This window comes from Scleropages formosus, chromosome 23 (genome assembly GCF_900964775.1).
Source record: "Scleropages formosus chromosome 23, fSclFor1.1, whole genome shotgun sequence".
In the NCBI taxonomy this organism is placed as follows: domain Eukaryota; kingdom Metazoa; phylum Chordata; class Actinopteri; order Osteoglossiformes; family Osteoglossidae; genus Scleropages; species Scleropages formosus.
This window is the reverse complement of record NC_041828.1, coordinates 4,307,097-4,451,275: the sequence shown is the minus strand read 5'-3', so window position 1 is coordinate 4,451,275 and position 144,179 is coordinate 4,307,097. Positions and strand designations below refer to the sequence as shown.

The following is a 144,179-nucleotide window of genomic DNA, read 5'->3' as shown; positions in this document are numbered from 1 at the left end:
GTTTCCTTGCTGTCAGAGAACACTTCACCTGAAGCAGTTTGACAGAGGCAGGGAACGGCGGAGAAAATTCCGGAAAACGTCTTTGCCCACAATATCTGACGTGTGAGTGACCTGAGCAATTAGCCGGTGAGTGATCGAATGGCCAATTCGGTATCAGTGTGACGGACACCCAGACAGGAGCTCTCCCAGTGGACAGTTGCGTTCCTCTTTTATTTTAGCTCGTCTTTGTTAGCGGCGGCAGGTGTCCTACTGCATAGACTAACAGTCGAACAGTGTGGGTCAGATCCAACTCCTGCTGTGTTACTTTACCCTGAACCGATACAGTAAAAATTGCCCAACTGTGTAAATGGGATGCATGTGTGTGTTGTAACCCTGCAACGGCCTTGAGTCCCATCCAGGGTACACCCCCCTCGCCTAGCCTAGGGCTTCGGTGATTCTGGAACAGTTGGCTGCCTCAACTGAAAGTGGGTGAGAGCAACTGGGTAAATACTTGTAGGTATCTTAGTGTACAAACAGTGTAAGTCACCTTGTATAAAGGCATCTTCCAACGGAAGACATGCAATAATGAAACAGCTGTTTTCTGTCCTGCTTTGTGTACATCGTGGAGGTTCTCAATTCGGTCTCCGTTGTGGTGGAACGACCTCCCCCTCTCACTCAGAACTGCTGAATCTCTGTCCACGTTTAAAAAGGGTCTTAAAACTCACCTCTTCCAGACTCACTTTGCCCATCGTCCCTTAAGTTCATGTAAGGTGTAAGTTTTCATACAAAATAACTTGAAGATCATGCCCGGATAAACCTTTAATGTAACGTAAATGTTTGTGTATCTCAAAATAAATAAATAAATAAAAAATCCTAGGAAGGTGATTTGGAATAGTTCATATTCAGATGAAGTTTTATGCAGCTACTCGTGTGATGAACGTTGGTTCATATGGTGGAAAGATACAAAGTAACTGTACTTAAGAATCACGCATCTGCATCTAAGTGTCTCTTCTTGCTCATGTAATGAACACATTGTATTTTCTATGAGATGTTCATCGCTTTGGATGAAAGCGTCTGCGAAATGAATACGCATAAATGTAAATGTTTGCTTGAAAAGTTTTTTTCTCGCCGCTGGTCCCCAACTCGACTGCACAGCCACGAGACCCGTTCAGAAACGTTCCACGAGTGATGGGAAGATCAAGGCGAGCGTTTGGTACAGGTTGAGGCGCAATTTGTCGGCGGAAGGAAAAGAGACTGTTTTGCTCATCGGTGCCTTTTGTTGTCTCGTTAGCTTCGCTTTTCATGTTTAACGTGATGCGAATCGTCACGCGGTCCGAGTCTGCAGAGCCGCTGCGTTGACAACAAAGGCATCAGAGCTGCTCATTGCGTGATTCATACCCTCATTAACAGAGCGTGCTCTGCCAAACGCACCGAAGAATAATCGTAAAGAAAAGGTAAAGCAAAAATCTGTAAACTGAGCTCATGACAAGTCTGGCTCTAGTATTTATTTAGTGATTCAGAGACATTATCTTCTTCATTCGCCATGGCCATATTTTTAACAAGTGACTCACATCACATCATTCACGTAAAGCCACAGCTTACATTTAATAGTTTTGCTGATGCTTTTCTCCGGAGAAACTTATAGTTATTTACCGGAGTAATTTAGGGTAAATACCTTGCTCAAGGGTACTATAACTGGGATTTGAACCTGTGACCTTTGGGTTTAAAGTCCACTTCGCTGACACTTTTCTCCAAAGCAACTTACGATGTTAAGGCTACAACTATTTACCAATTTATACAGGTGGGAAATTTTACTGGAGCAATTTAGGGTAAGTATCTTGCTCAAGAGTACCACAGCTGGAGGTAGGACTTGAACCTGCAACCTTTGGATCCAAAGATAGCAGCTGTAGCCACTACAGTACCAACTCTCGGAAGTGATATTTTGCATGGCTTATTAGTAGTTCAGACCACATGTTGGATTGTGACCTTTAGCACAGTTTTTTTAAGTTTTGAATGATTGTATGAAAATGATGGGATGGAAGAGCAACATGTTGCTGTCATTAGCCCCCCCCCCCCCCCCCCAAACCCCTGAGTCCTCATCTCCAGGAGGAACTTGCTTGTGTGAACATGGCTGAGACACACATGCTGCCATCCCTCTCCGGAAGTTTCCTGGGATGCAACAAAGACGGGGGGGACTTGTTTTCCAGTTGTTCGGTGTCACATTCTGTTTTGAGGCGGGGAGCTGTTTTGAATGTGGGGGGGGTGTGTCGGTTGTGGCAGCCCCTGGGGGATGCTAACGTTTGAGTAACGGTGTCATCATCTGCCTGTGTCACAGCTCCTCAGTCCCGTTTCAGATGCAACGACGTGGCATCTAATATCCCCAGATCCTTGTGCATCTGTAACACGTGCCGAGCCACCTGCCTCTTTCCGCTGTCAAAACGGGGAGGGAGGTGTTCAGGTAGGATGGTTTAACACATCTCGCGACGGTTACGGATTATCTCATAAGCATTATTTCATGTCCGTTCACAGCGCGCTAGAAAGTGCACAAAAATGTGGCCGAAACAAGATGTGAGAGAAGCTGTTTTGAGGTAAGGCTGCAGAAATCAGAGGAAAAGAAAATGCAAATGAGGTCATACTTTTACAAATTGCCCCATTACAGGGAGCATATAAAAACTATATGCAGAGTAACAATCTAAGGGTAATGTGAGCAAGAAGACACAGTGCATAAGTTTACTGCTTAAGCAGAGGAAAGACCATATTGGAAAGTTTCCTTATCAACATGTGTCGAAGGCCATACTGTACACCATCGTGTTTTAAAGGACCATAAAACCTTTTCAGCTCCAGCCCTCTGAAACTCTTGGTCTGACTCAGCCAGTCCTTTCCTGGTCCTGTCAAAGGAGGGGGCTTCACTGTCATTGACATCAGCATTTTGAGGTTTGCACCTGGGGTGAGAGTTACTGTGCATACATTTCTGGCTTTTTTGTTGAAGGGGCTGTTTTTGGAGTTGAGAGAAATAAGGAGATGCCGCTTGAGTCAGAGTCCATCGAACGAATTTAAAAATGGGCACTATCTTTACTGGATGTTTCCTTAAAAAATTGTCTCGTTCACTTCCATTCATTAAACGAAGTCCAGTAGCAAAATGCTCAACTAAATCTAGGCAGTTCTAGATCGGTCTTCGTCTAAAGTTTGAGATACCATTTTTGGGATCTCCATCAGCTATAGAGATAGTGGAACTCTGCGAAGCCTGGCTGAGAAAGGAGGAGGGTTGGGTGTGGGGATAGCTACCCCACATCGTAAAAACCTTGCCAGCTACAGAAACACCAACAAGGAAACTTCAAGACATCTTATCTTGAGACACCTGGAGAGCCCTTGTTGGCATCCAGTGCCTCAGGAGGGGTGGATGGCATTGAGGCATTGAGCTTAGAGATAGTGGAGATTTTCCACAAGTCATAATCTAGCTTTCTGCAAAAGAGACGCTACATTTCCCATACATCTGTCACCTGAAATGTCTCTGCTTCACTGCAGCACGTTCAGTAGCCTTACTTCCCATACATATGGCCCAAATAAAACCAAGAGTTTCTCTCTGCAAGAGAACCATAGCAGAATCACAGAACACAGTGGAGGAAATGAGGCTCTTTTTTGATCTTGGTGATGATAATGAGAAGCATAAAAAGAATATTTGGCCTTTTGTAACACATATGTAGCCCATTGGATGTTCACCATACCATCTTAGTGCTCCATGTATGGGTGAGTCTCTCATGGACTGTGGGTTTCTCTTGACTCCTGAACCCTTAGTACTGATGTACGCTGAGCCCAGTATCCAGGCAACCATGCCTTCCACTGAGACGTGCAGTCAGCAGCACCACTGATCCTATCCCCTGGCCAACGGGACTGTCTTCTGGGTGATGCATGGCGACTGTAGCTCGCCGAAGACGGCTCATTAACATACGGTGGCCTGTGGTCAGTCAAACAGGGGTTTGTGTGGCTGACCAAGACGCCACGCTAACCACTGTCACGTGTATAGTCTCTTTCCAGACTGAACAGGAGGAATAGTAGGAAAATCAACCATGCACAGTAGCCATGACAAGTCTTGCCTGGGAAAGAGCCAATTAGAGTGATGACGGAAGCTAACATTGACTGTACGCTACAAAGCAAACTTTGGAGCGAGACGTTAACAGACCATTAATTTTCCGGACAGCTTTGCGATTAAACGGAGTGTTCGAAACCTGAGCCCCGCAGTCTGCCTGACGATAAATGGGAAGAAGATGTCAAGTCAGGTACTTCATTTCCTCTCCTGCCGCCATTTTGGATTCGCTTTTGGAACGTTTTCCCTTCCGCCTCACAAATGCAGCTACTCCAGGTGCTCTCACATACAGTGTGCAAAGGGATGCGTAACGTAGCGGTTACGGACATGGAAGGCATCGCCTGAAAGTTAAATTCTCGGTTTCCTTCATGGAATTACATAGAAGCTTGGATGGATGTGATGGCAGAAGGTCTGTTGGATTCAGTAAGACCACCAAGGTGCCATAGAAGGGTCTTGGAGCAAATTCCCACAGGAGAGCCGATATGTGTAAATGAAGGGTCCGTTCAACAGAACGTTCCCCAGATGGCGGGAGGAATCGTGGTTTCGATGCGTTCCCGCGGTCTGCAGAGGATGACTTGTCACTGAGTAAGGCTACTTGTACAGGACTGGCCTTTGATTTCCCGGCTATCCTTTCTGACGTATTGCTGTGTGTTTTCACATCTTAACTGTCCTAGAAATGTCACAACACAGCAGAGCATGAGCACTCTGAAGCCCAGCACGTCAAAAACTCAAATCCACATTGTTCAGCCTGCAAGGGAAAAATTTAGTGCCTCGCGTGTTCCTTCGCCGAGGCGGCGGTGTCATAGACGGGTGATGTTTTACAATCTATTACGAGCGTTTTGTAACTGGAAATATCGACCTCATTATATCGGTCTACAGCAATATTCTTCGGTCCGTTCACGAATGGGTAGATGTGTGTTGTCGCTGCACTTGCGAAACTGAACTCTTTTAGTGGCATCTGTCTGTTATTTGTGAAGACCGACACATACAACCCCCAGCATGATGGTGCGACCATATTAAATTTCTCGATAGGCAAATCCCATTATGAACTTTTTCAATTCACTCGGGCTACAAACCAAAATGGCGCACATTGTAATGCTTTGAAAAAGGTAGCAGTGAGCTGTACCTCGTTTCCGTGAGCATACAGAGATATGCCGCATTCACGAGTCCCTTTTTCCATTTCAATTCCCCCGCAACATCTCCATGAGCTCCTGGAGAGATGAATTCAAATGCAAAGATGGATGCATATTCTGGGTGAAAGGTCTTGATTTATTAGACTTATCGGGGATTATTCATCGGCCAGTAAACCCTATTAATTTCATGCAACCCATAATACAATACTGAAATGCAAAATGTGTGTGTATATACACACACACACACACACACACATTTTCAGAACCGCTTGTCCCACATGGGGTCACGGGGAACCGGAGCCTACCCGGTAACACAGGGCGTAAGGCCGGAGGGGGGAGGGGACACACCCAGGACGGGACGCCAGTCCGTCGCAAGGCACCCCAAGCGGGACTCGAACCCCAGACCCACCGGAAAGCAGGACTGTGGTCCAACCCACTGCGCCATCGCACCCCCTTGTGTATATACATATTATATATATATCTATATATAAACCCTCAACATTACTTATCACGCAAACAATGTACAGATCACTGCAACTGATTTTAATAGCCAGAGCCACGGAGGAGGAGGGTTGCACAATTTGATAATGACGGTGAGAAGTAATTAAAAGCATTAATCCCTGGTGAGATTGTGCACACTGATGCCTACCCAACATCTGTGTCGTAGATTCCGCGTTGCGCGAGCTATATTTAGAGCCGCCCGTCTCCCGCTGGTTTATCCGTCGTGCGCTCCGTTTGGGATTGGGAGGCGACGAGCGCCGCGTTCACGTTTTTTTCCGGCTTTTTTTGTCTCTCGGCTCGTGCGGAAATGTACGCCACGCATCAATCCGAGGCCTACCTTGACACGGCTGCCAGATGGGAGATCGTTGAACGTCAAGTCGAGTTAACGCCTTTGTAGAAACGTAAGTCGCAGGCGTCGCTTGGACGTTTGTTCTTCGTACGTCAAGGCTGGAGGTGGTATCCGTAACTTGTGAATTTTCCTCTTAAGGCAGAGTGGTTTACTGACTATAATGAACACATCTGTCATATATGATCCTTATATACTGCTCAGCGCTGGTTGCGGTTATATACAATTTGAGCATTAAATTCGTTGAACCCTAAATCCCAACTTTAGGCCACTAATAAAAGTCGTATTGTGGTGGTACAAGCCAATAAAGCTGCTGGGTTTATAGGAGGGTTACAGCAGGCTTTCCTTTATCCTGCGAGAATCAAGATGTCGCTCCAGATTTATAAGCGTCCTGAAGATTAAATGGCATGGCCTGGCAAAGGGTTCGGGAGCTTCGTTCACTGTAAAGGTGCCGGAACAGGGGCTGTGTGAAGTATGAGCATCGCTCTGCCGCATCCAAGTCTTCTTTCTGCGCGCTGCTCACTTGTGTTTGGCTCATCTCTTAAAGATGCAGACAAGAATGAGTGTGTGTGTCTTTGCAGGTACGCGCTCCCTAGTGTGCCTAAACGTGCTCACGCACGCGCATACACGCATGCACTCGTGCCAGTTGGGTGTGACGCATACATCTGTGCAGACGGCGTTCGCCAGCGTTGCAAGATGGGAAAGATGCGCCCCTCCGGTCGGCTGGCACAGCTGGCAGAGGGTGGCAGCCACCTGGAGGCATCCTGGTGCCAGCGGGGAAGAGGGAAACAGAGTGGGTTGGTCTCTGAAGGGGAGCGGGTCTACATGTGGGCTATGCTGAAGGTCACAGAGGACAACTCCTGCAGACTGCAGAATGCATCCCAGTCTACATGAAGAGTACAAAAAAACAGAGTAATTTTCCCTAAACAAAGTTGATTTTACTGCAGAGCTCATAGCTGCAAAAGGAACTTTCACCTTCTTCACTTCAGCACTTTTTTGCTTTTACTTTAAATCTTTAACCGTATGAATCACATCGGAGACAATGAATAGAGAATTAAAATTAGAGTCTTGCTGGCAAAAAGTTTTTTTTTTTTGCAACCAGTTTCTCTTTCTTGCCGATATCTGAATAGCGATGGCTCCTTTTTGCCAGCAACAGCGTGACTCACCCACCCGGCGTTGAAGGGATGCTGCAGAACCATGAGTGGTCCCATGGGCATTTATTTTTAGTAATGGGATAAGATACATAACAGGGTTTCATAACAAACCCGCTGCACGCTTTGCTACAGTGTGTTAACCTGGGGAGGAAAAAACATCCTTGCAATTGAGAGCAGGTTGAAATGGAATACATTGAAAGTCAGAGGTGTGAAGCACAACAGCAGGATTTGGAGGCCCGTGTTCTCCATGAGAAACCGCATTCCGAACCAAGGCCCGCGTCATCCGCTCGTACCAGCAAGGACCTCAGCAAGAGCTACGATCGGAGAAACTGCGAAACTATCGATCGCAGGATGAACCCTCAAGGCACTCGGTGATAAATTGTTAAGGTTGTCATCGGTGAGGAAGTCCAGGAGGAGCTGGAACCCTCAGCAGAGCTCTCAGTTCCAACTCTTGCTCACTTTCCAGCTGTAACCTCAAGTCCCAAGTGCAGGAGCCTTGGACCCTGTCTAAAGTGTACACTGATGCCACGCTTCCTGCTTTTGGTCTTTGGTTCTCATGGACCCAACCATCCCTCCTGGGAGGAAACAGATGTTCTTGGGTCTCAGGCTCATGTCGTCGCTCTCCCAGGCTACGGCACATCCTGTGGGGCTCCAGGTCTCTTCCAGAAGACGCTCTGCCCGTACATCTTCGGTGTTTTGCGTAGCACCATGCATCTCCTTCCCCAGTAACACATTACTGGAGGAAATTTTGTCTTTTTTGCATCTTTAGAGATGCAGCAACTGAGGTCCAGAAGCCTGCCTGTGCCCTCCGCTTTGTTTCTGACTTTAAAAAAATAAATAAATAATAAGACAGTGATTGTCGTGATGTCCGTGCAGGGAACGGCGGCTTTCTCTCCTGCCTCCCTGAGCAGCGTGATGGCGAGCGCCGTCCACATTAATTCTGTATGAGCAGCCACACAAAAAAGGCAGAAGCACGTGCCTTTGGGGGATTGAAAGCGCTCGTTATTATTTCATTTATTTGTTTCGAATCCCTCGACGGGAAGAACCCCAGAGCTATGAAATCCCTCATTTTTAATGATCTGTCGGCTCCCTCGCTCAACGGGACGGGGAGAGTGACAGGGCTCTCGCCGACGCTGGTGGCGGAAAGTTCCTTTTAACGTCCCCTTGCTTCCCCAGAATGACATCCGCACAGCGTTTCCACGCTCTGGCGAAGGACGGCATCGGAAAGGGCTGCATCTGGGAAACAAAAAACCAGGGGACATGATGTAGGACTGAGGTGTTCTTGACATGAAACAAGTATTGGGTAGATGCGTAGAATCGATAAGCAGCGTCAGCTGCAGTAGCACATCTACAGGCCCTCGTTCCTCATTAAGAGGAATGCGGCTACATGCATCTTCTTTTTTTTTTGTCCTCGTATTGTCCTCGTGTCTCAGTTGACAGTCTCATTCAACACTGCTGGCATAGCGGGTAATGTTTTGGACATTAAAGCTGTTCAAGTCCCAGGATTTCATACATTACTGAAGGACCGAGGGAACTGCACAGAATGGAGGCTCCTACAGGGGAATCTTCCCCTCTCTAATTACCGTCCTGTAACGTCCGCAGTCTTCGCTCTCCTGGCAAGAGGAGTGCGGAGTTGCCGGGTTTCCATTTATTTAGCAGATGCTTTTCTCCAAAGCGACTTCCAGTGAACTCTATTTAGTGTTTAGTGTTATTAGCCCACACGCCTTATTCACCGCGGTGACTTACACTGCTAGATACACTAGTTACAATGGGTCACTCATCCATACGTCGGTGGAGCACACTCACACCATGACGCTCACACACTATGGGTGAACTTGAACAGCATGTCTTTAGACTGTGGGAGGAAACCAGAGCACTCGGAGGAGACCCCCACAGACACAGGGAGAACGTGCAAACTCCACACAGAGTGAGCGGGGATCGAACTCGCGTCCTCTCGTGCCACCGTGTCGTTCGGAATGAGCAGCTGAATCACTGGATAAGGGACATTATACATGAGTAGAGCTGGCAGCTCATGGCTCCTGGGCTGTTGATTTGAACGTGGATCTTATCCCGCTCTGTCTGTGTGCACTTTGCATCATCCAGGAGCTCTGGTTTCTTCCCACAGTGGTCTTACAGCGTTTTTGGGTGAATGAGTGTGTGTGTGTGTGTGAGATTGCCCTGAAATGGTCTTGCGTACCATCCAGGGTGTACCCTGCCCCGCACCCTGTGCTCCCGGATCACTCTGACACTCGTGATGTAGTTGGGGCTCTGAAAAATCACCTTGCAGCGGGAAGCCCGTGACGTACCGGAAAGCTACGCACACGGTACACAGGCGAACAGCACAGGTGGTAATTTCACATTAAGCGCGCGCTGTTAAATGCTTCCTTATTTGTGTCAGCAGTACATCTGCCGGCGAGATGCGGCGCCATCCAACTCCAGAGGATTCTCTTCCTGCCGCGCAGATGGCAGCCCTGCCTCCCCCATTCTGGGTATCCCGGAAAAAGAGTTACCAGGTATTAAAGCGTTGAAGAAAGACGTGTTCCGGGGGAGACACCGGGAGGCGGAACGATTCTCGCCCCTCCTGACGGCGCTGCCCATTTGCTTTCTGAGCACCATGCAGATGAACAGGAACAGCGATCGGCTGCGTTTGGCTGAACTCCATGAACACCGTTGACAGCCTCACGAAGGACTCTTTTTTTTTGCTAAAGTTTCTATTTCGAAAGAAAGCAGGACAATTCTTTGCATATTAAAGGAACGCCTAAGTAGGGCCTCGAGTCAACAGAACACCGATAGTAAAGTATCTATGATGAGTCGTGTCACGAGAAACGGTTTACTGCCCTGTCTGGACACAACGAACTGCAGCGCGTCAGATCATTAAGGACAGGAGGAAGATGCCCAGTTTGTTACACATTCCTCTTCAGCCATACGCCTTTCGGTGCCCTACTTCGGCCGATGAAGGAAGGACTCGCAGACTTGGCGTCTCCGAAGCTGACCTTTGGAGTGCAGCTCCAGGTCTGAGATGAATCATCAGATGAAGGCCACAAGGATCCAGGACAACACGCTGATCCAGGACCATCACCCAAGTCGCTCCTGCACAGTTCACGTTCCCGGTCTTTCCACGGACTGTCAGCCACGGTGGAGGTCAAAGCCATAATATTTTACGCACTCAGTCAGGTCATCTAGAGAAGGTCGAACTCGCTGCGTAGCCGGGAAAATAGGAATGAGTCGTATCCTTCTGTTTTTTCAACTTCTTAAAGAGTTTGTGTCAGTCTGCATTTTAACATCCGTGTCATTTTATGCGTCCTTTATAAATCAACGATAGGAGTACATTCTTAGCTATGAAGGATCTAATAAAGGCAGAACACACTAAAAGTCTAAAGAAAATGTGCAAAACGCCTATAATATGAGGGCTGGGAAAAATATTATTTTTAAACCATAAATCATTTTAAAAACGTTTATTGCATTTTATGTAATTCTCTGTTACTCCAGACAATGAGTCACATAAAGAATTATACTGTAAGAGGAAAAAGAAAAAGAACACATAGGCCTTATGCACCGAAGTATTCCATAGCGCTGTGGACCAAGAAATAAAAGAAGCGCTCGCGTTCGGCTCTGACGTATCCGTGGACATCCATGGATATCGGCCGAAATGAGTTTCGGCTCACGCCCGGAGTTTTTCTGCAGCGATTGCCGTTGACGTGCGATGTCATTTGAAATTGTCCGGTTATTTGTCTTTGCGAACAACACAAATATCTCTCCCACCGGTTTGGGTTTTCAGAAAAGCAACATTAGGACTCTCTGAAACGCGGCCCCGCGTCTCCGAGCGCTGCGCGAGATGGTAAAGCGACAAGGTCAACCTGACTCACAATCGCTGCAGCGTCACTAATCCTGCGCAGGAAAATTATATCATGTATCACAAAGTGGGAGATAATTCCTTTTTCGTCTTTTTTGTCTGTAATATTAGCCAATATCCTCCAGCTCTGATTGAATCTGTTTTAATTGCACCGTTCAGACAGGAAACCGTGCAATTAGCGGCCCGGACACCTCCCGTCTGCGTGACCCGCTGCAAAGGCTGCTGGGAGGGAGCCTGCCGGGAGGAACGCGGCGGAAGCGATGTCAGAACATCCCGAGGTAATTTGGTGTCCTTTTGTCTGGCGAGACTTGCGAGGATGGATGTGCCCCTTCCTCATTGTTCTGGAACATTGCGGCGCCGGTGTCGCCCGGCCCGTTTGGCGCTGCACTTCTGTGCCGTCTTTCTGCACAATGATGTTCCGCCTCATATGCAAAGATAACACAGATGTGTCTGCGTGCCTTAACCGCTCAGTGATGACAGCGACCTCTCCCTCTACCTTAACCTCTAGAAAGATATTCATTTCAGGACAAGAACAGAAAGTGCTGCAAACATCTAAGAGCTTAAAATGTGCAACCGTAGGGAGCAAAACTACTCCTCCCTCTTTAGTCACAGTACACACACACACACACACACACACACACTGACTGAAAGCGCTTGTCCCAAGCGGGGTCGCGGCGAACCGGAGCCTAACCCGGCAACACAGGGCGCAAGGCTGGAGGGGGAGGGGACACACCCAGGATGGGATGCCAATCCATCGCAAGGCACCCCGAGTGGGACTCGAACCCCAGACCCATCAGAAAGCAGGCCACGCCCACTGCGGCATTGCGCCCCCCCCAGTTACAGTAAGAATACATTAAAAAAATTAGTATGATTATTGCAGATTTAAACAGTGTTTTCATCTCAAAGTGTGACATCATGTAATGTATAATGCAGCTGTCTCAGGAAAAGTGGACCTTTTTATTTACATTTATTAGATGCTTTTCTCTGCAGCGACTTCCAGTGAACTCTGTGTAGTGTCATCAGCCCACACACCTTATTCACCGTGGTGACTTACACTGCTAGATACACTACTTACACTGGGTCACTCATCCATACATCAGTGCAACACACTCTCTCTGTCACTCACACACTATGGGCGAACCTGAACAGCATGCCTTGGGACTGTGGGAGGAAACCCATGCGAACTCCACGCAGACTAAGTGGGGATCGAACCCACGTCCTCTCGCACCGTCGAGATGCTGTGAGACAGCGGCGCTGCTTGCTGTACCGCCATGCCGCCTCTTTATAGCATCTGCTTTTGTTTCTAACATTGTGCACTTTTAATGCAACAGCAGGGATGCTTGTCTTCTGTAACATGTAGCTGCTGGTGGCTGTTGGTACCAGGAGAAAGGAAGAAAGTAACTGCCTTTTGTAGGAACATTAAACTTTGAACGTTGTCATATTTGCTGTGATTGTGCACTTGTTTATATCTGTTGTCAGTTTATAGTCATGAATTTGTACTTACACTGGTGCGGGTTTGGACTACGCATCCATCGCAGTATTGTCTGTCTCTCAAAAGGCAGCAATATCGATGTCATTAAAATTTATGGTCACCATCTGGTATACGATCATCTCCAGTGATGATGATCACATTGCCTCAACCCAATCAATCCAAGTGTCCCCCAAAGCCCTCAGAAAGCCTGCTCCACTCCCTCCCCCTCGCCATCGCTGTGGTCCAGGAAGGCACCGGCACTAATCCCAGAGGTTCCTTCACTTTGACGGTTTGCTGTGGTTTGTTTCATTCTCTTGTCTACATCTGGGCTTGGCAGTGGAGCTCATCTCATCTCATCGCAAGCCAAATGTCTGCTTTTCTTTTCTTGCAGGGCGGCGTCAGTCTCCATCGGGACTCTCTGGAGCGATAGTTCACACACCGATCGTTGTTCTAGGTCATGAGGAAATGATGGCTTTTTTGGAAGCCAGTTATTATGGATTAGGGCAAGTCTGGTTAAACTTAGATGTTCTGCTGTTGTGAAGAATTCGTTGCAGACACTCGCAAATCCTTCACAGATGAGATTCGCCGGTCAAATGATCGCCCGCTGCCTGTGCTGAAAATGGTTTCCTGAAACTATTTGTAGCCTTAAAAAGGTTTCTAATTCCAAACCTCTATGTGTGAGAAAGGACAGACCTCCATCGTCCTGGAGTCCTTGAGTCCTGGAGCCGTGGGCAGTGAGCAACAGCTGCAGAGGGAGGAAACTCCTTTCCCATAACCTCACGTTAAGTGTTATCTCCTGGCTGCCTCCAGCAGGGCTGATACACAGATCACCGCCCCGTTCGACAGAGCATGGATTCTCCCGAAGCCAGCGGATACCTTCCACCGATCGCCCATTGATCACAAGCGTTGTTTGCGTCGTTGGCTCGACGGCTGGTCTTATCCTTCTCCAAGCAGATCCGGCACCGGGTGCTTCGAAAGGCCACAGGGAAGCAGATGGTTGTCACCTTTGTTTCCCTGCGTGTGGTTGGGGGGAAAGATTCCTTGCCTTTCCGTGGATGGATAAGGATAAACACACTTGCAGCACATGTTGGACTCTTGAGTTCTCTCTCGGGAATTGTTCCGCACAACAATGGCAGCAACGCCTGTAGTCGCCGATAATGATGTCCGGCTTGGCTTACAGGCTTTAAGTTCTTTCCATTTTTATTTCTAAGGCTAGCTTGTTCCTGTTATTATTTTTTTTTTTTTTAGTAAACTTGGGTGTGAACCTGATCCTCGCTTGAGAATCCTCGCACCTTCTTTCCCGGACCACCCGTTGGCCGTAGCGTTCACCTGAACGCGCGCGGTCCTTAGCCCCGCTTGCCCGAGAGTTGCTAATCTGCGTCGAGCAGGACTCGGAAATCCAGGGGGCCCATTGTGCAGCGAGAACGGCTGCCTTCAGCCCGCGGCACAAAGACCCTGACGTCGCGAATGAGGATTTCCGCTAGGCTGCCGAGGAAGCGGCAGATAGAGAATGGAGCTGAGCCGATAACGCAGCAGGATGGTAATTGTGTCTCAGTGGCTCATTGTCTTTCTCTGGGTATAACTGGATTTTAATTGACGTCCTCAGCATGTGTACTTGGTTGGAGTTGTTTTCGCTCAGCCTATCTGCTCAGCTGCATCCGGGTGGTTTTTTATTTATTTTTTTTAATTTTTCTTGTCTTGTTCTTGTCATTAAAGAAGACACATGTGAGCTGTGCTGTGGCATAAGTGGGATGTTCAAGAGCAGGGTGTCGAACCGTACGCGTGCTGGTTTTCGGTACGGACAGCGCCCTTCCTCGCTCACTCGCCACAGCCAACCTGAGACGTTTAATTTTCTTACAATTATCTACCCTTGAGTGATGTAGCTTCGCTTCCTGTATTCTAGAAACATCCATCCATCCATCCAACTGTAAGTAGCTGCTTGTCAAAAGTATGGTCATGGTGATCCAGAGCCTATACCGGAAGCACATGGTGTACCGTGGATGGGAGAGCAGTCCATTGCAGACTTCAGGAGTAGTACGCTGCATTTCCGTGCATTTGGAGGAGCGCACAGGTTTAAGTAGGACAGGTGATTAAATATTAATTAGGCTAATTAAATTGTGAAAATTGGAATGAAGTCCACTAGACACAGAGCCCTCCAGGAACCAGGGTCTGGGACTGTTGCCCATAATGCTGCTTGAAAAGATCCTGATGGACTAAGAAACCCCGCATCCTTTTTCTCATCCAGTACACTTGTGTAATTGCTTCTGCAACGACCGGAAGAGGCTCCGGCCCGCTGGGCTGAAGACACCGGAGCTGCCCCTCTAAACAAGGCAAATGCCACGAAAAGCACAGCTGTTGTTGCTTCTAGCGAAGACCCTTTTTCTCCTTCCGTCCATGGCATTCAAAAATAAACAAACAAAAATTGAAATAACAACATCTGCGCTAATTGATGGGACTGTAAACATGGTAAATCACCCCGAATGAAGACGTCTAGTGGAGAAATGAACAATAATTCCCAGGGTCAGTGGACAGAAGGAGGCGAGGTTACCGAACCCAGGCCGTGAGCGCAATCATCCTCTCTGACCCGCGCCGCGGACCGCGGCCAGCAGACAAATCTCATTTCCCAGCAGCTGATAAGGAAATCGCCGCTCACTCGAGTCGATCCCCTCTTTGCCACTCTCTTTTATCCCAGAGTGCTGATCAGTTTGCTTCCCTATAAGCAGATTACGCATTCGGCCTTTTCGGAAGGCTAAAATAGGCACATATGGAATTTTTATTAGGCCATATTTTAATATTTACAATGAAAAGTCAGTTTGACAGACACTTTTTAAAAGCTATTTAAATGCAATTTAAAAAAAAGAAAAGACTGCAAATGAAATGACACCGGGGCACATTAAGGGATGGACGGGAGGGTCTTTCGGAGGGCAGATGACCACCGAAGCGCGAGTCCTCGCTCTTCTTGTCTCTGCCGGCCGCTGCGGCACTGGGTACCGTGGCTCAGTTCCACAGGAAGCCGCTGCCCCCCCTCCCCCAAAGACGCTCGTCATGTTGAGTCGACGCACCTGGTGCTCGTCGAGCGGCGATGCGGATGAGAAGGCCAGCTGTGTCGGGGGCGCCGTCGACACGGAGCCAAACACTCACCATCCTGGAAACCATCCCGGTGCGCTTGTACCCTTCCCTTTTGATGGCGATGTACCGCGGGTGACGGCGATCCCACGAAATCACGGAAGGCCACGGTAAGGACGCGGTAACACGGTAGGCGCGACCTGTAACCAGCCACCACTGATGCGCTCCTCCTCCATCTGAAGGGCAAACCGGATCATTTCTCACGTCACCGGGACACGTCCCCTCCCTGCCGGTATCGACTCCCTCACGAAGTCACGCCACTGCGGCGATCCCTGACGTCCTCTGGCATCCGGAAGAACAGTAACGCACTCCCAGAGCGCAACGGAACCCCCCACGCCTTCGCCGCAGTACATCTGGCAGTGCTCGCGGACGGACGAGGCGGACGGGCTCTGACCCTCCCGCCGCCTCAGTCATGGATTTTCAGTCCTTTCGGGCAGAACTGAAGTCTTCGGGGGGACGTGTTAGTCAATCAGCGCTCTTCGGCTTGACAATAACGACCCTCTGGGGTCAGAGCCCATCAGCCGCGCGCGTAAAACGACTGCAGTGCATTTTATATTCAGACCGAGTGCGAGGCCACGTTCTTTCTCACGTCCTTCCCTGCTAGACTGAAACCACTAATTACATAGAATTGGCTCGTTATTGTGTAATTAATAAATAATTTTGCCGTTTATTGTGTTTCTGCCGCTTTTTGCTCCATAGACAGTTATTGACAGTTGATCCTGTCCTTTCTGATCATTAATCACTTTGTTAATGGGACTGGATCTAAAACCAACTTATACTGTAAATTTACACAATGAGTTTGGGCTTTTTTTGACCCTTTTTTTGGCTAATGACTTTACCCAAAGGGACTTAAAGTTATTTATTTCTATAGCTGGGTAACTTTTACTGTATCACTTACCTTCATTAAGGGCACTACAGCACAAGGTGGGATGTGAACCTGCATCTTTGGAGTGCAGGAGGGCAGCTCTAATTGCAACAGCACTTATAAAATTATTTTTCTTGTTATCTATTGTATATATTGTGTATTATATAATTATTATATTAAATTATTATTATAGAAAATTTAAAAATAAAAATGTCCTTCCTGCAAGGGACTGATCTGGGTGACCTCTGCCTGCCCTTTATACGTGTCATTTTTGTCTTATCGCTTCGTTGGACACAGCGGTGGAGAAGTGTGATGCGTGTGATGACTACCCTCAAGCGCAAATACCCCGTTACACTGCGCTTTGGGAGTCATCGTGCAGTCATCGTGAAGCCGTCACCCTCTGAGTCCTGAGCAGCTCTTCTCTGTCTGAAACGGCTGTGATAAATTGGTGTGAGAGGCCAGTGGGGGCGCGCGCCCACACACACACGCGCACACACACACACACACACACACACACACACACACACACGCTTGCTCGCCAGGTAATTAACCACAGTTGCTGGTAATTAGCCTCGATCGCTACTGATTAGTTGTTAATGGAGAGAGGAAGTAGCAGTTGAAGAGGCAGGCCGGGGCCGCTGAGCCGGAGCTGGTGAGGACGCGGTGGTGCCGGTGCAGAGTAACTCTCTTCCACCATGGTGTCCATCCTTTTTGTCCCCTCACCCACAGGTTTCAAGGGGTTAACACGGTCCAGGCGCTGCTCCTTGTTAGTGGAGGAGGCAGGCGCACGGTCCTCGTGAACACAACGTCCTCCCTCGCTCACTGCGGAGACGACGTCCAGCTGCCGTCAAGCTCAGTCCGTCCTGTTCTCGCTCACCTCGACGGGGTCCCGGAGAGTCCAGCCAAGTGAGCCGTCCGGCGCCCGGGCGGCAGGGACGCGATGCCTAAGACTGCAGCTGTGTCGGATCCTCAGGCAGAGACCCGTGACACCAGCAGCCTCCTCATCTCGCCAACAGTTCCCATCAAAGGGAGCTTTACGCTGCAAGTACTCACATTTACACCACTGGTGTTACACCTGTAATTGTCGGCAACTGACTGCAGCTGCATTTCTAAATATTTTCATGCTCCTCAGGATATTAAAGGTAATATGCATTTGTTGTCACACACACACAGTCTCATCATTTACCCACAGTACAAGTACAGATAATGCAAAACTCGCCGGACGCTGTGCCTGGGTGATGACAACACTTTTCACCCTTTCTTGCCCTGCTGATTAGAAACCTTAGAAGCAACCTTCTCCTGGACCCCTCTGGATAATGTATGATGGTCCAATGGTTGAGACCCTTTCTCTGTCGTGGCGTCAGCGCGTTACCGCTCGGCTAATTAACCACGTGTGCATTGGAGCGGGAAATCCGCCTTCCTCTCGGCTGCGCCGAGAACCGAAGGGGCTGAATAATTGACGATCGCGGAGTTGACAACCGTCGGGCTCCGCCCTGCAACTTCACACCCCCCTCGGTGTTCCTCGCTCGGGATCTGATGTGTCAAAGGTCATTTTTTTTTTTTTTTTTTTTAAACCCGCAGCAATGACCTGCTTCTGTGTGATGGGGCCAAGTCGCCCTTCTTCGCTTTCCACAAGAGCGTCACCCAACACGTGTGCCAAGAGAACAAGATGGGTGGCGAATTGTACATCTCAACGATTATATTTCATGTGTTTAAGGCACGTTTTCTTGAAAGTTTACTACGGTGTACTGGAGGCACAGCTGATCAGCACCTCGCTGAAGTGCGACGCAATTCGCTTTCCTGTGAACCTTTGTGTTGAGGATATTATCGAGTGGTGCTCAGATCAATAAAGTGTGATTAGGAATAATGATAAGCCTGACCACTTTCTGTGTCCCCGGATACCGAGGTGTGTCCGAGTTCGCGTGACTGAATATCTCAGTGATTGGCCAAGATTTTTTCTTTGACTGAAACCAAATGAGTTTCAGAGTTCGATAAATAGGAGGAATAACACAAATGAGCAGCGAATGACAAATAAGACTTTGTTACCGCTAATGCAATTATAGGAGCGCTTAATTGCTTTGTTATGGCTAAAAATGGACTTTGGTGCGAGGACATCCGTGCTGATAGCGGTTCCATGGTCACAAGGCTTTTCTGGCTAAAGAGTTCACTTTAACTAAGGGCTTTTGACGGCAAATACATTTGCTGATCCAAATGGGCCTCTTGGGGACACGACTTTCACTTGATAAACTGCAACCTTTTCACAGTAAGAAAATCGCAAGGGAACAGTATGTATCGTAAAATATGTGCGTATTTGCATCACACGATCACCGAATGGCAGAACAGGAGGCCCAAATAATGTGTGAAATATCTCTTTTAATAGAAGTCACCAAGAGTCCCGTTATGAATAACCATCAGATTATGACAGTTTTTCACAAGGCATACATTTACTCAATGAGCTGCTTCCCTCCAAGGTGACTTACAATTATTTACCCATTTGTACAGCTGGGTAATTTTACCAGAGCAGTTTATGGTAAATATCTCGCTAAAGGGTACTCTAGCAGTAGGTGGGGTTCAAGCCAGCAACCTTTGAGTCCAATGGCAACAGCTCTAACCAATACGTAACCTTTGTAATGAAACTCACCTCGACCATTACCTTCGCTGGGATTCCATGCTTTACCACCATAAACAGTGTACAGATGGTCCCCGACTTACGATGGGGTTACGTTCCGCTAAACCTATTATAAGTCGAAAATGCATTCGCTACACCTAACCTACCGAACATCATCGCTTCTTATCCTTTAAGATGGTTGAGATTGTCGATTGCAGAAGTCCAAGTTGATGTCCGATGGCCGTTACGGGCTTACTGCCTTCCTGCTGGGCAATTATCTTGAGTTTCTCCTCAAGAATAATTGTCTTCGTCTTCTCCCCAGTAGTGTCGCTCAGAACCGAGGACGTGGGGGTGGCTGGACCCAAATGCAGGATCAGTCATCTGGAGCCAAGGGATCAGACAAGTTCTTGTTGTTGGGGACAGGTGAAGAGCCGGTCAATCGGCGATCAGAGCAAGGATCCAAGGACGTGGTCAGGGGACGAAGTGAAGGGTCGAAAGCTGGGAAATGGAGACAGGGAGCAAGGAACGAGGAAGCCGTAGCCATTGCACAGGAGGAACAGATGTCTCAGCAAGATTCTGCAATTGTACGGGAGCTGAGGAAGGTCTTTTAAAGGTAAGCGCTCAGTCAGGTGCTTGATTGCTGTCAGGTGCTGTCGATCGTGGTGCGGGCGTGGACATGACAAGTAGCAGGAGACACAGATGAGAGTTTTATAGACATGATGGATGCACAAAACACAACATATTGGAGATGGGTATCCCAAAAAAAGCTGCAAACATAGAACACTGTAGAGTATCGGTTGTGTACGCTAGCGACGGTGTGACGGACTGGGAAATGCGGATCGCTGCCACTGCCCAGCATCATGAGAGAGTATCGAACCGCATATCGCTTGCCCGGGAAAAAAATCTAAATTCAAAGTACAGCATCTACTGAATGCGTATCGCTATCGCACCATCATGAAGTCAAGAAATTGTAAGTCGGACCATCGTAACTCAGGGACCGTCTATTATAGGTCTTGTAAACTTCATGTCTGCATAAATGACTATACCATTTAAACCAAAATGAGGGGTTCAGCCCATTCCATATGTGTGATATGTGCCACTCTGTTTTGGACATTAACTTCAGTTACGTAAATTCACTGATGTTATTTGTCAGTGTGTTTTGTATCCTAAACCAGGAACTTGAGTCCCAAAACTATTCTCATTTTCTCCTAGTGGTGAGGATGGTGAGAATGGTGAACATCTCTTTTTCGGTCCTGGAGTTGTGCTTCTCCTCGCCTTGACCCACCATCCCAAGCCAAGTACACGCCTCCGCCGCACCCGTGACGGTGTCGGTTCCTCCGCTGGCACCCTGCCTGCGCCAGCCGTTCACCGCTAATTCACAGCTGGTGCTGAGATCTGGCCCCAGGCAATGCAGATGGTTTACACAAGTGACTACAGAACTGCCTCTTAATTGCAGGTTTGCCACTCGCTCCCTCCCTACAGTGCAGCTCTGCTGGTGACTGCAGCTTCAAACCCCGGGACTGCCCACCAAAAGGCTGTTGGTTTGAGACCCCTGAGAGGCATTCTTAGACCTTTATGCAAAGCGAAGTGTGTGGCGATGCTCACAAAGAGGGTTCGACTTGTGCACGTGGGCCACAGATCCAACGGTGCCGACGATGTCCATGCAGATGAAAAGCAGCGTTCGTTGTATAGATGTACAACAGCATCTGCTTAGCGACTAAATTACAGCGATATGCTGCTCAGAGCACCAGTGTTGTCACATGCTTGTGGTTTCTTAGCGCTTGTCTGAGAAAAGCTGAATAGGGTAGCAGGATGGAAGGAAGAAACAGATGTAACTGGTCCGCTCCTCTGTAAGAAGAGACAGCGCATTAATGAGTAATCATTGGCGTAAGAAAGTGTCACCCGCTTCCTCTCTACCAGGGGAAATTATGCGGCGCCAGAGAGGTGTCTCGCAACACGCTGTCATAGCGCTAGCACAATGGCACCATAGTCCTGCACCAGTGGGCGTGGCTTGTTTTCCAGGGGCGTGGCCAAGCGGTCAGCGCTCATCTGCACGTGCTCCTCTACGTTTTCCACTTTCCTTCCTGCTTCGCCAGGACCTGCTCTCTCCATGTTCCACCTTCTTTTGCAACTCGCAGTCCTCCTCGATTATGTCTTCCTGCCCTTGCTCCACCCAACCCCCATCCCCTAGTGGCTCAGCACTCGGCCCGTGGAGGGCCCACCTAATCGTCGAAGCGTCCCGGACGGGCAAACGAAGCTTCGTCGGCCCCTGGGCGGCCCCCGAGTGACCTTGAGAGGATGACATTACGAATGTGTGCGTGTTCTCTACTGTTTTAGTGGACGGTGCGTTGATGTGATCTTTCACCCTTTCCTTCCTGCCTCCCTTGTGCCGGGTGTTCAGTGTGTTCCGGTGTGTTGTTTGGTTCTCGAGCAGCTCGGGTCACGAGTCCTTTCATCTTAGGGGAAGAGTCGGAAAGTCGAAGATACTGAGAGAGAACTCAGTATTAATTGGCTTGACCAGCGCTCTTCTTTAGCACAGCTCTGTATTATGCATTTGTATGGCCAGGCAATTACCGAGGTGGATGGGGTTGAAACCTGGGAGAGGCAGCGGGTCCCTCCCGGCAGTCAAACCTTCGACTCTCCTGTAAGAAGTTCCATTACCTCACCGAAGGCTCCAAACAGTAATTAAATTGGATTCTAAATATAGAACGATGTGGGCAGAATTTTTTTGAAGAGAATGTTTTAAACAAAGTCTAATTGTGCCCCTGAACAACTGCTCGTAATTCTCATTAGCAGTACAGGGAATCGTCTACAGGGTTTCGTCCACCGGTAACTCCGACTCTCGCCGATTTTTGTTTTAATGCTTCACACCCTGTATTTCCAGAATTAAGCTCTGGGCCGCTGCACCCCTGCTTTGGCCCAGTGGGTTCTGATAGTGGATTTAATATTGACCCATGTTAATAGTAGTCACCGAAGAGTATATGACCTGGTAAATGACCTGCCGCAACTCTAAGGAGTCTGGGTGCGGTGACTGTTTCAGATCCACCGGTGAAGACCTTCCCAGTGACACACTGGTTAATGGCAAAGAGCTGGTGAGAGCACCCGGGGTGCCCAGAGTGACCCGTGTTCCCTTGGGTGGGTGAGACAGCAGGGTGTTTCTCCTCCTTGCAGCTTTTGCACCCCACTAGGAACCTGTGAGGCTGTTGGTGGAATTCAGCAAGCATCTCTCTCCTCCAAGTGTCATGATGCCTTCCAGGTGTGAAGGAGGTGGCAACTCGCACCGTGGAACGCCAACCCTTCCCACACTGATGTGGGTGTCATGCTGGGTAACTGAGTTTGGTCAACTTTTCTGAGTGAAGGGGTAAAATAAAATAATAGTAAAAAAACTTAGTATAATGATACCAAAAAGTAATCTCAGGGATTGGCTCTGGACCACTGCAAACCTGTTCTGGACGGATGGATGGACGGATGGACGGATGGATGGATGGATGGTACTGTCAAGAGAAAGGCCTGAGAATGACAATGATAAGATATTAATTCCTCCCACACTTCCCTGAACATAACCCTTCCTTCCTTCCTTTTGAGCAATTTCCCACTAATGCATTCTAATCACGAAAATCAGAAAACCTCCTTTTTTCAGGAAAAATCCATATTTCTAAACCAGAGCGGATCACCGACGAATCCCAATGATCCCTTTTCATCTTTGTTATGATAGCTTTCGATATTTCGCTGCACTGTGCCCAGATAGAGGGTAGGACACCGAAAAAGAGCTCCTTTAGGAATGGGCCTATTTTGCGCCTCACAATCCAATTTCCACGCGTCCCACCAGCTCCAAAACGGCCAACTGAGGAACAGAGAAAGGACAAACTCCCAGGTCTAATGTGAGCTGCCCTCTCCGCTTCCGTCACCGTGCCACACCTGACACTCGCTGTATATTCAAATGGAACACGGCTTCTCTTTAAAGACCCAAAGAGCTGCGATTACGACGAGGCGCCAACAGCCTCCACCAGGAAAGGTCTCCCACCTCTGCGTTCGGGGCCCAGTGGGCTCCCGCATTATTTCGTCATTGTAAATCGACACGAAAGCACCGAGGGGACTACGCTGAACGGAGGCTCCTACGGGGGGCCCACACACCTTATTCACCGTGGTGACTTACACTGCTAGATACACTGGGTCACTCATCCATACATCAGTGGAACACACTGTCACTCACACACTGTGGATGAACCTGAACAGCATGTCTTTGGACTGTGGGAGGAAACCGGAGCACCCCTCCCACAGTCCAAAGACATGCTGTTCAGGTCCAGCCCAGGTTAGGTGTTCAGCGTGGATCCCTTTTCACCGAACCTCTCAGCTGTGGCGTCAAGCAATCCTCCTGCCGGACTAGCGTGCGCTGGGGCCAAGTGGCGCTCGCACCTGTCGCCATCCTCAAACCGATCACCGTGCTGGTTAAAGAAGTATCCTTCCTGCTGGGCTTCCTTTCATTCCTCCTCGGTGCACAGGCGTGTAGCCTCTGTAGAACTTGAAAGGCGAGGCTGTCAGTGGGAATTGCTCAGCACATATTTATTTGTGTGCTCTCGGCATATGGGTATATGTTTGCGAGCGTCGCTAAGAAAACGACTCCTCCGCCCATCCCCTGCTGTGTCCGGATGGATTTGTGGATCTGCGTTTTTAGCCACTGGGCTCAGATTAAACGCCAGCCGGCCCACACCTCCGCCCGACGACCCACCCAGACTGCGTCCCTGGGGCGGCCCGCCTCGTCTGCCGCAACCGTGCCTGCTGCCCGCCTCCCTCCCTCTCTCAACGCGGAAGATAGTTCTTTATCTCTGATGCCTACACAAAAGCACCTCATTGAATATGCATTGAAAGAGGAGTGCGGTTTTGGCCAAGGGGCTGGGGGGCGTGGGGGGACGGGGGGGCGGTGGATCTGATTAAGCTGTCGGAGAGCCGGAGGGGGGGGGCTTCGATGACTTCACTCCCTCAGATGATCAGAGGAGCTCACTCTGCCTTCCTGAGTTATTTCTCTCAGCCCCCCCATTGTTCTGCACACCTCCAAATGTGAGCGAAACTCCAGATTAAAAAGGCGGTAAAGCGTCCCACGTGTACCCTGGCATTTCCGGCGACGCTGCCCTCGCGCGTCTCGCCCAGTAATGAGCTCGGACGGAGATCACAAGCGCTGCCTCTTTGTTTCCCCTTCCTTTTGTCCTGCTCATCACTGTCCCTGTTGTCACGGAGATCGAGTGACCCCCTCCCCCCCACCAACACCATCATAACATGTTATTAGATTTCTTTTTGTGACCTTCAAGTTTCTCATATTGGGGGTGCGATGGCGCAGTGGGTTGGACCGGGTCCTGCTTTCCGGTGGGTCTCGGGCTTGAGTCCCGCTTGGGGTGCCTTGCGACGGACTGGCGTCCCGTCCTGGGTGTGTCCCCTCCCCCTCCAGCCTTTTGCCCTGTGTTGCTGGGTTAGGCTCCGGCTCCCCGCGACCCCGTATGGGGCAAGAAGTTTCAGATAATGTATGTATGAAGTTTCTCAGTCCAAAATAATGAGCCTTGCACTCATCCTCTCCACCAACAGAGGGGGCCTGTTAGCGGGGGGTAGCGTCCACTCCACAGGATGCTCCTCTGTTGAAGCCCCTCTGGTGGGGCCCAAGAGATGGCAGTACAGTGGACTAGGGGTTGCTTGTCTTTGTCTGCCATGGTAATCCCCAACAATGGTACAGCCCAGAGGTGTTTAAACTACGAGGCACCCCCCGCCCCAACGGAGTGATTAAAATGTAATGCTTTATTGGCGAACAGGCCTCACGGCGATCACGGCTGCGCCCCACGCTCCCCGTTTTCTGTTGCTTTTAATTATCCCCTTGGTCAAATCGCGAATGCAACGGGGAGAAGGGGGTGGCAGTGAGCTCGCTCCGGCTCAAGTGTCATCTGACGGGGTATTACGATTCCCTCGCTCCTCCGGAGCAGCAATCGGAAGTGACGGACAAGACGGGTCAGTCCCTCCTATGTAGAGGAAGCGCTTTGATGCAGTTTGGTTGCTGTAATGGGAGTCAGCACTGCGGAGGGTGGGGTTGCATTGCGGCAGTGATGGGGGACACACTCATAGCAGCGTGAGAGACGGCGAGGGACAGAGCGGGTGACACTCCAGCAGCGATCGCAGGAGGTGGCGGAAGCAGAGCGCTGTGTCGGGGGTGGGGGGGGGTGGATCTGATCTGACTTGTGATCAGTTCCATCAACAGTCAATCTCCGGTGGCTCTCAGGGTGCGAACCTCTCGGTGTCCCACTGGTACCGAGCTCGTTTGCATTACTTTTATTTGTCACATTGAATTCATTTCGATTTGTTCGCTTATGATTTCCTTTTATTCATCTGTTCATCCTGAAATACCTGTAAAAATTGATTATTTATTTAAAGGTGGGGGGTGCGGTGGTGCAGCGGGTTTGGCCGAGGCTGCTGTGCAGTGGGTCTGGGGTTCGAGCCCTGCTTGGGGTGCCTTGCGGCAGACCGGCGTCCCCTCCTGGGTGTATTCCCTCCCCCTCCTGTCTTGCAACCCGCGTTGCTCGGTTAGGCTCCTGATCGCTGTGACCCCGCTCAGGGAAAGCAGTTGTAGACTGTGGGTGTGTGTATAATTAAATATAGTGTGGTTCCAGTGTCTCCCATCGCAACATTGTTGTGTGTATGCAGCTGTAGCCTCATGCTGTTTCCTTCTGGATCAATAAAGTTTTCCATTAATGAATTGATTGATTGATTGATTGAGTAGGTCATTCATTCATCACAAGTGGCACGTAACCGAAGCTCTGCTGGTTTCTTCAGCTTTTATCCGTAAAAGTGCTGTTACAGGGAAGACGTGTCTGAGCTGCATGTCTCTCCTAATTTTATTAAAACAACCCAGAATCACAACTATACCTCTTCTGATTCATCATCTCGTTATTCACAAGCGCGTGAGGAGAACATGAGCAGCAATCCAGCTCTTCTCGTTCCAACGGCTTACTGCTGTGTCCGTGTCACTTTTACAGCTTATTTTCCCGAGCACACAAGATATTATTTAATAAAACAAGGTATTTGTCCTTCGGTACAGTGCAGATGAGTAATAATAACCCATTAGATTAATGTCATATTAATGAATATATTTACACATGCAGCAAGTATGTTCCGTGTATTCATTAATAGGGCAAACTTGTATTACAGCGACAACATCTAATAGTCCCCCGGCTGCACGGAGTGGTTCTGTAGCTATTCCACCTGCGATGATGGAAACACGGTACGTATCTTACTCTCTAAGTCGTTGTTAAGATAAGAAAACTTATTACTGCAGTACAGCAGTAAATAATTGTTCCGCTCTTTCTTCGACACGATGAAATGCTCCGGAAACCAGCTTCCTCCATAGCTGGTCACACTCCGCCAAGGTGAACGTGAAGTCAGAACTTCCAGGGCCCGGAGCAGTGCCATGGAGAGCTGTCCGTGATGAGGAACGTCAAGATTTGTTCAGTCCACCAAGCTGGAGATCAGAGAACTTTAAGCGGAGATGAATGGAGTTACAGCTGACCAATTGGCTTCCTTCCTCCATCAGCTCCTTCTCCTTAAACCCCCAGACTAGAAGGTTTGAGTGTCAATGGACTTGAGTCTTGTTGCTCACTTGAGAGAACTTGAGCTCCCTTGAACCACCAAGCTGCCTACTTCTTGTGAAGCTATTTTCGCAACATGGAATTCTACGCAGTGACCCCTTTAAATAGCTGGATGTAGGTCCTGAACTTCAGCAAGACGGGCTGCTTCTTGGAACTTGAACTTAGAACCCTCTGGAGACATTTCTTCACCTCAAGGCCAGTACCAGAACTTTGTGTTTTGACTCTATGGGCCTGGAGCCCGGCAGCGTGTGTCTGGCACCAGCCCGTACCGTGGTCCTCAACAGGTTAAGAGGAGCCTCTCATCTGTGTCCAGGTAGGTCAGCCTACCTACAGTAAAGAGAAAGCGGAGCCACTGTAGCAACGCTCTCGCTTCCAGAAGCGTCTTCATTTTAGGCTCCCGCGCTTATAAATAATGATGCGGAAGGTGAATAATTTACTCCCGTTGCATATTTAGTCATAAAATCTTAAACGCAATAAAAGGGCGGTTTTGCATTTACAGCTGTGTAACGATGCTGTGAACACAGGCTGAATTATTCATAATAATAACCGCCTAAAGATGTAATCGCTTAAGTTGTAACACAAAGGCATGTTTAAGGATGGCGCTGGAACGCACTGAGGGAGACGACCACGGGGGCTCCCATCGTGCTTTGAGAGCATCGCTGTAGGAATCCGCCCCCCCACCCGCCCCGCAGCGGCCAGTTTGCCCTCTCCGCCCCTCCCCTCGGCCGGTGCCGCTCGCAGGACCGTGGAAGTAGAGCTTGTTCCTCATTACGTCGGTGCCGGCGCAGTTCAGGGTTCGATGACACACACAAGCAGGGCTTCGCTCACACCTTCCCACGTTTGAGAGGGCAGCAGAAAAGCGTTTCTGCCTCTTATCTCTGCCCGCTGTGTTTGTAGGAGGGGTGGGTGTCGGGGGTTGGGGAGGTCTCATGGCCCCCAAAACAGGCCAGCTTCTGTTTTTCTCTCTGCTCTACTTTTCCCAAGTTTCAGCTCAGTTAAACTGAGTCGTCCCCCCACTGAGATCAAGGGTGTCTCTTTTTTCTCTCTCTCTTTCACTGTTTTCCTTTCCTTTTTCCCCATAAAGACGCGTCGCAGTGTGGGCTTATTTGAAAAGCATTAGTTACCAGCCACGCTCCTGCCGAATCAAGTCAGGGCTGTGATTTATTACGGGCTGCTTCCCGTCCTGCTTCGCGTGTCATTTTTTCCGTATCAGCAGAAGCGTCTCGAGCGCTGGAGAAATGATCATTTAGTCACTTTTTCTTTATTAGTTATTAGCAGACATGCGGAAGGGTTCCAACGGCAGCTTCCCAAAAAGCACCTCGTAAGGGTATCTGCCAGTCTGCACGTTGGACCTTCTCTCTGTCACATGGCTTGTGTCACGGGTGTCAAACTTTATGCAATTAAAATGTATATTTCAGTATAAATCATAGCCATAATTCCCCGAGTTGCTCTGGTCTGACATCCCTTCTTTCGAATTTCTTAAAGGGCCGGAGGCCTCAAACTGAATTCTCACCCGACCATCTGTACGCAGGACAAACACCGAACCTTTAACCTCCTTCCTCAGCAAGTATTAGTCATTTTAATACTAGATTCTTTTAAACAGTAAGTAAGAATATCTGAGGTTTGCAGAATATTTGCATGCGACACTTTCCTCTGTGCCTTTCGAAAATCCACGGGCGATGTTATTGGAGACATACGGCATTGATCAGACAACAATGAATGCCTTAATTCAGCCAAGCCCAGGTGCCCATTTGTGAGATCTATTTAAAGACTAAAAGCAAATGATTTCCTGGGCCCAAACTACTTTCCGCCGTCTTTTATTATTATGCTCTGATTTCATTATGCTCTGGGAAGCACTCGGGCTGTGTAAAGTTCAACGTGTGCGCAAAGTCATGGTCCCCGGCATTTTTGCAGCGAAAGGTCATGCGGTTTTCCTCAAGAAAAGCACGTCCGCAGCCCTCGGTCCGACCGGGCAGCACCGGACGGCAGACGGCCGACCGGTGCCGGACGCCGCCGAGCTGGAATGCGTGGCAGGGAAGGGGTGCGAGGCTGGAACGCGGTCCGTTTTCGACGAATGCCTTCATTGCGGTTGCCTGGCAACGGGAGGGCAGGTCCACATCCACCAAGGAAGCCCCGGCCCTTCGGGGTCACCCCCATTCGTACCGCAAACCCCAACCTGCTTCCAAGTCCTCCTCTATATAGGAACCAATAAGTGCGACGCAGACAGGTTCCATCTGGAGAACTTTGTAGCAATTGGGACAATTGACCGCATTCTCGGCTTCTCCTCCCAAGCACCTAAGAGGGAGAAGGATTCGGTGCCGTGACGGCTCGCAGCGCGGCCTTGCAACTACAGCGCTGCCAGTTCAAGTCCCTGCAGAGACCCGGTGCTTTATTACATAAGAAACATAACAGTGATTTTTTTTGGTTTAGGTGCTGGGAGGTGAGGACAAAGTAACATGTCCTTTACTTTTGGAGAAGACAAGAGCCTCCTACAGTGAAAATATTCCAACTGTCACTGCTTTCCAGCTTAGAGACCCTGGACGTGGAGGAGTCCTTGTTTAACCTTGAAGGATTTGGTTTTGAAGCCTTTTCAGGCTTTTAACTGTAAAATCAGGACACCTGGGACCTAATTACTGCATAAAATGAAGAATGAATAATTATAATTCTGCTGAAATAATAACAACCCTACAAATGTTAGGTCAGCCTTAATCATAGGTGGCAAAGTCTCCGAACACCAGCCCTCGGACCACTAGCAGCGTGCGGGGACGCTCTGCCCTTGCGCCCTTGTGCGGCCGGTGCTTTCTCCGCGTGTCTCCGTGGCGTCCCCGCGTGCTCCACTCGTCGCATTTTACGGTCTCTTGTCACACGCGGCGGGCCGCCGTCCACGTCACCGAACGAGTGCAGCAAATGTGTAAATGGCGACAAAGTGGAGTTTCTCGCAAGGGTTTCAGGGAGTCTCGGAGGCGTTACGAGAAATCCGTGTGCGTGTTACTGAAACCGGTTCCGCTCTGGTTTCTGACCTTAGGGTACATTGGCTTGTCCGTAAAATCTGGCCTCGCCGGATCAAAGACCCATCATGCTCACCCCCCGATGCCATGACCCCCTCAAACCCTGTTTTCTGGGGAAGACTGACTCTTCAATGTTTTTGGGGCGGTGATCTCAAGAGGTCTGGCCTCCTCGAAGCCCACGGGTGCCCTTCAGCAGCCAGTGGCTCAAAGCATGTCCTCTCCCAAGGTGCAGAGGAAATCACCACTTCCTCATGACAATGATCACCTCCTCAGCAGAAAGGACCTTCTTGTTTAATCATTTACATTTATTTATTTAGCAGATCCTTTTATCCAAAGTGACTTCCAATGAACTCTATCTAGCATTATCAGCCCACACACCTTATTCACCATGGTGATTTACACTGCTAGATACACTACTTACACTGGGTCACTCATCCATAAACCAGTGGAACACACACACACACACTCTCTCTCTCTCTCTCTCTCTCTCTGTCTGTCACTCACACACCATGGGGGAGCCTGAACAGCATGTCTTTGGACTGTGGGAGGAAACCAGAGCACACAAAGGAGACCCATGCAGACACAGGGAGAACATGTAAATTCCACACAGACTGAGTGGGGATCGAACCCATGTGCCCTCACACTACCCAGGTGCTGTGAGACAGCAGCGCTACTCGCTGTGCCACTATTGCTTCTATTAGCATCGGTGAGGCTGTTACTCTGGTGTGTGTGTGTGTGTGTGTGTGTGTGTGTGTGTGTGTGTGTGTGTGTGTGTGTGTGTGTGTGTGTGTGTGTGTGTGTGTGTGTGTGTGTGTGTTTTCTTTCTATATTTATATACTTCGCTCTTTTCTTTTTTCCTTTTTTATGCATTAAAAGGTCCGTCGCTGATGGATACACCTGGGAAGGGGTTACCCTTTTCGTTGCTGATGGCCGCATGCATCTTCACCCCCCTGTAAAGTTCAGCAGCGACGTTATTAACACGTGTTGTAAAATTCATTAGTCTTAAGAGCATCGGTTATGACTCCTCGACCTTCTTTTGCGTGTGTGTATTCTCTGTAGACGTGGTGATGCGGCGCCAGCTCTGAAAGTCAATATCGCAGCCCAGCGAGGTCTTTAAACTAACTGGATTAGAAAGCCAGCAAAGTGATAATGCCCCCAGCCCCCCCCAGCCCCAGCCCCATCCCCACAGCTGTTGTCACTGTTTTTTCATCAGCTGCTTGTTAAGACTGTATCTTGTTTGTGTGTGTGTGTGTGTGTGTGTGTGTGTGTGTGTGTGTGTGTGTGTGTGTGGACAGGTGTGTATGTGTCAAGGCTGGGGCACCTCCAGCAAATTACACATTCTGTTGATTTTCCTCGTAAAAAGAATGCGACGCAACCTGTTTTTTACACAACTCTGGGTTGTCGAGGTTCTGCCGACATACAGACGTGTGACAAGTGGACATACACACACACACACACACGCGTCCGGTGGTGCTGGTGGGATACGACATGTGAGTGTCCACGTTTGTATGTTGCAGAGCAGTAATTTGGCAACATCTCTTAATTCCGGCAGCATAATGGTGCAGGGGCAGCGCAGGTACGTTGAGGTGCTCAGGTTTCCTCCCACCATTCAAAGACGTGTTTCAAGTGATCTGGTGACTCTTAACTGCCCTTTTTTGTGTGTGTGTGTGAGAAAATGAGTGTGTTTACCCTGTGATTTACCAGTTTGCCATCCTCAGTGTACTCTGCCTCACACCCTCTGCTTCCGGGAGACGCTCTGGACCACAGTGACCCTGCACTGGACCGACGGTTATTAATAATGGATGGATCTCTGAATTCACCCACACTTCATCCATATAAGGTGCGTGTAGTCGTCCAAACGAACAAGCGGTCCAGCGTCGGCCTTCTTAACCGAAGCGAAAAGTCGTTCGGATGATGTAAGTCCCTGCAGCAGACACACTCTGCCTTCGGAAAGCGAGCACGCCGTGTTCGGTTTGAGAGCGCGGACGAAAAGGATGGCGGGTAAAGCTTTCGAGGCGACAGTTCACAGCGGCGCCCTTTTCTCTCGCCGAGTCTCGCATTGTGTTTGTGCGCAAAACGAACGCGACCCTGTCTGTCGAGGGTGACTCGTCGGCGGAGGCCGCGCGGGGACGTCTCTCACGGCGACCGAGGACCCGTCGCCAGGTAATCCCATCCAAGCGATTTTAACCACGTGGAATCGTCGCAAGACCGACGCTTCAATCCAGGTGAGCGCTTGCAGTTGTTAAGTGGTCACATTTACTTGGGACGCTGTGCTTTCTCGCAGCCTCGACGCCTCCTCCTCCCCCGAGTGCCACGTGCCCGCTAAAGGTCGGCACGTTTCCGCAGGCGTCTCGTCCACCTATTTTGCATAAGGAGGCCACGCGTGCGTCCGGGATCGGACCGCAGCGCAATCCTCCCAAATCCCCAGATTATTTCGTACGCGACCAGTCGTTCGTTACAACCTCCCTTTTCATTTTCTACCAGCAGCCCTGGATCGGCCCGTCGGACGAATCGCGGCGGGTGCGAGGGGCGTCTCCCCTCTCCTTCCGTCTCCAGCCCCATGAATAACCAGACCAGGGGCTCACGGTCTCAAGGTGCCGGTGAGGAAATGAGAGGTGGAGGAACCGGGTGAGCGGATATCGGTGGAATTCCTTGGTGACGGATCACAGGGCCCCGTGTTCGGGCGTCAGGGAATCGGAGCCTCGGCATCCAATCGGAGCTGAGGAATCTGGTTAGCAGTTTTGGGGGTCCAGTCGCTCACGCTGTCAAAAAACCCGTTTTAATTAAGAACGTGATGTGAGTATGAATATATGTAAAGTACAGTGCAGACTCTACAGTACATTGGATGGATGGACTTGATTAATCCCAAAGGAAACTGGATATACAGAAAGAAACTGATCTTAAATATTGGTGCGTAAAATACCATCCTAAGCTCTGCTAGTGAGTAAATGTGATGATAAATAACAACAGTGTTAGCAGATATGACACCCCCTCCCCCTCCCCCTCCTTCTCCATGGTTCTGCAGCTGAGCTGTCACACGGTAACGGGGTGTCAGGATGTTTGGCTTAACACATGAAAGCAGGCGCATTGCCGCACGGTCGGGGTGCTACACCTGTGAGCGCCGTAAGGGAACCTTCCGGACACTTTGGGTGAAAAAACAGAACGTTTATGTCTATTTATTTAGCAGATGCTTTTTTTTTCTCCAAAGCGACCTCCAATGAACTCTATGTAGTGTTATCAGCCCACACACCTTATTCAACAAGGTGTGAGAGGATGTGGGTTCGATTCCCGTTCAGTCTGTGTCGAGTTTGCATGTTCTCCCTGTGTATGCGTGGGTTTCTGCTGGGTGCTCTGGTTTCCTCCCACACTCCAAAGACATGCTGATCAGGTTCCACATAGAGCATGAGTGACAGAGAGAGAGTGTGTTCCACTGATGTATGGATGAGTGACCCAGTGTAAGTAGTGTACCTAGCAGTGTAAGTCACCATTGGTGAATAAGGTGTGTGGGCTGATAACACTACATAGAGTTCATTCAAAGTCGCTTTGGAGAAAAGCGTCTGCTAAATAAATGCAGTGTATTCAAACACCTGTGATCTATTGCTATGTGTGTGGGTGTACAATAACTCATAACTGTTAACAGTCGTTATCCCGAGAATGATTGTCGTTACTGTTATTGCTGTTAAATAGAACTGTCGCACAAATGTGTGTTTGTGAAATGATAAATGACTCCTGACCAGACCTGGATGCACAGTCAGTGGTTTCATACCCTGCAGGACTGATGTGTTTGTTCTGCTCATTCCAGCTTATAGATCCGCTTCGGTTGCTAGTTAATTGCGTCCAGTGCGGAACAACAAGGTCCAGGCTTTGATGTGTCTGGTTAAAATTCCTGAGTATTTCTTTATTGATTATTTCTTATCGTTTTAAATTTTTTAAGTTCTAGCGCACCAAATCTGCAGGTGTTGGGTTTGATTCCCACACTGTACAGTGTTGACCACAAGGGCAGGTGTGCTCTGTAATAAGTGTACCTCCGAAGCAAAAGGCGTCCACGTTCCAGCGTCGTGTGTTCCCGTGCTCGGTTTCCTCCGGAGCCCACTTTGCTGTGTTTAATATTTTCCGTGAGCTTTTTTCCCGATCTGTTTTAATTTCCCTTTAATCCATCTGGGACTCTGGAGTCGCTTGTCTTTGAATTGCGTGACCTTCCCGGAAATGAATTTGAACCCTGGGCGCGCGGCTCCCCGGGACCCTTCTCCGTGGGACCCGTGAAAGTACCCATGAAATATTTAATAATTGCTTTTTTGAGAAACGGACAGATTAATTTGGGGGGCACGGAAGGACCACAGTGATGCAACCGGGGGCCTTCGGCGAGAGCATTCGTCTCGCAGGTGAGTTTACCGTCCCGCGGCCGGGCAGACGGACAAGGGCAGCTGTGGCCATGGTGGGGGCAGAATACGTGTGTGTGTGTGTGTTGAAGGAAAGAGATCTATAGAGCTACATCTTCAATAGGTTTCTTACGTTCTACCCCTGTATTTGACACCAAATATTAAATGGAGAAATTTTGTCGTCGATGGCATAGGGCTCAGCGCTATTGTCTTCCATTTGAAGAATCAGGGTTCGAATCCCACCTCCTGCCGTGGTACCCTCAATCAAGGTACATACCCAGAACCGACGCAGTAAAAATTACCCTGCTATATAAATGATCCTTACAATAGAAATCTAACTGGGTAAGTTGCTTTTCACAAGCCTCAGATATTCCAATAAATGCTAATAAGAAATAATATTTGCAAGCTTTGGAACTAACAAATGAGCGGAGAAGTCCAAGGGCTGCACACGGTACATGTTCGAGTGTCTAAAGCGAAGGTATAAAGAGGTGTTGCGCCTCCCCCGAGTCATCCGGTCCCTCGCAGATCGTTACGAGCAGCATGTTGAGCACCCGTGTTCGACGACATGAATATCAATATGAATGGATTGCGAGACAGATATGAAGACGGATTACATGAAGGTCGGATGAGCAGCGGGAGGTCACGCCAGCAAAGCGGAGATGCTTTCTCCTGAGATTCCTGCTTTTCTTGCTCATTTGCTCTGGCGCCCAAGGCGGATCCACAAAGAGGACCCCTGCGGACTCCTCGGAAAAGGTCCCGTCTTCCAGGGGACCCCCAGCAGACCAGCAGCGGGACGCATTATTCCTTTGAACGGCGACAGCCAGGACTTCAAACCGCAAATTACCGTCAACAAACTACATCTGATGTGCGTGTTTAGGTGCCGCACGTGCTTCAAAGTTTCCTTTGGTGGCTCTTCTTTTTTAGCCACATCTATTCGATATAAATAAATATAAAGGCATGCTTTAAAGAGTCGTGGTAAATCGTCCTTTTGGGCAGGACTGGGACACTTGGGATTTGGACCAGTTGAGCAGCAAATTAAGCCCCCGTTCGACATTCAGAAAGCCAATCGGATTTAATTGAACATCAGACGGGAATTGAAGCAGCCAGTCCCTACATCGATCCATGCCCTGCACGTGCTCCCAGTCAGGGGCTCCTTCAGCGCCGCGGGATGTGAAGTGACTCGCTGAGCAGGATGGTAGGGAGATGCGGGCGAAGCTCCGGGTTCGACCCGCTGGTGGCGTGCAAAGTCAGCCTCGCTCGTTCCTCCACTGACAGGGCGAAGACTTCTTACCCGCTGGACCAGCGGACCCCATGACCCAAGGGTTGAGGGTTCGAGTTCAGGTTTCTGCTTTCCGCCCTCTCTTGTTTACACCGGTTCCTCTGTTTTGTTTTACCAGGGTATGAACGTACAGCAGTTTCCAGTACGTTGACGCAGCGTGAACAGAACGAGCCAGTTTGATCTCACAGGGTTCGATAACTTGTCAGCTTTCAAATGGCACAACAGAGCTGCATTGTGGTGAAATTAGACTGGATGCCCTGTCTTGGGGACAAATTCGATAAATCTCGCTTCATGGTAGATATAAGAGGTGCAACAACGAAGGGATGGGGGACATGTCCCCACGGTGTTTGATGACACCTGAAATGTCCCCCTCAATGTTTGTAACGCCACTGAGCGCTACTGCTAATACTGTTTGCTTGCTGCCGTGATAGAGTTCACCGATTTCGAATTTACAATTATGACATTTAGACAATTTACACAATTTTCCCTTTCAACATTCAAGAGGAACAAGATGTTGCAGATTACTACACTATTACTACAGCGGTACCATCATCCCTGCCGTGGGCGCACGGCAATCGATTACCCATCATGTGAGCTGTCTGAACCCGGGCCGGAGCGCCGCTTAATTTCATCTCATAAGGGCTTCTAAAGGACACGTGTGTTTTGTCATCGATCGCTCCCCCACCTTGGTCCTCCGAAGATCTCAGTGTAATCATTATAAAGTGCCGGCGGACGCTGTACCGCAGAGTGCGGACCGGAGCAAAGTGATTATATCGATACGTTAAATGTCCGCTCCTGTCCACCTAATTGCCGGAGGACATGGGTGGCGCGGCGTCCCGCTGGAAGACGCACTTAGAGCTCTATGAAATTGAAAAGCTTCATAATCCTCCAATCGCTTTTCTCACAGTCACCCTTTCAGGGGATATCAGTAATCCCTAAATGCATTCTGTAGGTGCTCGCACCACGTTTTGCTGACCGCGACACTTCCCGGGGGCCGCCGTGCGGCAAAGGCACAACACAGGCATTATCGGGAAGCCCTCGCTCACACCTCCGTCCCCCAAATCCCGCTAAGACAACCGCGGGCGCGGTGCGGTCTTTCCGCCGGGACAAAAATGAAACATCAGCAGAGAGACGCGACCCGGTCGTGCCCCGGAAGGCAAGGCGCAGCTCCCGCTTGTGTTTGTCAGCAGTCGGCAGGCGGCATGGCGCCCCCTGTGGCCGTTCAGCGTCGGGGAGAAGATGCGTCTCATGCCCCACCGGGGAACCACACCTTGGGGGGAAGGAGATAAAACATGAAGAACTTTTACGCACTAACGACTAGATATGAGCTTGTTCCTTTTTATTAACCAATGTTTAGATGACAGCTTTGCATAAAGCGACACAGGTTGTTAGATAATGAATTTTCTCAGGTTATTTATGCATTGATAGTCAGTTGATATTTACTCATTTGTTCAGCTGGGTGATTATTGTTGCATCCATTCCGCGTAAATGCTGTCATCTGGGGTACTACAGGAGGGGCAGGGATTCGAACCCAGGACCTACAATTGCACCTATAGTGCCCCCTGTTTATCCACTCACCTCAGAGCACAATGGAGTACTACTATCTTATTTTACTGTAAAGGCTAAATTAACGCACGTAAGTGTCAATGTAATGTTTCATAACGGCCCACCATGATTCTGTGTATAACATTTACATTCATTCATTAGCAGACACTTTTCTCCAAAGTGACTTAAATGTCAAGCTTACCCACCATTATTTACCATTTATACAGCTGTGTAATTTTACAATAGCAATTGAGAGTAAGTACCTTGTTCAAGGGCACTATAGCTGGAGGGAGGATTTGAACCTGTGACCTTCGGGCCCAAAAGCAGCAGCTCTAACCACTGCAATATGAACTACCTCTGTATAAAAGTTAATCAGATGCCACAGAAATGTAATAATATATAGTGCGTAGTGTTGTACAGTAGTGTGATGCACTGTTTGTCAGGGTTAAAGAATCGCATTCAGAAAATATTCCACTTTTGTCCAGTTACTCTGCTGTAAAGACTCCGAAAAACTCTGAAAAGAGACCCTTTTATTGTTTAAGGCGTTGCTGTAATTTTGAAGCGGTACATGGCGATTTTAATTCAATTCGGCTAATTTCCTTTCTGCCCCACAGGTTGCTTTTCGGTGCTTAACAAAAGACGGTGCAGAAAACCGCAGGAAGACATGAAAGAAGCGGTATTTGTAATAAAAATTATAACTGTTAGAAACAAGTGATGTTAAAAAGCCAGGAAGTCAAGGATGAGACAACAAAAAATTCTTCCCTTTGGGGGTACGTGTTCAGCTATCTGCCTGCACCTCTCTTGGGCGTGTGTCTTATATAAACGGCTGTCACGGCAGTCAGGCAGGTGTCCAGAACCCCCTTGGTGGTCAGTATTGTTCACTCGTTCACACAGCGGGCCCTTTTCTCCAAAGTGACGTACAGTGACCATTATTAACTAGTATTTTGCTGACACCTGTATCCATGGCGACCTACAGCGCCTGATACACTGCAGTAAAGTCCCAACACTCATTCGCACATTTAAACAGCAGGGGGGTGGTGGTGGCAGGGTAATGGCGAGTGAAGGGGCCTCTTAATTCCTAGCAATACTGGTATTGATTCCTAAGGCGCCTGCTCTCGGTTTGACAGGTTCTGACTACCGGGGGGGGAAGCCACCCCCCATAGCTGTCCTTATTAATTTCTTGTTTATTAAGAGCTTTAGTCTGGTGACTTACACAGCTTGCAATTTTTTTTCCCCCATTTACACACCCTGCTATTTTGCTGAGGAAAGGTAGGTCATGTGACTTTGTATGCAGGTCAGTTCTTCAACAACTGTGCCACTTTTACTATTCCTTTTCAACACTATAACACTAATAATAATGATAATAATAATTTTACTAAATAAAATAAATAAATAAATAAAACTTTGCATTGATGTTGGGGGTCAGAGGCTTTAGAACTTTGTTGAGCATCATCGGTTTCTGGTGTGCCACAGTTAGTGTTATTCCTTCCAGTCAATGCAATTAGAGGAGCCGAGCAGCTCGAGCGTCTAGTCAGGGGCCACGGTCGACTCACCTCACTGCAGATGCCAGCCGGCGAAGAAAATAGCTCCCGAAATGTGCTGTGCGTTTATGTTTTTACGAGAAACATTAAGCAATTTTGCTCCAAATTGATTTGAATTAAACAGTTACTTAGGTTTTCAGACCTTGCTAATATTTCACGTGTGACGTTAATGGGACCCTTAATGCCAAACATGTTGGGCATGAGCAAGGATCATGGTGAAAATTAAGTGGGAGTTAAATACAGACGTGAGGACAACCTTTACCCATGATGCATTTCCTGACACCCAGACCTCTTTTGCAAAGAGCTGTCGCTGCTTTGCTGAGCATCTTCATAGTAATTACTGCCAGCAGGTGAGCGAGAAACACGCCAAATATCAGCTGCACTGTGACACACTCTGGCAATGAGCTTTAATAAGACTCGCTATGTTAAGTTGTGTCCTTCCTGGAAGTGGCACAGGTCATTTTAAAAGGGAGAGAAAAAAAAAAAAAACACAAGAAACAAACACTGTCATTTTGTTAAAAGATCTGAATAGTCCTGAAATTTTACGCAATAAGAATAAAATGCTTAAATACAGATTGCATGCTCCAGCATGTGAGAGCATGGTCCATGTAGCCCAAAAAGAGCAAAAATTGATTATAATGTAAAAATTTTTTTTTTTTTTTTTTTTTTGCAATGGTCAGATGTGTAATTTGGCACTTACTTTTTGGAAAGTGTGTGTGTAGAGAAGGCAGTTTATGTAGCTGTGTATTATAGGGTTCTGAGTGTTTGTGGACCCCAGCCCAGGATATATTCTGGGGAAGGATCATAACTCCTCTATGTAGACTTTAATATAATTAGTATAATAGACTTTTTGGTCTGAAAATAATTGCAATTTACTGAAATTAAATTGGTTCATAACAGTCGATCAAGTCTATATGAATGTAACACTGATTCTAGGAACACGGTACAATTAACTGAAATGGGTCAGGAGGTTTGCGAGGAACAGTGTGGAAGAAATTGGTCTAAATAGGCTATAAACATGGCTTTTACAGCCATATAATGCAATATTTTTGTACCTAAAAGGATGTTATTTTCAGATTGAGTAAACATGAAGGCAGGGAACTCTTGTTTTCTTTATTTGGGGTTAACATTCATTCGGAGTGGCCTAATATTGTTTCCATAGTGACAGACATCAGCTTTGCATGGGGAAATCATAACGAATAAAAAATTTTTTGCACTAATTGGCAGTATGTTTCGAATTCTGTCAAAATATGATTAATATATTTATTTTGACACTGCCATTTACTAAAGCAAGACAGAGCATCAGGGTTATGTTTTTTGCCAGGAGGCAATTTAGTTATGTGGTTTGTGTTACTCCTGAAACCATGATGACATTCCATCAGCAAGAGTCTAAAATTATACACAAAATGAACTTTTAGAGTGACGCTGTGAATTGAAAAGGCTTCGGGGGAGGAATCACTGTATCTCCATACACATGAGAGCCTGGAAATCAAAAGGTACAAATATAAAAAAATTACTCTGTCCACTCAGGTCTTGGTTTAAAGTCATTTCAGTATAATAATAATAATAATAATAATAATAATAAAATATAATTATTATTATTAGTAGTAGTAGTAGTATTAGTATTGTTATTATTTTATTTTCTTTTTTTCTGATGCCTTCCTCTAAAGTGACTCACAATGTTTTTGCACTAACCTGCTTACACTGATTTATCCATTCATGCAGCTGGGTAATTTTTACTGTATCAGTTCAGGGTAAGTGCCTCAATGAAAGGTACACTGATGAGGTAAATGTGTCACTTTAACACTAAAGAAATGATATTTTTTGTACCCACTCTGTGGAAAAAAGATCTCTCTGGGGCGCCTGTCCACAGTATATTCTTTCTTAATCCATACGTCCGTTAACTATCAACAACCCCCGTTCCAGTGCAGGGTTGGGGTGGTCCAGAGCCCATCCAGGAAGCGCAGGGCAGGACATAGGATACACCTTGGACAAGACACCAGTCTATTATAATGCAATGGAACACACACTAAGGGCAACTTAAAGTCACCACCAGTCTTTGGACTGCAGGCAGACACCAGAGCACATGCAGGAATACCACATCAACTCCATACGGATCGCAACTAACCCAGATTTGAACCCACAGCCTGAGAGCTGAGATCCACCAGCACTGCCCGCTGCACCAGCATGCCACTCTTCGTGAAGTAACAGCATAAAACATTATTTGAGTAGAAGTGATACTTCTTGAACAACATCTCATTTCAACTCCTTGAATTTGGGCTTCGCTTCCTGCTTCTTCTATTCTTGCCAACTGTTTTGTTTATCATACATGCATATATTTTATTTGTAAAGGATGTTTTTCAGAGGGGAAATATCTGTCTATATATATACACATATACATCACTGAGCGCCTGTTGTTCCCTTGTCAAGGAAAGAACAGCGAAGATGCTGAAATGAGCAAGTGCATTCCAAAAATAAGCAGTAAACACTTTCATCTTTCGCGTTTCACTAGTTTACCAGGGAGCTCTACAAGCATGTCTTCCAGGGGCCCAACCGGTGCAGTGACATGTGCACTGCTGTACAGAAGAGCTATGGGTTTGTGGAGAACAGATGCATATGAAGGTATGAAATCATTTTGACTGCCTGCCCCCCCCCCCCCCCCCCCCCCCAGTCCCTGCACCTCCAGGACACTCACCTTGAGACTCCAGGTGATTCATTGCCTGTATAACATTATACGTCTCCACTTATGTTTTCAGGTGCGTCTTTAAATGCTCACGTAATATAATGCATATTCATATTTGTCGATCAATACTGAACGACACCATACACTTTATATATATATATAGATTATCATATGTAAACCATACTAAAAAATCTTATAAAGGGATTTTTAAAACAAATGCTTTGCATGGATGTGATTATATTTTATGTACGGTCATATCTTATGTGCGTTTTAATATGCGCTCTCTGCGTCGCCAGGAGAAGCACAGTTTACGACGCAGAGCTTGCTCCCTTTAGCTTTTATAATGTCTGGAGCAGTTGTGCCGCGCAGCCCGATCGGTCCAGAAGGAGAGGCCTCTTGCTCTGTAAATCCTTCAGCGCTGGCGCGGCACTCAGCCCTTCCGTCCTGCCAGGAGCTGCACGCGTTAATAAAGCCAACAAAGGACAAGATTACGTGGCTGCTGTAGTGCTTCCAGTATGGGACAGGAGCATGGTCTTCTCATTCTTGTTATTCCAGAGGGATGTGGTGACCTCGCGAGAACCCAAAGCCAACACAGTAAGACGATGAGGTCAGCCAGTGGACGATGATCTTCACAGCCACATCTCCCACGACGCAGACCGATACGACATCTGCTGCATTACTTTGCGCAGTTAAAAAGGAAATGTGGTGGAATGAGCTTCCTCTGCCCCTCAAAACTGCTGAACTCCTCCCAGCATTCAAGGAGGGTCTCAAAACAGACCTCTTTCGAAATGAGCATCACACTATCTGTCATGATCACCTTCATATTTCCTGTCAGTTCTACATGCTGCTTATCCTCATAGTACACTGGCTAAAATTATGGCATCTGACAAACTGCATTTCGAGATTTATGTGTCTCAGTCTACCGCTCTTCGTCCGTTGTTGATGCGCTTTTGTTTGCTCTGAGGTGTGCATCGCTTTGGAGCAAAGCGTCTGTTAAATGAATTGATGTAAATATTTCCATCGCCAACAGCCTGAAGCAGGGGAAGGTACTCTGGCTGTATTTGGTCGCATCTGTAATGTGTTGACTGCTGCTGGAGTCGCACGGGGTCAGCGTCATAGATCTCTTGTATCAGTGCCTACGGGCACGGTTTCTCAGGTCCTATGGCCTGGAAGTATTTCCACCCCCTCGTCCCCGGCTCCAAAGCTGTCCCCGCCCCCTCTGAAGGACAAATGATTGGTCGAGTATCCAAAGGCAGTTCAGACAAGAACAACCCAACATTAGCATTGCCAATGAGCCATGCAGCTCACTAAATTATGTCTAATGTCCTCGCCCGCCTTTTTCCCTCCCTACTTGTCGATAACGATTAGAGATCTGCGCACACTGCCGGGAGCAAAGCGGGGCACATTCCCTGGCGTTGGGAAGGCTGCAGCATTCCCACGCCCGTCCATCCTACGAAGCAACCCTTCCCACTGCGCCCTCGGCAAAACACAACAATCGACGTTCACGCCATTCGGGCTGAACTCTGCTCCGCTGTATGCTCTGCGGCAGGGTTTCCAACAAATTCCATTTCCCATTTCCTCAGAAGGCCAAAGGGGCAAAGTGTCAGAGCAGAAAAATGACGGAGAAAGATGAAGGCTTCGGCGCAGATGCATAGTAAGGCGGGAAAACGGTCCTATGATGGCAGGAGACTATGCTGTTGAAAAACCTCCCTTCCCGAGACCTGCTCCTAACTGAACGGACCTCAGAAGTGTTGCAGCCAGTTTCAAAGTATATATTTTTAGTCCTCAAAAATGACATCCTTCTTACTTCTTTCATCCACTTGTTTTTTTTTTTTCTTATTTCACCATGCCCTAAATTTGAGCAATGGTCCATTTTATGTAGGAACTGTCCAGTGTCCGTGTTTAAGAGATTTAATACTAGTGTGTTAAGACTCCCTTGGGCCATGGCAGTGTCAATGCGAACAGTAGGGAACTCCCTGCTCTGCCCCGTTGAGCCCGGTTGAGCCCCATTGATCTCACACAATTGGTTCAGCAGACCCGGGAGTCCATCCTGGCCAATGGGCTGAGGAGGAGTTCAATGTCCATATTAAAATGGCAGGTGGCCAGAGGGTTCGATAGTGCAGCCACAATGACCTCTTGCTGAAGATTAATGTATACAGTCCATATGGGCTGTTTTATACACAGAGCTCCTGCTCTATGATAATAAGACAAAGTGCATTCAAGAGCATTTTTATTCTTGTGCCGTTAACTTCTCTTGACCAAACCACATCCCTGCCAACACTGAGCCGTTCAGCTGCTTTTTATTCAACAGCCGCAATATTACCTGTCTGTATAGACATGTATTTACTGTGGCAATTCATATGAGAAGTTCAGCAGGCTGTCCCCTAGGATTTGAACCTGCAGCCTTTTCGGTCACAGCACTAGTTTCGGGAGCACCGTGTCACCCAGTGCCATGGATAGCATGCCACATGGATGCCTTGGATTACCGGTAGGCCTAAATGGAACAAGCTTGCCCGGTTAACCGCGGTCCCTCGGGCACTCTGCCTTTTGAGGGAGCTTTCCTTTCTTTTGCAAAGGACTTTTCTTTATTCCCTTTCCTCTGCGGGAAACCGTTTTTGCCACTGTTGCCTGTGGCTGTTTCTTCTGGGTCTTTGATGTTTTTTTTCTCCAAAGGGCCCCAAAGGGACTGTTTCTTCGTCACATCTAATAAGTCTTAAAAAGCACATGTAGACAATTCTCGATAAAAAATGTATACATATCTTTGCATTTCCCTGGTTGCCGAAACATTTACATTTCTTTATTTGTCGCATGTTAGTCTCTTTTATAATGCTTTAACTAAAGCTTACGTAACAATCGTTTTCTGCTGCACCGACACTCCATATTTCCCTTGTTGAACTGTGTGTGTGTGCGCGCGCGCGCGCGTGCACCACACAAAATCCTCTGGAGTGGTATTTTAACTTGTTCGCAGCTTTTCCAGGCTAAACCCAGGCACAGCTTTGAAGAATGTCCTTAAATGAAGCTCTGAGACCCCCCATCTTGTTAGAGGACTGTGGGTCACAGAGGACAATACAACTACTTTTAGAACAATTTTCTTTTTTTTTTGTTTTACTGTCACTTGCGCAGATTTCTGACTTAAGTTTCTACCATTCCTTTTTTCCTGCAGACTATCAACTGAAATGATTGTGCATTGTTTCATTTAATTTTTTTAATCTTACCTAACCACTAATGTACTGTGACAATATGTAAATAGTTTACGTCTAAAATGTATATATCAGGTAGCAATATTTACTGTATATTCCTATGAACATAAATCAAATCTAGATAAATTAGTAACAAAAAAATAGCACAAATTAGTGGCTGGGTTCTTCTAAAAGCATGCTGCACGTGCGAATAGTTAAAAATAATTACAAAGCCGTGTAAGAAAGAAGTTGCTGCATATATGCTGTAATCATAGAGTCACCAGGAAAGTGCGCTGCAGTGGTGTAGCTGTGCGGACACAACAGAGGTTAAGTGTGGGCGTGGCCAGGATACAATGTCAAGGTTGGGCGGAGAATTCCTCTCTCTAATTGGAAGGAGGGCCGGTTATGCAAATGAGAGGGTGTGTCAAACGCGGGGGGGGGGCGTGGTCTAAGACGAGTGCCCGCTGTCTGCAGCCGAGGAGCGCTCTCCATTCGGTCCGTCTTGCGCTGCACGAGCGCGCTCCGCTCCCGCTCGCGTCTCGAGGATTACAAACCGTGGAGCAGCAGCGGCAGCCCGCTCCTCCGCACGCGCTCTCCCCGTCAGCCCCGTGCGCGCGCCGAACGGTGGATTATTGCCCTGCTTTGACGTGACCGATAACTTCGAGCAATAGATGAACAGGACAGGTAAATGATCTGTGTGTATGTGTGTGTGCGTGCGTGTGCTTGCGTGCGTGCGTGCCTGCGCGCGCCCGCGTGTGTGTATGCGTGTGCGCTCTTCCTGATCGCCTTTTTATTCTGAGAGTTGAATCTGCTGTTTCATTGTGAGAACTCCGCACGTCTCATGGGGGGTCGGGGGGGTGATCACACACGTAAGATTTGTGCGGCGGGTCGAACCCGTCACCCTGACAACTCCGAAGACACCCCACACACAGTACGAGTCCGACGTGCACATTCATGAACGGTATGAATATGAACATGGTATGAATGATCGCCCCTGTCATCGAACTTGTCTCACCTTCAGGGGCTTTAAACTGTCTCATTACTTTAGAAAGACACCGGCATGGACATATGGACATGTCCACTGTTTCCCGCAGCTGTTGTTGTCAATCGCCGGTTCACTTCCATCTCGCTGGGTGATAATAATAACAATAAATAATATCTTACCCGCGCGCGCGCTCGGGCAGCAGTTATGACACATTTTACACAATTTCTCACACTTCTCCGAAAGCGATCGACGCTCTCCCACATTTCATTGTGCGCAAAAATGTCCAGTCGCACCTGTAACTCCCGCAGGCACGTTTTCCGTCAGTGCCTTGGACACGCGCCCCAGCGAAGACCTCCTGGGTTCGAGGCCCCCCGGTTCGCACGTAGATGCCGGGCCGGCGTGTTAATTAATTATGAGCCCTTTTGTTCCTCCAGGTTCCTCCGGCTGTGCCCTCAGCCAAAAGAGGAAAGGTGCTTGAAGCGCGCACACACACACACACACACACACACACACACACACCTACCTACCTACCTACCTACCTAGCTAGTACCTGTCAGTGCCGCGTGCCGTGCAGGTGCGCGAAGTCACCGCGCGCGATCTCGCGCTCCGGACCCGCTACTGTGGTCGTGTTTATGTTATGGCGTGTGACATGTTCTTTCATGGTTCGCGTGCTGATTGTGGAGGAAAACGCGCTTAAATGGCTCACACCTCCGTTCCTCTGTGGAAATCAATCGCTCGGCGCGCCTTCGACACACTTTCATCTTTCTGTGATGTCTTTTGTGAACGTCCTCTTCCCGCGCGCGCGCTGTGTCGCGCAACTCGCATGATCTGCGTGTCGGCTGCTAAAATGTGTCCGTGAAAAGGCCTTTAAGGGCGACCGAGAGTCACATGTGTGGTAAATGGGCGCTCAGTGGTGCTGAACCTGTTGGTGACGGATCTGGACAGAGAGGTGGACAGAGAGGTGGACAGACAGCAGAAGCAAACGTGGCCGAGATGCGCATCTGGAGCACGGCTGTCGGACACGCGCACGAAGCTCGCTCGTCGGCACGGAATCTGTCCCTTCACTTCATTTGTTGTGCTTTCATTCTCCACGCGACGCGGTTGTTAGAGACCATCCCGCGGGGGACCGCGAGGCTGTGTCACCAGAGCCACCCGCGCGCGCGCGCGCACACACACGCACGCACGCACGCGGGCGCGCGCGCCTTTTGGTGGAAGCTCGCTCGTTGGTGTCCCGGTTATCACCCGAGGAAAACGTGTGGACTTTTCTTCTGGTCAGCAGCACGTGGCAGCGATCACGCACCTGTCACGCGTGGACCCACAGTGTGGCCTCGTGGACTGACACCCGACCATGTCCACAGCTTCTCTCTCTCTCTCTCTCTCTCTCTCTCTCTCTCTCTCTCTCTCTCTCTCTCTCTCTCTGCGGGCTGGGGTTGATCACGTGATCCCGAACCTGTCAGGGTCCAGACCCCACCAGTTCCTCTCTGTCCACAAACCCCAGTGTCCTCCAGCCTGGTCTCAGTGACCTTCCTCTGCTTCTGCTCAGCTCTCCTACGTTATTACCATGTTTCCCGAGACCAGATGTCCGTCAGTCTGGATTCTCAGCTTTGGGCTTCTGCTGTTTTTCTTTACTTTCCTTATTTTGCTCCAGATGTTAGCTCCAGAAGTCACCCAGGTTAGAGCTCCTCCTGGTTTATTAATTACCCCGTGACACGCTGAATATTTTCTGATGGTGGGATGTTCCACTGTAGCAGAGTCCTTCTTGAGCCCATTTGACCTTTAACATATTGTTGCTTTAGATGAGACACGAAGGGACTTTTCTGTACACATGATCATCATGGATGTTGCACCTTCATTTCAACTTTGAAGAGGTCCGCACGAAAGGAAAAATGCCAGAAGTGTGTACCGTTACAGCTTTTATTCCTCTTCTCATTCGTTAATGGGTTTGTCGTGTGTGTGCCGCCTGATCGGTGAAAAGAGGCGGTCACACTTGTTTTGTGTTTAAAAGTTTTATGCAGTTTAAATGGGGTTTTTTGATACATACAAAGCGCTTCTCTTTGTACCGCGGTGAGTTCAGTCCACAGTCCGCTGCTCTGCTACCTGCAGCAAAGTCAGATGCTGGTGTCCATTACAGAGGACAGTGCTGAGGAGGTGGGTCCAACACGGACCCTGTGCAGCTTTGGATGAGTTCGGGTCCTCAGAGGAGCGCTTCCTTCTCCATCCTCGCAGGTGTCCCGGGTGCGAACGGCGACGACACCTTTCTGAGTCTGCTCTGCATTTCAAACTTATTGATGTCTATCCACCGTGAGCCGCTGATTTGGCCCATGTGATTAAAGCACCGATGGAGCTCTTTTATCAGGCCGTGTCCCGAGGAACTCCATTATCTGAGGAACCGCAGGGCAACGCTGCGTCCACGTTGGTATTCAGAGTGTAAAACCTGCAACCTGCCACTTGCTGTCTCTGCGGTACCCGAGAGCAGGAAATCTGCGGCTCCCGAGAGCAGTAAATCTCCGTTACGGCTCCTTTCTACACAAACAAAACAAACACAACGCAAAACATCTGTGACTGTCGTCATGTCACCAGATCAGTGATCACTGAGGAGCCAGAAATACAAGAAAAATAAAAAGCCTTCTTTTGAGATCTATCTATCTATCTATCTATCTATCTATCTATCTATCTATCTATCTATCTATCTATCTATCTATCCAGTATATATACCACTCATATATATCTGTCTGTGTATATATACTATATTTTATATATATATATGCATCTATTATATATATCAATCAATAATAAATCTATATACATAAATGTGTAAATAAATCAATAAAATAAACAAATCAATACATTTATAAAAATATATCTGTCTGTCTGTCTGCTCACCTGTCTGTCTGTAATGATAATAAAGGCTTCACTTAAATCACCGCACAATGCTCTCTGGCTTTCCAGCCCCGTGTGGTAAAACTGCGGTAGGCGGAGCGCAGGACGGTGGTATGGACAGCAGCCTAAAGTGATCAATATTGCGTGGGGCTTTTATTTATTCCATAACAAAATTAGACCCATTTATAATCGTGTTTTTAATATTGCCCTGCGCGATATTGCGTGTGAAATATTGCGTTGTCGTTACATTTTAATCACGGTAAACTGTGAGCATGGGAATGGAAATTGCGGCAATGTTGTTTTTCAGGTGAAATGAAGCAAATGGCCTATTTACAGCACGGACATTGCAGCGTTATGCCGCTGCTCAGGTACCGCATGTTTGAAAATAGATTTGATCTGGAGAGCTGGGATGTGTTCCAGACACCGGTGCGTTCTGGAAAAATCTAGAATGTTTAAGGCTGATAGAAGGCCTGCGTTTGGAGCTCAGCCATGCAGACAGAGTGTGATTCGGTGTTGCTCTGTGTTTAAAGGCGTTCTTGAGCGAGGTAAAGCCCGTCCGTCCCTGTGATGGTCACCGAGATCACAGGTCCCCATCGGGAAGGAGGACAAACGCATCCCTGCAGAGCAGAGCGCTGCACCTTTAGCTAACGATGAAAGACAAGGCGCTTGTGTGAACATGTACCGCGGTACTAAGAACTTCATTCCGCATTAAAACGAGAAGTCGGAGAAACAGGATGGTGGAAAGAACAGGGTCCAGAACCTCCTTTCCGTCGCTGTTCTGTAAACAGCCCATGCACTCTCCAAAGCTCAGGTTAGGTAATGAATAATTTATTTTTAAAAAATTTTAAACATTTTGGGGGGGGGGCAGACCTATTCCCTCATAGTGGGTTTAGTGCCCTAGTATGAAAGCGGAGACGTTTCCCAGCGTGGAGTCGGACCATCGGCTGAACACCGTAGCCATGAGAACAAGACCCAGATGTGCATCTCTTGTCGGCGCTTCTGACAGCTCTTTATGTACTCGTTCCTTTCCGGAAAGATGGCCCATGAAAGAAATTGCTTTCAATATTAATTTTCTTTCACAATACAGATTTTTGGATAAGTCTGGACCAGACAATAGTTGTATTTAACCCTCCGTCTGATGTAAGATGAAAGTAAGAGGCTCACAGAGGACAGTTCTGTAGAGGTGATGCATACAGTGGACTGAAGGTGGCGCTGTGAAGGTTTTTTAAATTTTTTTTTTACTGCCCTCATTGATCTCCGAGGGGTGTCTGCCAATTTTATGTAACGCAAACAATATGGCCCAACACCTGGGAGGCTAATGCGGATCAGTGGCCTTTAAAGTTCATTTATTTTTGATTCCCCCTTTAATGTTTTTTTTTTTTAACCACGGCATGGATGGTAAAAACGTTGCCTTTGCATATGAAACATTAATGGCAGTGCGTCTGCGCGTTTGGCGTAACAACAGGGCTTAGATCTGGAGAAGGAACGCGATGAAATGTTAAGCGCCCATGTTTGGAAATGTCAGAAATGCTTTCATAATGCGGTAAAAAAAGGGTTTATAATGTAACTGAATACTGGAGCTCACTTTCAATGGAGCGTCCTCATTTAGAATAATATTTACTCGTTTGGGTGGACTTCCCCTTTTGCTCTGGCTTTCGACAGCTGGGGTTTTTGAAAGGAGGTACCTCCGAGTAATTAGGCATGGGGGGGTTAATTAGCTCATTATCTTAATGATACAACAGACAATTAGGAGAGAAAAAGCCCAAGGTTATAATTAACCTTAGAAAACCAGCACTCAGCATTCCCATACCTTATATATTCGTTTTTTTTTTTTGCCTTAATTTTAAGTGTCAACAACCATAATAGAAAGTCACGTTCAAGAGCCGTAAAAAAGGTGTACTGTAATTTACCCCACAATGCTGTGTGTGCTTAAAAAAAATTATCGTGAAATAACTGAGCTGACATAGGTGTCCGTAACCTGAGGAGGGGTCGTTCAACGCATCCCACCTTGGAGTGGCTCGAACCCACACACCTCCACGTACGCACTAAGGGTAAGTCAGGCAGCCCTTTTGGTGGCAGTAGCAGAAGGTCAGTTTTGAATCTGGCACCTCTAATGACTGCGCCACCTGTTGCCCAGATCTGAAAACTTTTTTTAAAAAATCTAGAATGGTCTGTTCCTTTTCGAAACATCTGGCATTGGATTTCTCCCAACATCTTACATCAACTCCATCAGCTTTCTCAGGATCAAACCCCAAATGAGTGGGGTCCAAGCCCAAAGTGCGGTGACATCATCTCCTTTCCCAACAACGCCCTTGGCCCTTACATGGGACTTGAGTAGACAATCGAGAGTAAAGGATGTCTTGGGTGAATCAGAGGATATTTCACTTAGATGGGGGGGTTGAATAATGGGTCACCTTATTGTTATCATCATACAAACACACACACATACACAAATGCGTACACATATAACAGAAACCTGAGACTGAGAGGACTCTCTCTTTGCTGTTTTTTGGGGGGTGAGCATAATTTTCCCTTCTCCTCCCCGAGCCCCGCAGACTGCCTCTTCTTCCTCTCATGCTGCACAGCTATCTGGCGAGATTAAGGACACCTGTATGCTGTCCTTTAGTGCCCCCTCCCCAAGTGCGTTAACCACCTGTGTGTTTGTGAAGCCAGCCGGCCTGAGCTTGCACCCCTCCCACGGGATTGTGTAAAATGACCTGGCCTCAGAGGCGGCACGGGGGCTGTTGCGCGAGACCCGTTGTGGCTGACGAAGCTGCCGCCCGGGTGTCGTGGGAAACGGTGCGTTTAGCTACGGGTTGTAATTTCTTTTCCGATATCCGACGCAGTCGCTTTGTCTTAAATTAGGCGGAGGCTCACGGGGGGCTATCAGCCCTGATGTCTGCCGGACGGCCTGGGGGCTAATGAGCGCTGAAACGGGCCGAACCACTCAAAGAACCACTGGCGCTTTCCATATCACGGGTGTAGTGGGCATGGGGCAGGAGAACTGGGCTGTAATCGCCCCCCGCCCCCAGGGCAGTTCCTCTTGGGTGCCCCCAGGCTGCGGCGGGTCCTGCCATGGCAAGGAGAGTGATCACCTGTCAGCCCCTGAGCGTCCCCATCATCCATAACACCTGGCAGGTGCAGAGGCAGTATTGGCGTGACCAGCTGGCCGTATCCTTCCATCCTGGCAAGGAATTCGTAGTAATGCATTCTGGGATATCCACTGCAACATATGGAGCAGGCAGAAGAGCAGCAGGTGGAGTAGTGGTTAGAGCCGCTGCTGCTCTAACCACTACTAACCACTACCCCATTCCAGTAACTTACTGATAAAAATTACCCGGCTGTATAAATGGGTAATGGGTAAATCAGAGTAAATAGTTTATCGGTGTGCTACTTTGGAGAAAAGCATCAGAAAAATTAATATATAAATATATATACAAATATATTAAAGATGAACTTTCTCAAGAGTAAAGATCCTCATTCTGTGGTTTGGCGGTATAAGGGTTCTGGGTGCAAGAAACAGCCTTACGAATCACTCAGGAGCCAAGGTACAAGATAAAAAAAAAAAAAACATGTTTAGTATCTCGAGAAATGTGTTGAGTCAAAGGGCCGAGGGTTGGGTTGTGTGCGGAACCTGATATTCGCACATTGTCCTGCACCCACATCTTCCGTTCATGATCATATGAAGCTCTTTGTTGTACATTCTTGCCATCCAACGGCGAGCAGCTAACTTCCTGAAGGCGCGAGGTCGGGAGCGGCCGTCGCCATGGTGACGGGAGCCCCCCGAGAGGAAGCTCTTAAGCTCTTCCCTCCAGGCCATTCCGCGGCACACGAAACGTTATCTGCCAGCTCGGGCCACAAGCCACACTTGAGCATTTCATCTAGAATAAACCTGTACCTCCGAGCCGCTGCTTTTACCCTGTTTGCTACCCTGTGTTTACCATTCGAGTTCTTCTGGCAGTGCTGAGCACCGACTTGCCGCCAGAGTTCATGGAGCAGCATAGCAATGCTACTGGCCGCCAGATCTGTGGAGGGTCCTTGCCGGTATCCTTTTACAGCAGCATCCTGCTCCCCACCTTCCCTCGAGTGTGTTCCTCAGGGAACCGACTGGCTGCTACTGAGGGAAAGGTTACACACACGTAGGACTCCTTTACCATGACTCATACCACACAGCGTTTGCCCCAAAAATGACTTACATTTGAGAAATCGTCAGAGAAGGAGAGCTTAAAACTGAAAAAATAATCATACAGGAGTCTACAGGAATCGGGCTTTAATGCAGGGGAGGGTGGGTAGGAGATATTGAAAGAATACCAGAGTATTGAAAAGTGTTGCGATTACAAGGGAGGTCTGATGCTTAACGCTATTTCATGTGTTCAGTTGAGTCCCCCTTCCGTTTGGTTCCTTTACTTAAAGGGAAAATATATTGCAGCTGAAAGGGTACCAGCTGTACTGGGTGGAGGGACGTGGTGATGCTTGCAGCTGGAGCACCCTTGTGGAGCTGAAGGGGGCGCCTCTCAGGGCTCATCCTCAGCCACTCTAGTGCACTGAGACAAACGGCTCTGTATTGGAGCCGAGAGGTGCTCTGTCCCTCTTACCGCCGGTTTCATTTGCAGATGCGCTTATTTGCACCAACTCTGCGTGGTCCGCAGTCACACACTCAAACCCCTTCGTCCAGCTGGATGCTCGCCAGAGCTGCGCCTCGCTCCAGGGTTCGACAGCTGCGTCCCATTCGGAATCCGCGTCGGGAAGACGGGGACACCGCCGTGCTCGCCGGCTGACACGGCACATCTGAGAGTGCCAGACCGTGAAGACACCGTGTTAAACTGGCCTTTGCTTACACAAAGCTGCTTGTAACTCTCCATCCCCTGTAGATCCACAGCCGCGCTGCGCAGAGAACCGTATCGTCACGCAACCGTATCGTAGTCATACCGCTCGGATCGCACCGCGCAACTGCTTGTCAACGGCAGCGCCTCACACACCTTGACTGTTTTCGGATGCTGCGTCCTCAGCCGGCCGAGATAATTAGATACATAATTTGACTTCGCATTTGCCTTTGTCAGCAGTTACACTTCGTTGGGCGTTGTCATATTTCATGCGTACCCTTTAGAACATTTCATTAGGGTAATGCGCGCTGGAGGTATAGAGGTACAGGCAAGTGAGCCCTCTAATCGAGGCTTACTTATTAGGCTGGTTTGTGTGTGTGTGTGTGTGTGTGTTCTGTTTGTGGGATGACCCCCGCTGGTGCAAATTGCAGGCGTGCTACTGGCAAACACACACCAAGTTCTTTTGTGCCAAGCATGCCAGGAATGCGAGTGTAGGAGCAGGGGGCTGTTGTTCTTGGAGAACGCCACCCGCGGGATTCCTGAGGCCGCAGACGGTGGAGTAGGAGCCACGGAGGGGGATGGCAGGAAAAGTCTGAGTTACCGCAGTGATTGTTGGATTTAAGGGAGCTGAGCACACAGAGCAGCGCAAGGGCACGGCGGCGCTGGTGGTTTCGGACCCCCGCAGAGCCCGCAAAGACGTATTTTAGGATATTCATGCGGTACAAACAGTGTTGCGTTTGGAATCGGTTCATCGTTTCTCTTTTGACATGAACCAGATGACGGAAACTCCTGGAGGACTGGGGCAAAACACTCGGAGGACATTAGAGTCTTGAGCTCAGACTTCATTATAGAGCAATATTTATAAACTGATTATCATCTCAGATCATAACAATTGCGTTTCCCATGGAGCTTTTTAAGGTCAGTCTTCATCGTGAGGAGTAGCAGGAGATTTAGCTGTAAGTCGACAATATTAGTGATGTTTTGCTCTTAGTCCTGTGTTTAGATGTTCGGTCGTGTTGCTGCATGACCGTAAGCGGTTTTTTACAGACATTTGAACGAAGCGCTGCATTAATTTTCCAGCGCAAAGCCCCCGAGTTCATGGCACCGTGAAGCGGGTGCAGGCAGAGCGAGCGAGACACACTCAGCGCAGCGGTTTCACGGTCAGCTCCTCGTTCTGCCCGCTGCGTTTGTGTTCACGGTTCCGTAGCAGCAGCGCTCTTCTGAGGCTGGCAGGACGATTGTTGAGGTTCAGCGCCCGTGGCTAGTCCCGGTCAGCCTTGGAGATGAGACAGGATGGAGATGCTCTCTGCACTCATAGTTCTCCTCACACACTGATGAGGTGGAACATCTGGTTCATGAGTTAGCTTGCGTTCGAGCACGAGGGGTGGGTGGCAATGTGTGTGTGTCAGAGACATGGGTCTGTTTCTAGTACTGACTGAGTAACTGCCCCCTTCCTGTGTTTCGTGAACTCCAGGCGCTCGTTCTATTTTTAACGCTGTCTGGGACATACGAGCGCTGCGGTCCGGGTTCGAACCTGGGACAGAGCAAATTCACATTCGCACGTATTCGTTTAGCAGATGCTTTTCTCCAAAGCGACGTACATCTCGTAGAAAATGCAACGTGTTCATTGCATTAGCAGAAAGAGACGCTTAGATGCAGACGCGTGATTCTTCAGCACAGTTAATTTGTTACTTTCCACCATATGAACCAATGTACATAACACGAGTAGCTGCGTAAAGGGTTATCCGAATAATCGATAACTCCTTATCACATTTCTAATTTGTTTTTATTAAACGGTTACATTACACGAGTAGGTGCGTGAAAGTTCATCCGTTATTCAACGGTTACGACCTCAAAGTTACAGAGCACGAACCGCCTCTCATCTCTCACTCCTTCGCTGTGACCACACGTACGGATGCCGTCGGCACGGCGGTGCACGACTGCGTTATCACGGTACCGGTTTAACCCTCTGTCATCCGTGCTACGTGTCGGACAGACCCTCGGTTCCACCCGTCTCCTCCAATTAACTTCGCGGTCCACCGGTGCCGGCTCGGACCACGTGCCGATTTGCTGACACAGCCGCGCAAGTCAGCCTGTCGGCTTTAATCACACACCGCGGGGTGTGCGGCGGGGCTCCCCGTCGCCACGCTGACAGGCCCTGCCAGAGGAACCTGTGCCGACGCCACAGCTGTGCCCACTTCCCCACCGCCACCACCACACGTCCCGACTTCCATTTGATCCCTTTTTTATTGCTTTATCTCCGTGCTTTGACCGCTTGGCACCCCTCGGGAGGAGAGCGGTGGGCGGGGGCAATCATGGGTGACTAACGTATAAATAACATCTCAAAGTAAATAAGTGTCAAACCGGAGAACAAGATGGGCTTTTCACCTCAAGACGCTTGTCTCGCTCGGATAGAGCCGTACCGGCCGGAGCTGTCGGCAGCTCCACGGGAAAATGGCCTCAGATGCACTTGGTGTAGACATCTGAGACAGGTTCTCCGAGGGATCCCGAGGGCTGTCCACAAAGGGAGGAGCTCGCACGCCGCACTGGCCCTCCGGGGTCTCGGAACATCGGCACATCTCCTGCGCCTCCTCCTTTGTTTGTCGAATGAATCACGAGCCAGAACTTTCTGGTTCTTTTTAATGCCTGATAATGTTGTCGAGATCCTGGCATGCAATGGAAGCCTGTTCGCAGAATACGAACAAAGAACATTTTTGAACGATGGTCTTAATTAACCTTTCCCACTGTAGTTTTTCCCTCCCGTTGAAAACAAAATGTGCTCGGCAAAGCCTCCACAACCCAGCACCTTTATTGAGTTAACTGCCTCTTGATTTGCCTGCCAGTTTTCTATTCTCTGTTCCGCAGAGATTTTTTTTTTTACCCAGATTAGCATGATAATGCCCATACTTGGCAACTGCTAATCAGATTTCCTCTGTGTTAAAGGATGGTTATTATACAAAATCGGTTGAAATAACATTTTCTCAGTCCCCACAACCATGAAATCATTGCAACTTCCTTTCAGAAATCCCTGTCAGGAAGTGAAATTGTGCGGGAACCAGCATGGAGAGAATATGGCGCCAAAGTGTGTGGCCATGCTTAGCACATCTATGTTGAGTTACTGTTCCTTGCCTTCACCTTCCCATGATGCTTTGAGTATGGTCTCTGCACATGGAGGAGATGCCCACCACTCTGGGGCAGAGCATGAGTCAGGTTTTCTTTAGATGTCGGCCCACCGCAGATAAGGCTGGAGTCTAACCGCTGGGTTCGAAGATAAACGTGTGGACGGTCCACCGGCTATCGCTCTGGGTTCTTTGCAACACCATTGTCCCCAAGCACAGGGGCACTCTTGTCTTGTTACCCGTGTCAAACTTTCTGCATGGAGCGCATCATTGAAATGATTGAAGGAAAAAGTTTCTTAAGTTCTAAGTAAAGCAAGATACTGCGAGTCGGGTTCCCGCCGGACATGTTGGGGTGGTTTTAGAATGTGCTGAGAGAGCAGAAAAAGGACCGATTTGCTGCCGGGCCTCATGATCATCTCATCATACCATACAAGTATGTGGAGGCACTCAGTGTCAGGACGATGCTTTAACTTTTGCTGTCAGAAACCCATCTCACGTCACTGGAGTCTAGACAGGGTCGGCCCCGGGGCGAGCCAGTAAGCGGATTAAAATGTCTTGCATATGGCAGTCCGAAACAGGTGACCACATCCCTCGCATGCTCTAGACCTGTAGGCAGACTGCCATCACTAGCCAGAAACCTTTAAGATCTCCCTCATCACTCCCATGGCTTTTCGTATCACAACAGGTTTCCTCGCGAACACTTCCCTCCATTATCCGTTTGCTCACGAACTTCCAGATGTGCCCTGAAGCTGCTCATGTGACCCATCCCTGTTTACGGGTTCACCGTGTTACCTTCATGGAATGTGAAAGCCCCAGCCCCAGTTCTTCCTGCTTCAGCATCTGAAGTTTCTGCTCTCCGTTAGGCAGCGAGAAGCTGACTGCATCACAGCCCTGATCTGCAAATGTCACAGTTGCGTGGTCAGCAGTGATGCTGGGCACGTCCCTCGTATCCCTACTGATAGATACTGACACTGTTTTCCTTCACTGAGTGGGAGAGGAAATTGTGGCCTTGTAATGCTCCTTTCCAGGGCAGCAAATGGTCAGCAGCTTAAGGCACGCTAAGTGAACCGGCACGGGAAGGAGGCAAACCTTAACCTTTCCGGAAGGATTTAGATGTGCCGAGATAGTGTTTCGCTCGAACATCTAGACAGTTATTGGATCTTGAAAGTTGGTCACTTGTATTTGAAATGATGAACAGTGTTTTTTGAAAATTTAAAGATGCATGGAGTAATTCATGTCACATAGTAGATACCAGGCAAAGCCGGTAAGAGTGCTTTTTCCCTCTCTTTTCACTCCAAACAATTTGCAGTGAATACAGACGCCGAGACATTCAGGCATTCCCTGAGAAGCTGTTTCATGTGATCCGTGATGAAATCTTGAAATGATGATGGGAAGACTGCAGTCATGCTTCAAAAGCCACATTTGTACATGCTGATGACATAAGGTCTTTTTTCAAAGTTCCTTGCCTGACAGATTAACAGTGTGGGAGGCAGACAGCACCTGGGGATCTTCAGGTACGCTGTGGAATCATCACAGTAGCTGTTAGATACAGGTAGTCTGAGGTTCCTGCGACTAGTTGCTTGTACAGGGTCTGCCTTCCCTCATGCCTTGCGTTTCCAACGTGGGCTTCAGACGTTTGGCCCTGCCCTGGAAAAGCAGTTATTGATGATGGATGAAAGATGGACAAATGGATGAAAAGACAGAGATCAAGACTTCTCCTTGTACTTCAGGGGTTCCTTAGGGTTTATGACAACGCAGGGGTTCTTTGTCCTGGTTTAGGAGACTCGGCGGTCAAGGGAACAGAGCTACCAACGCACTGGAAGACCTGACCCCGGTGTCCCCTTCTGACGGACTGTCTGGTTGTTTCTGATTGGATATTTTGTGTGTGTCCATCACAGCACCGGTAGTCATAATAGTCTCTGATAGGAGTCGTTTAGACAGCGTCTAGACAAAGAAAGCTCGCGACAAAAGGAGAGATGAAAAGATTTGTGTCGCGAGCGCTCACTCTCGCTGTCAGTGCACCTGAACAGCTGTCAGCGGGATGTAGCCAGCTGGTAGCTAGTTCCACGACTGCGGACTGCAAACATCCCTCGCCTTCCCACCGTTCCGGTACTATAATGAGGACCGACTGACAGCGAGTCATAAATTCAAGGGGACTTTTGGCTCTGCGGATGGACTGGCTGCTTATGACTCTGTGCAGTGGGGTACGACGACATCGAAGGCGTGCGTTTTGCAAGGCCGTGCATGTCTGAAGCTTCCACCGAATGCTTTCGAAAACAGGTCTTTACATGACTATAGATTCCTGCGTTCCTGAGGATGAGCAGAGCAATTATAACTGGTTGAGATGCCTTTGTCAAGCTGCCTCATCCAGTCAGTCATCCTCGGCCTCTTATGGCCTTTAGTGAACAAGTCAGCTTTGTTTTTTTTTTTTTTTTTTTTTAGTTTTGCTGAGGAGTTGTTTTATGTAGTGAAGTGAACGTCAAAATGTTACCTGGAATCTCTTCTAAGGCCGTTGTGACACATCTCAGCTGGAAGGTGACCTGCTGCCAATACAGCTCCTGGTTAATAGCTTTTTTAATGTATATTTAAAATTTAAACTATACTTATTATTATTAAATTATAGTTATAACTGGAGGGGCACGGTAGCGCAGTGGGTTTGACCGGGTCCTGCCCTCTGGTGGGTCTGGGGTTCAAGTCGTGCCTGGGGTGCCTTGCGATGGATTGGCGTCCCGTCCTGGGTGTGTCCCCTCCCACTCCAGCCTTACACTCTGCGTTGCTGGGTTAGGCTCCAGCTCCCCGTGATCCCGCATGGGACAAGCGGTTTCAGACAGTGTGTGTGTGTGTGTGTGTGTGTGTGTGTGTGTGTGTGTGTGTGTGTGTGTACTTATAACTATACTACACTTTCAACTATATGTACAATGAGAAAAACTTCTCATTCTGGAAAAACGTGGTATATTATCCCAATGTTTATTATCCCACCCAACACACTGCATGCCGTTATGATCATGCCTTGATTAATTTTACCGTGTGAAATAAACATGAGGAACGTTCCGGAGAAAGCTGCTTGCCTCATCGCTATTAATTTCACTTTTACAATAAAGGCAACACAAGGTATGCATCCATTTCTTTACTTAAATAGCTAAACTGTATTAAAATCATTTTCATGACGCACTGATCCAATTATAAGCCGGATCAGTTTCCAGTTCTGATTTCAAGATCCGATCCTTGGGTTTGCAAAAGATATTTATTTGTTTATTTATTTTTTATGAATTTCTCTCCCAGCTTGGGTGAGGATAATCTTGTCTCGCAGTTTTGCTTGCTTTCCCTAATCATAACAGATTAAAGCATCGCAGCTCCCTCAAAACCTTTTCTTATTTTTTTGTGGATGTGCGTGCGTGTGTGTGTGTGTGTATATCTGTCTCTCTGTACGTGTGCTTTTTGGCACTGTATATGTTGAGCTAATTTTTGTGTCCTTGTGCATAAGTTTGTGTAAATCGTGGGAGATTGATTTCTGTTTTTGAAAAGCGGTTTTGATGAGACCCCCTGGCCTGTGAATGTACACTCGTCTAGAGGCTTCAAAGCGAATTTCTGCCTCCCCCCCCCCCAAACTCACACACGCACACAGACACTCCAATAATATACTGGGGATCATTTCAAAGTTTTTCCTGCTTTATTAGTCAAATCTTGACTTATGCTAATGAGATGTTTTTAATCTCCAGTTCAGATGTGCTGCGTCGCTCTCCAAATCACAGGAAATCACAGCAGTTATACAAAGTCATGTAGCGACCAAATATGGTTCAGAACATTTTAAACTCCCCCTTAGGCAATGCCTCTCAATTTCGGTGGGGTATTTTTTCATAGTTTCCCACAGTTTGATACTGTGTGGATTCTGTATATTATTTATCAAATCGTTTTTTTCCATTTTAAATTAACAATGGGAAACACACTCCCAGGAAGAACAGAGCACATTATTTATACACGGCAGGAGGAAGATGGAGAAGGAGAAGTGCAAAAGTGCAAATAATGAATGATACCAAGAACCAAGTCCACAGGCAGCTATAACCATCCCTTTTGGGAGCTACACACTTTTCCTCTTTATGGTTCTGGATTACCTGAAGTGATCCTGGGAATTTGCTCAGGGTAAATAACGTGGTGACTGACCACTTTCTTGGGTTTTGCCTCATTCCTGGCAGTAATTTTGAGCGCACTGCCTCTTTACAGCTTATGTCCAGTCCAGTGTTTGTTTCCAGAAACATCTGGCAACCCACGGTACGGGGATACGCAAGCGCTGACTTGGCGTAAATCTTGGATACGTATGAATAGAGACTCATTTGGGGTTGGAAGTAGAGTAGCCTTCATGCGGTCTACATTGGCTAAGCCCTGTTGGTCTGCAGTCCTGTGTGGATGTGGAGAAGATGGTATTGCTGTTTTTGTGATTCTGCACATTTTAAGCACAGCTCACATTCTTAAACCTTCAGGAGAGGGTTAAAAAGTAAAACAGATTTGTTGCTGACTGCAGGGTCAGGTGCAAAAATGAGCCCATTAACAAGTCCACACATTGCTGCTGGTAATATGAGTCAGTAGTCGAGAAAGAAAACCAGTTGTGATGATTTTTATATCCTTTAATGTTTTGATGGGATAAAACAGCTAATTGCCCCTGTGGGAGGTTTTGAGTTTTCAGCATTTTATTTTGGACCACAAAATGGTAGCATTAACAGCTGTAGTTTTTTTTTTTTTTTTCTTTAAAACATTTTCACTCACTCAGTTTTGAAAGTAGAAAATGTGTCATAGCACCTCCTTTAAAAAAATAAAAGAACAGCTCATCCTGTTTGTGTTTGGGAAGCACAAACGTTGTGACTGTTGAAAGGAGAAAAGTTTTGTCCTTTGATGCCCATTGCCAGGTGGAGGAGTGCCCAGCTCAGCTCCACAAAGGCAGAGCAAGACCATAGTCTATATTGTCACCTTGTGGTCATTTTCATCGCTGTACCATGCATTTTGTACCCCACGCTGCTCCGAAGTTGGTCGGGGTGAAGAAACGGATTGCGGTTTTAACACTCAAGTTCCGTTAAGCACTTGGGCTGTAGGCCAAGAGCTTGTTCAGTGGCTACCGCAGTGAAGTTAACATGTATTTTCTTCTGCAGCGAAGTGTAATGGAACGGTTTCCTGCTGGCAGAGCCAATTTTCGGCCTTGCTCACCGGCAGTTTACTGAATCATAATGGTGGGAAAGTGGAGAACAAAGGCAGTGCGCTCCAGACGTGAGAAAGCCTCAGTAGAGTCCTCTTCTGACCCATCTAGTGCACCAACTGGCTTTTGATGTTGACTCACCGGCTGATATATTTCATCCAACCACGTGTTGTGCCAAAAGTAAGTTGGATTAAAAAAAAATTGGTTTCAGCAAATGTGTAAATGGAGTCAGCGAGTCATTTCCTGCGCTACTTAAGAACTGAACTTGACTCAATGCCTTGCAAATGGAAAACCTGTGGTGTAAAGCTTCTCTAAGTACTGCTGGAAGTAATCTAAAGCAAAGGGGCAAGAAGGGGGATAGGGAGGACACCCCATGTACGGCATCAGCAGTGGAAACATCGTGGCATATTGCTGGACCTCGGTTGACTGCAAAAAGAACAGTTTGCTGCTGAATACCAGATGGAAGATAAATGCAATCACCGTGGACTGTTTTGTTTGTGGAAGGAGGTTCCTGTTTGTTTTAACAACTTGCTGTTCTGGAGAATAAACTGCAAAGCTGCACAGAAGTGGATCGCTGAAGAACACGGTCAGTAAGCAGTTGGGGTCCATGTCTGTCCACGGGGACTCCCATGGACTAATCGCTTTTTTGGATTCACAGTTTCCCTGGAGGATCAGATGAAGTCATGCAGCATAAAGAACGAAGAGCACACAGATGAACAACTCTACCCTCCTGAAGCCACTCAAAGAAGTTCAAGTGAAATATATAGCTGCAAACTGAACTTAGGACCCTTTAGTATGTATTTTTCAAAGTTAAGTAAGTGCTAGTGTCAGATGAGAAACTCAAACCTGCCTATGGCATGGTGCATCTGGAATGGACTCTGTCTTCAACGGAGTCAACTGTCAGAAGGGAATTATACCCAGACTACTCAATCCCACACCGCCTGTTTCAACCTTGCTCCTCATTTTTCAGAATGTAACTCTTTCTTGGTTTCTCCTCCTTTGTCTTCCCTTCCCACAGATCGGACCTTCGATTCTAAATGCCCGGGGGGTTCATCCCACTGCTCAAGCCGCTTTTAACCACCACCTGCTGCCAAGAGCCCTGACTTTGGATGTCATTGAGGTCCAGGTAAGAATATGCAGTCAGGAGACTGAAAAGGGCTCAAGGAAGTGTTAAAGTTTGCTCCAGATCCATTTTTGCTGCCCGACTTAACTTGAAATAACTTTCCTTAACAGATTTAATGGCATATTGTGCAGGAGCTCCAGGAAGGAGCTGGGGGAAGCTTGTTCCTGTGAATCAATATAGTAGAAGCTCTCCAGGGCTCTTCTCAGAGCACCTGGTGACAGTGTTATTAATGGGTTCTATTTAGAGTCAAATTCTTCTAGGTTTCTGTTAAACCATTCCCAGGGATGAGAGCTCGTGAAAAAGGGACAACAGCTGTCATCACAACTTGAACCCTCCCTCTTTAGAGACTTGAATCTGGCCAATGTGCCACGTCTGCAGGCGGTAGATGTCCAGATCAAGGTGGACCAGTGCTGGTCATCACAGCAGTAGGGTATCCAAGTGTTTTGCCCGAGCTTGTAATTACTCAGCCTTCGCTGTAGTTTCGATTGTATGCAGTGTGCAGTTGAAATCCTGTTAAACCAAATGCATTAGCTGAGAACTCACTCCCATTTTTCATTGTGTACAGACAGCAGGTAGCATGGTGGTTAGAACTGCCGCCGCTGAATTTGAAAGTCACAGGTTTGAATCCCACATATTACTGTAGTACTCTTGAATAAAGTACTGACCCCAAAGTGCTCTAGTAAAAAGTACCCAGCTGTGTAAATGGTTAAATATATGTAAGTACCTTCGTGTTGTAAGTTGCTTTGCAGAAAAGCATAAACTAAATTAATAAATTTAATGTAAATGTGTTAAACTGCACTGGTGTTAATTGAAGAACTGCATCCTAATTGTATAAAGATATATTTTAATGTTCCTGTTTTGACTTCTTATATAAATGAAGGATAGTATTAATCCAGTTAATCAGCACTTAATTAATCATTCTTAGTCCTTGAACTATTAAATAGTAAAGGACAGATAAACCTAAATAACATACTAGTTTATTGTGTTCTGGTTCAACTTCGCAAATAAAGGCAACAGCTACTGTTGCGGTTACACCTGTTGCTTTGCAGTCAATGGGCAGGGGTTCGAACCCAGCTCCTGCTGTAGTTGCCCTGATCAAGGTATTTACCACGGATCGATGCGGAAAAAATGACCCTGCTGTATAAACTGATAAATAAGAGGCTTTGCTTATAAACGTAACATCATACGTCACCTTGGAGAAAGGTGTCAGATGGAAAATTTTATTAGCGAAAATTGCACCTGTAACAGTTCTCTGTAATTTAGTCTGGCTTAACATGATTGGAAAAAAAAAATATCAGCTAATTAACTTGGTTCAGCAAGTTCAATAAAAATCCCATTAGAGAAAGTGTTCAAGAGCACAGTCGGAATGAAAGTCATTGTACGCTCTGTCCCACGGTAACCTGAAGGACCCACCCCTGGTTGAGATAAAGGCATCTATGTGACGCTGTCTTGGCATTCGCGATACCAACAGCCGTGTGACTGGCAGGCGCAAACACCTGGAGGAAACAGGAGGCTCAGCCCTCACTTGTCCTCCCGCGCTTGCAGCCCTTGGCAATTTCAGCCGAAGGACTTTAGGACAGTGAAGGACAGGACCGTGGTGTTACTCTGACAGCTCATAGCGGAGGTGTTGGGTTTTTTAATTCTCTTGTCAGAACCTGTCAGGCATGCATAATTTGGCTATTTACTTATTTTATCATCGTCTACAGTCGCTGCAACCTATTTTATGATGATTCCCGGAGACGACTCACTTTTCTTGAACAGCTGTGTCTTCATCATCTGCTTGACAGCTTGACTTACGTGATCAGTTATGGTTTTGAACATAGATTCTGCAGGTTAAATCATCGCTCTGTTGTTTCAGACTTTTCCCCTCAGACGTCTTCATTTTTGACTAAGCGTGCTTCATAATACAGTGATATTTTTAAAATAATTTTTGGAACTGAGAAGTGCGGTATGCAAAAAATGGCACAGAATTTAGAGCCCAGAAATCCATGACATTGATCCCAAAGCCGGCGGCGCTCTACATGTAATAGATGGCTTCTTTGCAGTATTGTCGGAGAACATGGACACCACTGTCCTCCTTCCTCACAGACGCACATACAAACACACACACATACACACACATTCTTTATCAAATTTCCCAAGCATCTCACCTCCAGGTTCAAGATTGCTGGCAGGAACCTAAAGCGAGCTTGGCTCGCCGGAGAGGAGGGAGAAAAGCAGCTTCTGCCACCTGACCACCTGTCTGCAGGGTTTAAATCTGATTCCACCTCAGGAAGGCCGTGGTAGGAAAGAGAGGGGTGTCAGGCATGTAATTGGGGTGAGCAGATTCCCCGGTGAGATAGAGGGACTTTTTATTAAGCCTCTTGAACCTATGTGCGCCAGGCCACCGCTCTCCATCACCCTTGCATGGCGATAACCTTCCATTTCCCTGGCGGCCAGGATGGAAATAAATGGGGAATAATTAAAACCCCAACTGCTTAACGAGAAGCTCAGAGAACACATTTCTGAGCGTCTGTGTTGGGAACAGGGCTCGCCGGCCCTATTTTTCCCACCGTGCGCGTCAACGGAAGGCTCCGCCCTATACGGGACTCCGTGCCTTCATCATCCTCTCCATCTGCATTGTGAGAACTTCAAATAACTAATTTAACAACTTTTTATTCGAGTATTTCAGCAATGCAACAATATTAGGCATTAGTAGTGAAAAATTAAACATCTCAATCACATATTCAAAGCTAAATAGAGGATTTTAAGTCTGATGTCATGACCATGTGTGCACTGTAGTAGAAGTTGTAGAGCTCTCAGCGTTGATTTCCATGTCATGATCATGCATAACAACAAACAAGCTGTCAAACGGTCCTTTTACTGTGTACGGTGTCCTTTAATTGTCACCTGGCTTGTCACATGCTACCTGACCTGTAGCTGAACCTTTTCCTCAGGCCCTAGCAATGTTTGGGCACTGGAATCAGCTGCTGCTCCCTTCCCTATTAAGCTTGTCATCCAGGCTCCTGCTTTCTCAGCAGATTAGATAGCATAACAAGATTGATCCTGTTCTGGCGTCCACAAAGACATCCATCTTACTCGAAAACAGGGCGGTTAAGGCTTGGCCGGCTTGCACAATAGTGACTCTTCAGAATGCCACGGCTACGAAGACAACACTCTTCAGAATTTCATCAGTATTGCCGAGTCACACGTGTGTGATTAATGATCGGCATTAATCACACGATATGAATGCCGAAAGTGTGCCAACAGTTCTGAAAGAATCTGCATGTGTCAAGTGAAACTGAACAACCATTGGCTAAACTTTATTGTTTATAAGATACAGCTTTGCATAAAAATGCAACTAGTTCTTAGTTCTGCAAGACAGATGGCATATTGACCCCCAACGTGTATGCAGGTATGCCCCAGGCATGTATGTGAGAAGCTGTTAATCAGAACCATGGGTTCAGGCAACTAGTTCAAAGTACGCAGAAGGTACCCACACATTCTTAAAGCACGTGGTCCCTCTTATATGTTCCACGCAACAATTGATTACGTTTTCTCGCATAATTTTTATGTTGAGGAAAGGAAAAAAACAGTTTTGCCTTGTAGCCGCCTTCCTAACAAGAGACCACAGGCCTGCAGGATCTTGTTCCCCTTGTTTACCCATTGACTGTTGACGCCCTGCCATTTATCACTTTCCCATCCTCTAAGCCAAAGTGCTTGGATTCCTCCTGGCCAAGTGGAGAGAGCCTCTCCCACCACCATGCTGTTTTTCTGTTATTAATGGCCTTGCAGGTTCATCCTAGTAGCTGCCCCCTTATAGTAAAAGTCGCAAGTGACATTCAATGACACTATATAAAAGTTCCTTATTAGTTTCTCGCGGTGTCCTCAGATGTTTGGCCCAATCGCTTGTATCACTCAGCTGACAGCAGCAGAATGGTGACGAACTAAACAGGGTTCGTATTATTCTTGAGGCTGATTGCCTGCGCTCAACAGGAGTGAGATTCAGATGTTCCTGTGCAAGATAATAGTCAACAGCAATACACTTGCAGAAAGTCCTTGGGGATGGAACTCGTATAGAAGCTTGTTATGAAACTCATAGGGGAGAACTTCAGATGCAGGACTGTCTGAGAGTGTTTTTCGGTGCATTCACATCAAAGGCCGAGGTCACCTCAGTTCTCCCTCACAAATTGGCTTCAGAGGAGCCGAGTGGGTCGGCGTACTCCTTTTCTTCTGTCTTAGACGGTTATTAAGCCCCATCTCTCACCGGAGGGGGAAGTGCACGTGCAGAGCGAAGCACTCCTTCGGCGGAGCTTGTCAGTCATAAACCAAGATCTCCGCAAAGCCTTGGGGGCAGGGTGTTGTGTTCAGTGGCCGTGTCGCTCACAGGTCTCATTCTCACATCTAACAGAAGATAATTAGGGCCAAACCAGTCCAGCTACACTCTCGATTGCCCTTCCACAGTTATTGGGCTGGGTTAGTTCTGGTTAGGGTGAGAAAGGTCTTATTGTGCCATTCAGGTGTGTCCTCAATCTTATTTTGCAGATAGAAACACTTGCATCACCTGTGCTCATTCCTGTTGCTATTGATGGTGAGTGCGAACACTTCAGCTAGTTAGCATGTTGGCCCGCCTGCCGTGTTACTCCATGAAGGTCCAAGCTGCTGTTGAGCATCGCAAAGGGGGAAGGAGGTACTTAAAAGATGCATCTTTGAATTTTGCACCGATGGCAGTCACCAAGCACACGCGATCTTACGCCTCCTCTCGAGCGTTGATGCTATCCAGCAATCGTAGCGCTTAGCGATAACCAGGCAGCCCTGCAGCGACTCCCCTCAAAATGAGGCCGAAACCCTGCTCTTCCTCTGAAAAGGATCACAGGCTTCTTTGTTGCACAAATTAAGTGAACAATATTATATTACGAACAGCAGAATAAGTAGTTTTATAAAGCATGTAACTGCTGATAGAGATTCAACAAAAACACGATAGGAAAAAATCATAGAGAGATGGATGATATTATCATGCCGTTTAAGAATGTCTGCTATGTCGCTGATGCAACCGGTATGTCCGTGTCATATTTTTCATGTTTCATTTCGGCTCAGATATCTAGCCCCAGTGCCTACTCTTGCGGTATCCTGATGACTGCAGACCACACCTGGCCAAGCTGTGTTTCAGATGGGATCCGTTTCCTCTGAAGTTTTGCACTGCAGCATAACTTTACAGATTATCTTGGTAAGATGGATCTACGGTGATCTGGTCCTGGAAACTCCTACTGGGGGGAGGTACTCCAGCAGACGGTATGGAGGCCTCCTGTCTGACTCTGGATTAGATTAGCCCCCCTTTGTTTTCAGACTAAGCCTCCTCTTTAGACCCATCCCGACAGAAGGACATCAACCCTGTGAAGGCATTTCATCTAATTTACAGGGCACTCCAAAGTCAAGAGGCACAGTAGGTTGGGGGAAGGGAGGGATTACAGGTTTCAAAGATTTTTTTTTTCCGCAAAATGCCTTAAGTAGCCAATACTGCAGATTAACCAATTTATGGAATAGAAACCAATTCCAAGCAAATATATTTCAGGGCTTGTTTCCAAAGTGCAGCAGGATCCAGTCAGTATTTTAGTGATACCCAAACACACAGCTGTCAGTGTCTTCCTGACTTACCTAGACATCTCTGGTCAAGTTGCATTGAGCCCTTGAGAGCACACCAGGTGTAGCTGTGCCTTAAAGAGGAAGTTAGGTCATTGCTCCTTGACTCCTACATCCACAGATGTTGCCCTATATCTCCTCCCACATTTACATCACACTCTCTGTCTCCTGTGTGCTCAACCGTTGAATAAGCAAACAGTGGCTCACCAGCAGAAGGTTCTACAAGGTGACCCTGCAATGAATTTTCCATCCTTTGAGCTTCTAACGGTCATAATGGTTCTTTCTTTTAAGAAATGGGTGTTTTAACATAGTGGGTTTGCCAATGCACCCTTCAGAAGTTCACAGTGCCAGAGGTCGGGTCTTTCATTTGATTTCAAACAGCTTTGTGACCGACCAAGAACAACAGGAACATTTTAAATGCAATTCACGTCAGACTCTTTCCCCTAAATTTATTCACGGTTTTGAGTGGTGTGTATATTTTAATAGTTAGGAGACCTTGAGGCTTTTTGTCCTTAAGCAAATATCTTGGTTTTACAAGCAAAAAATATTCAGAAAGTGCACATTCCAGAGTTAAATGTCATTTAAGCCCATCCAGGGCACGTCTAATATGTAATCCGTACTCGGGCAATTTGGGTGGCAAGGTATTTTAGTGCGGTCCCCACTGTTTCATCAGCCTGTGATTTTTGAATTTCCTTTTTTTTTCTGCTTGCTGGTGTGATATTTAAAAACCAAGACCAAGTTGTGCCAAGTAGAGTAACACTTTCAAGAAGCTGCCCAGATCTTTCTCATAATCTTCATTCAAGTTTGTGTCATTGCACACCATACGAGTCCAAGGTCCACTGCCCCAATTGATTTCTCTCCTAGCTAACATTAATGTCGATCCAACTTACATCCAGAACATCGAAATAGCTAATCAGTATCCTCGACATCAGTGTCTTCAACAACTGAATTTTGTGATTCTACTTACATCTTGAGAAGTATCATTTCTAACCCTTGGCTACCACAGTCTAAGGTGGCACTTGCTTTTCTTGTACTGTCAGCTGCTAAAATTTGTACTCATTATTAAGAACAACAACTTGCCACGAATGCTGGCCTCTAGCCAAGTTTATAGGACATTAATCAGCTTGACCTGGTGACACACACTCGCTGTACCCAACAAAAGCCACGCTCAGCCCAGCCAATGGTCTTCTGCGGTTGCAATGCCAGCGTCTCTTGGCTGTGTTTCTGGGCACAAGTTATGTAGTGTTACCTCCACATGACACCCATCTGTGTTTACACACCAGTGAGGGGGAAGGAAACTGCTGCATGGCAAGTAATGCTCATATATAGTCAATGTGAGACTGAAGAAAATCTGGAGTGGAGGCGGGCCTAAGAAAATAGTTGAAAGACCTTCCAACCCTTCCTGCATTTATTCTGAATGGTGCAGACTCTTTTAAAGAACCTTTGAGTGAATTCCAGGCTTTGCGGTTCAAAAGCATACGTTATGACTGCGATGCCCTCTCTCCTGTTCAGTCAGAATTGCTGATCTCCAGCAAGCAATCTGTCTGAATCAGGCCAATATTATATGTCTATTGCATCAAATTTCGAAGACGGAAGTGATTGCAGCTTCTTTTGTTTGCTGTCAGCGAAACTGATTGTTTCGCGCACAATTGCAATCTGAGGGATTTGCCGAGTGAAAGAGAGGCACCTCAGTGACTGACGGGTGAGAGGGCTAAGGCAGTGAAAGGGTTAAAACTCCAGAAGCCAGGTCATTTCCTATCACCGAAGCATAAAATAGAATGACATCAGATGATGTATACAGAATAGTATAATAACCCCTGAACTGAAAAATGATGGGGGGGGGGGGGGGGAAACAATTGCTAGTATGAACAATTCCGTGGGCTTATAAAGAAAGGTAATTTGTCTAATAGTGCTATTGGTGAAACCATTATTCCCAGCCATTTCCGCTAAGTGGAATTCAAGTCTTTTCCCTGATTTTCCCCTCTGTTTATTCCTTCCCGCTTATATATTTAGTTATTTTAATTAAATGAACCTATTGGTTGTCTGAACAACTGAGACAGGTTGTTCATTAGGAGCCCTGATTAGAATAAAGGGAATGATTGCTGTGGAGCAGCTATTATTCTCAAAGTGAAGGCACTCGTGTGCCGGTTGGTCTAATGGAGGCCTACCACTCAGAGAGACCATTCATTAGCGAAAGTGGGTTCCCTGCTTCCCGAATCACGGCCATTTTCCGTATCATTTTGCTGCCCCCCCGGACCGGCAAGCCAGCCATGTGTTTTTCCCCAAAGTGGCAGAAGCTATTGCCACCACTCCTGGCAGGAAGCACCACCATCCCTCGATCAGAGAACCCTTTGCAGTCTCGGAAGGCATAGCAACTGTACCCAGCATAGCAACTCAGGTTTATTTTGGTGCCTCGTGCGCATTTCTAAATTGCGTCTCGGGAAAGGGTTCGAGAGCAAATAGAGGCTCGGACAAAGTTAACATTTTTTTCTTTGTTTTTATTCGGCGAAGCATAGGTCGCAAGGAGGTCACGTGACACACAGTGTCCTGGACGGCGCGCGAGTCTTTCCTTAGGCACGCGTGTGCACACGCGCAGAAAAACGGAAATTCGGAGTCAGCAGTTCTCATGTACAGGCTGTCTTTGGACTGACGGAGGAAACCGCGGAACCACAGGGAAACCCATGTGAGCACAGGGAGAACACGCCAAGCCCACACAGGCAGAGCTGGGGCTGGATTCAAACCCACAATCCCAGAGGCACTGGGCGACACAGCTCCCCGCAGACCCACCCTTAGCCATTAAAAAGGAGATCCTTGTTCTTTATTCTTCTTCTCATTTATTTATTTTTTCCTCTATGTATCTGTCTACCTATTTATTTGTCAGTTTTTTCATTCATTCTGCCTTTTACTGGTGAGATCTTGAAGGTCTTCTCTCAGCAGTGTGGACACCGATCGTCCGGTTCACATGCTGTCATTTATCAAAGAGCTGCAGGAAAGGAGCGGTGCTCCCAGGAGGCACGCGGTGGGGAAGAGGCTGGGGAGAGATGGGTTCGATAGCTCGCCGTTGCGTAGTATGACGCTGCATGAGCGCTGATCTACCTCAGTCAGGGCTGTCACCTGAGCACCATTCAACAAAACCCACTTATGGACAAGGACATTCAGGCTTTACTGGAAAATAGTGTTTGTTGCATAATCAGGTTTTCACAAATAACTCCAAAATAGGATTTTACTTTATTGATCCCACATATCACGCATTAGGCAAAGAACATTCTACTGCCTTATAGTATTTACTTTTTTCCCATTTTACAGACAGGGGTAATTATGTCTCCCTAAGGACCACATTACCTGGATTAGGGCATTAAATCTTGGAACTGAAATTCTGCACAAAGCATAACAGCTAAAGATGACATTCAATTATCCATTTAACAAGCGCATCAGTGGTAAACCGTATATTTGCCTAATGGGGTTTATTACAGTGGAGGCCCCTCTCCTGTACCGGAGATCTGGAAAAGGAACTGCTTTTCCCCCAGGCTGACCCCAGATATTTTGTTTTCGCTGTAATAAACGGGAGGCAATGAGAGTACTCCTTTTTCTGCAGGCACTTTGCTCGTGGCGCTGTTCATTAGCCTGTCCCCTCAGCATAACAACGTCATGCTGCAGAATCTCGGGGCACGCAGGGCTGAGCACAAGGATGATCGTGGAGGAGAGGACAGAAAGCAGGCAGCAGAGCCCAGCGTCGCAGCGGTGGAAGCGTGGGCTCACGAAAGTGGGCGTCCGTGGGCTCCGTTTGTCTGAACAAACCCCTCTGAAGGGCTGCAGCGGACATAGCTAAATATTCCTTTTCATCTTTGCGCTCTTTCTTTTGCCTTTTTTCTCTTCGGCTGCCTATTTTTCCCAATCGTTTATCTCCTCCTCCCTCCTGTCTGCTGTCACCACACAGTCTCATATCATGTCGCCGTACTGATCCCTCTTTCTCCCCACTCGTGGCTCCTGTTCCCCGTCAGTTGAACTCCCCTACTTCGGAATACGAGATCATTTTATTCTCCGTATTTGTCCTAGTTAGAGGTCATGTGACCACTTATTTGATTTTGTTTTTCCACCTCGCTGCTTCCCCTGCGGTTCTGTCTGGTGTTCCTTCCCAGCAGGAGGCACCGTCCAGCCAGACGTGCCGGGGCTACGTGCCTCGTCAGCAACGGTATTTTCCTGCTCAGTCCGCTGCTTAGTTTACGCCTTGAGACTCTTGCTCGGCCATCGCGGCCGAGCATCTCCCCTACCGTTGCGTCGCCGCTGTTCTCTTTTCGCAGGCAAACAGCCGGCGGCGGGAAGGGGACCTGGGGCACCTCCTGCTTCCCATTTACCATCACCGCTCCTTTCCCACACAGTCAGTGCGAGCGCTTCGAAACGAGCAGGAAAGCAAGAGCAAGTGGGCGGCAGCATGACGAGGCCAGGCCCGCCACCGAGTGCCTCCCCGCCGAAGGGCTTCTGCCGCGGATGGAAATGAGCCGCGGGTGCGGCAGCCGGCAGCCGGCAGCCATGATGATTATTAATACCGTCCTTTCATTCTCCGGTCCGCACAGCGCCACTCAAATGACCCTTCAACAACTTTAGAAAATGCGCTGAGAATTGAGCAGGACAGCATACAGAAGGCCAAGAGCTTCATGTGGACTCGTAGCTGCAGACAGGTGACAGTAAAGGGCTAATTACACCAGTAGCCAAACGGTGGATGCGAGTCACGGGGTAACGCCAAATTGCTTCTGTTAATTTCAACCCATCAGCTTAACACCCCATTATGCACTTTGTCAGCAGCACTTTGTAAGGCGACGTAGCCAGAGACATGACAAACCTAATAAAGAACCATTTGAAGTTTTTACTCAGGGCGGATGAATCCTCTTTGGTTTATGACTGTCTTCTCAGACCAGTAGGACCTTTTCAGAAATCATGACATTGCACATATTAGGAGATCCATTTTAAGTGACGGCCATCTCAATATCGACATTTTAATAGGATGCATTGTTTTTGCACGTAACGGCAGAACTGTGCCTGGGGTTCAAGAGAACTGGCATGAAGAATGTGTCACAGTCCTGTTGGGCTTTATAGGAGAGAGGCAGAGCCGCAGACCCCCCGTCTTTTCTCGGTAGGGTGGCAATGCTCAATGCCCGTCCATGGTTGCTGAGCAGGTAGCAATAAGGAGTTGGCTGCAGGAAGGCAGGGCAGGTAGCAGCCTGGGGGTTCCACAGTAACAAGGGAAGTAGATGAGCAGATGATGAGGGGGGGACATCTCAGGACATCTCAGGACACCCACATGTCAGAGAGAATCTCACATAGTCTTTATTGCAACAATCTTCTGGAGGACAGTGACACGAAATGAACCCCCACTCCCGAAACACTGTCCTTCTCAGAAAGGCCTCTTTGCCACAATAAAAAAAAAGAAATAAAAATAAAAATATGGCAATGCCTCGAACGACAAGAGCTGGCTATTTGGTTGGCTCGCAGCGGTATTTCCCTGTTGTAAAAATGTGCCTTAAATTTGACAGGAGATAGAGGGTTGATGGTTCTCGCTGTTTGCCCCCTCCCGTGGTCAACATTGTGCTGTTGTCAGCAACCCAGGTTCAATAAGTCGGTTGCCTTTGCTCGTCCCGTAGCAGCCCAGTCTGCTCTTTCATATGCTAATGCTGCCCAAGCTTGTTAAAGTGCATAAGCCGCTATCCAGAGCGCCTGTCTCGTTAAAGGGCTTCTCCGCAAGCCTTTCCCAGCACAGCGGAGCTCATTATGCACAGTGGCCTCATGTGGACGATGATGTCTCCCCCACTGGAGGACAGATTGGATGAGATGGGTCCGATTAGTCCCCTGTGCTCTCCGTGACTCCACCGATAGGATTTGTTTGAGAAACAGCCCAATCTTGTACCGTGCTCCACGGAAGTCATTAACGGCATAATGATGCGAGGACCGCCATCAAGTTTTTATTAAAAGTCAGTCTGTCTCAGTCTCCTGAAGTTGAATTGTTCTGGACCTGGCACAGTATTGTAAATTAGCTCTTTGGTTTAAAGTATGGACGTACAGGGTTTTACAGTACAACGCACCTTTTGAAACAGGAAGGGACTCGATTTCTATAAGGGAGTGGCAGACAGTGTTCAGAAATGTTGTGATTGCTCCCTCAGCATTGACATGCTCAGTGCAAACTCTACAAAATCAGCATGCCTCCATGAAGGATTCATGTCACTTAAGATTTCCTTTCTGGAACATTTAGGCACTCGCTCTGTTTCCATCGGCAGAAGGCTAGTTTAGCTGAAGCTGCACGCGTGAGAGTGTTGGTACCCATCTACAAGACCCTTCGGCACAGACGTCTCCATGGATGGCGCCAACATGATCTGTGACATGTTTTGGTCGATTCCAGTCGGACTCCAGTCCAGCAGATAACGACACAGCTTATTTCCCTTAAATGCCCTTTAGAGATATGGAGAAAAACTCTCGAAATTCATGACGTCCGGCGACTGGCCTTTCTCCGTTGGACGCCAACACAAGCGTGAGTGTCTGTGTATTTATGCTGCCATGGGAGCTGTTGGAATTCCTCAGTAATAAGAAACGTAAAAACGTGGCTATTTTTAGATAGCTGGCCTCCCTCTCAGCCGGTCTGCATTTTCTTCTGATTGTTCTTACCACCCTGTTTATTCATAGCGGTCTCAGAAAAGCAGACATGGAGCAGCAGACGTGAAAAGAAACAAGTTATGTAGCCCCATTGTTTGCAGGAAATGGAATTTTAGTTTCTGTCACAGAGCACAGTATGCCTGCTGTGGGATGGGGGAGCTTGTTAATAGTATTAAAGAGCTTCATACTGAACACCGTCAGCTTTTAAGGCATTTTTTTGAATTATTTATTTTCCCTCCAGCTTCATGTCAATAATTAATACTTGGGGTTAAATACCCCTCTTGGGAAGGTCCATAGGGAAAGAGATAAGAGAAAGCGCGTTTGTCACAAAGCACCGTTTTGTACTGCCGTGTAATTTATTTACTTGTTGCTTTGGCTGCATTTGCTCTTAAATGCAGCACTACTCCCAGGGGCTTGGATGTTTTCATATGATGAGCATCAGAGTTGCGTATTTCAACAGCAAGCTAGAAGTCCTGAGGATCGAAATTTCACTATTTCCTCACCGATGCCTTTCTCCCTAATACCTTCCCTCAAATACTGCTCATAATTCATTAATTTTGCATAAATAAGTCAAGTGGGACACAGAGAGGAGCACTGCGTGCAGACTTGGTATAGCAGCGGTGCATCATGGGAATAAAGGACTATGTAGGTCACTCGTAAGGCCTCAGTGCAGAGGGTTCTCACCTCATTATGGAAACTGCTCATCTGTCTGATAAGGGTAACGGAATCGATTTAAACTAAACTGAATTGAAGTCAAACTATGGGGTCACTTTTCTCTTCTTGTCATTAGGTCCATTCAATAGCCAGACAAATGGAAGGATTTCCAGTCTTTTTCCATAGATAAAGTAGTGCTCATAATTCATTCAGCACTGGCCATCGCACCAACTCAGCATGGCAGCTGCACTGAAGCTTCTTTGCTGTCTACCACCGAGTTAGAGCTCTCACGCATCTGTCACGGACAGGTCAAAGGTCAAAGCGGTGTTGCAACCATTAGAAATTTATTTACGTGAAAGGCTTCTACGTGGTGGCTCGGCATTCCGTTTCCATAGGGCCTTTGAAGACACTTCCCACTATTCAGGCTCTTCAGCTTAGTCCATCCATAAGAAGGAAAATGTTTGAGCTCCACTAAAACTGCTTGATTCCCCTTAAAAGAGGTGGAAAACTGAGAGATGATGGACTTGGATGGGGGAACTCCGTGTCTTAACACTTTTGGGGATAGGCGTATTGGGCACAACAAGGAGATGCAGATTATCCCTAATTTCCCTTTGCCCGGTGATACTCTTACCCTCACCCTTTCTTAATCACCTTGGCAGCTGTCTGTTCCCTGATTCTGAACAGCTTAATTGACTTTTCAGCCACACATTCTGTAATTGAGTTTTAATCACTGTTTTACATCTTGTTTTGATATTCAAATTAGCTGTGTCATCTGAAAAAAATAAGCTCTCTTCTCTTATCCCCACACCCCCTTTTTCCATGGTCGCTGCATAAACTCGTCGGCATTAATTGCATGTTTCATATACATATTTATTCTGTGAAAGCAAGATTCCAATAGCACTCTTGAAATGGATGTTGCGATGAGCCGACTGGTGTTTTTGCTGAGAGAGGCAGCTCACTGCGAATGCTTTGCATGAACCACCTCCATAAGAGCTTCGGGAAATGGTTTGCTTCACAGTCTGATTCATATATTGAGGAGGAAAGGTCAACACGGCTCATGGGTGAGCAAAGGCTGGTCAGCGTTTAACTCGTATTGGATTGAGTCCTTGGGCAAGTCGTGGTCAATCTCCAAGTAGAACAGTTAGTCCAGCGCTGACTATTTAAACAAAGAAGTGAGGGGAAACCAGCGCAAGATTTTGCTGGAAAGTGATTCTGGACTCCTGGAGGCATTACGATACACAATATGGATGTAGCCCAGTAAGTCAAGGTTAGTTTGACACCTTCCCTGACAGCAGATCAGTTCCCACGCTCCTCGCCGAAAGAGTTGTCTGAAGGCCATCAAGGCTTCCATGCAGCATTTGAGCTGAAAGCAAGAGTTACCACTACTCTCCATGGAGGAACATTTAAAGGATTTCTGTACGTTTTCTTGTTTCTTGTTGCACGTTGCTTGTTTTTCTGTCTCACGCAAGTGTCCAGCCTGCCCAGTCACAGATACTGATCATCTCACACCCTCCCCTCTGGGGAATTAAACGCTGCAAACCAGCGGACAGCGTGATTCATGCATTTCCCTGTTCTGGTGACTGAAAGGGCAGAGGCGTTTAGCAACTTCTGTAGCCTCCTGCAGACATTTCAAGACCTCGTTTTTCACCTTGCGCGTCTCTCTGGAAAGGCTTGTGACAGTAGGATCTTGAGGTCAAAACACAGAAAGGGTGTTGGCCTGCAAATCCCCAAGCCGCTGATTTGCATCCAAATTCCTATTTTTTTGCCATTTACAAACTCGCTCTGCAGTTGTTTCTCTGGAATTTGAAAATGTTCCAGTCGATTGGCCTAAGATCATCTGAAGTTGCTGGTAAATGCAGGTAAAAGCAGGGACAGACAAGCCTTCTGGGTACCACCTGTGATGGAGGGGGCTGGGGAATGTGGGGTGGCAGGCGAGTTCTAACACATTCCTTAGACTCACAGTTTAATGATCCCCGTGAGCATTGTGTACAGAAAGAAGAAGCGTGTGAGATCTTGTCTTATACTTTCTGATTCTAGACAGCAAACTAATTCTCTCTGAGAAACACCTTCCCTCTGGATGTCTCTTTTCTTAGCTTCAAAGAAAAGTCGAAGATGGACATGGTCTGAGAGAACAGACTACCACATATTCTCGAGTAAAATGTTTTCAATTGAGTATTACACACTGGTCTACAGTGGAGATCCCTGTGTTACATGATCGATACATTTGTTATTCACTCAGATAAATGAATTAAAATACAGTAATATGTCACTCTGGCTCTGGAAAGAACTCATGAAATGGTCATGAGCGTCATTGCGGGTAAATGGACTCACAGTCAAGTCCGGAAACGTCCTTCAGGATCAATTCATTAACTACTCGAACCAGCAGAAAAACTAAGCTGCATCAGCCAAAAGTGAGTGTTTCTTCTGTCCAGAGATGACATTGGAAAAAGTGCAACTCTGCATCAGTATGATTAATCCCACTGCTGCCAATATGTTCATATTGCTCCGCAGAGTTCAGTCCTTTTAACCCAGCATCTCACAGCATAATGCCATAGGGTTGCAGAAACATCTCATGCCTTCAGAGAAAATACAAGGAGAATTTTGCACTTTTCTTGCCCTCTAAATGTTTTCTCTGCAAGTGGCTAAATTGTAATCTCTTTAACGCTAAATGGCAATGCAAAGTGAATGCATCTTAACATGAGTATAAGAGGAAAGGAGGATAAGAGTAAATAAGTGCCAGCATCATCTTAACAAGTTTCGCAAGCTGTCGATCCACGCGCTCTTCCGAGATGACAAGTAGGGTTTCGGAAAAAGGCATACTGAGCTACGGGTGGTTGTAGTAGTGTCACTCTTTTACTGCTCTCTATCCTCTGACATTGAAGAAATGGCACAATTCACATTCCCTGTGAAACACAGCAACCTGGATTCCTGAATGCCCCCTCCTGGGCATCTGAGTTCCCTGAATTTACCACTCCCCTACCTTTCTGCGAGCCCAGGCTCTCACTGAATGCTGTATTTGGAAGGTGCAAAGGAGGGGAGCTTGTAGAATGGCGCTTACTGCTAAGCAGCTGTATCCATGGAGACGCCATGACTGTAACTGATGGTGTCACGGCCCTCGGGACCACGCTACTGGGCATTGGAACCCTAGGTAACCTGAAGAGGTCAGCCCAGTCTGTGAGCAGCCTGGGAAGGACAGATGGGTCGATACAGGCTGAGGGCATTGTCTGCTAGGAGCAATAATGGACCTAACTTTGCCTCCTCTGAGATGAAGCTGATTTTGTCTATGGCCAAATAGAGGGGGCGTAAAGGTGCGAAAAAAGTAAATTGTACAGTCTTGCTGACCTCCAGCACAGGCAGGCTGTTAGAGCACAGATTTCCCAGGATGCACCCCGACACATTGCCCTCCCCATCATGAAAGTCAGTGGCTCCTGCGATTTCTCTGAAGGCGGAATCAGCATGACTGTCGGCTGAACGGGCACACGGAGTACACACACGGCAGCCGATCAAGACGGCCGCAGCGGGCGCCCATCCGTGCGAGACGGATGTCGTACAGCGTCGGAGCGGAAAGTAGGGCAGCTCTCAGAAGGATGTTGGGCGAAGGTTAGTGAGACATTCGTCCCTCCCTCCCTGTTCTTTCTCCTGGAAGCGGCACGTCTTCGGATGTGCCCTCAGGGTCCTGCAAGATGTCTCCTTTCTTCGGGAGACAATCAGCAGTGTAATTAGAGAAGCAGGGACAGGGAGATAGCATCGCTCTCTATTTCTCCCTCATATTCCCTCTGTTGGATAGAGTCACGCTCCTCAGTCGTGAATCGTTCTTACGGAGCTGGCTGGATCTGTTGCGCTACCTCACAGTCACACCCTGAACAGGGCTGCTGTCAGTAAGAATTTTGCAGAATCACGTATGAACTGTGATCTCCCCTCCCTCCCCTCTCCCAGCATTTGCATGCTGCTGTGAGCTCCATTCCTAATGGGGCTGCTCACTGTCAACACATGTGCATGTTATTTTAACGTCACCATTGTAGCTCGACGTCTTGGTTGTAGCTGCGCTCCGTGGGGCCTCTTACAGTCTACTTTGGGTTTCCACCACGGAGTGCTTTTCTCCTGAGTCCTGCCTTGAATTGGATCATCGGGCCTTAGTGCATCCGCTGTGAAAAGTGCTGCAAACTGAAGACGTGAGTGGTTTTAAGCAGTGCATTTCAGCAAAAAAATTGCTTAGGATTGTCAGGATAAAGAGGAGTGATGCTTCCACGGGCTTTGAGGCACCTTCTCTATTACTTGCTCATCCGGTGTAGGAAAGCCAGGCAAGGCCACGTTTGGGATTGAGTGGCAGAAGGGCACATCGCTTGGTAAAGAGATGGTGTTTTCTTGGAGCAAAGGGCTTCTCGCGATGGCGTTGTGGAGCCCGCCATGTCACCAGTTGAGCTGTACATCCAGGCAGATCAATCTCTGCATGGTATGCAAGGGCATCTGGGCCACCTGGGATTCTGGAAAATGCTGGAGACTCTTCTCTATGAACCTGCTTGTTCATTATGTGGAATACAACACTCCTAGGCCAGTGGAGATGGGAATATTGGCTGCTGGAGTCTTGTACATACTGATACAGATAAACTGCATCTAACTTTAAATAAGTAAACATGGGGAAACTGAAAGCTTTGCATCTGCGAAACATACTAATAATAACGCTGGATTCCAAAGTACATTTGATCCATTAAAGTCTAACCTCAGTAGCTCCACACTGTAAATGGGCTTAAAAGTTAGCTGAGCTGAGATTAAGGCTCAATGCGGAACGGTTCCCAAGAAGGAGAGGGGAAGCGGGGCATGGCGCTGGGGGGTGGAGGGGTTATGAGGAATGAAGGCTCTGCAGGCCACCCTAATCCTTCCTGTCCCTCAGCATACTGCCAAATCTCTCTCCCTAACGGCAGCCAATAAGGGCTGAATTAAGCACATTTAAGTCTCTTCTCAACTCAACAAGAGGCAAGGGGGCTGGCACCACTGGGTGGGGGGGAGTAGGCAAGCTTTTTGTTTTTCTAAGAAACTACACTCACGAGCACTTTATTAGGAACACTATACTAAAACTGGGTAGGCCCTCTTTTTGCTCTCAGAACAGCCTCATTTCGTGGCGTGGATTCCTCGGGATGTTGGTAACATTCCTTTGATATTCTGGTCCATGTTGAAATGATTGCATTATGCAATTTCTGCACATTTGTCAGCTGCACATTCATGCTATGAATTTCCCATTCTACCACATCCCAAAGGTGTTCTTTTGGATTCAGATTCAGTGACTGGGAAGCCCACTGTAGAACACTGAACTCATTGTCATGTTCATGAAAGCAGTTTGATACGACTTTTGCTTTGTGGCATGGTGCATTATCATGCTGGAAGTAGCCAAGAAAAAGTGCAGTGTTTATAATTGGCATTAACCTAAAGCAGAAGAACAAGTTTAGCCATTATTATGGCTGCAAAGGAGACATGCTGCAGATGAGCAACAGAGAAATGAAGCAGGTGCAGTGCGAGAACCTCTCGACTCTTGAGTCATGCATGTTGTCATGGATGAGTCGCGGCCGCAGCACTTCTGTGGTCGTTGAACTCTTTGGTTGATCAGTTTCAGCTGATGTCTTAGTTGATAGACAGAGATGACGTCTTCCAGGTCAGATTCAGCAAGCAACTGCTGGACATCGCACCACTCTGATTTGACCTTCCGAGTTACTTGTAGCACTATGATCATCTCAATGGGAACTTCAAGCCAACAGGTTATAGATTGTTTGCCATAAACACCTCACCACCTTGTAACTGTATTTATTTGTTGACTAATGATTATCCATTCTTATCTCTTTGTTAGTAGTCTTAAGGCTGTGTTTGAATACCACACGGAGACAGTTAGAGGTGTAAAGGTTTCTTCTCTGCATGAGTCGGCTCAGCCAGGTTATGCTGTCTCCAAGGGCCAGGGGGTGGAGGGTTAGTGAGAGCCAGTTCAGCTCCAGCTGCTGGACCCGATAAGCATCCCACTATTCCCCCACCCCCAACCCTGTGAAGCACTGGAGAAAAAAAGTGAATTTGTGCCATTCCCTGCTGGTCTTGCAGGCCCTGCAAGTTTTCTATCCAGGTGAAGTCCTGACCGCTGTCTGCCCATATTCGGCATGGAGGTTATTTTGAGCTAAGACCAGAGCCAAGGGCATAGGTTGCTAACCCTGGAAATGAAAGTCCTTTGGATGCTGCGGAGCTGGAGTGTGGTGAACACAACCTGCACTCGTTTGCTTGGGTTTCCAAATGCTGGGAATCTGGGTGCGAAAACACATCCAGATTGCCAGGTAACCTGGGGTCCATCCCATCCAAATCCTGTCCTGTCTCCTTGGTGGGCTTTAAACCGCAATCCTGGAATTAATCACCTTTCTCTGCACCAATGGCAATAATCCCATCCTCTCACCATGGCAGCAGGACAGAGCAGGGGTTGGCCTTTCCTTCTGAGAACACTTTCATCAGGCTCGGCTGCTTTTGTAGCTTTCCTTCTATGCTGTAGAGATGAAGGCTTAGCGCTGGAGCAGGGTGGGTGAGGGGATGGGGTGTTTGCTCTTGGAGCTGCTGAATGTACAGTGCTGGGGCCAGGGGTTGATATTATATTTCTGTCCCTGGACCGTAGAACTGATTACTCAATGAAAAGTTCTGCGCAAAGGTCAGTAAACAATAGCTCACTTCTTCTCTCCTGTACATTTAAAGGAAATTTCTTCCTCTGTGCCAGGAGCGATGGCACACGTATGGCCTCCATACCCATTTTGCCCCCAGGGAGTCTCCGTCTGCTGGTGGAGAGGTCTCCAGAAGGCTTCAAAGACCTGCAAGCCTCTAGAGATGATCTGTTTTCTAAGCCTGGAGAGGAAGTAACAGTGAAAAGGCTGGAAGCAAAGAATCATTTGGATTTATTTTTGTTGGATTTTTCCTACTTTGAGGTGGAAGTGGGAACACCAATGGCGTGTAAGCACAGGGAAGCCCATAGGGGGTAAGCTGCAGGGGAAGCTGTTTGTTCCGGGCGTGGCTTCTCACTTGAAAAACCATCCTGGCCTGAGAAACAGCAGATGCCAACACAGCGGAAACATCAACACCGATGATACCTCAGCCAAACTTTCCCAGGCATAATGAGAGTCCATCGGTCTATGTAATTGTTTGCGATTAAGTCAGTATTAGCCTCACAATACAAATGGCTGAAGTAAACAGCGCTTATTGTTTGTGGATCAGCATGGAGTTTAGTCTGGAAAAATTTTTACTGGAGATGTAGCGCTGCTCTTGGGGGCAGAGTTTGACTGAATAGGAAAAACATCAGGTGTGACAGTATCTGATCCTATCTGTGGGCACAAGAGTAAACATCTTATCCCCTGATTCAAGGCAGCTCAGAGGGTGGGGGTGTTGAGTCTTTTGCCACGTGCCATCTGCTGCTCTGATTCACAGTCCTTATCTTGATCAGAGAAATCATGGCAGGGGTTTCACTTGGAGCCCTGCCCCGTGGCATGGCCAAGAGCACACAGAGTGGGACGTCACTGAGGTCTTTGCACTCTCCTCCAGCACTTCACCCGATTTCATTGGGGGCATTGTGGAGGTCGGGGGATGCCAAACCCTTCCCCCACCTACCCCATGCTCTGTGAATGTCAGTGCTCTCTTGGGCAGTAGAAAAGATGTTATCATCGGGTCCACCCCTATTAATGGCACACCCCAACTCCCGACCTCTTCTAATCTCCTCTCCATGTCTCAACATTGCTGCACCTGGACTCTGCAGAAGCCTGAAAACCCCCCCAAATATTTAACCCCCTCTGTGTCTCAAATTTATTACATGTCCATGACAGTAAATCCAGAGAGCTATATAGATCTTTAGTGTGTTCCTGGAATTGAGACCCCCCTTCATGGTATAGGTGTTGTTTCGATCTGTGTTTCAGGTCCTGCGGGACTCTGGCTCTGCTGCCTAATCGCAGAATAGAGAGGATGTAGACAATGTGTAATGAGATTCGGCAGTCTGGGATCTTGCTGGGGCCCCCACTGTGATCCATGACCTTTCCTAACCAAAATTAAAGAATTCCGATCACTCAAGGTGCGGGGCGAGGAGGTCGGAGTGTAGACAGGGGCCACGTGCGCTCTTGTTCAATGGAGTGAGTTTCAGCGTCCTTCATCAGGCAGTCTTTGCTCTTTCTATTCAAGCAGCGCAAGGCCAAGTTTGGGACAGAAGGAATGAGTCAGAGGCGAGGGAGAAGGAAGAAAAACAAACAAGAAGAAATGAGCTAATCCGTGTTAGCGGCCAGCACTTCCCTGCTTGGCTAGCACTGAGTGCTGAACGGCCAATAAATCTGACAGGACGCAATGGAGAACAGGCCACCACTGACCTGCTGCTCAGCCGGCTTGTTTCCACTCACAGAGGCGGTTAAAATGTGCATGTGCTGGGAGGTCTGCAACACACTGGTGACTGCTTTCAAAAACCTAATTAATCCAGCACATGAAAAGGTTAACGCATGAAAAATGCAAGTTAGCTGTACCCTTCTTGAAGGATGCATTTCTTCACATGTGGCTTGAGTCTGTAATGTGGAGCATGCAGCTCATCCTGTCAGTTTTCTGTGGTTTGAAACCAATAACACAGACTAGCATGTGCTTGGAGATCTTTATCATACATCTTGTCAGCATACTTGACATAGGCAAGATTGCAAAAGTGACTTGTCTTTTGATGGTAAGAGATTTACTTTAGATTGAAAATCTGACAGTTCATTTGCTGATGACAGAATGTGCCAACACCTCTCCTACAGTCGTGAGTCCACACCCTACAAACCAGTCTCATGACATGGTGGGTACTCTCAAGGGGGACCGAGAGAACTAGGACGGCAGGACCCAAGTGCGGAGTCGTTCGTCTGGATTCAGGGGATCGGGCAAGTTCTCGGTGTCGGGGACAGGCGGATGGTCGGTCGATCAGCGGTTGGTGTTGAAACGAAGATCCGTGGACGTGGTCGGGAGACAAAGCGAAGGGATGAAAACCGGAAGACGAAAACTGAGAACAAGGGTTGCGTGTGAACTGGACGTCACAAAGGAGGCCGGTTGTCTCTGACGAGATTCCGCAAAGGTATGGGAGCTGAGAAGGGTCTTTTAAAGGGTGAGCAGTTAGTCAGGTGCTGGACCAGAGTCAGGTGCTGTCGGTTGAGTTGTGGGCGTGGACGTGACAGGTACTAATAAAACCCTCATAAAAACCTGTACCTTCTGTTTATCCACAATCCCAAAATGCTGTAGAAATACCTGCTTCTACAGATCCAAGTTCTTTGCTCTTTTGGGGTTTCAAAAGGATAATATCTTTTCTAAAACCTCCAAATGTTATTGCGTAATAAATGCAGGAGTTGAAGACGTAGATGTGATCCCTGCCAAAGTTTTTGTTTTGAAGCACGTCTTACTGCCTTGTGGCTCCACACAGAAATGAACAGGGAGGAAGACTTCCGAAGACTTATGTTGCACTTGATAGATCTCCCGCTTCAAGGGGACACATTCTGAACCAAAACATGTCTTTTTTTGATGACATCAGGAATGCTACTAGACTGGAAATTCTGTTGGCAAACCTTGCAAGGCTTTGTTTTGGTTCTCTGGTAGCAAGGGTTAATGTCATGCATAGCAGGTACAGCAAACAGCCAAGTACAACAAAAATATTTCTTCACCCCTCTCATATTTACAGACATTACAACAATTCGCACAGTGACACAGATGCTTAGGACAGACAAGGGAAATCATGAACTTTGACATGAGACACATGTTTTGGAAGTGTTTTCCGGCTTATTGGCATACTCATGCTGCCAAGATAAGCAAGGTTCAGCCTGTGCTTGGGACAAACAACTGAGGACCCCACATCTAGTGGCGCACTGATTGAGGTGTTCCAGTCTGAAAGCAGACAGGCCTTTTATCTTGAGGAGCCAGTCATGTATGGAGGGAGGATTGTGGGACATTTATGTAGGACTATGTGTATGGGAGATAAGGATGTATTCAAGAAAGTATGAGATGAGAATTTTGCTGCAACATGGAGCTACAGATTTATTAACGTAACTTCAAGGGTGGGAATATTGTTATTGACATGTTCCTGGAGTTTAATATGAAGCTTAATAACTTAATTAGATTTAGTTACGGTGCTGATTTAATACCATATAGACTATGCTTGGGAAGGCTACCACTTTGGCTCTTAAAGAAGAGGGTGCCTTCTGCTAACGTGGTGGATTAATTTTAAAGACATTCTATACACTTTGGGCATGTAGTCAATCATATCAGGGCAGTTCAGCACTTTCTGCAGAGCTATTCAAACTCCAGCAGCTCGGATATCCACATCTGCATCATGGCATTTGTTCAGGTGAGACTAAGCTTGAAAAAGGGTTCTACTGTAGTTGGGATAAACATCTCAACATCTTTCTCGGGGAATTTAGATGTTTGTGAATTTTTTGAAAGTTTCCTGTGACAACAACAGACTTGTTTTGCACGTAAAGGCACCTCAGCCCATCTTTGGAGTGTCTACTATTGTCCCACATTGTACAGTAGCCGCTGACAGACTCAGGCGAAGCTGTGTTGGTTGAAAACATTGCGTGACTTAGCGGACGCTCATCAGATAAAGAGGCTTAACAAGTCGGCCAGGAGTGGTATCGTGAAAGAGGGCGTTCTTTTCCCCGGGGCAATACACCTCCGTCAAACAAGGACGGTGTTTTCTCTTTCGGAAGCTCGTTCGGCACTCTCCGTGAGCTCTGTAAGCAGACCTCCTAATGGGTCTTCCGTTTGTTTCTCAGGATGTGCTGGAGTTATAGATGATTTGCACAAATCGGAGATCCTGCAGAACTGAAGGAAGTGTTGCAGATTAGATCTGGTGATTGAAAGCTACCAAGAAGAGGGCTATAGCTTTGAATCCTCTATGGGTGAAACGCACCCATTAGATCCACCTGCTGGCATTTTCCATCATCTTATGCATTTGCAAGAGTGTTTTGATTTCCTTTTGTTTAGGTTATTAGGTGAATCTTGTACTGCATGTGATTGGGACACACAGTAGCATAGTGGATCTAGCCTTTGCTTTGTAAGCTAATGGCAGATGTTCCAATCCCTACTCCTGCTGTAGTATACCAGATTGAAGTGCTTATCCTGGATTGATACAATAAAAATTACCTAGCTGTATAAATAACTGAAGTTTCTTAAAAAAAACAAATTATAAGTTACTTTGGAGAACAAATGGGAATAAATTTGCTCTGGAGTCAGCTGTAACTCCTGCAATTTCAACAACTCACAAATCTGTGTCTTTAACCACGATTCTGTGTCGTTACTCACCTCTCCTGTCTTTCCTTCTGTGTGTGTTCATGTCTTCTGCTAACCCTGTGGGGACTTCTTATGAGAAATAGTGTAGTAAAAAAGATAGTAAACACAGAAGAATTAATCTTCAGGGGGTGTTCATTCTAGGTTTTGTTGCCTTGCAGGTGATGTTCCTCCTAAGTACCATCAGTGCCACAAGTTTCCGCACTGCCTATATGAGCTGGATTTCCTCTCTCGCTGAGCCACGCACAGCCGTCACACCCTCATTTCTTTTGTTAATATAAAACCACACTGTGAATTAAGGATTTGTATATTAAGCTGTAAGAAAAATTATTCCTCCAAAATGAAATAATGATAAACTTAAATTTCTATCTAGGTAGCAAGTCCCAGAGCTGAAAGTATTCATCACCATCACAGTCTCCAGGAAATGAACCATTGCTCTGGCACTGAGACGGTGTGAACATGCATACCAAGCATGCATTAACAACATATCTTTTCTGAACCTTTCTGCATTTTCAAGCAGCACGTTTTGTCTGCCCTGTCACGGATAAACAGTTCTCCACCCGCTCCCTGGTTACTGACTGGGCCGCCATGGTGAGGAGAGGAAGGTCAGTGCTGTTGCCCTTTTTAAGTCCTGACGCTTATCCTGTAGAGAATATCACCTGTCTGGGTGGCATTGAAGCACCCTGTTTGTGGTCTTTACCTGTTGCACGTCATATGGGGATTGGGGCAGCAGGGAGAATTGTGGCTCAAGCTGTTTCCGTGCAGTCGAAGGCTCCGGGTTTAAATTTACACAACTGCTGTGGTACCTTTGAGTAACTTTTCTGCAAAGCAACTTAGGATGTTAAGCTGTCTACCATTATTTGCCTATTTCAAGGTAACTTTTTGTAGGGCATCTTTTTTTACCATGCTCAACTCTAGCAAGAGGTAGGATTCGAAGCTGCAGCTTCCGAGCCTAGAGGTAGCAGTGGTATCCACCACACTATCAGCTGCCGTACCATATTGTATTTAACTCACTCTGAAAGTCACCTTGGACAAAGCTGACACATGAATGAATAAATGATAGATAAAACAAGCAACAAATGAGAGTGGTATAATAGTTTAAATGGTGTAAGTGGCCCATGCTGAAAGCAGAGTGCATGTCTGGGGTTTTAAGGGGTGTCCCATTAACCCTTTGTGCAGTCACTGGCCAGAAAGAGGGCACAACAAGTAATAACATGGTTTGTTTCCACTTGTCCTCTGCTGTGCGTGCATCCGAGGTGGTTTTCTTGCCCAACTATCATGGACACCACTAAGCCGTTTCCCCTGTTGGCAGACGATATGGTTGTAGAAATTAAACATGTATTTCAGAAGAAAGTAGAATGGCCCACAAGTACAGACAGGCAGACACACACACGCTGGGATTCATCCTCGCTTCACCGTCTCCTTTGTGGAATCCCCAGTAATCCACTCATGTGTGCTCACACACAATGACACACACTCCCACGCGATGACTCAAGCACAGACATGTGTTTGCACTCACAACGGCTCATCCTGACATACACGCACATCTCACATGGCGCGCTTTGTCAAAAGGGAATAAACACACGCAGGCTCTTGCCCTTGGGCTCACGGCCATGCTCGCACTTTTCTATCACGCCCAACGCTTTGCCGTTCAGTTTGGTCATGGTTATCTGCGATGCCTTCCAGTCAATTAGCGCATTCCATCCGCTTCCATCGGGGAGTTGGAGCAACGGCTTGGTCAACCGTCACCGTGAGCAGCACTGACATCGAGTCTTGCCATTAACATGACGGCTGTTCCTCCAGGACCGCCCACCTCTACTTCCTTCCACCTTCCTTCGCTCCTTCATTAGGATTCCTTACAAAATTTGCCCTTGACGTGAAGTTGGGGTGCAGAGCTCCCGCTGCGATCTTATGATTTCTTTAATGTAGACACAGGTTGTTAAATCCGGGCTGTCACTCTTCAGCGCATGAAGCCCAGGGTGTTCAATGGTTTTCGTCGCCTCTAGATCATTGGGCTCCCGCTGAGCTGCAGGGGGGTGCCCAAGGGAGCAGGTAGATGTCTATTTCAAGGAGTCGAAGCAGAGGTGGGCTGGGGGGGTCAGGCAGTTTCAGTGACTCATTTGGGTGAGGGGCATGCATGGCAGTGAAACAGCAGACATCTGAGATAGCCACCACGCAAGACCTCAGGTTGAGTCACAGAACCATCCTCAGCAAAGTCTGGCACGTCCGTCATTTTTTTTAAAAAAACCCTCCTTTCCATTTCCGGCGAGAACAAAAAAACGACTGAACAGATGATTTTTTTTTTCCTTTCTGGAGATCGACAACGGCTCGCTCCTCGGAGAACAAGACCATCCACTTTGTGTCCTTATCTCACATCTGTGCTCATTTGTTTGCGGGAGACTTTGGTGGAAATGAGTTTTGGAGTTAAAGAGCGTGCTCTCTGTGCGTCTGACGGGAACTAATCACCCGCACCCAGTGGAGCAGGCATGGGAAGATGTAGGATGGCAAGGATTAATGCTAATGAGATACAGATAATGACTTTTTAAACTGTTTCTGGGACCGAACTCGACCGCCCTGGTGCCGAGTCAGTCGCTTCATTCTAGAGACCTAGACCATCCGGCACTTTCAACTACAGCTTTGTAAAAATAGCCTGCGCGTGAATATGAACTTTCTGCGTCACTCAGCTGTGTCTACTGCCGTCAGCCCCTTAAGCAGTCAAAGGAGTGGAGCAGACCACGCAATTAAACCTCGGTCGCTAGTTTCAGTGCATATTCGTAACTGTAGAGGTTGGGGGATCCTAAATGCAAGCCAAGGATCTGCTGCTGTCTGTGAGTCCATCTGGTCCATCTCACGAATCTCTAACGGCGTCCAGATACCCTGTTCAGATGTGGAATGTTACCCTCCGACCTGCTCGTGCCACAGGGGTCAGCGGTGACAGCTGGCCGGGAAGTGTGTGTGTTGGCACAGAACATGCAACTCTGCACTTTACACCTGTTTATAGACGCAGGCTGAAAGAAGGAGCGGATGGCTGGAGGAGTTACCGTCAACCGAGGCCTCTGGGTAGAGTGCTAGCTAGAGCTGCTTTTCATTCCCGCCGTTGAGAGCTTCATCGTGGAGTATTTACAATCTTTGGCGTGCTTCCATTTTTCTATCCTAATTCTCATATTTGTACAACAGCAAGGCACTCCCGTACGCCACTGTTTCTCCTCCAAGTCCATCAAAATACCGCCTCTAGTTATCTGATGTGCAAAAGCTGCAACTCTTCAAACGGGTTCCAACCTGGTTGCAAGTTATCCTTTGTTATTCCTGGAAAGTTAAAAAAAAAATAAATAAATCTGAGATTACATTCAGTTTTATTGTGAGATAATGGATTTCTGAGACTGGGGGGCTCAAATCATACTTGCTTGATAAACTCAAACAACACATTGATGCCAAGACCTTATTGATCAGAAGAGGATTAAAAGCTATAAGTCACACAGTCTGATCTGCTGCTTGCAAAACGAGAGATTAGGAGGGGAGGAGGGAGGGACTTATTGGATGGAGAGGCACGTCACGTATAGGGAAGGGGAAGGACAGTAGGGCTGGGCGATAGTGTTGTTGCCACAGCTAGTGTATATGGCATTACTTTCTGGGGCTCCGCCCCTCCTGACAGCATGACACACTCCCGGGGAACTTCAGTCAATGATCAAGCAAGCAAGTGGGATCCAGACAAGTTAGTTTGCCTTTGTTAAACTTTAGGTGGTAAATAGTGGGGAACTACAACATCTATATGTGAGGTGGGAGGTGGGGGAGTCAGGCTCCCTGCGGAGCAGAGTCGAGAGATTTCTCACGCATCCATCGCTTCCCGTCTCCTCTCGGATCTCACGCTGACTCGCTAATACCTGTTCAGACATTACTTTGATGCCTGGCGTTTACCATGTCAGACTTCCTGTCTCACTCGTGGGAAGGCTGGCCCATTTTTGTGACATGCCTTCCTCCCACTCTTTGTCTCGCTTTGAAGGTATAATTAGGTGTCAAAGCGCATTGCTCTGAGAACCGATCGCCCCAGAAGTGGCGGAGACCCTCACCTGGAGCCGGGCCTGGGTCTGAGCCTTCAACAGGTGACACTCAAAAGATCGAGTTTGATTCCCACCTGCTGCTGTTGTACCCTTGATCAAGGTACTTACCCTGAACTGATATAGTAAAAATACATTACATTTTCGGACCCGCTTGTCCCATACGGGGTCACGGGGAACCGGAGCCTAACCCGGCAACACGGCGTAAGGCTGGAGGGGGAGGGGACGCACCCAGGACGGGATGCCAGTCCATCGCAAGGCACCCCATGCGGGACTTGAACCCTAGACCCACTGGAGAGCAGGACCCGGTCCAACCCACTACGCCACCGCAACCCCCTACAGTGAAAATTATCCAGCTAAATAAACTGCTAAATCAGTATAAGTCGCTTCGTGTACAAATGTCACATTGAAAGTTGCTTGGTAGCGTCAAATAAATGAATAAATGTACATGCAGGGTCGTGCGAAGAGGGTTTGCCTCGATGCTAAGACAGGCTTTAAAGAAATACCCAAAAATAGCTCATTTGTATGCACATATTTGACTGATAGACTGATTGATCAATCGATTGACTGATTTGACTGCATCCGCATCCCTACCCAGTCTCCACTGAAATATTAAGCGCGGCAGTTTCACTACACTGCTTTAACCGCAATGCGAGGAAAAAGGTGCGTGAAGGTGTGTGAACATTTGAAGGGATCTGGTTGTGTGGCGGTGGGGACGTGCACTCCGGTAAGTATTTTTAACACGAGGAACAGCACCGTTGCGCCTTTAACGCAAACGTTGAGTCGTCCTTCCCATGTCCGGATACCAGACGGTCCCCTAACGGCTCATACTTCAGAGGAGGGACTATTTCCGGAGAAAAGGGGGAGACCTTCTTCTCCATAAATCTCCTTTTGAGTTCCCTGAACCTCATTAAGGGGCCTCTTCTTGTAATGGAGCACACAGCTGATAAACCGTGACATATGGGCACGGGGTAATGAGCTTCTGTCGCAATTTGTTGCTTCAGGAATCATTTTGCTCGAATAGTCTGTACTAAGCCCACCCCCGTGACTGGTCAAACCCCAAGCCTTACTGTCTCATATCCCTCCCCCCATCTCGCCACAGCCACATGCCTGTTTTAACATTTGCTAATTTTGTGCCCGAACCCTTGTTCTAAGTCATTTGTGGTGCAATTCGTGGTGTAATGGGTTATGTAATACTACAAGGTGTAAAAGGGTCATTACTCTTATCATTGATTCTGGAGTCAATGTTACATGAGAGAACAGGAGGGAAACAGAGCATGGAAACGACTTGACGCACGTTTTTAAGGACATTTTGTTTATGGCTTGAGTTTCAAATGCGTATGCGCGTTCTTCACGTAACGCAACCACATACAAAGGCTATTATTATTTTTAACCACTATTTATCTGGCATTCTTCTGCAAAGCAACTCACAATGTGAGGTTTGTAAACTATGCTACGTGCAATGGTTTATCCATTTTGTACAGCAAGGTAACTTTTACTGTGTCATTACTGGGTACTTCAATCCAGGGTGCTATGGGGAGAGGTGGGATTCGCACCCAGGTCCTCCGATTGCAAGGCAACAGCTCTAATAACCGGTATGTTGCCTACAACCCCCAGAATAAATGTGCATTAGAGTAATGAAGTCGGAGCTCTCTCCAGGTCAGCTCGTGGTCACCCTTGTTCATCTCCCTTCCTCAGACTTAATTTGGTTTAGACACTTCATTTGGACACAGGCTACAGTATTTTACGACCATTGAGTCAGCTGATGTCTTTCTTAACTACACTGAAAAAGGCTCCGCCGGGCTTGTGTTTGGCTCTTCCGATTGGCTGAACGAGGCTTCACCTCATTGTGCTGTGTGACAAGCGCCAGCTGCGCTCGAGTTGCGGTGGAATGGATGTAAATTCGAGGACGGTTGATAATGGCTGAGGTCGCGTTACGGACTAAATCCGCAGTGTTCTGGTTCATTTCTTTTCAGGTGTCACACTAGAGGGCCTCACGGTCAAGGTGCCTGCTCCCATGGTCTCGCCGACCTGCTGAGAGCAGTCGATGCATCCACCCAGCACGCCGTGATGAGCGTGAACTTTTACCGGTTCCTATTACACGCCGTTAATTCGCCCATCATTCATGACCCGTTTCCAAGGGCAACAAGCAAATGGTTTCCGGGGAAGCTGATGGTCCATCTCCAGGAACATCTCCTCCTGTCTCTCACATGCCAACACCCGTGAAACACGCTTTCCACACGGAGATGCGCACGGCCACCCTTCCAACCACGCGCCGACGCGTACGAAAGCACAGACACACAACGTTGCCCCATGCCTTCCCCTCCTACCACGCATACCCCTCTCTCAAACACAGCCAGTGTGTACACAGCTGTGGCATGCACAGAAACACAAACACACATATGGTCACACACTCATCCACTTAACCACATGCTGTCCATTTGAGTTTTGAACATTTTGAAGAGCGGTTGGTCACTAAGTCATTGCGGGTCGCAGTCTGCCTTCCTAAAGGGATTCTTCCTTGGGTGCCGCATGTCTCCAACTCCACGGGCTCCTGCTTGGCACCAGGCCTCATCGCTCTTTGGAAGGAAGGCCATGTTTTAGTGTCTCTAAGCAGCAGCGAGGCTGCAGGAGAACATGGCGATCGCGTGCACTCAATCCACGGCTTATGAAATGCCGTGGCCGGGAGCCAGGTGCTAACAGGATAGTGCCGAGGAAATCCTCCCACGCAACATGAGGGCTTTGTACCACTCCTGCAAGAATGGACGAGAACGTGGAACCATGTAGTAGCGGGGTTCCTTCTCGAAAGGAGATATTTGCAAACACATGCATGAAGCGGCCAGTGCAGACGTTTCCGGTCGATGAGCTGATTTGGCGTGAGTAGGGAGGATCGCGGACCCGTGTGAGAATGACAGAGTTCTGGCGTCCAAACTACTGCGGCGCCCTTCAGAAGGTCACTCAAATTTAGGTGTCTCCAGCAAAATTCTGCATTTCTCAGTCTCCTTAGATAGAAGAATCAGTGAACCACCAGAATAACTGCATTATTCAATTCTGACTTTAGGACGAGGTCATTTTATTCTGTTGCGCGTTCATGAATCCAGACCTGCGCAAATGAGAACGAAACTGTCTCCTTGGCGTGAGAAAGTTGGGAGACGGCAGGTCTTCAGGCGACAGGCCTCATGCCTGTCTGGTCCACCATGGCACGTGCTGAAGATGCAGGATGGCCTTTAGAGCTCAGCCTCCTCCTTTTCCCTCCCCTAACAAACCGCAATTAATCCAGTTAGTGCGGCACTGGGGCGTGCGGCGTCTCCTCCCTCATGCTGGCGGAGAGCATGACAGCAGCTCCTCAATTATTAATCCCTTCATTTCTGGAGCCTAAGGGGTCTCTGGGGGGCTGCGTGTGCGAGCCATTGATCACTGGGGGGTGCGACCAGCCATACAAACAGCGGCGCTTTTGAACAAATTGCAGATCGGTTTTACCGGGGCATGGAGGGAGGGAAAGCAAGGAAGGGGTTGGGAGAGTGGAAGTAGGAGGCAGATGTCGGTGGAGCCGGGAGTCCGGGTTGGAGGAGAGGAAGGCGAGTGAGGGGAAGAGATAAGCGGCGAGAAGGCTAGCGGGGTGATGCGACGGGAGGCGTGGCCATGTCCTTCAGCTGGCGGAGCTCCTCTGACGGCCTGTGAGGACTGTCACAAGACGTTTTTAGAAGAAGCACCGCTCAGTGGCGGGCTGCACAAATTAGGCATTAAAACGCCTACGGGGCTCAGCTTGAGAACAGTTAGACACAGTCTGTAATTAAGACCCACTCCCAATGAGTCATCATCTTCGGTAACCAAGCAATGGCCAATCCCAGGCCACCTCGTAAAGCGTGCGAGTCCTTAAGTCGAACCCTAGGCTCGGGAAGAGGAAGGAAAAGGCACCAGGCGGGCAGGCGCCGCTACCGCTCAGCGCTTCTCGCGGCCGTATCCTGCTGTGTAAATTCACGTCACCGCAGTTCAGTAGTGGTATGGCGCTTTAAACTCGGCTTCTAAATGAGGTCTTGTCGCATGAGCAACGGTGGTCAGGTGCTTCGTGAGTGCGGTGTTTTCAAGTCCCTCTTATGCCCTTACGTTAAATAAATGCTGAATAGTCAAATTTGTTTATCAGTGCAGCGGGTTTGGCTGGGTCCTGCTCTCTAGCGGGTCTGGGGTTCGAGTCCTGCTTGGGGTGCCTTGTGATGGACTGGCGTCAGGTCCTGGGTGTATCCCCCTCTGGCCTTGCGCCCTGTGTTGCCGGGTAGGCTCTGGCTTTTTCAGCCAGTGTGTGTGTGTGTGTGTGTGTGTGTGTGTGTGTGTGTGTGTGTGTGTAATGTGTCACTTGAACGATCCAACAGAGGAACTATTGCTTCACACTTAAAGGACCCAGGTTCGAATCCCTGCTCTTTCTGTAGCACTCTTGAATCAGATACTTATGAACTGATATGGTAAAAATTACCCTGCTGTATAAATGGATACATCGTTGGAGGTATTGTAACCACCCGCATTTGAACGTGAACAGATGTTTATTGTAAATAGTTATGAATAACGGGAAATGTAAAATACAGTCGTCGTGCAACCGCAATGGGGCCTGTCGGGGTTATAAGGGGATGAGTGCCTGTTGGGGAGTGTGAAGATTGGCTTGGGGTGCAGGTCCTTGAGGAAAGAGGTGTCCTCGAAGCAACAGCATTATTTCTTCGTGTACTAAATGTAAACGTAATGTAAATGTACTTGTTGATACCTCTCGCTGTGTGCCAGTGTCCCACGATGTTAAACGAGACACTGTGGACGTGGTGCAGGGTCTGCGAGTGCCGTGTCGCACGTTCAACAACTGTGGTCCAGTATAAAACGGGATTATTTAGTGGACTGGACCTCTAGAAAATTTATGGGATCTGTTCGATTGTTGTTTATTTGTGTTTATCATCCATCCATTATCAGAAACCTCTTTTCAAGTGCAGGGTCATGGTGGTCTAGAGCCTATCCTGTAAACAAAGAGTGTGAAACAGGGTAGTCCATTGCAGGATGATTGTATAACTCATTCACACACACACACACACACACACACACACACGCGCGCGCGCGCGCACACACTAAAGGGCAGTTCTCAGTCACCAGCTCCTCTGAAACACGTCTTTGGACTGTGGGAGGAAACCAGAGCACCTAGAGGAAACCGACTCGAAAATATGGATAACATGCAAACGCCGCACAGACAGAGCCAGGTTCGAACCAGGAACTGCGAAGCTCCAGCTCTCCTCGCTGCACCACTGCTGTTTTAATTGATTTCAATGTATTTTTGGCGACCTGGGGAAAGGAACCCTGAGTGACTAAACAGAAGGAGTGTGGTGTCTGCGGCGGGTCGTGAGCAGGTTGGCCGCCCTCTCTGGATGTGGCTGCCAGGTGTTGTGACAATGGCTCTTTTCCCGTCCCCTCGTCCTCGTCCTCCAGCTGCGCACGCGAGAGCAGCCCAAAGGAGCGCAGGAGGGTTCCTCCAAAGGAAGATTGCTGCCTATTCTTGTCTTTTTCTGCTCACAGGCCTTGTTTCGAAATGACGGCCCATTGTGCAGCTGTGAGCGGGAGCTCGGTTTTAGCTGCAGGGTTGATGGTGAGGAATCTAGATGTTTCCGTTTGTTTATGGTCGAACATTAGAGCCACACGCTGGGTGGTAGTTTAGAGTCCAATCTTGCATTTGGCCTGTCAAACCCGTGGCTTTGTCTAGAACTCTGTGGCTCCTGGACCAGAGTATACATTAGATGGCATATAACCCCCATCCTGCTCTTTTGGGAAAGGGGGGGGGGTCTTCCGCTGGGTTATTGGCCTTCGCGTTCATTGTGCAGCCGTCTTCTGCAGTCAAGGGAGACAAACACCCCAGGTCATGAACGCCAGTCTTTGTGTTTCCACAGGGGTTTGCCGAGGACCACCCTCTGATTTTGGGTTTATCTGTGGGGGTCCGACCCCCCCGCCTCCCTACCCCCCGCACCACCAGCAGCACAACTCTCGACCTCCGGTCCTGTACACGATTGCTGGAGGAGGAACGTGAACGATCAACCAGACCGCAGGCCACCATCGCTGCTGACTCTGACGGTGAGTACTTTTGACCAGAATATGACCAACTGCTGTGACAATTGACACATCACTGGTGCAGAACCACCAATAGGAACGACTTCTATACCCAGAGGCTCTCGGCTCTCTCTGGGTACGGAAAGCAAACGGATGATGTAAACGCCACTGTTCACTGCAGTTATTAGTTTATAATCAGAAGGACTTCCGGTTGTTTCCATTCATACAGACCAAAACTGACAGTCTTGAGTCTGCAGATCAGTTTCTGCCTCCATCCTGCTACCTGCTGCTTTGTTTTTAGTTGTTCATTCATTTTAGCAGAACTTACAGTGTTATTGATAGTGATTTACCCATTTATACTTATTCACACACACACACACACACACACACCGTCTGAAACTACTCGTCCCATACGGGGCCGCGGGGAGCCGGAGCCTAACCCGGCAACACACAGGGCGTAAGGCTGGAGGGGAAGGGGACGCACCCAGGACAGGACACCAGTCCATCACAAGGCACCCCAAGCGGGACTCGAACCCCCGACCCACCGGAGAGCAGGACTCAGTCCAACCCACTGCGCCACCGCACCCCCCCATACTTATTCACTTGATAACTAATTTATTTATTGATTTTTCTCTTTATATGTTTATTACTTTACAGGTGTCGGTATGTGTGTGTATGTTGTATGTGTGTGTTTAACTTTTTTAATGGTGCTGGAGAAAAATCCGGAAGGAGCCGCAGAGCTAAAAATTGAAGGTCCAGCGGAGGGTTGTTGCAAAAGGAGTGCTTTTGTATTCTTTGTGCCTGAACTGCTGTTTCTCCCGTCTGCTGCCAGGGAAGGTCTCTGAGATTCAGAGGGAGATATCATGGCTGGAAGTGGGTGGACAGGCGTGAAATATGGTCGGACTGCATGGCAAAAGGCGGAGTGTTATGCAAAATATTCGCGTATCGCCCCACTCATAACCCACCACTGCTGTGCATTAACCACCCAGGAGTCTGAGTGTGTGAAATTCCTGCCGCTCTTCACACGCTGTCATCCACTTCCTCGCTGAGTCACAGAACAAACGCTGATTCGCACTCAGCCTCCTGTCCCGCTGCTCCAAGAGCCCGCTTCCTGTTTCCGGAGCGCTGCTTGAAATCACAGCAGCAGGTGGGCGCAGTGGTTAAAGCCACCGCGTTCCAACCAGAGGATCCAGGACTGAATCCCCTTCTCGCTGTGGTACGCACTGGTCAAGGTTCTTACCCTGAATGGCTCCGGTAAAAATTACCCAGATGTACATATAAGTGAATCACTGTAAATAGTTCACATTTATCTGACACTTTTCTCCAAAGCAACTTACAGTGTTAATCTACCTGCAGTTATTTACCCATTACCCACTGGGTAATTTTTAACAGGAGCATTTTAGGGTAAGTACCTTGCTTAAGGGTACTACAGCTGGAGGTGGGATTCAAACCTTTCACCTTTGGGTCCAAAGGCAGCAGCTCTAACCACTGCATTGCCAGCACCAAACGTTTTCCACTGAGTGTCAGCTGAAAAAAATAATAATAATAATCACATAATAACGCACTTACCCCACTGTCGCAAGGTGAATTCCATTGGACCGCAGGACATCAGCAGGTCTCATTCAGTCACAGAATGTACTACATTTACAGTAATTTCTGAACATATGTCGACTCGTGATGGAAATCGAGGTTTCGGTTGGAGTGGCACTGGGGGAGGCGGCGGTGGCGGCGGCGGCCGTGCACTGGATGCTCTGCGGGAAAGCATTCGCTCTGGAGCGGTAGAATTAGAAGAATTTAATCAGGATAACAATTCTTAAATGGTTAGAAATGTATTCCTGTGAGTGAGATTAAAATTTTTCTTCTGCGTTATTACTACGCCCAACTGTGAAGGTTTAGACATTAAAAAAATACAAATCACTGTGTTAAAAACTCTATAGCATTAAAATGCAAATTTAATGTAGTGAGTGTATTGAGGGATGATAAATACCTTCATCCCTCACGTTTCTACATGACCTCTAATACTGTCAGTGTTCCTGTAAATAAGTGCACTTTCACTGCATTCACAAGTGTGAGAAAGTTTTAAACGCATGTACATATTGATTAAAAACTTCCTGTTCTGTTTTCTTGGTTTTTAATGCGTTATTTTAAAAATATGCTGGATCGTAAAGTCGTTGCATTACATTTACTCATTTAGCTGACACTTTTCTCCAAGGCGAACTTAAAACGTTGGACTATCGACAACTACTCATGTATTTAACACAGCTGGATAACTTTACTGTGGGAAATTAGGTAAATACCCTACTCAACAGAACTACATTTATTTATGTAGGTGATGCTTTTCTCCAGAGTGACTTACAATGTGAAGGTTTTTACAATTACCCATTTATAGAGCTAGGTTTACTTGAGCAATCTAGGGTAAGTACCACAGCCAGAGGTGAGAATCGAACCTGTGGGTTCAAAGGTAGCAGCTCTAACCACTACGCTATAGGGTCGATTAGTGTAGAACTACAGCAGTAGGTGAGATTTGACCCAATGATGTTTGAAGCCAAAGACAGCAGCTCCATGGGCATGATTTTTACCATATTAATGCATTAAGCAAATCAGAGAAGCTTATTGGAAATATCCTCCTGCTCAGAGGAGGGACTTTGCACTGTGCAGTTTGCCGAGCCCTCTTGTGTGAGGATGGAGCAGATTGCAGGTGGGAGGTGCAACATCTTACCTTCCATGGACTGCTAGAATTCCCCCGTGGATGATGGGGAGGGGTTCCGGTCCGGGTGCTGGTTGCAGGGATCCAAAAACCCCCCCGTGGTTTCGGTTTCCGGTGCTCACACTTTATCTCGCAAACACTTAGAGCTGCAGAGACATCAATATCTGCAGATTGTGATAGCTCATCTGTTATGACAAGATACGCTTTTTTGTCAGCTGTGATATGGACCCCCCGTCACCATCCCCCCCTTTTGGGAGGGGGGATTATAGTGACTGGAACAGCAGATCCACCAGCAGCTAACATGCAGATTTCATTTCTTTTGTGCCTCCCGGTGCGATGCGTTGCTGTCGGAAGGGCTCTGGTGCTCGAGAAACATATTCCGCCCATTTTCCCCGTCTACATGCCCTGCGTCAGGAGGTATTCCTCTTTTCTTACCTTACAATTGATCAGCAAGTGAATAAACTCATGCATAAATTTTTTTCCACATAAGAACAACGTGCTGTTGATTCAAAGACAGGCAGACGCTCGGGTTCCAGGCCGGGGGATAGCAGCAGACGCGATTAAGTCCAAAAAAACAAGAACGAAAGCGAGGCCGCTTTTGTCGGTAATTGAATCCCAGAAGCAGACTGACTGGGTAGCGTAGCTTTTGCTGTGGGAGTCGTGATAAGAGCCAGCTTTCAGCCATCACTTGCAGATCAGTGTGTGTTTGGGCGAAGGGTGTTACCTTACCGCAGAGCACCGTCGCTGGCAGACACAGTGGTGCTCCATCTCTTGATATTGATTTGTGGGTCGTCTATGGTCCCCCAGGAGTCAGCGCAGTGGGTTATGAGCTCTCTGCCCACACCTGAAGCCTGTGCTCGAGGTTGAGGGGGAGCTAAGGGTAGCAACCAAGATCGGTGAGAGCGCTGCTGGGAGGGCTGTGTATGTAACGTACTCTTGCCAGGTGTTGATCCTCACTACCTTCAACCTCCTCCGCAGCACATATTGGAGGTGGAGAATAAAGAGAAATAGGACCGCCCATCTACTCATGGGCATGTTATGTACATATGCTAATTGAGCTGGCTTGGACCCTAAGAAGGTCGTGTGGGTCTTTTGGGAGCTAAGTAGGACGAAGGGGTGGGAAGGAAGATGAGTACTGAGAGTGTGAGAAAAGTGGGAGCTGACAAAGAGGGACTTTGAGTCTTCCAATTCCGCCCCGACTCATGACCAAGTGGCAGCATCAGTCTAAGCGTTTCCACTTTGTGTCGCTAACCATTTATCCAAGTCAGGATTGTGTTGGTCCAGAGCCTCTCGAAGAAGCATTGGTTGCCAGGCTAAGCAGGACACACCCAACATGGGGCACTAAACCCCCCAAGGTAGCCACACAGATTAGAAATTTAGAGTGACCAATTCACCTGAAGCGATTCTTTATGGGAGGAAACCTGAGCACCCGGAGGAAACCCGCAAAGACACGGGGAGAACATGGCAACTTTACACAGTCTGCGCCGGATTCAAACCGACATCCCAAGCACCATGAGACATAGGTTTGTTCTGAAGAAACAGGTGCTCCCAACACCACCCTCTGACCCTGATCACGTCTCCATCTGACCGCCATGTTACAGTTTCCACCTAGGAATCAGGTGGAATAGCACGTTTTTAATAAAAAAAAAAAATCACTTCCTTTTCAAGAAAAAAAATATCTGCCTTCAAGACCCGACGGAAAGTTAAATACACGCTCACCAAAAAATGAGGGAGAAGCTGAAATAAAGTGCTATAAGATCAACACTCAGTGACAGTGAAAACTACGCTGGTAACTATACTGTATATATTTATATCATTTAATGACACAGAAATAATGATCCGACATGGACTCGTTTCGGCCGTGGGTCTTCCATACATCAATGCACCCGCGTGCTCGCACACACAGACACACACACACATATAGCTACCCCTGTGAGTGCTATCCTTATAACAGTTTGCTTTCAAGATGCACCATGACAAAGTAACAAATGTTTGTTCCTTTCATCCATCATAAACAGTGCTTCCCGTTGCTCTCCTTTGTGCCCTCTAATGAAAAGCTTCTTCTACCCAAGTTGTCCGAACGCACAAAGTCGGCTCCCTGGCACTTCAACAAGCTTTGGATTGACAGCCCAAACTTTGCACGGGCTGACTCCCAAAGCCTTCCTTTGTGGTGACCTCCGAGCCGTTGGGGACATTCCGTGGACACAAGCCGCGACGAGCCCACATGAATCACTTTTCCACTCGGCGACAGACGGCTGCTAAAACCACAAAATGCATTCTGGAGGACTGACGACAAAGGGCTTTTTTTTTAACAGACCCTCCTACCCCTGGCCGCCTTCAGCTGGGAGATCCGAGCCTTAGGGAACATTGAGAGAAGCGATTTAATGTCCATCTCCGTTGGGCGTTTGTACTGTCGACATGCCTTCCCACTTTCTGCACATATTTCTAGTTGGATACCTATGCAAATAAAGGACGTTTTTGAATCCATTTTTCGGTGCCTTCCTAGCAAATTACTTTGACATTCCTTGCATTATTTCCCAGCAGCCCTCCACTTAGGCTGACAGAAATCAGAGTTGAATTATTATAGTATAGTTATGCTTTTAATAACACAGAAATCAGTGGCCGCTGCCGTAAAAACCTGACAGTCTGAATCATTTCTCTAGGTTTGAGCGAAAGCAGGAAACTGTGTTGGATCGATGCAAGGTGTCATGGAGAACTACAGCATCTCTTCTCGCTGCCTGTAAACAGTTACATTTTCGCGTAGAAGCATCGCTTCAAGGGATTCCTTCCCTCTCGGGTTTAGATCGTGACAAAAAGCAGCTTGAGTGATGACAGGTGGCCTGTAGGCATTGGGTGACCCGTCCGGATCGAAGGCCACGGCTGGAGGCATGTCTGCGTGAGGATGTTCGTGTGTCTGTTTGCACCACAAGCAGATGACTGAAAAGATGATTGATTGCAGTTTCGTTCGCTTCGGTCGCGGCGGAAAGACTGGTTTGATGTTTCTGAATGAACTCCCTAAGAGGACGAACGCTCCATTCATCTCTTGTCTTGTCGCAGTTTGGCTCCTGCGAGGAGGACTTTGAGCCAAATGGCTGCGGTGACGCCATGAATGGGACAACCTTGGGATGACCGAGACTTAGGTCCACCGAGGTCTCGGCGCTTTCAGGAAAAACAAGCCCCTCTGCAGGAACATTTGGCCAATTGTGCTCCAGGCAGGCATTAAAAACACTCACCCAGACCCAGAATGCTAATCCACCCCAGCAGCACCCAGTGAAAAGGTTTTGGGCACAATGAGAAGTTCATTTGTTAACTTTCTTTCATTTAGCAGTCAGCTTAAAGTTGGCATCTGACTGAGTCGCCAAAATTAGCGACAGAGTGCCCCAGTGATGCACTACCGCCAAGTACTCGTTGCTTAGCTTAGCATTAGCTTAGCATTCAGTTTGCTTGTGCTGCTCCAGGTTCGACTCATAAACAAGAGCGACTAAGTATTTCATCCGTTTTATTTCCTGTAATTAGTGTCAGCATAATTCAGTTACAGCCTGGCTATCAGCGGCAAAGGTTGTTTTCCCTGCCTGCAATTTCCAATATTTCAGGTTTATTTTTTTCCTGTTTATCCATGTCAACTTGGGGTAATTACCTCAAGTGCTTTTCAGCAGTGGTTATTAGGAATACACAAAGCACGACGAACACTGCCCACTGGCCTTTTGTAGCAACATTTAAACAGCTAGTTCTGTTTCATGGTATCGCGAATCCAGTCAGCGCACTACCCCGGTACCTCTCGGTTAAGTGTAGTGCTGTGCACGCATTACTTATGCTGGATGTGCTGCCAAAAGGAAGAGAACTGCACTCGGAACTCTGATGTCTCTCTTTTGATCAGATATTCCTCAGTATCTCCTCTTCACAAACCTTCTGCTACAGTCTGTACGAAGGCCGGGAAGTGCTTATCTAAGAGTACCTGCTTCTACCTGATTTAATAATGAGCAGAATACATAGTGAGCCTGTAGATCCAATAACCCAAATCCAATAAAGCTCTGAAGTTCTGCTCTAATCGGGCCACCCAAGGCAAACTTGATTACTCCGACTCCAATAACAGATCCATTTTATGGTTTACTGTACTGAGAGCGCCTGGATCCCTCTCTCTCTAATAAAACCTTAATAAAAACACACGTAGGTCGAAGGCACCTAAACACCCACACCTAAAGACACACACGCACACAAACCCACACACACTCGCACTTTCACAGACTAATGAGACCGTCGGATTCAACAAGCGCAGTGCATTTATCATGCGCTCACTCCTAATGGCATCGCCGGCAAGGCTTAGCAGTGCTCGCCGTCAGCTTCTGCCGGTTATAAATGGGCCTGTTTGCCTCTCCATTTGTCCAGTGTAGGTGTGTTCAAAGCACCGAGCGGGACGCAGACGAGCAACAGAGGCAGCATATCTCCCACGAGCCCCCCCCCTCTATCTAGCTCCACCTTCCCTTCCATGTTGTACCATTTCGGCTTCTTTCGAGAGCCATTAATTACCAGCTGCTTCTTAGGAGAGACCCCCCAGTGCACCTAATATAGAAAGATGATTGACTGTATCATATTGGTGAAAAAATAGTTTAATGAACCGTGACCGTAGTTTTCCCACAGATGGATCCCAGTTGCATTTGTCATTTCACAGGATACTGTCCTTGTGCGTCCTTCACTCCTCGAGCCCCACTCTAACTGTTTCTGCCGTCGTTGCCCTAGCAGCACGATGTCTTCGTGTCTCCTGGCTGTCACTTGGCATTGTTCTCCACATCCCCTTACCTGACGCCGAATTCTGTGCGGGGAGCTTTTCTCTGGGAGGAGAACACGCCGTGATAAGAACAGATGATTCCTTCAGGAAGAAGGGCCCCTTAATCACTTTGGGATTTGGGTGGAATGTGGGATTATCCTTCCAGAGGGGATTTAGGGGTCATCCAATCTTCCCTGCAATCTGAGTCCCAGTATAAAGGCTAATTCCTCAGCACCCCTACCTTCTCTTTTCTCTCAAGGTGTGATCTGGAAGGTGCAGGGAGCACATCCTAGTGCTCTATTGGTGCAGTTTGGCTAAGGTGACATCCTTAATGTCCACCTTGCTCCCACGGTGATGAACTGTCCCATCGTAGCTCGTCATGGCTATAGCTGCAGATGTGCACTATGATAAATGAAATGGGGATATGAAGCGCAGTAGCAAAAGACATCAGTGTGTCATTTCAGTGGCAGATAAGAGATACAGCCATGGCAGCGCAGTGATGAAGTGTTTAATCCCAGACGATCATCAGTTGGATTTGTTCTCCATTCCTTGGGGAGTCGGGGGCTGCCCGGCAAGCAGGGAGCAAGATGATGGCCCTACACTAAAACCATCAGCACCGCTAGTTTTAGCACCATTGACTTATAGTTCAATGAGTGTGCATCGACTGCGCCAATTGGAAAATCGTTCATTTAAAAAGATTGCCCATTGTGTCCAATGGTGGCTAAAGAAACCAAGAACAATGACCCTATCAGATGCTTCACATCTCTTTTCTTCTTATTAGCCTTGAATAATGTAGCGAGAAGTGGCCAGGTTTTTAGCCTGATTGAATTCTCTTTTGGCTGCCTCTGGGAAAATGAGAGGTCCATTTAGCTCAACGAGTGTTGTATTTTCTCCGATCTTGTTTTATCTCCGAAGCTCAATGCTATATTAATGCCTTCTTAGCAAGCATTAATCACAAGGTCAGGGCAGCACAAGGGAGGTGAGCGATAGCAGTCTGCACTTCCTGTTTGCCCTCAGGCCGTAGAGAGAACAGTTGGTTTGGAAGGCAAAGGACTGAAGAAGTAGATGATCGACTAAATGAACACCTTCCAATCCAGTAAGGTCCATACTACAAGCAATGTAGGAATAGGTTCGACAGGATGAAAACTTTCAGTCTGGTAATTACATTTCATTATGTTTGAACGTATGTCATATTTTCATGATTGATAACTGTCATTTAAAGTAGTTTATGACACTGTATTTATCAAAAAGTGATCACTGTGCGTGACGTATGACTGAAGCGCTGGTGTTTCTGGTTTGGATTCATTATGAAGTCATTCAGCTTGACAGTATTCACTGTCAATACAAAGGTACCCAGGGAAGGCCTTGCCGTGTGTTTAAGTAAGTCTTCAGCATTTAGGTAAAACTGAAGGCCTCTTCACAGCCATGAAGGTTGAGTGGCCTTGAGGGGCATAGGCTTGTCTGCAGGGTCTAAATGAATTTGATTTGATTCTGTCATGGTTAAGCCTCAGTTAAGTAAATGGTATCTAAGGGATTTGCTTTCTCAGGTTTTGCTCAGAGTCACGAACTTTGCCAAGAGTCCCCTTCTTGATCGTCCTCTTCAGGCCTCAGACGGTGACCTTCAGTTCCGTTCGTGTTTTTGTGGTCGTATGGCGATTCCCATCGAGCAGCACTGATGGGCATTCAAAGACAAATCTCCATCTGAGTCTGACGGGGGATTTGGAGTGGCGCTGGCAGAGATCCAGAGCCATCGTTCCAGATCTTTCGACGTCAGATGATGAGGTGAGCTGGGAGGTTGGGAGAGAGGTAGAGAGGCACACTCACAGGCGGAGGGGAACCATCACTCTCTCGATCTCTCAGTTCAATCCCATCTCGATAAGAGTGCCCCAGGCCAACACGTCAGCAGTCCTCGGAGTTCAACAAGAGTCTAACTTAAGGTTCTGTGAAGCAGCACGACTCTCGGAAGCTCTTTTCACAATGACTTGCCCTAAATTTGTACCCGAGTAAAGGTATCTGTAAGGAATGGCAGCCCAGACAGTTTTTTCACAATACGTAGGACCCGACAGCCATCCAGTGGGGCTTTTCTTGCCGAGGTTGCTATGAGACCCCAGTCTCCTTTTGTGGGAAATCAAGTTGATGGAATGATTCGGAGGACCATACAGTCAAGGTAATCAAAGACCGTGCCTAGTTCGCAAAGTGAGACTTGGCTTTACCTGTCACACAAACGCACAGATTCACCACCCTTGCATCTTTACTGGTCACCTGCTGACCCGAGAAGTTGCTGACCATCGCTGACCACGGTACATTAAGTTCAGTGATAGCATGCCCACACAAAATTACACCACTATAAACCACTTTCCACTTATCTCACATACATCTCTTCAACAGTCACTCCTTCTACATTCCCGTCCTGCATGTCCACCCATCTAGAGCACAGTGGGAATCATTTCCATCAGGCTCCGCCTACGCTCTCCCACCTCCGAAGCTGTGTTCTATTAGGAGTGGGCCTAGAAATGTCTTTATACCTGTAGTCAAGCTGCCAGGAGGAGCAAGTGCCCCCACGGGGTCTGCAATCGAGTGGATTAAGTCGAAATTCACAGCCACACTCCCTGGGCTCTGCTGGGCCGTGATAAGTTTCCTGCACATGGTAGCACTTTAAAGGTCATCGTGGGATACCAGGACACTGGATGGGGGTGTACTGCTGCCACACACACATCTCCTCCTGGGACAACAGGGTCTCCGTTGAGACCTTCATGTTTCCACCTGCATCTTAGAACTTACTGAGATTGGGATGTTGTAAGAAAAACAGGGAACCGTCCTCCAAACTGTGAGAGTTAATAAGCAATTGTAATTTAAACTCGACAAATCAGGTCAAAGTCTAAGCCATCAGATATTATGCAGAACAGCTTTGTACAAGTTTAACAAGCCTCGGATTTTAATTTGTAAGTATGGAATGCCAGCACTTGTCCCTTTGACTTTTTAAAGAGGACATTAGATTAATTTCAGGCATTAATTGCATATCTATGTGCCTTTATTGTGGGAGTTTTAATTTCTTACTTTCAAAACCACTCTTTTAGATTGTATGCTTACTAGTGGAATCCGGTGTTCAGGCAATTATATCTTTAAAATTCTCGCAAATTTAAGCCCCCCCTCCCCACCGCCCTCATAGATCAGCAGCTTGCCATCACTGCAGGCACAATTAAATTAAATGAGAACATATCGGTGTAAATATTTGTTGCAGCAGCTCCTGGGGGTATAACGTGGATTTGTATGGCCAACATTTAAAGTCCGTCAGTGCATACTTCTAATTAGCACCTCTACCTGCTGTCACGACTCCCTCGCCAACAGGCGTAGTTGCAGGGTCCGCTGCGGAGGTGGGGGGGCTCACTGAGGCCTGGTCACAGCCCACCTGCCTTCGTGCTGGATTTGCCTTCAACTGTGATCTCCACACAAGGGGAAAGAGCTAGATGGAGACTTCAGTGCCCTGGCGTTTTGCCCAGGGTGGCACTATGAATTATTGATTTCTTCATAGGGGCAGATTGCTTGTGAAGACGGTGGAGCTGAGAGCAGTATTGGGTTGCTCCAAGCAGAAGAATGTTGTTTCAGGATGACACGCACAGAGAAAGAGCGTGAGAACAAGGAAGGATTGCTTCTGTAATCGCTATCAGGTTCACTAATGACTTTAATGCTTCATGGAGCCAAGGAGTGAGGATTTTGGGCAGCACCCCACAAAAGTTCTTTGTGCTAATCTGTGTCCTGGCAACAGCACTGCTCCTCCTGAACTCCCAAAAACTAGAAAGAGCCCTCCTCCATCACCGGTGGTGAATTCTTAAAAAGCCAAGAAAAAGGGTTCAAATGGAGAGAATGGTCAATACGCATAAGGTCACAATCAGCTCCTGATGCCAACCTCTATGCCGCCCAGATTTAATTACAGCACTGATCGGACACTTCTAATGATCATCGGTGTCATGCCTATGTACAGAACTGGATATAAAATCCAGTGGCTTGTTTTGCAATGTCTTTGCGATGGTTCCTGGGTCTAACTTGCACTCGTGTGTCTACAGGGTCGTCAACGGACGTAGGCGGAAGTAGGACTGTCTTCATGTCTGGGGTGTTCCTAATCCTCAATTCCAGAACAAAGCCCTCGAGAACTGGAATCAGTACTTCCATGACAGTCCAAAAGGGAACAGTCGATTTCACTTCACTGTCAATGACCAGGTCACTCCAGGTCATGCAGAAACATGGACTGGATCTACGGGTTACCCTCTTGGTGGTGATGGATTGCTGGCTTTGAGGTCTGGTAGGAAGGGAGTCCATTGACAAGCAAGGGCAAGCCTTTTTGGCCTGGTGTCAGACAATACTCATGGTGGGAGGAATGAGTGACATTGACGAGGAAGGGGTGTGCTGGCCCTGTCTGTCAGATCAGGGGTCTGTTTCGCTCAACTGTGGCAGAGTCAACCTCCACGAGGTCCCCAAAGAAGGTCAGCAGCCCTTATTTTCTCCTTCTCTTTCTCAACAAATAAAATTAGACTGCAGTCCTCACCGTAGCACTATTCGCTACAATTTGTCTCATGTTGGATACGTTGAATCTATTGTCGTATACCTAAATCTGTTATGGTTTTTTATGGTCTATATCACCATGTTGACCACTGTCTTCCCCCAGTCTGGGGTTTAGGTACTGATCTGACATCATAACTTTCATTGCCTTAGCAGGCACACAGCACCCAGGAATGCAGACTTTAACCTATGAAGGTGTGTGTGTGTGTGTGTGTGTTGTGGGGCCATTTGTCGTGTCTTAATGAGCTTCTGAAGAGTCATATTTTTTCGCTAAGCCATCTTAGACCACGGTTAACAGTGGCATTGAGTCCCTGATGAGTGTCCACCATACAGTTGCATTTAGAAAAGCCGTCCATCTAGCAGACATCTTGCTCAGGGTGGATCCTGGGTGCAACCTGCAAGCAGGTGTGATTGACACCCCTTGATTGCAAAAGGGTTTTGGCATCTACACTGGAGGTTGTTTAAGACCGCATAATCCCCTCGAGCTAGGTCCTTCACCTTGGATGCTCTGGTCAAAACAGAGAAGAACAAGTGGAGCAGATGAAGTGTCCCTTGGGTTCCCCCCCAGGAAAAGTACAGCACTGGGGGGGTAGAAGGAGGTGTGAAGCTGAATGACCATAACAGGAGACTTGTAACTAGCAGCAGTTCTGGTAGGCGCCTCTTTTGGGCCAAGTTTCGGCGCCGTGGGGGCACGTCGCCCCTGGGCCTTCACCTCGGCTGGCAGCCGGTCACTCACAGTATTTCTGTTCTGAACAACATCGGCTTTTGTGTCTCACAGCACGCCCGGCACGTGCCTTCTTCATCTTTGTTCCGCCTCGTCTGCTAAACAGCCGATTTACTGTTCGCGCGCTTTAGGTCACATCGGTCTTTAACATGTGACCGTGACTGCTGTGCTGTAGGGAAACGCAACAGTCCAACGCGAATAGGCTTATAGTGAGACACATTTAAGCAAATTATGTGCGTACGTCAATCCTGTACGGCTACGTGTTGAAAAACTCTTCTGCTTTCACATGGCTGCACATGTTGTTATAGGGCCTCTGTTATCGAATCTTACTGTTATTAGTTAATGCGGCCGGCAGTACTTCAGGACGCAGCAGGAGGCGAAATATTTGCATGTTGTGTAACTGTTTCCATTATGTGTTCAGCCCGTGTGAGTGTGTGTGTGCGTGCGTGTGTGTGTGTGTGTGAGGTTGGTGGAGGGAATTTTTCTGAGAAGTACAAGCCATTAGTCTATGCCCCTCCTCCCAGGCTGTCACCCCTACTATATAATAGCCTGTGACATGGAGGCACTGGGGGGCAGTTAATAGCCCATAAGGGCTAGGGGTTAATGTGCCTGATCATGTTGGAAATGATATGGGCAACCCAGCTGGTTTATTTACACTAGGGTGGTGGGAGGAGTGCTTGAGTGGGAGGAGCTTGAACAAGGTTGGGCTATCGATATAAAAGCTTTCACCTAGAGTCTGGTCCTGGTGCATAAGCACGCACACACACACACGCACGCACGCACGCACGCACGCACGCACGCACGCACACGCGCTGTTTGTCCCAAGTGGGGTCACCACAAACCGGAGCCCAACCCGGCAACACAGGGCGCAAGGCTGGGGGGGGAGAGGACACACCCAGGACAGGACACCAGTCCATTGCAGGGCACCCCAAGCAGGACTTGAACCCCAGACCCACCAGAGAGCAGGACCCAGTCAAACCCGCTGCGCCACCGCACCCCCTGCTGTGTAAACATAGTTTACTATATTTGAGTGCATGCCTGCTTATTCCAAGCAAATCAGGAACACAGGTACGTCTAATGGTGCAAAATACCAGAGCCGTTGAGTCTTTCGTGTGTTTCAGAAGCGGTGGAGGACTGAATATGTTGTAATTACAAATGTCCAAGTTCTGACAGCGTAGGAACATTTGAAAACAAACAGTGAGAGAACACTGTGTTTAGTATGAAAGTGAAACAAAATATGCGATTTCGTGGATTATTTGAACAACAAGCGCCCCAGGTCAGTATGTGCTGAGCAGAGCTACTGGAGCAACGCAGGGGTGGAAGGACTGATCTTCAACATATGGCACAAACTGACAATCAGTAGGAGTAACAAAGCTTGTAGAAGAGCTTAACATTGAAATGCTGTGCCAAGAAAATATTAGTTATGACAATGAAAGATTTCTCGAGACTTTTCCCAGGTTCTAGAAGCCACTGAGACACAGACTGGACTAGACAGTCATCCTCTTAATTTTGTGGACTTTGGGGTTATCTCTTGACCTTATTGCAGAATGCTGGTCCTGGATCTCAAAATGGCTGTGTGTTAATTCATAAAGCTTCCACATCAGGCCTTTTCTAACTTCCGCTTTAGATTAATCCGTTACTGTGTGCCAACATTTCAGTCTGCTGTGAACAAAACTTGGGAGTTTCGAAGTTATTTTCAAAAGCCAACCACGATCGCTGTTTCTTAGCCCACGCCGTCGCTGACCCCGTTCGTATTTATTGACCGAACCCTAATCTTCCATATTATCGTCTTCTTCTTTTGACAGGGGCTGTTCCTGTGCCGTCTCCTACGATGTGCTTCTGAAGCCCAAACCAGGAACCTCCTCAGTCCCCCTTCCCCAGCAGCCCCCGCTCCCCGCCCCACCCGTCTGTTACTCAAGACCTGATATGACCTTCGTGCCAGACATGCGGCCGCACCTGGCTGTGACACTCATCCTCACTTCCTGCTTCCTGTGTGTTTCTGCCATGGCTACACCCTTCCCGAAGGACCTGGAGCCAATCAGAGTCATCGGTCGCCAGTGTGAGTGTGCCTACATTATTGATGGGGATGGTGCTATGGTTCACGAGAGACAGGTTTTCAGTTCTTTTGGGAGGATCAAGGGTGGGTCTTCAGTTCAGTATTGAAAGGGTGTGTGTTTATGGCCATGTGCCTGCCCAGTGGCCACGTGTACTAAAACCTGAAGCGTGTTCTAGTGTAGATTCAGCTGCTACTTGCAGAGCTCCTCCACCATGTTAATTTGTCTGCAGGCCGATAATTGATCCCTAAGTAAAGAACTGGCGCGGCTTCGCCCCGCGCTGGCGCGGACAGTCCACTCCAAATAAAACAACGTAATTAAGACAGAAATAGAGCGACCTAAAAGAGAATCAGAGGTGTAATGAAGATCATTTGTCTTCAATTTCCCCCACTGACACGCCAACTGAGCTTTTGGAGATATGGCTCGTACGCGGTGTTACGCAGGGCGTTCCCACAGAGGGATCGGTTTATTTGTATGCATTGAGAAAACCGGGAGGGAGTTTGTTCATCACCGGCCCAAACTTTTCCAGCGAGGGGAAGCAGTGAGACATAATTAAACCACAAACAAGATGGGACACTGGGCCAGCGCTCGTTTGTGACCCATATTACTGTGGTTTAATTGTGTGTGTGGCAATGAGAGGCAGCGCCAGCTCGTTTAGGGCGTGGTTTTGGGACAAAGAAGGGAGCCGTTTCGGCCGTCGCCTTGTCAGGCATTAGAGACACTGGCTTGTTTTTGTGCAGCTCACCACCCGTGGAAAGGAGCCATGTGGTGGACATGCGGCTGATGTCTTCACATTGGTTGTCTCCATTGTCATGTTTGCATTAAGTCCTGGCCCAATCATGAAAGGCCAGGGGGATGGATAAGTGTTGGGAGCTTCTAGATGCGATTCCCTCCCGATTTCTCACCTACACATCTTGCTTTTGTCACATAATCATTAAATCTTAAGGCTATCCCTAATGAAATCGGCTGACACCCCCAGCAGTCAGCAGATGTTTGTAGTCGCTAACAGCTTTGAACTAAAAAGCTTGTTTGAACAACAAGTCTCCTGACAGAAACGTACAGTAACAGGCAGGTGAATTTGTGCACAGCAGATCTTTCGGGAAGAATATCGAACCACGAAGATTTAAATCCCACTCTCAGTATCTTCATTGGATTTGTCTTTGTAGCATTTTGTTTATGAGGGGAAAGATCTGAGAGGATGAGGTCTTCTATTACACGTGTTTTCAGTCCAGTTTTATTCCAGAAGGCTTTACTGGGGTTCATCTCTGTATGACACGTGTTATGGAGTAAAATCGCTGTAATTTAGGTCTTTAATCATTCTCCTAATCATTTAATTCCATTAATCGTTTTAATTAGAGGACTTTGGGGTAGGTTGTTTATTGTGCATGTGTTTGTAGAAGGCCTTCTGAATAAACTCTATGCTAATTAACAGAGGGTACTTGTTATCAGATTTGCAGCGGATGGACCCGCTTGTCACCATTATCTTATCTTATTCCCCAGTCTAGCACAGAAAGAGCTCCTCCCCCGCCCAGCCAGGTTTTTCGTAGATAAACACGGCTGTCGTATTAATGCCATACTTTATTAAATCCCTTCTGGGCCTCGCTTCCATAAAGAGCTGTCAAATGTAAGCAGGTCTGAACTCCTGGAAGTGCATGACTGGAATTTGACGTGGACCTTAAAGGTGAAGGGCTGACTTAGCAAGTGGACTGCCAGGAAAAGTGGATCTGACAAGCTTCTCATAAAATTGAATGTTATAATTAATGCTTAGCTAACATTATGGTAACGAAAGGAGGCTGAAAGAGGCCAACAGAGTCCCTCGGAAGAGTTTTAAGCCAAAATCACTGTCCACTCAGTAGACATTCATTCGGTAGACATTCATACTTGGCTATGCAAAATCCATCTTAGGGTTGATCAGGTGGGGCTTGCCCTTTCTTTCTTTCAGACTCTCAGGAGTACCCTAGCTTTCAGGGACTGATGTCCGACAATGACACAGCAAGGCTGGGCCTGGACTTCCAGAGAATGCTGCGGATTAATCACCATACTCTACGTAGCGGCCAGGTGAGGCCTCTCTAGTCACTGGTGATGAATACGAATGCTTCTGTCATACTACGGTTACTCCTGATTTGCTCCACATAATATAACTATATCTGTTAATCAGTAAAATTTAAATACTTGAGGGCACCAGTCCTCACATATCTATATGTATGGTCTTTCCATAGAAGCTTCTAGCTCAGCTATTCCGCAGTAGACCAAAGGTCAGTGCAAAGGAGCACATCTGTTTCCTGCTATGTTAGCCCTCCTTGAAAATGCCACCAGTTGCATTAAGCTGTCTTGGAAGAGGCATTGCATTATGTCACACTGCGCTATGTCAAGCTGGCTTTCAAGCGCACTGCGTAGGAGTCTCCGGGGCCCTCAGGCTAACGGCTTCTGTTCATCCTGCAGGGATCATGTCTTCGCGGTCAATCTGAGCACCTCGGTCCGAGCAGATTGTCCCACAGCAGGTACGGTAGGAGCCCAAGAATGACACGGTGTGCACTGCGGAAACAGCACCGTGACCTTGAGATGAGAGCCTCCACCATTGGAAGAATGCAGAAGATCTGGGCATTCTCTGATGTTGCAGCCAAAGATATCATTAATTCTTTTTTACTTAAATCAGCGTTTACAAAAATGGAAAAATATGTCAGCGTTCTTTCATTATGTCCATATTTATGATCGTGTTGCAGCGTACGCCCTAAGGCCAATACATTTAATTAAAGTAATATTTAAGGAACAAATTTAACCGTACATATTTAGAGAGCTCTTGGTGAATGTTTTAGAGGGCTCTGGATGCTTCTAGTGAATTACAATGAGCCCGGTGAACAGGGAGCACTTTTTGTAGAGAAGTAAAGTTCCTTTTAGGGTGTGGGCATTAGCCACGTTCATGATAGCAGGATGACACCAAAGGAAAACAGGAGCACCTCATCCTCCTTCGATCGCTTACCTGATAAAGGCGATGATCCCATGATTCCCATGGTTCCACCTCACCCCCAGTGTAAATCCCACATGAACCCAGGTCCATCGGCCCCGAACTCTGGGTTCCATCCGCTTCTGGGGACCATCGATCAATGGCCCTCACTGGATCCACCCTTGTGCCAGAAACAAGCATTTGCTAAGAGGGGGAGGAATGGACAGTGGTCCTGGGTTTGGGGGGAGTTTGTAATGGTGCCGCATCGCGGTTTTGTTTTTCATCCTACCCCAACTCCCCAGCACTATCGTTCACTATGGACTTGGCAGGTTTAGGAGCTGGGAACTGGGATTTGTTATCTCAGGCTGGAGGCCTGCGCAGTTGCTCAAACAGACTGGCCAACTGCATCCCTCAGTGGAGGTGCCAGGCACCCGTTATAGTGACGGAGTCTCATCTGTGCCGGGGGGGTCCATCCTCTCTTTGTCTTTGTTGCAGAAGCTGACCTGGAAGACAAAGGACGGGAGAAGTGTACCGTGAGGGGCAAAAACACGTGTGAGTTACCACCCCCCTCCCAGACTCCACCCCCATTTAGGCAGCCACTCTGGCATTGGCATAATGTCAGCTACACACACACACACACACACACACACACACACACACACGCACAAGCAGAGCACACACAGTGGCACGCACGTCGCAAACACCACAAACCCAGGGACATGGTTTGCACTCTCATTGTTAGTGGTGGTGTAATGGGGACAGAGATGTCGAAGTGTCTGTTTCTCCAAGAACACACTCCCCCAATCCCTCCAGTTGGGTCTCCCTAGGGAAATGTCACTCTCAATAGGGGACACCATGTGTTTTACAGGACGAGTGTTACAACTACATCAAGTGCTGGTGCCCCGCAACGACGAGACGCTGTTCGCCGCGGTACCAACGCCTTCAACCCCACCTGCCGCAACTACAAGGTGTGTATGACCCTGTCTCTTTGGGCTTCCCTTTGACAAGCTGCATGAAGCAGCATGCAGAAAGCCTTGTGTTGTACTGAGCTTAGTGCAGTACATGTCAGGGCGCTTTCCCTTAGCACACACTTCCACAGCGTTTTGTATCTTCCCTTTTATGAAGCCGGATACTTACTGAACCCGAACGCATTTATAAGTTCTAGCTTAGAAACATCCTCAGTGACAGTGCTGTGTATCCACAGGGATAACCGCAAACCACTGAGGCCTTGATGTTTTACTCTGGGTTTTGGATTCAGTAAAGTCGACAAAACCATCCGTTCAGAAGAGAGGGATCCGAGCCAGGGCTCTTGCCGCAGCGTTTACGGGACAGTTTCAGTGGGGATTGGCGTCCACTTTCACCCAGTTCTGATTGTGTGCGCAGTTGCGTTGGAAAGTGAACCGTGCCCCTGCTCTGTGGATCAGAAGGAAGTGGTTGGGATCTCTCTGAACCTGTCTGAAGCCGCATGGTTACAGAACAAGGAGGCGCTACAAGCTCAGGCTGGTGTAGTGAGGTGTGGATATAAGTGGCACGGTAGTGGGTGGTGAAATTCGCTCTCTTCAAGGTGCATGGGTTGACAGCATCTACTGTGGTAGCGACTGGTTGGAACAGAGATTCGATGTCTGCCTTGAGGTCGGCTTCTAACACAGATAGATTACGAAGAGTTACGGAGGCATGTTGAAAGGTTTATGAGCGTGCAGAAACATCTTAAAAGGACAATCTCCATGTTTGCTCCACTGAGTAACGTCAGATGGATTCTGCCCTGAAATTGACAAATCTTTGCACATGCAGTGATGTGTTTCTGCGGTGATGTTCCAGCGTATTACCTTCCTGCTATGATCAGTCAAGTCGAAGGATTAATGACAAGAGGATGATTTACGGCCTTTTTTTTGTAAAAGAGAACAAATTCAGTCTATAAATTTGGAAGATCTGGTGCAAAGTCATCCAGAAGTCACTGCACGTGGCTTTCCAAGCATGGACGTTTCCATTGCTCTGCCATAAATTCCCAAAATCTGTGCAGGAAAGCCAGTGATCGTAACACACGGCACCTTTGCTTGCTCTCGCTTTATGGCAATGCTAACCCAACGACTACCTGGAGAGATGTCGGGAACGTTACTGACAGTGTGTCATATCATTTAGGCTTCCCATTTTCAGGAGGTATGAACGTGGATGGGGGGGTGGCATGCGCTCTGTATTCCTGGATTAGAGCTCATGGTAAAGGGTTGATCTGGGAATGAAGTCCTTCAAGCCCTGGACACAAGATGTTGGGCTGCTCATAGAATGCAAGAAGAGAATGTCAGGCTATCCGAGTCAACCACAACACAGATCGAAGTTACCATGAATCTTACCGTGAGATTCTTCTGAGGCTGATGTATTGACTAGGGGGTGTGAGGTGGCATTTTTCTAAGACTGACAAACCGCACTCTGTCCATCGCTAGCTTTTAAGTGTCCATAAAAGCCAAAAAATTTAAGTAATACCTTTTGGTAAAACTTCAGTTTTTGTCACTATGTTCATAACCTGGCTTGGGGCTGGAATTAGGCAAAAGGTCAGAGATGGAGGAATGGAGAAATTGGTATAGTGATATCAGAGATGGATGCCATTTCCCTTGGGGGCGGAGCAGCCTGTTTCGCCTCAGCAAAACAGGGACTGACATGGATTAACAGTTGTGGTACCATATAAAAATTTAAACCACCAACTGGTGCACATTTCCAAAGCTCTCAAAAAAAGGCCAAGTAATGTGTTGCGTACACTTACCGAGATCGCACTATTAATAATTTCATTCCCGACTCTGTTCATCGGAATTGTTCTGGAAGACTGTCTTTAGTTGAATTGGTTTGTTAATCTCTCCCAGCAGAAGTGTAACTGTGTGCCGAACAAGAGCTGAGATCATAGGCTGAAGTTTGCTTCCTTGTGCTCTTTCAGATGTCCACACTCGAGCAGGATGGTGAAGAAGTGGTGGGCCAAGCCCGCTGCCCTTTTGAGTCTCGGCAGTCCAACGTGGGCCTTTTCGCCGGTGAGTGGCCGGCATGAGGGTCCGCAGGGGCCAGCAATTCGCTATCAATGTACACGGGTTGGTCAGTGTCTATGGTTACCTGCCACCAGTGAGTTTAGATTTGGGACACTCACCACCATTGAAAACAGAAAATTAATGCTTACATAGAGGAATTTCTGAGAGTCAATGTGAGAGGCCTTTTTTTTGGTCTTCAGGAGGTGATTTCTACTCGGCCACCATGACAGACTTCCTGGCAAGCGATGCCGTGATCTATCGCAGCCTTGGTGAAGGAAGCCCAGTCCTGCGCACCGTCAAGTACGACTCCAAGTGGCTCAGAGGTGAATGTTCTGATGCTTTTTGGCTTGATAATGTCAAGAAATTACCAAGAAGCGAGTAGCTGCTGTACTTTATAAAGCGCCGTGTCACTACATTATTCTGATCTCTTTGTCTCCCTGGATTTTCTCCCAGAACCTCATTTTCTCCATGCCATTGAGTATGGAATTACGTATATTTCTTCCTCAGTGAGATTGCAGTGAATACACCACACTTGGCAAGGTAAGGTGGAGCAGGGGAGTATTCATGAACAGATACAGTATCTTTAATAAAGTCGGAAGTCCGATGATTCGCTGTCCTTTTACTCCATTTTTCCTGTATGTTCTTTGAAACCTTCATTGCTTCTTGACTCCTCCCATGAAACCCCTGTCTTTTTCTCAACCAACTTTATTGCTTCTTGGTTCTCCCACCAACCTCGGCTGCTCTGACTAAGTCATTCCACTTTTTACGCAGGTGGTGTTTTCCCGGGTGGCCCGGGTATGTAAGAACGACAACGGCGGCTCTCCACGGGTGCTGGAACGCTACTGGACCTCGTTCCTGAAGGCCACGGCTCAACTGTTCTGTACCGGGCGACTCTTTCTTCTACTTCGACGTGCTGCAGTCACTGACCAATGTGCTGCAGATTAACCAAAGGCCTGCCGTGGTGGGGGGTCTTCACCACACAGGCCAACAGGTCCGTTTGGGTACCTGTGCAATCAGAGCTGTATAATTCCAGTTGTAAATTAATAAAATGTAACAATGAATAATAACAAAAGCCTATGAGAATGGCACTTTATAGAGTAAAAGTTGTTGATCAAATGGTGTCACATATGTCCACTGTTATAGCTCATGCAGGCATAGATAGACCAGCCTTCACGCTGTCCTTTACAGACACCTTTGGATAGAATTTACTGGTAGCGTGAGATTCGGTTGATCATTCTGAGAGGGGCTAACATCCTCCCTTCTACCTTCACGGCCCTCAGCATCACGGGCTCGGCTGTCTGTGCCTTCTACATGGATGACATTGAGAGGGTCTTTAATGGGAGGTTCAAGGAAGCAGAGGAGCAGCGAGTCGGCCTGGACCGCCCGTTCCTGAGGAGCAGGTTCCAAAGCCCAGGTGAGATGGTCCTGCCATAGGCCTAAAGGGCACAGTCAGATGGAGCCTGGCTCTTACACTAAGTACGAACCGTGATTCTCGCAGCCCCTGAGGATTGTTCCTTTCCAGCCAAGCCCTTAATTACTCAGCCTCGATCAGGATTTCCACTGAAAGTGTCCTGCCATTCAAATCACATTAAACGGAATGCGCTACAGTTCAGAACATATAGTCATCGCTTGGTGAAAAAATAAACAACATTTCGGACCTCTTCACTTGCATTCTCACCATTAGGAAAGAGATATTCCTCGATTAACACTAATTTGGCTTAGTGCGGCTGTTTAACAATAGCAAGTGCTCAGCTGATGCATTGGTTTAACGTGATTTTGAATCGCAGGCAGTTAGAATCCCAATCAGGGCAGAGTGATTCGTTCGCTCAGCTGGAGGCAAAACCACATAGCTCACAGCCATGAGGACCAAGGTCTCTAACCCTGCCTTAGAGCTACGCCACCCAGCAGCTCCTCTCATTGGCAGTGTGCCTTACCTCTGCCTGCTGTACCCATGGGAAACCTGCTATTAAAGCCATTAAAGTGCTCTTAAGAGCACAGACTTTGATTGTGGCTAATTTGTCAGAATAAATGAACTGCTTTAATGTAAGGTTAATTATTCTAAGTGAGATGTCAGATGAGACCAAAAGGAGACAGCAGAGTGCCACTCGCCATGTCAGTCTATATTTATCAGCCAATTCATTTTCAGTCTTTTCTCCCCTAAATTTTGGATTACCTCAGATACGCGCCGCCTGTCTGTGTGGCTCTGTCCCAGTTCTGTGGCCTCTAGTAAATTGGGGTTATGTTGAAGTAAACGAACACTAGCGAAAATTGCTCTGGCTTGAATTACCAGAGTTCACAACTGCTGCAGTTTACTGTGGAGTCTTGGAGTCACAAGGAGTTGTTGCGTAACAGTATTGAATTATTGATTGTGTATTAATTAGCGACTGAATTATTCATCCAAAGCTGTTGACACATCTTAGAATTATACACTTTTATCCTTGTACACAGCTAGCTATTTAGTGAAGGAGTTTCAACAAGACCTTTAGGGGGCAATCTGAGCTCCCCTGCCTCTTAACCCCTTACCCATCTGGTTAACACTGTGCGAACTGACACTCACACCTAACCCTCCCCCATCAGGCCAGGCTCTTGTGCAGGCGACGGCCCTGCGGCCTCCTACAAGTCCTCACTTCGTTCCCCGATGAAATGCTGAGCTTCATCAAGTCCTACCCCCTGATGGACGAGGCTGTACCATCCGTCGGCGATCGGCCTTGCTTCACTCGCACCGCAGCAGGTACCGCATTGGCCTCGCATGACTGTTTGGCTGCAGGACTGACGGGAGCACATACCTAGCGGACCTGTGCTACCATGTGATTACCTGAGTAGACAGTTGAAGCGATTGATGACATCAAGTAGGCTGTTACATCAAGTAGACCGTTCCATAGTTACCCTGTTTTTTATGGGAGTGTAGTACTAGACATTTAATTGATCATCAAACTAACACTTAAGACAACTCTTTGGTTCATTTGACAGTTTAGGAGGCAGATTCCTTATTTCAACTCATTGAAACTTCTTCCATTAGGTACAAGCTGACCCCAGATAGCTGTGGACCCTTCAGCCGGACCTTACAAGAACTACACAGTGTTGTTCCTGGGCTCGGAGGATGGCAGGGTGCTCAAGGTCCTGGCGAGCACCCATCCCAACACCTCATTTGGCTCCCAACTTCTGGAAGATATGGACGTCTACAATCCCGCTAAGTGAGCACACTTCTCTTGCTTGATGGGCTCAGCATTTATGCTGATCATGTGCAGCGTTGAGACAGCACTTTAACTCCAGCTTCATGTCATCTCTGCTTTTCCTTCAAAAGTTAGTGCAGGGGGTAAATGATAGTTGCCGAAACCACAGAGGCTGAAAACTGTATTTAATGTTCGCGTAAATATAGGAAGCAGAGAGGAATAATGGAGTGGTGAATGTTAATTTGATGGTGCATATCTTCTCAGAGTTTGACATTCTTACTCAAAAGATTCTGCTTCAGTCATTACCACTAATGTAAACCAGCCTCTTCATCTGGAGCTCAGAGACGATGGTTTTTTTTTTCCTGGAAGACTTTTTAATTCATCCTGAGGTGCATTCAGATCTCTTCAGACTCCATCTACAGCCATCGCGTAACTAGTTCCGAGAGTTCACAGCTTCAGTCTGAAACTCCAGCCAGTTTTCAGTCCTTCCACAGCTGTAACCGTTATGTCACGTTGCTGCTCCATTAGCTCTGAAATAATCCTTATTCTTGTAGTAAACTGATTCTAGAACACTCCACGCCGAATCCAACTTCCATGTGCTGCCAAGAACCCGCTGATATGAACCAACCCAAACATTTTGGTCCTCTGCAGGAAAGCACATCATTTGTTTAATAACTGAGCCATCAAAAACACATTGCCCACTATGCTTTGCCATTAGAGTTCATGACCTCCCTCTTTTCTCATGACTTCTGAAGGCTCCTGACATTGCAGAAAAAATGTTTGCCTTGCCTTTGTCTCCAGGTGTAATGTACACGGGAGAACAAGAGGATCCTGGGCCTGGAACTGGACAAAGACATCATGCCTATTTGTCGCCTTCTCAAGCTGCGTCATCCGGATCCCTCTAAGCCGCTGCTCGACTACGGTACCTGCAAGAAGTGAGTGTCACAGTGGGTTCGAGTTTCTCCTTCACTTGCCTCTGGTGGTCTGCCGGTGCGTGTTGCTCCGTCCATGCCCGGTGCTCACCCATTCCTGGTACTTAGCCCCCTCCTGATACTCAGGATATGCAGGTATAATGTGCAGATCCATGAACCTCAGTCCGGAACCACATCTCACCCAGTTATTATGCAGAAACTCAGTTGCAAGTAAGGTGTCAGATGTGTGGTTTTCTGAATTCACAATGGATCCATCTGAGGTGTGAGGAGAGTCTGCATCATGCTTCATCACAACAATATACATCTGACAAGTACTCATGAAGCAAGCTGTTATATTAGCTGAGGAGACGGTCCTAATTCAATGAATACATTTGTTCACGCTTGGATCACAGCTCCTACAACCATGTAATTCAGTTCGTCACAGCTCCCTGCACCCGTGTCTCCAGGACCAGTGATGGACAGCATCACTTGCCAATTAATACATTGCGAATCAAGGGGACCACTACATGGGTGTGGACACCTCGCAGAACTGTGGAACGAATTCGCCTCCTCTCCCGTTTGTTGGCTCATTGTCTGATTAAGGAGGCTCAATAAACCACTAAAGCTGCTTCTTATCCCTCTAATGTCTCTGTTTCCAACAAATGAAGTTTGGCCTGGCTTCGATATGTCTCTCCTGGGTAGAATTTGGCACGCGCCCCATTCTCAGGAGATCAGTCAAGGTGTGAAGATGCCTCCAGCCCTACATCTTCAGGGACGAGCAGTTGACACCTAGCAGGGAGGAGATTACATTTGGCATGGCAGTCTTATCTTAAAAGTCTGATACGCACTTCACTCACATCGCCCACTGGCGCGGTGAAGGTTTGCCCTGATGCTTTCCAGACATCCAGCCGTGATGCATGCTGGTGTTCATGGTGATGAACAAGCAGTCGGAGTCATTTTGTGAGAAAGGAAGGAAGGTGTGGGAACTTTGTGTGGATGCAGGAAAGGCTTCTGTTGTTGTGAAGGGAGAGCACTTGGTACTCGTTGGTATTTGGTACTTGGTACTCAGGAGCCTGTCTCCCACATCACAGACCTGGCTGTCCACACAACTCCCTGATCCCTTATTCTGAAGACCAGTCCCTCAGTTGAACAGAGCTCTGGCATTGAACATCCATCACTGACCCAGTACAGACCCCAATAACGTGGCTGTTTTTACACTGCTGGACCCCACCAATTTTACACAATTATAATAGTTACTATCTATTATTTATCTCTTTCGTGTATAGAAAGTAAGAGACTTACTGGTACTGTAAAAATAATTTAATTTTGAACAAAGTGTTGTCCCTGTTTTCATTCTTAGTACATATAATACTGACATTATACAATCAGGTCAAAAGCATATAATTTATTCATCAGAAAAATGCGTTTGCTGAAATTTTATTTTTTAAACATGGTTGCTTATGCTAAATGTGTAAGTGAAGACCTGATCTAGCCCAATCCAAATGACCAATTCTATAAATTACCCAGGTCAGCCCACCAGAGCCCTGTGGTGCAGCAGCACCAATGGAAATCTCCATTACATATGTTGGTTCTTTAGAACCGGGACGGGAGCTTGTTGGTGTGTTTGGTTCTGTTGGACTGGGACAGTGAGCCTGGTGGCCTGCTGATTCTTTAGAATGGGACAGCATTGTGTCAAATCGTGATGATTTTCATTCTAATCTCCAGGAGCTGCTTGGCTTCTCGAGACCCATACTGCATCTGGCTGAAGGCGGGGACCTGCTCTACTGTGGCTCCTGGCTTCAAGTAAGTTTATATTGATCTCCACTGCCAGCCACATCCTTCACGAAACCAGAGACGACTGATCCAGTCCAAACCAAATGACCACTTTTAAAAACAATTACGATTTACCAGATTAGAGGGAATTAAATCAGCAGCATCAACAAATATGTCTTTCGTGGTCAGCAGTGTCGCTTCAGTTGTCTCTAAGGAAGTTGGACTGTTCCACATCTCCGTATCCCTGTGCTGAAGTGCAGTTGTTCAGTTGGGCATCTCTCACAGTACTGTGCGAAGTACGAAACACCCATTTTTACTGTATATTTCCATATCCACACACATCCTCCCAAGAAGGAGAACTGCCAGTTGGGTGTTTCTTCAAGTCTCTTCATCGGTTTGCATGGATGCCGAGAGAGTTGAAGAGGTTCATATCATTGTTTTATTATTTATAAGCCACAATTTGGATTCCAAGATCACAGTACACTTGAAAGTCAAACACGAGCTTCTAGAATTTATCCTTCAGCTCAAGGGGGGAAAAAAAATGACACGAAGGGCTCGATAAGTGGCACCCAGGAGTAATTTATTCAGCCATTCTTATGAACAGGAAGGAAGTGATCTGACACTTAAAGCAACTGATGTTGGATGCCCAGAAAGCCAATGGCAGGGTAACAGCAAAAAGCCAGTCGGAACTTCTCATGACCTCTCTCAATAACGCTTGCTCTACTTCAAATTCACAAGTGTGTGCATATATAGAGATATAAAGTGCATACATTACGTTTATTTATTCAGCCGATGCTTTTCTCCAAAGCAACTTTACAATTATTTACCTGTTTATACAGCTGGGTAATGTTCCTAGAGCAATTTAGGGTAAGCATCTTGCTCAAGGGTGTTACATCTGGAGGTGAGATTAGTACCCACAGTCTTCGGGTCCAAAGGCAGCAGCTCTACTACTACGCTTCCAGCTATCCCCTATGTAGGGATGGAAAAACTCAAGGACAATAACAAGACAAACGAGAGGATGAAACCAGTTCCCCCCCAAACTGTCCTCTCTCCCGCCTTGTTAACTCTGCCCCTGCTGGATATAATTAAAAGCAATGTTCAGACATGTGGGTTCCCGGGTTTCCATCCTGCTGTTGCTCGCTCAGTCTGTCAGAAAAAAACAAACCGTTCTCATTTCTGTCTCCCTTTCTGCAGCAGGGTTCTTCTTGTTGTTGCTCTTGTTTTTTCTCCTGTTTCTTTTTCACGATGTGAGACATGCCTGTTGAGCACTCGGTAAGAATCCTGTGAGAAAGCTAAAGCAAAAAAGTCGTATACCACCGTCGATGCTGGACGTGCGCATTGATCCGGTGTCCTCCCCAACTCTGTTTCAAAGCATGGGATACTACTTGCCAGTGAAGTGTTTTCATAGAAAAACACTCATACACATTGTATGAATCCGCATGGTACCGCAAGGGTAGTCGTTTTGTCTTTTCCAGCTGTCATTGGGAAGATGTCATCTGATTTACCCATCTGGGCCCCGTAAATATCCACTTTTTCTTTACTTGAGCTGTTTTGCTACAGGGTGTGATGGGACAACTTGAGGATAGTGTCAGGATGTTGCTCCATAGAGACGCTGAGAGGGTTGCCACGTGGAATGACCTCAGACGAATTCCTACAAGCAGAAAATAGCGAACAACAGAAGGTTTTTCTTTCAGCCGATGAAAGCGGACTTTTTCCTGGTCGCGGAGCAGGGCTGCTCTCGAGGGGAGCCAGTGCAGATGCGATCTCAGCAGATGCCTTGGCAAGGAGACCCGTCTCGGAGGAACATGCTGCCGAGTGAAACAACAGATGAGATGAATAAAAACAGGTTTAAGTGTCATTGCAGCGCTTGGTTCAGCACCAGCCAATCAAAATGTGCCGTCTCCCCACGAGGCAAAAATTCAAGGCCGTCAAAATCAATCGCTCACCCTTACGCAATGAACAGTACGGAAAGTCGGTGGCTGCTTGTTTATTTTTTATTAAGAGCAGCTGTCAGGAGATCCACGGTTGAGTGGAAGTGTATGGTATTGGTGAAACCCGCGTTCGTCCGTCCTCCGTAGTCTTCCCTTTAGCCCAGTTCTCCGTCTTTGTGTTTCGTTTAGACACAGTTTGCTGGCTGTGTGCTTAGATTAACATTTCTCGTTCCTGCTCCCCACCCCTCCCCCCGTGCCCTTTTGTACGAGGATCTAGGCTGGGCAGCTTGTAGGTGAAGCTTGGCTACCAACGGGGGCCTCACTCGAGCCCGACCCCTCCAGTGCTGTTTAGATTAATGGAAAAAAGTGGAGGGACATTCTGATGGGAGCCAGGGGGGTCCAAAAACAAATAAGACCAAGTGGTGGGCCTGGCGCCAGGTTGATAAAATTGTGCGGCGGGGATAAAATTGAATCAGCAGTAGTGGTGTCTGATACAGATGAAGTGGTTGGATGATGCGGACAATCCTGTTAATCCACCGTACTAATGGAAGCCGTTGCTGCCTCCCCGGTCCCGACTTCCATTAGCGGTAAATGGAACAGCAGCACGTGGATCGTTCCCCCGCCGCTGTCAATACGGCCTATAAATGGCTCTGCCGTTATTCCGAAGACAGGCAGCCTGATTGATTGACGTGCGGTTGCTCGCTAGAGAGAGTCAAATTAGCGGATGGGTCCCTATTTCATAAAGTCCTCGTCTTGGTGCCCGGGTATTTTCACACCTTACAGGTGGAAGTAATGGGATATAAAGTTTGGATTTTGCTGCCAAAAAAAATCAAACTGCGGAAATCCAAGGAGAGGCTAATTCAATATGGGTGCAGATTTAAAGTGCCTCTGCGGTGAGACAAATGAAATCTGCACAATCTGCTGATAACATTAAGGCGCAGGAGCTTCTGGGTAAAGGAAATGTGTGAGAATGAAAATTTGGGCTCTTGAGACATTGAACTTTAGCTACTTGAGTCTCGCACCGAGTTTATGGTGATCCAGGCAAGCAAGGTTTTTTTCCTGCCACTTTAGAGTGCAAGAGCACCTGAATGCCGCATGTCTGAGGATACTTCTCTTTTCCACCTTTTCCAGCCTTCAGCATTGAGCTAAATGGCTTAGAGTTCAAATCACAGACACCGCAGCTTGCAAAAGAGTGACAGCTCCGACAGGCCATTGGGAGAGTTGCTGTGGGTCAACAGTAATAGTCAAACATTCCGTGGCCAATCTGATCTCGGAGAGGGCAACGACACGTGCGGCTAAACAGGCTGGGACCTGTTGAATGATCAAGGGCAAGGAAGGATGCAAATGCACTGATGAACTGTCACCTTGGTCTTGTTGTGCTTCCCAGGGCCGGGTTCGAGCAAGAGGTTGAGAACAACCCACACCGAGTACCCAGATGGTTGTCACGGTAAGCTTGATGGTGATGATAAAAACCAGCATATTAGGTAGATCCACAGGCTGGTCAAGCTACTTTTTATTACCCCAGAAAATTGCAAAAATTGGGCTATTTAACAGTAACTACCAGCCCCCATATGTGCCATTTTGCTGATATGTGTTGCTATTATATCCAGAGATGAAAACCCTTCCTGTGTCCTATTTAGTAACGTAACTGTGAAAGTATTGAGAAGTCTAAGATAGCCTCAGATATTTTGCTGAGAAGTGAAATTGACTGAAGAATCTCCACCAGTGAGGTCTTGCAAAGGCACATGAAAGCCACCCAACCTCACATGCTCCTAAAACACACAGACAAGGAAATTTTCCACTGCAAGAACCATTGTTTGTTTCGTCATGCTTTTTGTTACTTTTTCCCATTTTCAATCCCCTTCTATTTTACCTCTGTCTGCAGATGTTCTGGCTACAACAAGAAGGCAGAACACAGCTGTGGACTCTGCTTACGGTCAGTCACCGTTGACCCTCCATGGCACTCATCCCTTTAACTTCACTCTATTTGTGTCCACACTGTTGGGACAGAGGGAACCTGGTCAGGAGTTTATGCAAAAGCTTTGTGTGCTCGTGAATTGCTAGAAATGTATAGAAGACGCTGAGCCCATAATAATGTCCGAAAAACAGTGAGCCATTAAAGAATGGTTTATGGGCAGTGATTGTTTCCCGTTGCCTGTTTTCCTCCTTATTCCCTTTGCTGATTCACACAGTCATAGACACAAGGTTTCTTTGGAGAAGAGAAACAATTATCGAAATGATTACACTGTATATCTGGAGCCCTGTGGATACCCAGTTCTTACCTTTCGCGTTAATGTCGCAGTGCAGGTTGAGTCATGGAGATGACCTAATGGAAGAACGGGATTGCTGCTTAAATCTGACACTTGTCTGAATTTGCAGATGTCATCCACAGGATTGCTTAATTATAGTGGCAACAGAACACGCTCTCTGGGTTTGGGAAAACAGAGCCCTCAGTTCCATGATTGGCACGTAGTTCTCAGAAAAGGGGAGTAAAGCAAAGGGATGGCACTTCATTGTTTCCAATTTGTTAGGTGGTTGTTATCAGTGCTCATAGATCATCAGGGCCATTTTGTCCAGGGAGGGACGTCAGGTGGGGGTTGTTATGCCTCTCTCTGGGTACCACCTCCACCCCATGGCAAATGGTGAAACAAGACCCTGGTCTTTGGCTCACTGTGTCCTCCTCCCCCACTGCGCTGCTATCAATGCGCTCTTCCTGGTGCAGTTCCTCCTCTGCAGGCATCACTAGCTGATGAGGCACCCCCTATAGATTAATTCCGCTTTCCGCCACACACGGCTTGGAAGCCAGCACAGAATCTCCTGGAGGGGATTACTGAATGTTAGTCTGGTAGACAATGCAGGCTCTGAGTTGGCGGGAGCTTATTAATTTCAGTCCCCGCCCTTTTCCTGCCCAATGGGGGGAAATGCATGTCGGTCACAAGGGAGAGCATCTTCAGCCAGGCAATCCACACGGCAGAAGAGTCTTCCCCAAACTCACATGGTGCTTGACCATCGAGGTAAGCATGGAGAAATGTCTGCTGAGAGCACCAGAGTCTCTCAGGCGTTAGTCTAGCACACTGCTCCATTCATGCCGATTTTGAGCTCAAAAAGCTCAAATAAACCTCATTAAGAGAGGACTAAGTACAGTTTTACTGCAGTACTCTTTCCAGTTGTCCCACATGCAAACTCTTGTATTCCCAGAGTGGAAGGGGTCATTTGTTAGGTACTAATGATGCTTTGATAGGACAAACCAGTGCTCGCTCGAAGGTTGGAGGCCACAGGTGCATTCTGGGATGCATTGTAGCAGAATGGCCAGTGCGTTAGCCATCTCACAAGCACTGCCATTGAGCAATTTGTCACATAGCTAGGATGGAACCAGGTTTATGACAAACTGCTTCATGGGAGTCTCCTAATGAAATCTGAGTTGGTTCAGAGTTTAGACTATCTCAGTCTAAAACTAATGGAAGTGCATCATCACGGATTTTACATAGACTCAAGTGACCTCGTTTGTATATGTGTGGACCACTTGAATGGTCATTAGCCTCTTAATTCTGTTCACAGGAGCTTGATGAACAAAAGGCTCAATAACATAAGCAAAGGCTTGAACTAATGATCTTGGTGCAGCAGGCAAATAGCATCCATTAGCTGCTGAACTTAGCAGAGCTGAATGGACAAATGACTCGGCTGTTGTGATAATGATACGTCCCCGAGGCTTCGGCGCCCTTTGATCAGTTCCCCAGCTGCGGTGCACAAGAAGCATACAGAAGCAGGCAAGCAGTCAGATTTGTGACCGAGAGTCTTATGGACCCCTTGACCAAGACCTTCAACTTTAAATTTCTCAGTTTCCAGTCATACGAGCAACTACAGTCATGCGCCGCTTAACGACGTTTTAACGACTGCCCACATATATGACGGTGGTCCCGTAAGATTATAATGGAGCAGAAAAATTCTCATCGCCTAGCGACGTCGTAACGTAGCGCAGCGTGTTCCTCACGTGTTCGTGGTGGTGCTGCTGTAAACAAGCCTACTGCGCTGCCAGTCGTATAAAAGTATAGCACATACAGCTATGTACAGTACATAATACTTGATAATGATAATAAACACCTATGTGACTGCTTTATGTGTTTACTATGAGGTACTTTCTATCGTTATTTTACAGTGTACTCTTTCTACTTATAAAAAAAAAGTTTGCTGTAAAACAGTGTGCTGTGTTACGCTGGCAGCAGCATTATAAATCTCTTGTTTACCGTGTTTCTTGACTGCATCGAGGCTATACCATCTAGGTTTGTATAAGCACACTCTACGATCGAGGCTATACCATATAGGTTTGTATAAGTACTCTGTGATGTTCGCACAACGACGAAATCACCTAACGATGCATGTCTCAGAATGTATTCCCGTCGTTAAGCGACGCATGTCTGTATGTCATCATGGTTGTGAAAATGAGGAACAGGTTAGAAAATAATAGAATAAGAAGCAAACAAGTATTATGATTTTACATTCATTTGTCATGAAAGAGCTTGGAAGTTTTTCAGGCTAGAATCCAGGGGAATTTTTACGGAGACCATCTAGCAAAGATATTTTGTAAAAGCCAAGAGGCATGTGTGGACCAAGGTGCCTCCAGCGTAACCCACCACGTACGTTTTTTTCCACACACGAGATATTATGTGTTCATTAGATTGCTTTTTCATTTAAGGCCATCTCTGCCTTTTCACTCCTGTGATGGGATTCCTTTCCAAGGTCACCGGTATATTCTTGCGAACCCAAGCTCACAGAGACACAGCCCCCGGCTGGTGGCTAATTTATCCAGAGAGCAGAGGCAGACATCTCGATAATAAAGCAAGCAAGCAAGCAGTCTTCTGAAACTCATTAAAAAACACTGTGGGGATAGAACAAGAAAATGAACTCATCCAGAACTTTCCTTTTTAACTTTGCTTTTCCCACAGCAGAGTGCTCAAGCCTGTTGAGAGATTAGCCGCCATGATACCAAGGCAGCGAACCGTGTTTTGACCATTTCAAGGGTGTCTCAACACCTCGTTGGACAAAGATACACTTCTGGGTGACTCATAGTTTGTCTGCATAATAAGTACGAATTTCAGTTGCATAAATGCATACAGTGCTGGTTTCTCAAGCGGGGTTCAAAGGCTTCATAATTACTCGTTGATCTATAGGATTTAAAAGAGCAACGTTGGGATTCGACGCACATTTTGATCAACCTTGTCCTGATGTGGAGAGATACCGTACTGAAGGTGAATTTAAAACAAAGTTTTGACTTTGCCTGCTTTTGTAGGAAGGCTTTATTGTGAAGTTCCAGTGAATTCAGACTTGTAAAGGTTGAGGCGAGTCCAGGGTTTACCCAGCAGCCACTCTCTTTGCATGTTCCACATCTAAACTGTAGGCAGACCATTGATCTCCGTGTTGGTTGCCTGCAGGCCTAGAGCTTGTAAAGGCGATTAAATGAGACAGGGTCAAAAAATATGTGATGTACATCTGTTGCTCCTTATGTGGTTTTTCTATCTCTGCCTCTCATACTGTACACACACACACACACACAATGTTTCTGTCCACCTTGTCTTTTCAACTTTATGTGAAAGCAAATAAAACAAAGCAAAACATTTTTTTCCAAAGTTCTTAGCTATGTCGATTTTTCTTTGTTAATTATAATGAGTTCAAGTTCGCTGATTACAAAAATACCACTACTCTTCTACAGTGTCAGTTTTAGTTTGGTACTTTACAGCCACTGGAAGACTTGAAGGTACCAGAACATTCTAGAAAGCATCAGATCCTAAAAGGTACTAGAATATTCAGTGCCTGGAACCCGGTGCCAAAATTCACAAAAATTTGCTAATTTCCAGAATGTGGAATATTTTTCTAAAAATTGACAGAGAGTACAAACTAATACCAAAAGTATGTGTCACGCGGAACCGAGGGAGCCGGGACGGCTGGACCCAAGTGCTGAGTCGTTCATCTGGAGTCAAGGGATCAGGCAAGTTCTCGGTGTCGCGGACAGACGAAGGGTCGGGCGATCGGCGGTCAGGGTCAGAGCGAAGATCCATGGGCGTGGTCAGGGGACAATCGGCATTGGAATGAGAATCCGTGGACGTGGTCGGAAAACAAAGCGAGGGGTCGATAACCGGAAAACGTGAACTGTGAACTAGAGATGCGTGTGAATGAGATGTCACGAGGAAGGGAGTTGTCCCTGACGAGATTCTGCAAAGATATGGGCGCTGAGGAGGGTCTTTTAAAGGGTGAGCAGTTAGTCAGGAACTGGAGTCAGGTGCTGTCATCTGGGTTGTGGGCGTGAACGTGGCAGTATGCTTAATCTACCAAAACTGAATGGAAAATGCAAGAAAAAAAAAAATCAACATAAAAAGTTACATTGTGTAATCGTTCTGATTATCCCTGAAGTTTTGTGGAACGACATCCTCAGTGGTCCCTCACCACAAAGTCAGACCTACACCTCACACCCTAAATAAAGCATGTGTGTCCGTGTTGCGAACGCGTATTTTCTTTTCCTGTTTGTCAACTTGTTCTTTTAGGCTGGTTAAGCCCTGCTCTACACTGTGGCAGAGAGAGGTGAGGAGTAACTTTGCAGCACTGCTTTCTCCAAGGCCCTTGTGTTAAGTAGACAGGAGTGAAGCACTGTGAGGCTCATTACTTTGGGATCTGTTAAAACTTGTAGACCAGTTCCTGAGTTCCACAAAACACATTTTCGCAATAGAAGTTTGCTGATCTGGCACGACTCCATACATCCCTGCCAAGTTGGTGTTCGATCCTGTCATCGGTCTGGTTGCCTTTCAGCGTGACCTGCAGGAACACCCTTAATCCGTAACCCAGTCATTTACATATTACGTTTATATTAATTGGCAGATTAGCTGAGAAGAACCCTGTCAGAGCCACGAGATGACACGCAATAAACAACAGACATGCAAATTGCACTGGGTAGAAATGCATTAGCCAACTTGTGGTCTTGGGCGATTACCATTATCCCATAATCCCGCTGCACCCAGCGTGTTCAGCTCAAGTGCCTGGATGCAACGCTCGCTCTTGAATTTTAGTGGCTGCCTCTTGCATCGCAAGTAGTCCCTTGACGAACGAGCAAAAACAAACAACCACACAGGTTACAAAAACTCAATTTTCTGATTTACTAATTTAGCAATAAGTTCTGCATACAAATGGACATAAATGAGTTTCACGTCACACTGCTGTAGAGTTTATGAGCAATTACAGTTGCACAGCTAAAAAACATAATTGGTAGTCTGAGTGTGCTGTCGATGTATTTTGCAGACCTATTCTACTGCAGCAGACAGCGTGCTGGAGATCAGGTCCCTATGATGACTTGCCCATGATCCAGGCCTCCTAGGTAGTCAGTGCAGAAACCCCAGAAACCCCAGAACTTTAGCACTCCAACACTGGCAGGGTTAATGAAGTATAGGAAGCACAGATCCACGGGAACAATCAAGACGACATCACCATGCTTAGGAACCCTGTGAGGAAGATGGAGGAACAGTGTTCATCCACTGAGCTAAAATTATTAGTAGAGATTCTGGGATAAAGTTTTCATACCATGGGGTTCTAATACTCAAGTCCAAAAATAGCATGAAGCTCAAGCTTGGAAGCTTTGTTTTTGCAGCTTAGCTGTGATGCAATTATACCTGGCAGGTACACTGAACATCACCCTTGTGGTCCAACTCTTCGCTGGGGCTACATCTATATTCAGATTAAAGCTGCTGTTATTTTGCTTATTATCTCCTTTCTTCCTCTACATTTATTGTATATTACAGTTGCGAGCCCTTCTTATCCTTCCCTGATGCTGGCTCATTTTCGACTTGTCTTAAGCAGGAGATGACCTCTGAGTGGAGCAACATTGATTTTAGGATTACCCAAAATGTATCTCAGCCACTGCCTCTTATATTATATCATTCGTGTTGTGGAAACCATATAAGCCCTAAAGCGGTTATGTCTTGAATTTAAGCATTTCAGTTGATTGTGGTATATATTCATGCAACCGCCGCAACCCTCGCGTGTGGACAGTCTGCCAAGACCAAGGGTATAATGAAGTTAGCATTAAGAGTAACCGCAGTGGTCTGGCAGCTTAGTGAACATTCAGATACCAACTTCACCATCTTCATAAAAATACATGCATCCATTTTCTACTAACTACATACAGAGGGAGATCTGGTGCCAGTATGTATCTCTGTCATTATGGATGGCCAGACCCCTGATTATCAATGACCAAATGCATCAAAATTGCATGCATAAGCAATGACATGACACTCGAGTTCAGCCGTAATGTAATGTTACTGCAGATTTAAATATTAATACCCTGAGAAGGGTTTTGAGGTCCTTGAAACACATCCTGAGAACATACGCGCCAAGGTCTTGTGAAAGTGCACCATTTTCATTTTTGACACACATTCAGCGGTGACCTTTAAAGCAAGACCACAGAAGACTGTCTGACGGTATCACAATGACGGCAACATCAATCCGCACCCTCTCAGATGCCCACGTTGCTGGCAAGGTCCGCTGTGCACAGAATTGCAAACTAGTGCCAAGGTTCCCTTTGTCATCTTTTTTCACTGCTATAAACACTGAAGGCTTAACGCTGTGAGAAGACCAAGCACCGCTTGCCAAGCTGTTGGTTCACATTAGTGGCGAGAGGCACATCGGGCTGCGCTTTCCAGAAACTTTGTGATCCGCATAAAGAGCCTTATTGGAGCCACATGGGATGTCCCACATGAAAGCTCCGTTGGAGAAAATGATATGCCCGGTTTAAAAGCAAGTTTCACAACATCTCCATCAACCTCTATGTCTTGTATTGGGTCAGTGGGGAGAGCTAGATGGTGAGGAATAGCATTTGGGTTTTTTGATCCACACCTTTTCAACTTTCAGCACCGATGCAGGCAAAGTGTTTTTATTGTTATGAGTGACAAGGGTGACATGTCACTGTCAAGATCAGACAACCCAGCATCTGATCTTTGCATGAACATTTTATCGCAACTCCCAGGTGCATAAACTACAGCTCTCCTGCCTGAGTATCTGAAGCCCTTCAGTGTTGCTCTTCTTCATGCCGTTCTGCCTATAAATATCCATTTATCTATCATTTATCTATTACTTCCAGGTTCTATTGTACATATGTCTTAAAACGTAGCTTCCTAGAGCGTGCAGTTTTAGAAGCTTTTCCATAGCCTGGGCTCTTACAAATTAGAGTTCATGGTTTGTGCCAGCCGGTGGCACTGAGATGCCCTCTAGGTGCCCTATCAGATGAGAGCAGCATTGCAAGATGCCTATTAGAGATTGCTTGGAAGTTGTGTTTCCATTATACACAGGACTGTAGCCAGGACACAAATGTGTCTGCACCAGCACTCTAAGGATTTTGCTCCTTGTTCTCTTTGCAAGAGAGGGAAGCAGACGGCAACTAGCATTCAGTGATCATTCCTCCAGGCAACAACACAGGACTAGTACATTCCTACTGTTTTAAAAGCCATAGAAATATATGTCATAGGAAAACATGAAAATATATGGTATTGTTGGTGTTATGCTCACACAATGGTATCGTGCTCATGTTACCAAGCTTTCATCAGTGTTGCTATCATCATCAGCGGGAAGGGGACAGTGTTCGTTACCTGTCTCTATTACTCAGCCTATTCTGTTAAATGAAGAAATTATCCCATCTACAGCACCTGTAACGGGCTTTCAGCCAAAACGGCCTGTCTCGGTATCACATCGACAAAGGTGATGTTAGGGGCAGTAAAAAAAAGGAGACCTGAGACCTTTTAACAAATAGGTATCATGTGACGCTTCCTCCTTCGCTCACTGGCTGCTCTCTCACAAGTGACCTGGGCTTCAGACTTTTCCAGCGGTGAGCAGGCGACCCAGGACAGAGCAGATCCTAAAGCTTAATCAGCAAATTCTAACTGCACTCTTACATTAGAAGAGGGGAGCAGCTGAGCCGGTGGGTCTGTAACAAATTCGGCGAGGCGGTTGGGCTCTTAGATGCTGCAGTGAGCTCCAGAATCACAACCGCCCCGCGTACGCTACTCGGGATTTCAGGAGTTTCATTATCGAGCCTGCAAATGAGGTCGAACACTGCGCTTTGGTGGGGCAGTGTAATTTTCTGATAAGCAGGTGGGCCTAAGTGTTGATTTTGGCAAGTTCACGGTGCCAGGTGCGCTTGCACTGAAGCGTGCCCCTCAATATGCACGAAAGAGCCTGTTCCCACCAGCTCTTTGCTCGGTGTTTAAAGCCCAAATGCACTAAGGAGTTTAATCATTCCCCAGGAGGACTTGGTCCCAGCCCTCGAGATATGGGCTGAGCGCTTGGCAAAGATTGCTCTTGTTTATCAGCAGATGCCGAAGACCACCCCAGCTGGGTTCCGATAGTCTCACTCATTGCTGGAATGTTTCACGAAAGCTGCTGTCTTTCTACTTATATTATACAAGAAAAGTCAAACCATTTTGTTCACGGCATTGCAGCGAGTGAACCTGACAACACGCAATCTGGTGTCTTGATTATCATTTTTCCACTCTTTTGACAGGTGTTCGACGTCTGCCTGAGGTGGAGAAGTCCGGTCATAGTGTCCATTACACCCTTCTGATCGCCTGTGTCCTGGTGGCCTTTCTCCTTGAGCCATTGTCTCTGGTTTCCTTGTGTCCTGCTACTGCAGCCCACAATGTCCATAGGACCAAGAGGCTCGGAAGGATCCAGAGGCTTCCATTTCCCACGCCCTGTCACTGCGCAGCCTGGCCAAGCTCAATGGTCTGCTGGATGGCCCGGCAAAGGAGGAAAAGCTGGAGATGCCGTCACCAAAGCTATTTAACCCATTCCTCCCCAACGGAAAAGAGCACCTTCCTGACGGCAGCTGCCGGTCTGGAGTGGGAATGGACCTCAGCCATCAACACCACAGTGAAGAACTTTCTGGCTTGCCCACCCCCGACTCCACCCCAGAACTGCCAATCAAGAGCATGAAGGCCTTCAAGAACCAGTGGGAGAAGAACCAAAACTGCAATAATGCAAAAGAGTCTAGACCCCCAACCCTGGGCTGCTCCCGGTCCAGCTCAAGCATCACGCAGCAGGCCTTTCCTTTCTCCCATGGCCTGGCAGAAGGACAGGCCCTAGGTGGTGCCCTTCACCTTGATGAGCGGAAGATTCCCATTGCAGAGCGGGTTGTGACCCAGCCCTACCCCTGCTACCCGCAGACAGTGGTTGATGTTTCTGCCCTGGACGAGCTCCTCAAGCACATCCATGAAGCTAAAGCAACCAGCAGTAAGAACCTGACGATCCTAACCTCCTCCCTGCTGCCCAGCGGGGAACCCATGGCCTACGGCAGCCGTGTGCCACAGATCCCTGACACTGAGTCAGCTCCTTACTATAGCTCCTCCACACTGCCACGGGACAGCCTGACTCGGCGCCTGGACGTCCCCCCTGACATGCTCCCACCGCCGTCTGCCATGGACAGGGCCTCCCGCCACTCCTCGCAGAGGCACTCAATGATGGTCACGCCGAAGATGACCAACGGAGGGGTTGTTCCCCGCCAGCCCAGCTTCAACCACCGGAACGGGCACCAACAGGCCCCCTTGCTGTCGCGCATGAACCCTGCGGGCAGCTCGTGTGAAGCTCACCACCCGCTTATGGGCAGCAGCCACCTGACTCGGCAACACAGCTACAACGAGCAGCCCCAGGGGCCCCGCGGGGCCATGGTTCGCCGGAGCGCATCCCTCAAACCAGACCCGCCACCCAAGCCGCTCTTCATCCCTGCCACATCACCCGTCAACCCACAGGGCAAGTTCAACTACTGAGTCTTGGATTGAAAGCAAAAAACAAAGGCAACCCACCCAGACAAAGAAATTTAACATTCAAAAACTGAAGATGAATGAGTGGAGAGCAGATGGGATAATCTGGAGACTGACTTGTCCAGAAGGTCCCAAATGTATGTTCTTTGTACCATATTGGTATGGCTTATCTACTTTCTCCAGAAACACTTTAAAGTAAAACATACTATCTAGGAAACACCTTGAGCTAGGCTGTCGCCACATTTGTTGAAACCCGTGAACACAACCAATACGAGAGTTAAGGCCACTGAACAAAGCCGAGGTTCATTCAGGTCGCAGTTGCGGCTGCTATCCGCGTTTACTCAAGCACCGGGTATTGTGTCAGTGTTGTGTCAGCGAAGCTGAGTCAAGGAACACTGCTGAATCTGCTTATAACGTGTATATATGCATGTGTGTATAAGTACATGTATGTATGTATCTGCGTACACGCTATACGTATGTACACACGCAAACACAGCAAAAAGTGTGCATTCCCATGCAGCTGAAAGACGTACTCCCGGAGGGTGTCCTGGTACTTGGCTCTCACTCCTGCCGGATCCACACAGGTGTTTTGCAAATACCTTTTTCACACAAGCTTGCGTGTCTCTGCTGGAATGGGAGGGGACGGTAACTGGCCTGCGGTGGGGCAGAGCGGCCGGGGACCCGACTGCGGTGTCGTCCAGGCCGTCGGAGACAGCAGGTCGCCATGCAGAGAGATCTTAGCTCTCGGAGAGACTCACTATGGATGGCAGCGGTCTTCTCCGCACCTCGACGCAAGGGGAACACTCATCCAGTCAGAGGAAAAATGGACCAATAGAAGAAAAAAGAAATATTTTTTGATTGTCTCATTTGACTTTAGTTTGCTAGCCCACCAGAGCAGGCGTCAAATGCAGTATGTGGTGTTAACAGTGTTCTGAGCCCGAGAGAGGCGCTGGTGCTACTATGTGCTGAACACAGGGCAGGTCGGTTGCCTTTCTCATCCCGAATGGCATCACCCTTACAGTGATACAAACTGGATCTGTGCAAAGGCTTACCAGACGAAACCACGCTTCTCCTCTGCAAGAGGATCCCAAATATCAGGTTTAAAAGCAGGACTATCCCTTGCTTTTACCATTGTACAAACAGATACTATTATAATTACCATAACTATTAACTTTGTGTATATTGGTGTAAATAAATGAGACTGTGGAATAATAACTAGACAAATTTTAACTGTATGTGTAAATGTGTGCCTTATTTAATACAATGTGATATGGATGATGTTACGACAGGAACGAGGACAGTTTTTTTTTTTAACTTCATTGTTACGTGTCATAGGCATTTAGTTTCGTATTTTCCCTCTGCCTTTTCTGACCACCCAAACCGTAAGACAGTGATAAATGTTGACGCTGTTCATAATTGACCCCGTGGCCTCAGGCTGAATGTACATTTTGATCCGTAATTGGCTCTGACTGTTTCAAATTTTACTGTATATTCCGACTATTTTGTTAATTAGTGTTTCCAAAACCTCCAATTAACTTGTACTCCCACGGATTTGGGGGCAAAAACAAATGTTTCAGCTCCATGCAGAATAGTGTAATAGCATTTTAATGGCCGGGTTACATTTGGCAGGCATTAAGAAGCCATGAATTATGGGATACATTTGTACAACATCTATCAGAGTCGGCTGGCGTGATCTGTACTTCCTAAAGGGAAATGGGATGGGCGAAAGGACGGAGTCTAGCAATTCACAGTACGTTAGCGTAAGGGAAGCAGAGGCTAACATCGATGTAAAAAGCTTTTTTCTCCACAATGCCACACCCTCCGTTAAGTACAGCAAGGTCCATCTTACCCCTTTGAGTGGAAGGACCTGGAAGGGGCAGCTGGTAGCGTAGTGGTTGGCACTGATGTCTTGGGATCCAAAGGTCATTGGTTGATCCCTTCCTCCAGCTCTAGTACCTACCCTGAATTTCTCCAGTAAAATTATCCATCTGTATAAATGGGTAAATAACTGAAATTAAATTAATGTTGCTTTGGGGAAAAGTGTTGAATGAATGAATGTAAGCATAGGACATAATCACCCCCCTGGTTATGTACAAAGGCTCACGGCATGGTTTTGAGGACCCTTTTCTCTTTACATTCTCAGCTCAAAGCTGTAAATAGACGCATACGTCAGTCCGCACTAAAGCAAAGTTCACGTCACTGGTATGTTTACACACTCTCCTTTATACTCACGGTGAAGCTAAAGGTGAGAAGCTGGATTCTCGCCAACTCGACCCTTTCTCCCCGCACGCAAGACGAAGCCGCAAACAAGAAGGAACTAGATGGCGTTGTAGATGCTGCCACTTAGTATGTCTTTTAGTTAAAGCCATGTAAATAGTGAAAAGTCATCCATCGGGATTTTCCTGTGACTCAGCTGTTTCTTTCTTTTTTTTTTTAATAGGAGGGCGTGGCGTCTGGACTCAAATATAGAGTTCTGTTCAGTGCTGTTGTATGTCCCTTTCTAATTAAAAAAAAAAAATCAAATAAAATGGTTCTGCAGACATGACTTGAGGTTTTCCTGAAGCATTTTTAATACGAAAGCGATCATTCTTCCATCCTATGATCATGTCGGTGTGCTGAGCTGATCACAGACGCTTGAACGCTCACACGCAGCGCGTCACTTCATGTTGGAGAAGCACGTCCCACTGGGATAGATTGTCGGTATAAGGGGAACATGAAGCTGATTAGGGATTTTGGTCCATTGCTATGGTGAGTGAGTGCAGGATGTGTCAGTTTCGGCCTTTCCAAGGTGTGAGTCCTACATCTGCATCTTAGCCCAAACGATCCAGTTAATCAGGAGAGTGGTGGTGTGGCAGGTTTGACCGGTGCCCGCTGTGTGACGGGTCTGGGGTTCAAGCCCTGCTTGGGGTACCTTGTGGTGGACCGGTGTCCCGTACTGGGTGTGTCCTGTCCTCCTTCAGCATCGCACCCTGTGTTTCCGGGTAAGGCTCCGGCTCACCACAAGCAGTTGTTAGTGTTGGTTGGTTGGTCCAATAAATCAAGAACTGTTACTTGGAATCAAAGCTGGTTTCCCAGAGAACTGGACTGAGATGAAAAAGCTGTAGAATTATTAGTAAGAACATGAGCAATTCACCTTAAAGATCTAGTGAACAGGACCAGAGGGCCTAAAAAGATGAGCCAAGTTTCCTGGGTAAAACATTGTATTTTCTCTATGCCTTTTAGGCTTCCAGGTTTCTCCTTGAAGATCACATGGTTCCAAATACCTAAGGAGGGTTTAGCATCTTTCTCTTTCGGCAAGAAGCAGGGATGCTTCCACCGTTATCTTAGTCCTCACCATCAGAGAAGACGGCGCCTTGTTTCCATAACACAAAGGCAGAGCGTGAGTGGGCGGACTCGAAGCACCCATTTCTGCTCCTCTTGATGGGCCTATTGATTAGCCCAAGTGAGCATCCACAGCCCAATTAGGTGATCATGACTGCTAGCTTCGGGGGTACAGAACCGGGAAGTATAATTGGGCAAGATGATGCCAGGCGTGTAATTAATAGGTTCCTGTGGAGCACGAGTGGAAAAGCCTCACTCTCCAGGATGAAGTGCAACGTGTTTATGACACATCAAGAAATCCTGCCCTACCAAGGTGACCCATTTATTTTGCTGGACTTGTGGAGAGAAGAACTTTAATTGCTGTTCATTACAAAGGCTTGCAAGGCAACTCCTGAGATACCAGGGATCCCATTAAAAGATCCTTCCCTATTGCAAGGATCCCCTCCCACCCCCACAAGTCTGACCGTTGCCAGAAGCACGTCCATGAACATATTGATCCCTCCACGGACAGCGCCCCAGTTCTGCGAACCAGCCCACGGAAGGACAGGTGGTACATTCGCCAACCCATGTACAGGACAGGAAGCTCATGGGGTTGGAAATGTTGGACTGAAAGATCACTGGCTTCACCAGGTGGAGGAGCCATATGGGGATGAGGAAAGGACATATGCTGAAAGGTGTCTCTTGATCGGCTGGTCTTGAGGAACAGAGCAGCGATGGCCACTGGGAGAATGATCTGCTCACTGTGTAGAGGAAACATGATGCCAAACCCTGCTGATATTTGTCAGACGGTTCCTTCTCCTCAAGATTGGCCGCTCCGCAATCCGTGCGACTGCCAAAGTCGTAGAGCTTTACGTCCCTCCGTCTGACCCTTCAGAACTCGCTCTGTCTGCGTTTGTCTCACGTCGTATGTCCACCAAAGGAAACGGTAACCCCTGCAGATCCATCTGACCAGCCCTTCCTGAAGCCTCCCTTCCTCTTGTCTTCCTCCTAATGACGTTGTTCGGTCCTTATGTCTTTGTCCGCTCAAAGGAAGCCTTTGCACACATCCTCGGCTGGTCTCCGGAAGTCTGCAGAGTCCTCATCAGATCCACCACGGTGACAGCATGCTGACAGCGAGCATCAACATTCATTATGTCGACACTGCAAAGCAGGAGTTGGGGGGTTGGGGGGGGGGGGGGGGGCAGTCAATATGTTCCGCAGAAACTTGTCAAAAAATAATTGTTGCTGTCAAGGAAAAAAATATGTTTTAAGGCCAATCAGAAAATGTAGCTTTTTTTTTTTTACATTGTTCTACTTTATATGTTGCTGTGCTGAATGACTTGTGTGGGAGAATTTCTTTTCCGGTTGTATTTTTCAAAATTACTGGTATTATCAAAGCCGTAGCCTGGTGCTCCATTTCAAATAACAGGCTTTGCACCTCTAAACATTAAATTTACCTCTGTTGAATTACCTTTGATGGCTTAAATTCAATCAGAATAGAGAACGAAAAAAAGGTCAAACTGATTGTGACGACCAATTTCTTCTTTTAATGACTTCCTCTGGAATGAGCAGCTAATCGTAATAAAAAGCTATTACTACTGATAGAAGTTCTGTGAAACAAAACATAAATAAGCCGCTTTTGCATGAGATTTAATTCCAGTTATGTTCTGGCTGCAAAATGGATTTTAAGGCAAACTGCAGCGAAGTGACATTAAATAACATTCACCGATAGGCTCAAACCCAACTGTTTAAGCTTAGAACTTCCTACAGCGTCACAGTATTCAGAAGTAAACGTGATCCTCTGTGCTGTGGCGGACAATGTGCGTCACACTGGATGAGACTCCGCGGTATCACACTCTGCTAAACAGTGTATTCTCCCCTCTGTGGGTCCTTTGGTGCCAGGTCTTCACCGGGTCTCCAGAGACACCGACAGAGTAAGACACTGCTCACCTGAGGAGGATGAATTAAGAGTCCATGACCGCTTGAAGGCACCTTTCAAAGAGGATGGCCGCTGTTTGTTCATAGGAGGTCCTGAATTCCCAACTAGTGTCAACGAACAGCAGAGAGCATTGACCCCATTCACATCATTTCAAAACCCGCTTTAGAGTTCCACTTCGAGAAGGTCTGACTGTCCCTGTGCATGTTTTGCTATAGACCGGTGTCCCACCAGGAAGTACCCTGCCTCATATCCTATGCTTCTGGGGGTAGGACAGCTGGTAGCATAGTGGTTGGACCCAAAGGTCGCAGGTTTGAATCCCACCACCGGCTGTAGGACTCTTGATCGAGGTACTACACTTTTACTTTTCCAGTAAAAAAAATTACCCAGCTGCATAAATGGGTAAATAACTGTAAGCAGCTTAACATTGTAAGTCACTCTGGGGAAAAGCATCAGCCAAATGACTAAAGGGATAGGGTCCAGACCCCTGCGACCCTGAATTGGACAAGCAGTTCATGAAACTGGGAAAACTGTTGTTCTAGGGCTAAAGTCAAGGTGGCCTGAAATATTCCCTGGTAATGAGTGAAAATTAATTCCCTGCAGTGATTTAACACAATTACCCTTCCTGGATCGGGAGTCACAATTAACTGACATGTGAACAGTTTGCCCATCAAGAAGGGTAAATGGTGTAAACACTGTAAATGGCTCCCGAACTCCACAGAACAAAGTTTAGAGACTTTGTTTATGACACCGAACTTCTGGGAAGCTTTTCTTTCCTGCCTAGAAGGCGCAGTTCAGCACGGCGGCGCTCTCTTCGTCTCAACGGGAACTCGTGCCGGATCATTTTGGCTCTTTTAAGGTTCTGCTCTGCCAAAAAAATGACTAAAGTGAAATTCAAACAAGCTGCTTCGAAGGACGGAGCCGAAACTAGCAGAGCTCTTCTGCGGTTGCGTCTGCCAGCCAGGACTACAAAAGTTTACCACGAAAAACCAAGTAAAGGCTGCTCTCTCCAAGGCCGATAGCTCTGAGGAACTGCTGACCGCAGGACGGTATCAGACAGGAGCACACACACCACAACACACCAGCAGGCCTCAAACCACACTGAATGGAGATGTTCAAAGCGTTTCAGGAAGGGTGGGGGGTCCAAAAAGCTTTACTTAGCTCTTTATAGGCTGACATCTTCCATTCTCTTAGTTTCCATAAAAACACATCTGGAGACACAAATAAATGCCAAATGTCTCAGCAAGAAAGACACTGGAGCTCTGCTACTGTTCCATGTACAGGAACTGAGAGTCTTCTCGGGTTCGACCTTCATCGTGATGCTAATTGTGTAACATTTTCCATATTGATGCTCTTCTCGCCGTATCGAGATGCAGTTTGCACTTACGATAAATGTTGGGGGGAACCTTCCGTTTTGTCCCGCTGACCCATGTCCTGCCCATGTGGGCCCTCCAGCTGCAGTGAGCAGCGAATGGTGCTGCCACATGGGGAGTGATCAGCTGAGCATGGTAGAAGGATCTCGCTGAAGTGGTGGGTCTCAATAGGTGACCCCAGATGACCCCGGATGACCCCAGATGACCTTAGATGGAGTGTAGGACAAAACCTCCTCAGGACAAATAATTAACAAAATTTTTATTCTTCTGATAATTTGTAGTTTATGAACACTTCTCTGAGTTGTAAAATACTACATTTATTATACAATGACACTGCAATAAAGAAGGCATTATAAGTATTGTATTGTAGCATACATTAATACTTCCATTTTAAATTTACAGCTCACTGTTTTACAATGTAAAATTATTTGTACAATT

The 144,179-nt window shown here is 47.4% G+C and overlaps 2 pseudogenes; both read left to right on the top strand.

Moving 5' to 3' along the window:
* Window positions 1-44,863: 44,863 nt before the first annotated feature.
* Window positions 44,864-115,374, top strand: LOC114909409 (semaphorin-6D-like; annotated as a pseudogene).
* Window positions 115,375-115,417: 43 nt separating this feature from the next.
* On the top strand, window positions 115,418-139,010 carry LOC108930422 (semaphorin-6D-like; annotated as a pseudogene).
* The last annotated feature ends 5,169 nt before the right edge of the window (window positions 139,011-144,179 follow it).